Source organism: Mus caroli, unplaced genomic scaffold, assembly GCF_978045245.1.
Source record: "Mus caroli unplaced genomic scaffold, Mus_caroli_1 scaffold_16, whole genome shotgun sequence".
NCBI lineage: Eukaryota > Metazoa > Chordata > Mammalia > Rodentia > Muridae > Mus > Mus caroli.
In genome coordinates this window covers 429334-573512 of record NW_028227271.1, presented here as the reverse complement: position 1 = coordinate 573512, position 144179 = coordinate 429334, and the positions used below count along the sequence as shown (strand labels likewise).

The window sequence follows — 144179 nt, the reverse complement described above, 5'->3', positions numbered from 1 at the left end:
GGACCCTGAGGAGAGAAGATAAAATCTCCAGAGATCTCAAGACAAGTAATATGTGAACTGGTCATTTGTAATTACCTCATTGCAGCTTCCTCAACCTCCCTTACTCTTTGTGGTTTGTTTGCTTTAGATAGGGTTTTGCTTAGTAGTTCTAGTTGGCCTGGAATGTGTATGACTCCCCTGCTTCTGCTTCCTGAGTGTTGGAAATGCAGGTGTGCACCACTATGCCTAGCTAGTCCCTTATGTTTCTCTTCTCTACATTTCCCTTAGCATTTCTAAAATACTATATAATATTTTTAGTATGTTAATTTTTTCTTCTTCCTCTAATGAAATTTCAATGATGACAGAGGTCTTTATGTAAGCTGTTAGTGTATTCTAAGTTCCTGGAACTATATGGTACAGAGTGAGTGCTATGGATAGCACTTGATGTGGTGTTTGCATCTTGCTCTCATTGTACCAAGGGAGCTAAGGATGTCTAAAGCAGTGATTTTACTTGGGTTATGCTGATCAAGCCTCTGGTGATAGGATCTAACAGAATCTCTGTTGACTGATAGTCTGCCCTGTTATGGGTTCAGTCTAGCCTCTGAACCTAGCCTTGGTTTTCTGGGTTTCTGGATTCATGAGCTATATGTCTTCATGCCCACATCCAGCTGTGGCTTTTTCATTCCATGTCTTATCATCTTTCCACAAGGGTGGTGATTTTGCTTACCTGACAGCCCCATGGCCTGTAGGAGACTAAGGAGAGCAGAAAGAAAGGTGCACTTACCAGGCAGGAGAGCAAGAGAGGTGGCAGCAAGACTGACAAATAGCAGGACAGTGAAGAATTTCATGGTGGCACTGGAACAAGGTCAGCTTTCCCTGGGAAGCAGAGTAGAATGCTGGAGTAGCAGTCTTGCTGGGGCTTTATTTATTTGGGGGTAAGGATGCTGGACAATAGTTGGAGATTAGACCAGGAAGCAAGCCAGGCTTCCCCTACAATTCCTATTCAGACTACATTGGGTTTTGGGAATTGGTGTTTCTGGGAAATGAGTTGGCAAGAAAGTAAGGCCCCCAGCCTTCCCTTTGGCCTAGCTACTGCCATGGTGTGCCAGCCCCAGGTGCCATCTCTTTGTACCTTTGGGATAACTTCCTGAGTGGACTCCCTTCCTTAATGTTACTCATTATTGGTATTATTTTTACAGTTTCCCCTCTGATTATTTAATTATTATCTGTTTCTTTCAGAAGAGTGAAACTTCTGTGATGCTGGGATTATTCTTGCTTTTCTTGGGTTCTCCAGTACCTCTCTAGCAGCTGGCTCATACTTGGGTCCAGAAAATATTGCTTATATGACTGAATCAAGGAAAGACAAGATGGTCCTCCAGGGTGCAGATAATCCTCCACATCAGTTCAGGAATGGAGGAGTGAGGCAGGTTCAGGTTCAATTCCACCTGCTAGGTTTGCTCACATAGGATGTCTCATTTGATTAATAATATTTGGGAAGTTATCTATTAATCAAGAAACTCATATTTCAGTCATGAGGTGGCTTCTACCAAGCACATATTTGTATGCATGTTTTCCTTCATTAGTGCAGATTTACTATGGAAAATAAAGGGCTTCATTATGACACACCATATTACCTTTATTTGGTCCCTTTCTATCCTGAGAGTTCCTTTTCTTTTTCCAATTAATTTCCCTTCTACTCCCTCTCTCTCTTTCTCTCAATCATATAGCTAATCTATCATATATCTGCATTTTTCTTTTTTCTTTTTTGAGACAGGGTCTATCAAATAGCCTTGGCTTGGAATATATATATATTCCAATATATATAAATATATATATATTCCAATATATATATATATATATTCCAATATATATATTCCAATATATATTCCAATATATATATATATTCTACTATATATATTTCAATATATATATTCCAATATATATATTCCAATATATATATATATTCCAATATATATATTCCAATATATATATTCCAATATATATATATTCAATATATATATATTCCAATATATATATATATTCCAATATATATATTCCAATATATATATATATAAATTCTGCCTCCAGAATCTAGTGACTCTAAATAGAGCAGTAGGATGTCTTAGGAAGCCTCTGGAAAGGAGATGGGGGATAAACCTAGGATTAATGTCTCATTCTGGCTTAGGAATTGAACTAGTTTCTTTCTTCATTAGAGGTTTTGATGATGTCTATGAAACCTGCCTTTGGATCATCTCCAGACAAGAAAGGTCTGCTGCATCCCAAGACATCTCTTAGGTGCATGCTTGCTGGACATAGGATAAAGTCCAGCCTTCAGAGCAAGGAGAGCTTGGGCTGTGCCAACCAGTGTGAGTATTCCTTCTCTTGAGAGGAAGCTCCAAGGCCTTGTCTTGTCTTCCTCTTGCTACATCTGGGATCTCCTTAGGCAAGATGAGGTAGTAAAGGAAGTTTGTTTTGGGTTGCCTCTCACCTCCCTTCCTGTCTGATTTCTCCTCACCAGCATTGATCCTTCCATGGTCTATGGAAGTTACAAACAGGAGGGGACAGATGAAGACATTCACAGGAAGTCCATGGTGGGGGGGGGGGTCCACAGACATTTTCCCTAATACATTAAAAATACATCATTGCCAGACTAGGCTATGGTAGTAGTTTCTTCTCTTCTGTCATACATGATAGTCTACCTTCCATGCTAATCTCCTGGAGAGATCTCCTGGAGGTCATGTCAGTTCTTTGTATGAAAGCCTCTAGTGATAAAGTTCAGACATCTTGGCCCTCTACCATTTCTACTTTATCCCTGACTTCTGCAAGATGGTCCTTCTTCCCTGGAGTGCTAGGTTCATGCTATTGCTCTGTCAAGAAGGCTCCCCTGTCTATCTGCCTGAGGTATTTCTACATCCTGCTCTCGATTAGACTTTTCTGCTGATTTTGAACCACTTCCCTCATCATCTTGTCTCCCTTGGTGAGTCATCTGACCGCACAGTGTCTTGTTGGTGGTATCCACCTTTGTTCACTACCATGGCCCAATACTATTTATTGAGTACTAGCCATATGCAAGCTTTGGGGGATAGAATGACAAATAGACTTATTTGGGCCCTAGCCTTATAGCCTTTATTGTCTAACACTTATCCAGTTTTACAGTAATTATATGATTTGCATCTTACTGGTTTTGTTGGTCAGTTTTCAGTACAGGAACCATTGTTAGTTTATCCCTGCATCTCAATGTATTTAGTACAGAATTTAATTCTTGTTGGATATTCTAGCTTGTATTTGTTGAATGAGTCATTTTGCTTATTTAAAGCTGTCCCTTGGGGAATTCTATTCCCCAAGGAAGAAGCTCCTTAGTATGTGTGTGTGCCTGGTCCAGAACCTCTGAGAGACCTTCAACAAGTCAGTATTTCAACTAGAACATATTGAAAGCAGGTACTGCAGCTGCAACTCAGGCACAACAGAGCTGTCTCTGTTGTGTTTGTTACACAGAATTACCAATATGATATAAGAAACCCAGTTAGATGCAAATTTAATATTGGCAATGAAAGTTTTAGTATAAATATCATTACTGCATAAGACATAAGTATGTCTCAAATATGTCTGAGATGACATTTAACTGGTGTTCTGTATTTATTTGCCAAATTTTTCTCTCAAGACTCCCAGTGAGTCCTTTTATATTCATACTTCTTACTCTGTCCCCTCAAGAGCCCAGGATCAGCCCTGTATGTTTGGTTAAGGAGTCAGATACAGGGAAACTCTGTTAGCTACTCCTGTAACTCCTTTCTGAGAAAAGAGGTCATAGAAGTTCTTTATATTCAAGATATCCAACTTTGGTCAGATGACCCCATTATCCTCACAATTCTCATATTGTGTAAGTATGAGCTTTTTACAAAGGTGACCATCAACAGACTGGATGTGAGGAAGACCAGTGGCTTCTGTGGAGGACACATGACAGAGCTGCCTGTTTCTGGTGATGCATATTACTTAGTTTCTAACTAAGTCAATGAATAAATTCTGAGACTGAGAGACAAAGAGAGAAGAATCTCAGAGATGTGAAAGCACTAAGGGATGAAAGGAGGAAGCAGAGAGCTCGGCACACATGGAGTGCCACTACCTCGCTGTGTGGCACTGGTCCACTGCTTCCTGCCTGTGAGCCTCAGTCTCCTTATCAAAGAGAAAGGAATCTAGCTTGCTTCTCAGGATTCTATCAAGATTAACATCCCCTGGGCCAGGAGTAAAAACTTCACAGTCAATAATGGCTATTCTCACACTACAGTGCACATCAGAATCATCCATACTGTGCAGTTGAACTTTTTTTTTCTCTTCACTTAGATGTAGCCCAGGAATGTAAGACCTGGTATCCTTGACAAGTGTTGAGGAATAGTATCCAGGATGGGAGAAGTAGCTTCTCAGCAAATATTTCTTTTCTGACAATGATTTTGGGATCCAGAGCACCTGTTAGAGGGAGAGAAGAAAGGAGAGGGGGAGGATTCTGGATATATATATATATATATATATATATATATATTCCCCCCATGCTAGAATTTAAACCCAGAACCACATACATGTTGAGCAAGTACTCTATCGCTGAGCTATACCCCAGCTAAAGGAAAAAAAATTCAAGTCATCAATAAACATGTCAAGAGTTGCCCACTTAGTCTGATTAGATTTTTTTCTTTTTTTTAATTAGATATTTTCCTGATTAGATTTCTATAGCAAAGATACCACAATTAGCTAGCTTGTATGCAGAAACCTCTCTCAGTTCTCTACATTGGGGAACATGTGCAGGTAGATTAGATGCCTTCTGAGTCCTGAAAACCCTCCGTTGCTCCCATTGTGTATTTTATAGGTCAGAGTCTCACTGTGCTTTTCCATGGTAGAAACAGGGTGGAGTCTCTTCGGTAATAGGTGCAAATCACCACCTTCAAGAGGCTTCAAATGTCACCATCTTGGAGCCCAGATTTCAACATTTAGCCCACTGCAGCTCCTCAACATTAATACACATTGGAGAAAATCATGCTAATCTTGTAATTAGAGCCTGCCACATCCTTCTGAATGGACAGAATGAAGACTAGCAAGTAAGTCCAGTAAGCATGGTGCTGTAGAAGCAGCTGGAGTTCTTAACTTGCTTCTGGGAGTGTGAATTATAGAACACTTTATAAAATTTGAAAACCTATTAAACACCTATTAAAGCTAAACACACCTTTCTTCTTAATTATGTACATATTCCTGGACATAGAGACAAGGGAAATGACACAGAAGTCCACTGGAGGATAGGTATGAGAGTACTTATAGTAGAATTACTTATAATGGAGACAGTCCACACATCTACCAATAGTAGAATAAAGAGTTATAGAGTGCCACACAGATTACAACAAAACAAAACAAAACAACCCCCCAAAACCAAACTATTGTTATTTGGCACAATATTTGGTTCCAAATATTGCTATTTAGAATGTGACAGAAAAAAATACTGAAACAAAGGTAGGCTCAAGGATCATACTGTATATGGTTCAATTTATACAGAGTTCTTCAAAGACAAAGAATTAATGGTATTAAGGTAGAATAGTGGGCATCTTTTTTTTTTTTTTCAACTGATGGGGGGTTTTTGGAGGGGAAGCTAGGAAAGAGGATAGCATTTGGAATGTAAATGAAGAAAATATCTAATAAAAAAAAGATTTAAAAAGAAAGAACTTCAAGTCTCTCAAGAAAGAATTCAAAGAAGATCTCAGAAGATGAAATGATTTCCCTTGCTCATGGATTAGCAGGATTAATATACTGAAAAAGGCTATCTTCCTGAAAGCAATCTACAGATTCAATGCAATCCCCATCAAAATTCCAACTCAATTCTTCACTGAGTTAGAAAGGGCAATTTGCAAATTCATCTGAAATAACAAAAAACCTAGGATAACAAAAACCATTCTCAACAATAAAAGAAGCTCTGGTGGAGTCACCATCCCAAACCTCAAGCTGTACTACAGAGCAATTGTAATAAAAACTGCATGGTACTGGTACAGCGACAGGCAGGTAGATCAATGGAATAGACTTGAAGACCCAGAAATGAATCTACACACCTATGGTCACTTGATCTTTGACAAAGGAGCTAAAACCATCTAGTGGAAAGAAGACAGCATCTTCAACAAATGGTGCTGGTTCAACTGACAGTTATTATGTAGAAGAATGCGACTTGATCCATTCTAATCTCCTTGTACAAAGTTCAAATATAAGTGGATCAAAGAACTCCACAAAAAACCAGAGACACTGAAACTTATAGAGGAGAAAGTGGGGAAAAGCCTCAAAGATATGGGCACAGGGGAAAAATTCCTGACTAGAACAGCAATGGCTTGTGCTGTAAGATCAAGAATCAACAAATGGGACTTCATAAAACTGCAAAGCTTCTGTAAGGCAAAGGACACTGTCAATAAGACAAAACGGCAACCAACAGATTGGGAAAGGATTTTTACCAACCCTAATCCGATAGGGCGCTAATATCTAAAATGTATAACCAACTGAGGAAATTGGACTCCAGAAAACCAAATAACTCTATTAAAAAATGGGGTACACCATTCACAATAGTTACAAATAATATAAAATACCTTGGCATGACTCTAACAAAGGAAGTGAAAGATCTGTACGATAAGAACTTCAAGTCTCTGAAGAAAGAAATTAAAGAAGATCTCTGAAGATGGAAAGATCTCCCATGCTCATGGATTGGCAGGATCAATATAGTAAAAATGGCTAACTTGCCAAAAGCAATCTACAGATTCAATGCCATCCCCCTCAACAGAGGAATGGATACAGAAAATGTGGTACATTTACACAATGGAGTACTACTCAGCTATTAAAAAGAATGAATTTATGAAATTCCTAGGCAAATGCATGGACCTGGAGGGCATCATCCTAAGTGAGGTAACCCAATCAGAAAAGAACTCACATAATAGGTACTCACTGATAAGTGGATGTTATCCCAGAAACTTAGAATACCCAAGATACAAGATACAATTTGCAAAACACATGAAACTCAAGAAGAAGGAAGACCAAAGTATAGACACTTAGCCCCTTCTTAGAATTGGGAACAAAACACCCATGGAAGGAGTTACAGAGACAAAGTTTGGAGCTGAGATGAAAGGATGGACTATATAGAGACTGCCATACACATGGATCCATCCCATAATCAGCCTCCAAACGCTGACACCATTGCATATACCAGCAAGATTTTGCTGAAAAGGACCCTGATATAGCTGTCTCTTGTGAGGCTATGCTGGGGCCTGGCAAACACAGAAGTGGATGCTCACAGTCAGCTATTGGATGGAACACAGGGCCCCCAATGGAGGAGCTAGAGAAAGTACCCAAGGAGCTAAAGGGATCTGCAACCCTATAGGTGGAACAACAATATGAACTAACCAGTATCCCCTGGAGCTCATGTCTCTAGCTGCATATGTATCAGAAGATGGCCTAGTCGGCCATCATTGAGAAGAGAGGTCCCCTTGGTCTTGCAAACTTTATATGCTTCAGTACTGGAGAATGCCAGGGCCAAGAAGTGGGAGTGGGTGGGTAGGGGAGTGAGGGGTGAAGGTCTGGGAACTTTTGGGGTAGCATTTGAAATGTAAATGAAGAAAATACCTAATGAAAAATGGGGTACAGAGCTAAACAAAGAATTCTCAACTGAGGAATACCAAATGGCTGAGAAGCTCCTAAAAAAATGTTCAACATCCTTAATCATCATGGGAATGCAAATCAAAACAACCCTGAGATTTCACCCCACACCAGTCAGAATGGCTAAGATTAAAAACTCAGGTGACAGAATGTGCTGATGAGGATGTGGAGAAAGAGGAACACTCCTGTATTGCTGGTGGAATTGCAAGCTGGTACAACCACTCCGGAAATCAGTTTGGTGGTTCCTCAGAAAATTGGACATAGTACTAATGGAAGAGCCAGCATTACCACTCCTGGAAATATACCCAGAAGAATCTCTAACATGTAATAAGGACACATGCTCCACTATGTTCATAACAGCCTTATTTATAATAGCCAGGAGCTGGAAAAAACCCAGATGTCCCTCAACAGAAGAATGGATACAGAAAATGTGGTACATTTGTACAATGGAGCACTACTCAGCTATTAAAAACAATGAATCCATGAAATTCTTAGGCAAATGGATGGAACTAGAAAATATCATCCTGAGTAAGGTAACCCAACCACAAAATAACACACATGATATGCACTCACTGATAAGTGGATATTAGCCCAGAAGCTCAGAATACCCAAGATACAATTTGCAAAACACATGAAACTCAAGAAGAAGGAAGATCAAAGTGTGGATACTTTGATCCTTTTAAGAAGGGGGAACAAAATACACATGGAAGGAGTTACAGAGACAAAGTTCAGAGAAGAGACTGAAGGAATGACCATCCAGAGACTGCCTCATCTGGGGATTCATCCCACAAACAACCACCAAACCCAGACACTATTGCAGATGCCAACAAGAGCTTGCTGACAGGAACCTGATATAGCTGTCTTCTGAGAGGCTCTGCCAGTGCCTGACTAATACAGAAGTGGATGCTCACAGTCATCCATTAGATGGAGCACCGGGTCCCCAAAGAAGGAGCTAGAGAAAGTACCCAAGGAGCTGAAGGGGTTTGCAGCCCCAGAGGAGGAACAACAATATGAACTTACCAGTACCCCCAGAGCTCCCTGGGACTAAACCATCAATCAAAGAAAACACACAGAGGGACTCATGGCTCTAGCTGCATATTGTTGCAGAGGATGGCCTAGTTGGTCATTGATGGGAGGAGAGGCACTTCCTCCTGTGAAGGTTCTATGCCCCAGTATAGGGGAATACCTGGGCCAGGAAGCAGGAGTGAGTGGGTTGGGGAGCAGAGGGAGGAGAGATAGTTTAGGGGACTTTTGGAAGGGAAACTAGTAAAGGGGATAACATTTGAAATGTAAATAAAGAAAATAAGTAAAAAAACCTGGGGAATTGAGACCATTGATATTAAGAAATATTAATGACCAATGATTGTTGATTGCTGTTATTTTGTTGTTGTGTTTGTGTGAGTGAGTGTGTTTTGTTTTTCTGTTGTATTCATTTTTTGTGTTGTAATAGTTGTAGTTAACCTACTTGTGCTGGAGTTTTTTTTTTTTATTTTCCTAGACCTTTCTGTAGGGATGGATGTGTAGTGTAGATAGATATTGTTTTAATTTGACTTTATCATGGGATATCTTATTCCCTCCATCTATGGTGACTGAAAGTTTTTCTGGGATAGTAGTCTGGGCTGGCATCTGTGGTCTCTTAGAGTCTGCAGCACATATGTCCAGGCCCTTTTGGTTTTAGAGTTCCCATAGAGAAATCAGATGTAATTCCAATAGGCCTTCCTTTATATGTTACTTAGTCTTTTCCCTTGCAGTGTTTAATAGTCTTCCTTCCTTTCTTTCTTCCTCCCTCCCTCCCTCCCTCCCTCCCTCCCTCCCTCCCTCCCTCCCTCCCTCCCTTCCTTCCTTTCTCTTTCTTTCTTTCTTTCTTTCTTTCTTTCTTTCTTTCTTTCTTTCTTTCTTCTTTTCTCTCTCTCTCTTATATTCTTTCTTTGTTCTGTACATTTCATGTTTAGATTATCATGTGACAAGGGGGCTTTCTTTTCTGACTCAATCTATTTGGTGTTATGTTTGCTTTTTATACCTTTATAAACATCTCCTTCTTTAGGTTAGGGTCCCTTCTTTAGGTTAGGGACATTTTATTTTTCTCTGATTTTGTTGAAAATATTTCCGGGGCTTTCCAGCGGGAACTTTCTCCTTTCTCTACTCCTATTTCCATTAGGTTTGGTCTTTCTGTTAGGTTTGGTGTGCCAGATTTCCTGGATGTTTTGTGTCAGGATTTTTTTCTTTCTTTTTTTTCTTTTTTTTTTTTTAAGATTTATTTATTTATTATATTATTATTTATTATATTATTATTTATTATAAGTACACTGTAGCTGTCTTCAGTCACTCCAGAAGAGGGAGTCAGATCTTGTTATGGATGGTTGTGAGCCACCATGTGGTTGCTGGGACTTGAACTCCTGACCTTCGGAAGAGCAGTCGGGTGCTCTTACCCACTGAGCCATCTCACCAGCCCCCCCCCCCTTTTTTTTTTAGAGTTAACATTTTCTTTGAGTGGTGTATTCATTTGTTCCATAGTATCTTCTCAATGCCTGAGATTCTTGCCTCCATCTTGTGTATTCTGTTGGTGAAACTTGCCTCTGCAGTTCCTGTTCAAATTCCTAATTTTTTTATTTCTAGAATTCCCTTAGTTTGTGCTTTCTTTATTGTGTCTATTTCCAATTTCATGTCTTGAATAGTTTTGTTTCTTTCAACTTTTTGTCTTTCCTTGGTTTTCTTTAAGGGATTTATTTATTCCTCTAGTTTTTTGCTTGTATTTTCCTTGATTTCTTTAAGGTTTTTTTTTTTTTCATTTCCTATTTAAGGACCTCAAATATCTTCATGTAGTTGGTTTTAAGGTCTTTTTTTTTTTCACATGCCTCATCTGTGTTGGAATATTCAGGGCCTGCTGTGGTAGGATATCTGGGCTCTAGTGGAGACATACTGCTACTGGCTATGTTTTTATGCTGGTGTCATGGTATCTGGGTTTGGGTTGATTATAGTTCTGGGTGCTGTTTCTGGGTTTCTCTTTTTGGTTATTTTGTTCTTGGTCTGTTTACTTTCTGGATTTTCAGAGTGTGATGGCTGTGTGTTGCCTGTTTTACCGGCTTGTCCAGCTGGTGTGTTATTAGGCAATGTCTGCTGTTGTTGGAGGCTGGGGTACAGGGAGGAGTTGTAGGAGGGAGTTTAACGGGGGGGGGTTGGTGATCATCTGTGGAGTCCACTGGAGATTTGGGCAGGTAGAAGGGATTCTGCAGCTGGTGTGTTTTTGTTGCAGTGCAAGGGATGAGACTAAGGCATTGGGTCTGGGGGAACAGAGAGAGAGAGAGAGAGAGAGAGAGAGAGAGAGAGAGAGAGAGAGAGAGAGAGAGAGAGAGAGGAGAAGGTGTGTGGGCACCTATCTAGAAATTTTCTTTATTCAAGGGAGTGTCTGTGTAGTGTGTAGGGTATTGTAGAGACAGAATAGGGGTTTGGGTGGGAGAAGTTCAGGTGACACCAGGTGACATGGTGTCCACAGGAATCTCTTTCAATGCAGGCAGTTTGCTCACCATCTCTTAACTGTCAGGCATTAGGCATATTGACTGAATTTTACACAGATTTGCTTCTAAATAGCTGCCTGTCAGGGAAAGGATGAGAGGTGAGTGGAATGGACTGAATCATTCAGGACTCGCCTTCTTTCTTATTATGTTTCAGGTACTGTTCTAAGCACTGAGGACCCAAAGGTAAAAGAACAGATTGGTATATTTATCTCCATATGCTTGCTTCTTAGTAAAGAAAGAAAGTGAGTAAGTTGTGCAGTGCATAGGCAGGGAGAAATGCTAAGGACACAAAAATAAAGTAGAAAAATGTCGGGAAGAGTTGACATTTTCTAAAGGCTGACCAAGAAGATTCTGACTAAAAGGTGACTTGTGAGTCAGGATCTGTGGGATGCATAGGAGTGAGTCAGCAAGCTACCTGGGAGAAGTTTTCTAGGAAGAAGAAAAAACAAGTCCTGGGACAGAAACATGATCTATGTGCCTGAGGAGGAGTGAGGAAGACAATGCAGATGGAGCAGAATGAAAGGGGTCATGACTGGCCACAAGCCAGTGAGGAAATGGCATCAGGGCTCTGAAGTATTTGGTAGGTTACTAGAAAGGCTGCCTTTTTTCTAGGTAACATGGAAGACCTTATAGAGAGCTCTCAGGGCAGCATATGTGGTAATTTTAGAATGGCCTGTGTGTTTAGTAGTCCAGAGCAGAGGCAAGGCTGGAGAACCAGAGACAATTTAAGAGGAAATTATAGAAATCCAGGTAAAAGGTGATGGTGGCTTGGATGGGCAGGTAACAGAAAGAGCAGGAAGGATGGAGCTTTATGGAGAAAAAAAGCAAAAGAAGTTATTCTGGGATAGGTCATGGATGAACAATGATCAGCAGAAACATTTGTGAAATTGCAGGCATTTCACTGTGTCTTATGAAGAGGGTATGTGAAAGGGACTATGACAAATACAATCAGGAAGTAAATGGCAGCTAGGTCATGGTTCACCTTCAGTGGTAGTGCCAATATGTAACCTTCTACCTTAAGCCTATAACGTTTTAATGTCCAGCGGGACTGACAAGAACTTCTAACTTTTCTTCTCTACTCATTTTAGTCACTGTAAGTTTTCTTACTATTATTCCTATGAGCTTTCTCATAGTCCAGGCATTTACTCTTGGTAGTATTTTTTATCCCCTAGTATTAGGCCTCCTTAATGCTTTACTTTCATCATGGAAAGCTTCAAGCTTTTCCTCCTATAATTTTACTTCTTTTTACTTCCTTCCCCTATTCTAACCTCTGGGCTTACCCTGAACCTAAACTCTTTCTCTCTGTGTTCAGACATGAGTGATCTGAGAGATGAACAGGCCACAGTCTCCTGAGCAGCAGTAGTCCCTGTAGGGTCCTGGAAGTTATCTTCACAAAAGAGGAAACATCTTATACCATCTCAGAAGATGCTCTAACACAACACTTCAGCCAATTGCCGAGTAGCTGCAGGTGAGGGCATCATCTGATTGGCATTGCCATCCATGTCTCCCTACTCCTTTCCATGTCCCAGTGTCAACCATCAAGATAGTCCTAATGTAAGGTGGAATGAGAGGGCTGAAGGTTTTGTGATGTGGATGGGTATCTGCTTCCTGAGGTTAACTTTTTCATCCTTTTGTCTCAGAGTAGGGTGGTACTAACCTATCCTGGGTGCAATTAGGAAAGCCTCCTTTCCTCTTGGGAGGTGTCTTAGGGTTTTCATTGCTGTGAAAAGACACCATGACCAAGGCAACTCTTATGAAGGAAAACACTTAATTGGGGCTGGCTTACAGTTTCAGAAGTTTAGTTCATTATCATTATGGTGGGAAGCATGGTAGTATGCAGTCAGACATGATGTTGGAAGAACTGAGAGTTCTACACCCTAATTTGGAGGCAGCAGAAAGAGAGACTGTTCCACATTGGGGGAGTTTGAGCATACATGAAACCTCAAAACCCACTTCCATGTTTCTTCCAAAAAGTCCACACCTCCTAATAGTGCCACTTTCTATGGTATTCACATGTATGAGTCTATTGTGGGGAGTGGGAGGATCACACCTATTCAAACTACCACAGGAGAAAGATAAACTGCTTTACAAGTACAGTATAGGTTAGCTTCCACCATCCTTTGACTGGACACCCTTCTGTAGGAACAACTTAACCAGATATAGTTTGTGAACCAAAGCACTAGAAACATGTCTTTGTGGCTGGAACATAGATATGAAAGGGTGAAAGATGAAACATAAACTAAGGGAACAGGCAGAAACCAGAGGGTTGCTGGTTCCCTGTGTGGGAGCCAAGAGGCCTCCTATGGAGACCCATGAGCAGAAGGCAATCATGAAGGCAGGAAAGCTGGACTGACAAGGGCCAGGCCTCCCTGGATTGTGAAGACATTGAAGTGCTGGGCAGAACCACACTCAGGAGTACAGACCAAAGCCCCAGCCAGAGCTGCCAGGAAGAGTACAGGAGTAAATTGTCAGAGACTGAGGGGATCAGGTATTGAATACAGGGCCCTTTGAAGAATATCAGGTATCAATGGGAAGGGCCCATTGATATCAGGTATCTTGGAGGGGCATGACTTCTGTATCTTCCTCCTCCTCTTTGGATTGTCACCAGCTAACTCAACAAGTACTACCAGGTGTGCTAGCAAGTCCTGGGATAGGAGCCTTTTCCTAATGACCGCCAGCCTTCTGTTTCTTCTGCTGCTTTTCTTTCTCATCTCATCTGCTCTTTTGGTTTACAACCTGAGACTTTAGGGGCTGCACTGTGTCTGTTGAGGGTGCCAGCACAGGACTGTTAGATTCAATTTTTTTTTTTTCTGAGACCAAGTATATAAAGACCAAGTCATGTTTTTATTTTAGAGTAATAAAACTTATAGAATGAATAAATCCCAATCTCTCTCTCTCTCTCTCTCTCTCTCTCTCTCTCTCTCTCTCTCTCTCTCTCTCTCTCTCTGCTTCAGAGATTTACTGGAATGACTTATAGGCATCAGGCCAGTTCAGCCAACAATGGTTGGCCATGAATAGAAAGTCCCAAAATCTAGCAGCTGCTTAGTCCAAAAGAATGCACGTATTGGCTGGTCTTCAGTATAATCTGGGACTCCAAAGAAGAAGGCACCAATGCCAATGAAGGAACGGATGTGCTAGCAAGTAGGCAATAAGCAAAAGCTTCATTCTCCCATGTCCTTGTATTGGCTTCCAGCAGAAGGTGTAACCCAGATTAAAGATGTGTCTTCCTACCTCAAAGGTCCAAACTAGAAGTGGATTCATTCCCTTCAAACCAAGCAAAAATAATCTCTCACAGGTGGGCCCTCCATTTCTGGATTGTTGTTCATTCTAGATGTAGTCAAGTTGGCAACCAACAACAGCCATCACACCTAAGTGTTGTAGTTAAAAAAGGTTCTTCCTTCCTCCCATCCCTATGCTCCCATAAATAAGACTCAAACTTAAAATATATTTACAAATACCTTGGCCATATAGTTAGGCTCTACTTTTACTAGATCATAACTAAAATATTCCAATTATTTTAACCTACATCCTGCCAAATGGCTGGTTACCTGTGTTCAGGTGCCATGCGCCTGAATCATCACATCATTTTTGGCAACCCTGCCACCTTCTCTCTCCCAGAACTCTTTCTTTCCCTGGATGCCCCACCTCTATTTCCTGCCTAAGCCATAGACCATAGGCTTTTTAATTGACAGGTGATGCATCCATATAATACACAAGCTATTCCTTCTACACCTAAGTGTGCCTCTTTCTCAAGAGGCCATACCAGGACCCTTGAGGACACCTGAGGGGATGGGTTTGTCTGTCTTCATACCTTATGAGTGGAATCCACATTCCCAAGAGAATCCAATAGTTAAGGGTGATAAGAATTCACCAAGTCTAGACTTGTTTCTTTCCTTTGAGTATGTGTCTAGATAGCAGCACATGTGTTTAATGAACTAGAAAGGCAGGGAAAGAAGCTTTATGACTGAGATTTTTTTCCTTTACTGGTAGGGAGTTTAAGAGACCTAGGTATTGAGTTATGGCCTTTTCAGATGCATATGGCAGAACACATACCATCATATCCTAAAAATGTGAAGGTTTTATTTCTCCTAGGAATTAGTCATTGTTCCTTGGTGCAAGGCAGTACTAGAGAGGAAGTGATCTAGTTATATACAGGAAGCTATGCAATACAGAGAGGTTGTAGCTGTCCATAGGCAAGGAGGCTGAGACAGTAGAATCCCTGGGTTTCCAAACTCAAATGTTAATGATCTTTGGCACTGCCAAGGAGTTATTTACTGATCTCTTCTATCTTTTGTTCTATGAGATATTCTTGGGAAGATGTGACCAAAGTAGCTTTATTAACCAATGAGTTTTATTGGGGGGGGGGTGTAGCTTACAGATATATGGGTGAGGGGCTCCGACAGTAGACACAAAGAAAGCATCATCATCAAAGTTCAACCCAGGTCAGGGGAATCTGTAATGCTCGAGCAGCTCCATAGTTTAGAAAGTCCTTACCAGGAAATTCTGTTAATCTGAGCCTCTTTCATGCAGTTTAGATGATCTGAGAATGTCTTTCAGCAATTAATATTGCTTATATGTGTGTGTGGGGAAGAAGAGACCTAGAGTATCTGGTCAGTTTCAGAGACTTCCTGAAGTCTTTGAATTATTTTCCTCCTGAACTTATGGAGCATTCTTGCAGGATGGAATATTTTTTTACCTCTCTTTGTCTTAATAATGAGCTTCTCTCTAAAATGGATGAAATTGCTACATGATATCCTTAAACAGGTGTGTGAACCTAGAGAGGTCTTGTAACTAGGGCTATAGTCTTGCCATTAATTTACGCTTGTTCTCTGACTCCCAAGAAGTTGCTTATTTAATTTTAGCCTTAAATTCTTTCTCTCTGTGGAACATAGGACATCTCCTCAAACACATTCCAGGGAAACTGTGAAATGAGGACCACAACACAGGTATCACCTAAATGCTTACTTTGTGGCCCACCAGACTTGACTTGGCAAACCAAAAGATGAGCAAAATGTTTTCTTAGTACTTAAGGAGCTTCCAACATGACAAAATCAGTGGCCATAGAAGAAAAAAAGTGTTTAATTACTTGTCTTGAAGGTTTGAGTCAGATTTATTTTGGAAGGTTGTGTTTTTCTAATTGTAGAAAGTATTATGGAGACTGAATTATTAGAAGGTTACCTCATTGCCAACCACATTTCAACTGCAGAACTGACTATGTATATAAAATGAGCTAAGGAAGGGTTATAAATACCATATGTCAGTTTACAGCAAACTTTAAAAATAAAAAAAAATGTAACAAGTGAGCTAAGTGATGGTAAGGGTTTTCTACATAATGATTTGTCAAAGGACTTTTGGTTTTCAGAATTTTCTGGTTTTTAGAAGTACATGTTGGTTTTTGGACCTGTTAGGTAGTTTTGGAAGAATAGATGGAACATGCACTGAAATTCAAACCTGGGGATGAACTTCTGTGCTATTGTTTGCGACAGAGTGAGTTTGGAAACAATTCTTCATACATCTCAGTTCCTGACTCTAAAACATGTGAATAATAGTTCAGAACTATTATGACATTGAAGGAGCAAACAAAGGAACATGCCACTTAAGCTCTCTGAAAGTGGTTGAGACTCTTCCCTTCAAAGGAAGAAGGCTCTTATTTGTTTACAGGGGCAGAGAGTGTGTATAGCAGGTCCTTATCCTTAAGGGAGCTAAAGATTATTAAGAAATTAAAGTTCTGTTATGTGATTTGAGAGTTGAAATCTCTTAGGTCTCTAATATGGCCAGTAGTGAAAAGGATCCATTTAATAAATGCATGGGCAGGACTTGGCATTTACTTACTACTCAAGTGCTTGGGCCTGGGAGGCAAAATGTTATGGTAGCTTTACCCACAGTTGGATATTGCAGGATATTTGATCACACTCTGAACTCTGAAATTTGTTGTTTACTGGAAAAGCCTGTTTCTAGTTGCACTGTAGCTCAGCCCTAACATAAACCTTTAATCCAAGAACTTTCTGTTTATTGTAAACAGGATTAAATAAGGTCAACCATAGGTCAAGAGGTGGAGAAGCAGCCAGTAGACAGAGAGTGAACATAGGACAAAACCACAGAGAATAAGAGGAAGTCAGGAGGATGAAATAGTGAGATGCACAGGAAGTAGAAGGGAGGGACATTGGGTTAGAAGGATTTTTGAGATGGCTTGGAGAAGGAGAGCTTCTTTTGACTTATGAGACATTGGCTGTGGAGAAAGGTCAGCTGGGTGCTTTCTTTGCCTCTCTGAGCTAGTAGGCTTTCACCCCAGCATCTGGCTCCTGAGTCCTCATTGGTAAAATCAAATGACTGAAATTTTGTTAAAAACAATAGTTGGGAAGGTTCTTAGTCAGGGTTTCTATTCCTGCACAATCATCATGACCAAGAAGCAAGTTGGGGAGGAAAGGGTTTATTCGGCTTACACTTCCATACTGCTGTTCATCACCAAGGAAGTCAGCACTGGAACTCAAGCAGATCAGAAAGCAGGAGCTGATGCAGAGGCCATGGAGGATGTTCCTTACTGGCTTGCCTTTTTTTCTCCTGGCTTGCTCAGCCTGCGCTCTTATAGAACCCAAGACTACCAGCCTAGAGATGGTCCCACCCATAAGGGGACTTTCCCCCTTGATCACTAATTGAGGAAGTGCCTTACAGTTGGATTTTGTGGAGGCATTTCCTCAATTGAAGCTCCTTTCTCTGTGATAACTCCAGCTGTGTCAAGTTGACACAAAACTAGCCAGTACAATTTACCCCTTGTCAACTTGACACACAAACACATCACTAGTAAGCCTCAACCCTTACATTCTTATTCATCCCCAAGATCTAAATAACTTTAAACATCCCACAGTCTTTACATATTCTTAAATTTTCAATCTCTTTAAAATACCCATCTCTTTTAAAATCCAGTCTTTTTACAATTAAAAGTCTCTTAACTGTGGGCTCCATTAAAATAGTTTCTTCCTTCAAGAGGGAAAATATCAGGGCACAGTCACAATCAAAAGCAAAAATCTATCTCCAACCGTCCAATGTCTGGGATCCAACTCATGATCTTCTGGGCTCCTCCAAGGGCTTCTCCAGCCATGCCCTTTGTAGCACACATGTTGTCCTCTAGGCTCCAGATGCCTGTACTCCACTGCTGCTGCTCTTGGTGGTCATCTCATGGTACTGGCATCTCCAAAACATTGCATGATCCCTTCAGTCCTGGGCCATCAATTGCAACTGAGGCTGTACCTTCACCAATGGCCTTCCATGGCTTCTCACAGTGCTGAGCCTCAGCTGCTCTGCATGACCCCTTCATGCCTTCAAAACCAGTACCACCTGGGTGACTCTTACACATTACCAAGTCCAGCCACAGCACAAGGTACAACCTTGGCTGTCTCTAGAACACAGCCTCTGTGCTTTCACAAAACACTTCCCAGAAGATGTCACCTCAGTGATGCTGGTCTCTTCTTAATCACTGCTAATTTCTTAGCTCCAGCTAACCAGCATCAATAGTCCCAGTAATGCAAAGTTTTTGCTTTAGTAGTTCTGGTATCTTGTTAATCACAGCTGATTCTTCAGCCCCAGCTGACCAGAACCACAGAATCTTCACAACCAAAGTAATAATGGCCCTGAAAAGAGTCTTTAATTTTCCCTCTGAAATTTCACAAGCCAGGCCTCCATCTTCTGCACTGTTTTCAACATTATCTTCCAAGCTCCTACACAACATCTGACAGAGCTCTTAACACCGAATGGATCTTCTAGCCCAAAGTTCCAAAGTCCTTCCACAGTACTCCCCCAAAACATGGCCAGGTTGTCACACGAATACCCCACTCTGCTGGTACCAATTTGTCTTAGTCAGGGTTTCTATTCCTGCACAAACATCATGACCAAGAAGCAAGTTGGGGAGGAAAGGGTTTATTTGGCTTATACTTCCATACTGCTGTTCATCACCAAGGAAGTCAGGACTGGAACTCAAGCAGGTCAGAAAGCAGGAGCTGATGCAGAGGCCATGGAGGGATATTCCTTACTGGCTTGCTTCTCCTGGCTTGCTCAGCCTGCTCTCTTATAGAACCCAAGACTACCAGCCTAGAGATGGTCCCACCCACAAGGGGCCTTTCCCCCTTGATCACTAATTGAGGATTGCCTTACAGTTGGATCTCATGGAGGCATTTTCTCAATTGAAGCTCCTTTCTCTGTGATAACTCCAGCTGTGTTAAGTTGACACAAAACTAGCCAGTACAGAAGGTGAAGGGACAAAGATTTGTGACTGTATCAATACCCTGAGTGTATGTTCTTTCTCTCTCTCTCTCTCTCTCTCTCTCTCTCTCTCTCTCTCTCTGTGTGTGTGTGTGTGTGTGTGTGTGTGTGTGTGTATCCTGAAGAGGGAAAAACCCTGCCCTTAGATCTGAGGCAGTCTCCATAGTATATTCAACAGGTCAGTAGGAGCTAAATCTAACATTTGGGAGGCTGAGATAAGAGAATTGTGAGTTTTAGGGCAACTTCAGTTACATACTTCTCTCCCCCTTATTTTGTCACAAGAAGCAAAGTTGATATACAAGGATTTTCTAAGAGGGAATTAAAACTTTGACATCAGTCCCAGAACAGTCGCAAAGCAGATTCTTTCCAAATGTCACTGCATGGTCATTTTCTTCTCCTAATCCTCCTAGCCCCTGGAAAAAAATGAGAGATACTCGTATAATTGAGGATAAATGTGGAATTAGGAACACTTTTTTTACATAACATTTTCACTACTTTATATCAAAACCCAGGAAAAAATGTTATTCCTGTCTTAATTAGGGTTTCTATTACTGTTTTTTTTTTTTTTAAAGACACCATGACCATGGCAATTCTTATAAAGGAAAACACTGAATTGGGGCTGGTTTATAGTTCCAGATGTTTCATGGTGTGAAGCATGGCAGTGTGCAGGCAGACAGACATGGTGCTGGAGAAGTTGCTGAGAGTTTTATATTTGGATCAGCAGGAAGCAGGCAGAGCAAATGAACCACACTAGACCTGGATTATGCATCTGAGGCATGAAAGCATAACCCCTAGTGACACACCTTCTCCAACAAAGCCATACCACTTCAACAAGGCCACACCTCCTAATAGTACCTTTCCCTGTGGACTTATGTGGGCCATTTTCTTTCAAACTACCACAATCCCAAATTATAGGATTTGGGGTATGTTGTGGTTTGAACACAAAGTGTCCCCATAGGCTGATATGTTTGAGCACCTGGTCTCCAGCTGGTGGTGATATTTGAAGTTGGGGAACCTATAAGAGGTGGAACATTTCTAGAGTACTGTGTTGCTTTGGGCAGGCTTTGAAGTTTTATAGCCTGGACCCACTTTCTGTACCCTGCATGCTTCCTGAATACCAGGTCAACCTTAAACTCCTCTGCACATGGCTATGATTTACCCACTATAATGGACTACAACCCAAAATAAACCCTTTCTCCTCTAAATTGTCTTTCTTCCCCCAGTGTATTCTATTACAGTTATAGATAAGTAACCAATATAGAATAGAGTTGGATAGGTATATGAAGAAAAGAGACACAGGGTATATATCTGGTGAGGAGCTGGCCTGTGTGATGTTTTGCAGTCTAGAGCTTCTGACTCTGTACTTGTTGATGCTTTTTTTCTGCCACTGTCATTGTGGGGCCAGGAAGTCATAGGACTGTGAGGAACAGGCCTGGAGCAAGAATGGGCTTGAGACTTGTCCAAACCATAGAAATCTCAGGAGTACGATTGCTCCCTGACTGTCCTGGGCCTGCATATCCTGGTACACGTAGCCCTCTGCCCCCACTCAACAATATTAAAAGTCCAAAGTTCAAGGTCTCTTCTGAGATTTATCCAATCACTTAACTGTAATCCTCAAAGCAAGACAGCTGGGCAAACTCCAAACTCTGAATCTCTATGTCTGATGGCAAAGCAGTCTTCAGATATCCAACTCCTGTTTCGACTTTGTTTATTGAAACAAAGTTCTTTCTTCTGGGCTGGTTCTACTCTCTGTTAACAGCATTCCTCAGCAGATAGCCCATGGATCTGGCATGTTGAAAATCTTGGGGTCTCTAAGGCAACTTCAATATTACAGCTTCTTGTTTCAATTTCTGAGATCTACACATTATCTTCTGGGCTTCTCCAAAGGGCTTGGGTCACCTCTCCAGCTCTGGCTTCTGTAGCACTCTCAGCTCAGGTTGATCCACTCCATGCTGCTGCTGTTCTTGGTGATCATCTCATGGTACTGGCATCTCCAATACACTGGGGTCTTCCACTGCAACTAGGCTTCACTAATTAGCCTCTCATAGGCTCTCTTCATGTTGCCAAGCCTCAAATCCTACAACCGAGGATGCATCTTCACCAATGGCCTTCCTTGGCCTCTCACAGTGCCAAACCTCAGCTGTTTTTCATGACCCCTTCAATACTTCAAAACCATTACCACCTGGATGACTCTTACATATTACCAAGTTCAGCTGTGGCATGAGGCATAACCTTGGCTACCTCTGGAACACAGCTTCCTTGTGCTTTCAGAAAACACTTCACAGAAGATTTCACCTCAGTGATGCTGGTCTCTTCTTCTTTTTATTTTTTATTTTTTTGGGGGGTATTTATTTCATTTACATTTCCAATGCTATCCCAAAAGTCCCACCCCCACGCTCCCCTACCCACTCCACTGCTTGGCCCTGTCGTTCCCCTGTACTGAGGCATATAAAGTTTGCACGACCAATGGGCCTCTCTTTCCACTGATGGCCAACTAGGCCATTTTCTGATTCATATGCAGCTAGAGACATGAGCTCCATGGGGGTACTGGTTAGTTCATATTGTTGTTCCACCTATAGGAGTGCAGATCCCTTTAGCTCCTTGGGTACATTCTCTAGCTCCTCCATTGGGGGCCCTGTGATCCATCCAATAGCTAACTGTGAGCATCCACTTCTGTGTTTGCTAGGCCCCGGCATAGTCTCACAAGAGACAGCTATATTTGGGTCCTTTCAGCAAAATCTTGCTAGTGTGTGAAATGGTGTCAGTGTTTGGAAGCTGATTATGGGATGGTTCCCTGAATATGGTAGTCTCTAGATGGTCCATCCTTTCATCACAGCTCCAAACTTTGTCTCTGTAACTCCTTCCATGGGTGTTTTGTTCTCAATTCTAAGAAAGGGCAAAGTGTCCACACTTTGGTCTTCGTTCTTGAGTTTCATGCGTTTAACAAATTGTATGTTATATCTTGGGTATCCTAAGTTTCTGGGCTAATATCCACTTATCAGTGAGTACATATTGTGTGAGTTCCTTTGTGATTGTGTTACCTCACTCAGGATGATGCCCTCCAGGTCCATCCATTTGCCTAGGAATTTCATAAATTCATTCTTTTTAATAGCTGAGTAGTACTCCATTGTGTAAATGTACCACATTTTCTGTATCCATTCCTCTGTTGAGGGGCATCTGGGTTCTTTCCAGCTTCTGGCTATTATAAATAAGGCTGCTATGAACATAGTGGAGCATGTGTCCTTCTTACCGGTTGGGACATCTTCTGGATATATGCCCAGGAGAGGTATTTCAGGATCCTCCGGTAGTACTATGTCCAATTTTCTGAGGAACCACCAGACTGATTTCCAGAGTGGTTGTACAAGCTTGCAATCCCACCAACAATGGAGGAGCAATGGAGGAGTGTTCCTCTTTCTCCACATCCTTTCCAGCATCTGCTGTCACCTGAAATTTTGATCTTAGCCATTCTGACTGGTGTGAGGTGGAATCCCAGGGTTGCCTTTGATTTGCATTTCCCTGATGATTAAGGCTGTTGAACATTTTTTCAGGTGCTTCTCAGCCATTCAGTATTCCTCAGGTGAGAATTTTTTGTTCAGCTCTGAGCCCCATTTTTTAATGGGGTTATTAGATTTTCTGGAGTCCACCTTCTTGAGTTCTCTCTCTATATTGGATATTAGTCCCCTATCTGATTTAGGATAGGTAAAGATCCTTTCCCAATCTGTTGGTGGTCTTTTTGTCTTATTGACGGTGTCTTTTGCCTTGCAGAAGCTTTGCAACTTTATGAGGTAACATTTGTCGATTCTTGATCTTACAGCACAAGCCATTGCTGTTCTATTCAGGAATTTTCCCCCTGTACCCATATCTTTGAGGCTTTTCCCTACTTTCTCCTCTATAAGTTTCAGTGTCTCTGGTTTTATGTGGAGTTCCTTAATCCACTTAGATTTGACCTCAGTACAAGGAGATAGGAATGGATCAATTCACATTCTTCTACATGATAACCACCAGTTGTGCCAGCACCATTTGTTGAAAATGCTGTCTTTTTTCCACTGGATGGTTTTAGCTCCCTTGTCAAAGATCAAGTGAACATAGGTATGTGGGTTGATCTCAGGGTCTTCAATTCTGTTCCATTGGTCTACTTGTCTGTTGCTATACCAGTACCATGCAGTTTTTATCACAATTGCTCTGTAGTACAGCTTTAGGTCAGGCATGGTGATTCCACCAGAGGTTCTTTTATCCTTGAGAAGAGTTTTTGCTATCCTAGGTTTTTTGTCATTCCAGATGAATTTGCAGATTGCCCTTTCTAATTCGTTGAAGAATTGAGTTGGAATTGTGATGGGGATTGCATTGAGTCTGTAGATTGCTTTTGGCAAGATAGCCATTTTTACTATATTGATCCTGCCAATCCATGAGCACGGGAGATCTTTCCGTCTTCTGAGATCTTTAATTTCTTTCTTCAGAGACTTGAAGTTTTTATTATACAGATCTTTCACTTCCTTAGTTAGAGTCATGCCAAGGTATTTTATATTATTTGTGACTATTGAGTAGGGTGTTGTTTCCCTAATTTCTTTCTCAGCCTGTTTATCCTTTGTGTACAGAAAGGCCATTGACTTGCTTGAGTTAATTTTATATCCAGCTACTTCATTGAAGCTGTTTATCAGGCTTAGGAGTTCTCTGGTGGAATTTTTAGGGTCACTTATATATACTATCATATCATCTGCAAAGAGTGATATTTTGACTTCTTCTTTTCCAATTTGTATCCCCTTGATCTCCTTTTGTTGTCTAATTGCTCTGGCTAGGACTTCAAGTACAATGTTGAATAGGTATGGAGAGAGTGGACAGCCTTGTCTAGTCCCTGATTTTAGTGGGATTTCTTCCAGCTTCTCACCATTTACTTTGATGATGGCTACTGGTTTGCTGTAGATTGTTTTTTATCATGTTTAGGTATGGGCCTTGAATTCCTGATCTTTCCAAGACTTTTATCATGAATGGGTGTTGGATCTTGTCAAATGCTTTTTCCGCATCTAACGAGATGATCATGTGGTTTTTATCTTTGAGTTTGTTTTTATAGTGGATTATGTTGATGGATTTCCATATATTGAACCATCCTTGGATCCCTGGGATGAAACCTACTTGGTCAGGATGGATGATTGTTTTGATGTGTTCTTGGATTCAGTTAGGGTGAACTTTATTGAGGATTTTTCATTGATATTCATAAGGGAAATTGGTCTGAAGTTTTCTATCTTTGTTGGGTCTTTTTGTAGTTTAGGTATCAGAGTAATTGTGGCTTCATAGAATGAGTTGGGTAGAGTACCTTCTGTTTCTATTTTGTGAAATTGTTTTGAAGAACTGGGATTAGATCTTCTTTGAAGGTTTGATAGAACTCTGCACTAAACCTATCTGGTCCTGGGCTTTTTTTTTGGCTGGGAGACTGTTAATGACTGCTTCTATTTATTTGGGGGAAATAGAACTGTTTTGATCATTAACCTGATCTTGATTTAACTTTGGTTCCTGGTATCCGCCTAGAAACTTGTCCATTTCATCCAGGTTCTCCAGTTTTGTTGAGTATATCCTTTTGTAGAAGGATATGATGGTGTTTTGGATTTCTACAGGATCTATTGTTATGTCTCCCTTTTCATTTCTGATTTTGTTAATTAGGATGCTTTCCCTGTGTCCTCTAGTGAGTCTGGCTAAGGGTTTATCTATCTTGTTGATTTTCTCAAAGAACCAGCTCCTTGATTAGTTGATTCTTTGAATAGTTCTTCTTGTTTCCACTTGGTTGATTTAGCCCCTGAGTTTGATTATTTCTTGCCATATACTTCTCTTGGGTGAATTTGCTTCCTTTTGTTCTAGAGGTTTTAGGTGTGTTGTCAAGCTGCTAGTGTGTGTTCTCTCTAGTTTTTTGGAGGCACTCAGAGCTATGAGTTTTCCTCTTAGAAATGCTTTCATTGTGTATCATAAGTTTGGGTATGTTTTGGGTTCACCTTCATTAAACTCCAAAAAGTCCTTAATTTCTTTCTTTATTCCTTCCTTGACCACAGTATCATTGAGAAGAGTGTTCAATTTCCACGTGAATGATGGCTTTTTATTATTTTTTCGTTATTGAAGATCAGCCTTAGTCCATGGTGATCTGATAGGATGCATTGGACAATTTCAATATTTTTGTATCTGTTGAGACTTGTTTTGTGACCAATTATGTGGTCAATTTTGGAGAAGGTACCGTGAGGTGCTGAGAAGAAGGTATATCCTTTTGTTTTAGGATAAAATGTTCTGTTGATATCTGTCAGATCCATTTGTTTCATAACTTCTGTTAGTTTCACTGTGTCCCTGTTTAGTTTCTGTTTCCATGATCTGTTCATTGGTGAATGTGGTGTGTTGAAGTCTCTCACTATTATTGTGTGAGGTGCAATGTGTGCTTTGAGCTTTACTAAAGTTTCTTTAATGAATGTGGCTGCCCTTGCATTTGGATCATAGATATTCAGAATTGATAGTTCCTCTTGGAGGATTTTACCTTTGATGAGTATGAAGTGTCCCTCCTTGTGTTTTTTGATGAATTTGGGTTGGAAGTCGATTTTATTTGATATTAGAATGGCTACTCCAGCTTGTTTCTTCAGACCATTTGCTTGGAAAATTGTTTTCCAGCCTTTCATTCTGAGGTAGTGTCTATCTTTTGCCCTGAGATGAGTTTCCTGTAAGCAGCAAAATGTTGGGTCCTGTTTGTGTGCCAGTTTGTTAGTCTATGTCTTTTTATTGGGGAGTTGAGTCCATTGATATTAAGAGGTATTAGTGAAAAGTAATTGTTGTTTCCTATTATTTTTGTTGTTAAAGTTGGCATTCTGTTCTTGTGGCTGTCTTCTTTTTGGTATGTTGAGGGAGTACCGTCTTGCTTTTTCTAGGACGTGGTTTCTGTTCTTGTATTGTTTTTTTTTTTTTTTTTGTTTTTTTTGTTTTTTTTTTTTTCTGTTATTATCCTTTGAAGGGCTGGATTTGTGGAAAGATAATGTGTGAATTTGGTTCTGTCGTGGAATACTTTCGTTTCTCCATCTAAGGTAATTGAAAGTTTGGCTGGGTATAGTAGCCTGGGCTGGCATTTGTGTTCTCTTAGTGTCTGTATACCATCTGTCCAGGCTCTTCTGGATTTCATAGTCTCTGGTGAAAAATCTGGTGAAATTCTGATCGGCTTGCCTTTATATGTTACTTGACCTTTTTCCCTTACTGCTTTTAATATTCTATCTTTATTTAGAGCATTTGTTGTTCTGATTATTATGTGTCGGGAGATATTTCTTTTCTGGTCCAGTCTATTTGGAGTTCTGTAGGCTTCTTGTATGTTCATGGGCATCTCTTTCTTTAGATTAGGAACGTTTTCTTCTATAATTTTGTTGAAGATATTTGCTGGCCCTTTAAGTTGAAAATCTTCATTCTCATCTACTCCTATTATCAATAGGTTTGGTCTTCTCATTGTATCCTGTATTTCCTGGATGTTTTGAGTTAGGATCTTTTTGCATTTTCCATTTTCTTTCATAGTTGTGCGGATGTTCTCTATGGAATTTTCTGCACCTCAGATTCTCTCTTCCATCTCTTGTATTCTGTTGCTGAAGCTCACATCTATGCTTCCAGATTTCTTCCCTAGGGTTTCTATCTCTAGCGTTTCCTCACTTTGGCTCTTCTTTATTGTGTCTACTTCCCTTTTAAGGTCTTCAATGGTTTTATTCAATTTCATCACCTGTTTGGTCATGTTTTCCTGCAATTCTTTAAGGGATTTTAAGTGCTTCCTCTTTAAGGTCTTCTACCTGTTTAGCAGTGTTCTCCTGTATTTCTTTAAGTGAGTTATTAAAGTCCTTCTTGATGTCCTCTACCATCATCATGAGATATGCTTTTAAATCTGGGTCTAGCGTTTTGGTTGTGTTCGGGTGCCCTGGACTGATAAAAGTGGGAGTGCTGGGTTCTGATGATGGTGAGTGGTCGTGGTTTCTGTTAGTAAGATTCTTTTTTTTTTTTTTTTTGTGATCATCTCAATTTATTTATTTATTTATTTTTTAATTTTTAATATTTTTATTACATATTTTACTCAATTACATTTCCAATGTTATCCCAAAAGTCCACCATAGCGCCCCCCACTTCCCTACCCACCCATTCCCATTCTTTTGGCCCTGGCATTCCCCTATATTGGGGCATATAAAGTTTGCACGTCCAATGGGCCTCTCTTTCCATTGATGGCCGACTAGACCATCTTTCGATACATATGCAGCTAGAGACAAGAGCTCCGGGGTTCTGGTTAGTACATCATGTTGTTCCAACAATAGGGTTGCAGATCCCTTTAGCTCCTTGGTTACTTTCTCTAGCTTCTCCATTGGGAGCCCTGTATTACATCCAATAGCTGACTGTGAACATCCACTCCTGTGTTTGCTAGGCCCCGGCATCGTCTCACAAGAGACAGCTATATTTGGGTCCTTTCAGCAAAATCTTGCTAGTGTATGCAATGGTGTCAGCGTTTAGAAGCTGCTTATGGGATGGATCCCTGGATACGGCAGTCTCTAAATGGTCCATCCTTTCATCACAGCTACGAACTTTGTCTCTGTAACTCCTTCACTGGGTGTTTTGTTCCCAATTCTAAGAAGGGGCACAGTGTCCACACTTTGGTCTTCATTCTTCTTGAGTTTCATGCGTTTAGCAAATTGTATCTCATATCTTGGGTATCCTAAGTTTTGGGCTAATATCCACTTATCAGTGAATACATATTGTGTGAGTTCTTTTGTGATTGTGTTACTTCACTCAAGATGATGCCCTCCAGGTCCATCCATTTGGCTAGGAATTTCATAAATTCATTCTTTTTTTTTTTTTTTTTTTTTTTTTTTTTTTTTTAGTATTGTATTTTTTTTTTATTACATATTTTCCTCAATTACATTTCCAATACTATCCCAAAAGTCCCCCATAGCGCCCCCCACTTCCCTACCCACCCATTCCCATTCTTTTGGCCCTGGCATTCCCCTATATTGGGGCATATAAAGTTTGCAAGTCCAATGGGCCTCTCTTTCCATTGATGGCTGACTAGGCCATCTTTCGATACATATGCAGCTAGAGACAAGAGCTCCGGGGTTCTAGTTTGTACATCATGTTGTTCCAACAATAGGGTTGCAGATCCCTTTAGCTCCTTGGGTACTTACTCTAGCTTCTCCATTGGGAGCCCTGTGATACATCCAATAGCTGACTGTGAACATCCACTCCTGTGTTTGCTAGGCCCCAGCATCGTCTCACCAGAGACAGCTATATTTGGGTCCTTTCAGCAAAATCTTGCTAGTGTATGCAATGGTGTCAGCGTTTAGAAGTTGATTATGGGATGGATCCCTGGATACGGCAGTCTCTAAATGGTCCATCCTTTCATCACAGCTACGAACTTTGTCTCTGTAACTCCTTCACTGGGTGTTTTGTTCCCAATTCTAAGAAGGGGCACAGTGTCCACACTTTGGTCTTCATTCTTCTTGAGTTTCATGCGTTTAGCAAATTGTATCTCATATCTTGGGTATCCTAAGTTTTGGGCTAATATCCACTTATCAGTGAATACATATTGTGTGAGTTCTTTTGTGATTGTGTTACTTCACTCAAGATGATGCCCTCCAGGTCCATCCATTTGGCTAGGAATTTCATAAATTCATTCTTTTTTTTTTTTTTTTTTTTTAGTATTGTATTTTTTTTTTTATTACATATTTTCCTCAATTACATTTCCAATACTATCCCAAAAGTCCCCCATAGCGCCCCCCACTTCCCTACCCACCCATTCCCATTCTTTTGGCCCTGGCATTCCCCTATATTGGGGCATATAAAGTTTGCAAGTCCAATGGGCCTCTCTTTCCATTGATGGCTGACTAGGCCATCTTTCGATACATATGCAGCTAGAGACAAGAGCTCCGGGGTTCTAGTTTGTACATCATGTTGTTCCAACAATAGGGTTGCAGATCCCTTTAGCTCCTTGGGTACTTACTCTAGCTTCTCCATTGGGAGCCCTGTGATACATCCAATAGCTGACTGTGAACATCCACTCCTGTGTTTGCTAGGCCCCAGCATCGTCTCACCAGAGACAGCTATATTTGGGTCCTTTCAGCAAAATCTTGCTAGTGTATGCAATGGTGTCAGCGTTTAGAAGTTGATTATGGGATGGATCCCTGGATACGGCAGTCTCTAAATGGTCCATCCTTTCATCACCTCTACGAACTTTGTCTCTGTAACTCCTTCCCTGGGTGTTTTGTTCCCAATTCTGAGAAGGTGCACAGTGTCCACACTTTGGTCTTCATTCTTCTTGAGTTTCATGCGTTTAGCAAATTGTATCTTAAATCTTGGGTATCCTAAGTTTTGGGCTAATATCCACTTATCAGTGAATACATATTGTGTGAGTTCTTTTGTGATTGTGTTACTTCACTCAAGATGATGCCCTCCAGGTCCATCCATTTGGCTAGGAATTTCATAAATTCATTCTTTTTAATAGCTGAGTAGTACTCCATTGTGTAAATGTACCATAATTTCTGTATCCATTCCTCTGTTGAGGGACATCTGGGTTCTTTCCAGCTTCTGGCTATTATAAATAGGGCTGCTATGAACATAGTGGAACATGTGTCCTTTTTACCGGTTGGGACATCTTCTGGATATATGCCCAGGAGAGGTATTGCTGGATCCTCCGGTAGTACTATGTCCAATTTTCTGAGGAACCGCCAGACTGATTTCCAGAGTGGTTGTACAAGCTTGCAATCCCACCAACAATGGAGGAGTGTTCCTCTTTCTCCACATCCTCGCCAGCAACTGCTGTCACCTGAATTTTTGATCTTAGCCATTCTGACTGGTGTGAGGTGGAATCTCAGGGTTGTTTTGATTTGCATTTCCCTGATGATTAAGGCTGTTGAACATTTTTTCAGGTGCTTCTCTGCCATTCGGTATTCCTCAGGTGAGAATTCTTTGTTCAGTTCTGAGCCCCATTTTTTAATGGGGTTATTTGACTTTCTGGAGTCCACCTTCTTGAGTTCTTTATATATATTGGATATTAGTCCCTTATCTGATTTAGGATAGGTGAAGATCCTTTCCCAATCTGTTGGTGGTTTTTTTGTCTTATTGATGGTGTCTTTAGCCTTGCAGAAGCTTTGTAGTTTCATGAGGTCCCACTTGTCAATTCTCGATCTTACAGCACAAGCCATTACTGTTCTATTCAGGAATTTTTCCCCTGTGCCCATATCTTCAAGGCTTTTCCCCACTTTCTCCTCTATAAGTTTCAGTGTCTCTGGTTTTATGTGAAGTTCCTTGATCCACTTAGACTTGACCTTAGTACAAGGAGATAGGAATGGATCGATTCGCATTCTTCTACATGTTAACAACCAGTTGTGCCAGCACCATTTGTTGAAAATGCTGTCTTTCTTCCACTGGATGTTTTTAGCTCCCTTGTCGAAGATCAAGTGACCGTAGGTGTGTGGGTTCATTTCTGGGTCTTCAATTCTATTCCATTGGTCTATTTGTCTGTCACTATACCAGTACCATGCAGTTTTTATCACAATTGCTCTGTAGTAGAGCTTTAGGTCCGGCATGGTGATTCCACCAGAGGTTCTTTTATCCTTGAGAAGAGTTTTTGCTATCCTAGGTTTTTTGTTATTCCAGATGAATTTGCAGATTGCACTTTCTAATTCATTGAAGAATTGAGTTGGAATTTTGATGGGGATTGCATTGAATCTGTAGATTGCTTTTGGCAAGATAGCCATTTTTACAATGTTGATCCTGCCAATCCATGAGCATGGGAGATCTTTCCATCTTCTGAGATCTTCTATAATTTCTTTCTTCAGAGACTTGAAGTTTTTATTATACAGATCTTTCACTTCCTTAGTTAGAGTCACGCCAAGATATTTTATATTATTTGTGACTATTGAGAAGGGTGTTGTTTCCCTAATTTCTTTCTCAGCCTGTTTATTCTTTGTGTAGAGAAAGGCCATTGATTTGTTTGAGTTAATTTTATATCCAGCTACTTCACCGAAGCTGTTTATCAGGCTTAGGAGTTCTCTGGTGGAATTTTTAGGGTCACTTATATATACTATCATATCATCTGCAAAAAGTGATATTTTGACTTCATCTTTTCCAATTTGTATCCCTTTGATCTCCTTTTGTTGTCGAATTGCTCTGGCTAGGACTTCAAGTACAATGTTGAATAGGTATGGAGAAAGTGGACAGCCTTGTCTAGTCCCTGATTTTAGAGGGATTGCTTCAAGCTTCTGACCATTTACTTTGATGTTGGCTACTGGTTTGCTGTAGATTGCTTTTATCATGTTTAGGTATGGGCCTTGAATTCCTGATCTTTCCAAGACTTTTATCATGAATGGGTGTTGGATCTTGTCAAATGCTTTTTCCGCATCTAACGAGATGACCATGTGGTTTTTGTCTTTGAGTTTGTTTATATACTGGATTACATTGATGGATTTCCGTATATTGAACCATCCCTGCATCCCTGGGATGAAACCTACTTGGTCAGGATGGATGATTGTTTTGATGTGTTCTTGGATTCGGTTAGCAAGAATTTTATTGAGGATTTTTGCATCAATATTCATAAGGGATATTGGTCTGAAGTTTTCTATCTTTGTTGGGTCTTTTTGTGGTTTAGGTATCAGAGTAATTGTGGCTTCATAGAATGAGTTGGGTAGAGTACCTTCTGTTTCTATTTTGTGGAATAGTTTGTGAAGAACTGGGATTAGATCTTCTTTGAAGGTCTGATAGAACTCTGCACTAAACCCATCTGGTCCTGGGCTTTTTTTGGTTGGGAGACTATTAATGACTGCTTCTATTTCTTTGGGGGATATAGGGCTGTTTAGGTCATTAACCTGATCTTGATTCAACTTTGGTACCTGGTATCTGTCTAGGAACTTCTCCATTTCATCCAGGTTCTCCAGTTTTGTTGAGTATAGCCTTTGGTAGAAGGATCTGATGGTGTTTTGGATGTCTTCAGGATCTGTTGTTATGTCTCCTTTTTCATTTCTGATTTTGTTAATTAGGATGCTTTCCCTGTGCCCTCTAGTGAGTCTGGCTAAGGGTTTATCTATCTTGTTGATTTTCTCAAAGAACCAGCTCCTTGATTGGTTGATTCTTTGAATAGTTTTTCTTGTTTCCACTTGGTTGATTTCACCCCTGAGTTTGATTATTTCCTGCCGTCTACTCCTCTTGGGTGAATTTGCTTCCTTTTGTTCTAGTGCTTTTAGGTGTGTTGTCAAGCTGCTAATGTGTGCTCTTTCTAGTTTCCTTTTGGAGGCACTCAGAGCTATGAGTTTTCCTCTTAGAAATGCTTTCATTGCGTCCCATAAGTTTGGGTATGTTGTGGCTTCATTTTCATTGAACTCTAAAAAGTCCTTAATTTCTTTCTTTATTCCTTCCTTGACCAAGGTATCATTGAGAAGAGTGTTGTTCAGTTTCCACGTGAAGGTTGGCTTTCTATTATTTATTTTGTTATTGAAGATCAGCCTTAGTCCATGGTGATCTGATAGGATGCATGGGACAATTTCAATGTTTTTGTATCTGTTGAGTCCTGTTTTGTGCCCAATTACGTGGTCAATTTTGGAGAAGGTACCATGAGGTGCTGAGAAGAAGGTGTATCCTTTTGTTTTAGGGTAAAATGTTCTGTAGATATCTGCCAGATCCATTTGATCCATAACTTCTGTTAGTTTCCCTGTGTCCCTGTTTAGTTTCTGTTTCCATGATCTGTCCATTGGTGAAAGTGGTGTGTTGAAGTCTCCCACTATTATTGTATGAGGTGCAATGTGTGCTTTGAGATTTACTAAAGTTTCTTTAATGAATGAGGCTGCCTTTGTATTTGGAGCATAGATATTCAGGATTGATAGTTCCTCTTGGAGGATTTTACCTTTGATGAGTATGAAGTGCCCCTCCCTGTCTTTTTTGATGACTTTGGGTTGGAAGTCAATCTTATCTGATATTAGAATGGCTACTCCAGCTTGTTTCTTCATACCATTTGCTTGGAAAATTGTTTTCCAGCCTTTCATTCTGAGGTAGTGTCTATCTTTTTCTCTGAGATGAGTTTCTTGTAAGCAGCAAAATGTTGGGTCTTGTTTGTGTAGCCAGTTTGTTAGTCTATGTCTTTTTATCGGGGAGTTGAGTCCATTGATATTAAGAGATATTAAGGAAAAGTAATTGTTGTTTCCTGTTATTTTTGTTGTTAAAGTTGGCATTCTGTTCTTGTGGCTGTCTTCTTTTAGGTTTGTTGAGGGATTACCTTCTTGTTGTTTCTAGGGCGTGGTTCCTGTCCTTGTATTGGTTTTTTTCTGTTATTATCCTTTGAAGGGCTGGATTCGTGGAGAGATAATGTGTGAATTTGGTTTTGTCGTGGAATACTTTGGTTTCTCCATCTATGTTAATTGAGAGTTTGGCTGGGTATAGTAGCTTGGGCTGGAATTTGTGTTCTTTTAGTGTCTGTATAACATCTGTCCAGGATCTTCTAGCTTTCATCGTCTCTGGTGAAAAATCTGGTGTAATTCTGATAGGCTTGCCTTTATATGTTACTTGGCCTTTTTCTCTTACTGCTTTTAGTATTCTATCTTTATTTAGTGCATTTGTTGTTCTGATTATTATGTGTCGGGAGGTATTTCTTTTCTGGTCCAGCCTATTTGGAGTTCTGTAGGCTTCTTGTATGTTCATGGGCATCTCTTTCTTTAGATTTGGGAAGTTTTCTTCTATAATTTTGTTGAAGATGTTTGCTGGTCCTTTGAGTTGAAAATCTTCATTCTCATCCACTCCTATTATCCGTAGGTTTGGTCTTCTCATTGTATCCTGTATTTCCTGGATGTTTTGAGTTAGGATCTTTTTGCATTTTCCATTTTCCTTGATTGTTGTGCCCATGTTCTCTATGGAATCTTCTGCACCTGAGATTCTCTCTTCCATCTCTTGTATTCTGTTGCTGATGCTTGCATCTATGGTTCCAGATTTCTTTCCTAGGGTTTCTATCTCCAGTGTTGCCTCATTTTGGGTTTTCTTTATTGTGTCTACTTCCCTTTTTAGGTCTAGTATGGTTTTGTTCATTTCCATCATCTGATTGGATGTGTTTTCCTGTTTCTCTTTAAGGACTTCTACCAGTTTGGTTGTGTTTTCCTGTTTTTCTTTAAGGACTTGTAACTCTTTAGCCATGTTCTCCTGTAGTTCTTTAAAGTCCTTCTTGATGTCCTCTACCATCATCATGAGATATGCTTTTAAATCCAGGTCTAGTTTTTCAGGTGTGTTGGGGTGCCCTGGACTGGGCGAAGTGGGAGTGCTGGGTCCTGATGATGGTGAGTGGTCTTGGTTTCTGTTAGTAAGATTCTTACCTTTACCTCTCGCCATCTGGTAATCTCTGGAGTTGTTATAGTTGTCTCTGTTCAGAGGTTGTTCTTCTGGGGATTCTGAGTATCCTCTGTCAGCAGACCTGTACAGACTAAGTTCGGCGGAGTCCCGGAGCCAAGATGGCGCTCCCTGCAGGGCAGGTCACTGTTCTCCGGCTGGGAGGGTGTCGGATGTCTGCGGCCCCAAAAGGGTGCTGCCTCAGCGGTTCTGTGGCTCCCGCCTGTCCCAGAAGCTGTCTGCCTCTGTGGTCCTCACTCTGACCTGTACAGACTAAGTTCGGCGGAGTCCCGGAGCCAAGATGGCGCTCCCTGCAGGGCAGGTCACTGTCCTCCGACTGGGAGGGTGCCGGATGTCTGCGGCCCCTAAAGGGTGCTGCCTCAGCAGCTCTGTGGCTCCCGCCTGTCCCAGAAGCCGTCTGCCCCAGTGGTCCCCACTCTGACCTGTAGAGACTAAGCTCGGCGGAGTTCTGGAGCCAAGATGGCGTTCCCTGCAGGGCAGGTCACTGTCCTCCGACTGGGAGGGTGCCGGATGTCTGCGGCCCCAAAAGGGTGCTGCCTCAGCGGCTCTGTGGCTCCCGCCTGTCCCAGAAGCTGTCTGCCTCTGTGGTCCTCACTCTAACCTGTAGACTAAGTTCGGCAGAGTCCCGGAGCCAAGATGGCACTCTCTGCAGGGCAGGTCTCTGTCCTCCGGCTGGGAGGGTGCCGGAAGTCTGCGGCCCCAAAAGGGTGCTGCCTCAGCGGCTCTGTGGCTCCTGCCTGTCCCAGAAGCCGTCTGCCCCCGTGGTCCCCACTCTGACCTGTAGAGACTAAGCTCGGTGGAGTCCCAGAGCCAAGATGGCGCTCCCTGCAGGGCAGGTCACTGTCCTCCGACTGGGAGGGTGCCGGATGTCTGCCAAATTCATTCTTTTTAATAGCTGAGTAGTACTCCATTGTGTAAATGTACCACATTTTCTGTATCCATTCCTCTGTTGAGGGACATCTGGGTTCTTTCCAGCTTCTGGCTATTATAAATAGGGCTGCTATGAACATAGTGGAGCATGTGTCCTTTTTACCGGTTGGGACATCTTCTGGATATATGCCCAGGAGAGGTATTGCTGGATCCTTCGGTAGTACTATGTCCAATTTTCTGAGGAATCGCCAAACTGATTTCCAGAGTGGTTGTACAAGCTTGCAATCCCACCAACAATGGAGGAGTGTTCCTCTTTCTCCACATCCTTTCCAGCATCTGCTGTCACCTGAATTTTTGATCTTAGCCATTCTGACTGGTGTGAGGTGGAATCTTAGGGTTGTTTTGATTTGCATTTCCCTGATGATTAAGGCTGTTGAACATTTTTTCAGGTGCTTCTCTGCCATTCGGTATTCCTCAGGTGAGAATTCTTTGTTCAGTTCTGAGCCCCATTTTTTAATGGGGTTATTTGACTTTCTGGAGTCCACCTTCTTGAGTTCTTTATATATATTGGATATTAGTCCCTTATCTGATTTAGGATAGGTGAAGATCCTTTCCCAATCTGTTGGTGGTTTTTTTGTCTTATTGATGGTGTCTTTAGCCTTGCAGAAGCTTTGTAGTTTCATGAGGTCCCACTTGTCAATTCTCGATCTTACAGCACAAGCCATTACTGTTCTATTCAGGAATTTTTCCCCTGTGCCCATATCTTCAAGGCTTTTCCCCACTTTCTCCTCTATAAGTTTCAGTGTCTCTGGTTTTATGTGTAGTTCCTTGATCCACTTAGACTTGACCTTAGTACAAGGAGATAGGAATGCATCGATTCGCATTCTTCTACATGTTAACAACCAGTTGTGCCAGCACCATTTGTTGAAAATGCTGTCTTTCTTCCACTGGATGTTTTTAGCTCCCTTGTCGAAGATCAAGTGACCGTAGGTGTGTGGGTTCATTTCTGGGTCTTCAATTCTATTCCATTGGTCTATTTGTCTGTCACTATACCAGTACCATGCAGTTTTTATCACAATTGCTCTGTAGTAGAGCTTTAGGTCCGGCATGGTGATTCCACCAGAGGTTCTTTTATCCTTGAGAAGAGTTTTTGCTATCCTAGGTTTTTTGTTATTCCAGATGAATTTGCAGATTGCACTTTCTAATTCATTGAAGAATTGAGTTGGAATTTTGATGGGGATTGCATTGAATCTGTAGATTGCTTTTGGCAAGATAGCCATTTTTACAATGTTGATCCTGCCAATCCATGAGCATGGGAGATCTTTCCATCTTCTGAGATCTTCTATAATTTCTTTCTTCAGAGACTTGAAGTTTTTATTATACAGATCTTTCACTTCCTTAGTTAGAGTCACGCCTAGATATTTTATATTATTTGTGACTATTGAGAAGGGTGTTGTTTCCCTAATTTCTTTCTCAGCCTGTTTATTCTTTGTGTAGAGAAAGGCCATTGATTTGTTTGAGTTAATTTTATATCCAGCTACTTCACCGAAGCTGTTTATCAGGCTTAGGAGTTCTCTGGTGGAATTTTTAGGGTCACTTATATATACTATCATATCATCTGCAAAAAGTGATATTTTGACTTCATCTTTTCCAATTTGTATCCCTTTGATCTCCTTTTGTTGTCGAATTGCTCTGGCTTGGACTTCAAGTACAATGTTGAATAGGTATGGAGAAAGTGGACAGCCTTTTCTAGTCCCTGATTTTAGAGGGATTGTTTCAAGCTTCTCACCATTTACTTTGATGTGGGCTACTGGTTTGCTGTAGATTGCTTTTATCATGTTTAGGTATGGGCCTTGAATTCCTGATCTTTCCAAGACTTTTATCATGAATGGGTGTTGGATCTTGTCAAATGCTTTTTCCGCATCTAACGAGATGACCATGTGTTTTTTGTCTTTGAGTTTGTTTATATACTGGATTACGTTGATGGATTTACGTATATTGAACCATCCCTGCATCCCTGGGATGAAACCTACTTGGTCAGGATGGATGATTGTTTTGATGTGTTCTTGGATTCGGTTAGCAAGAACTTTATTGAGGATTTTTGCATCAATATTCATAAGGGATATTGGTCTGAAGTTTTCTATCTTTGTTGGGTCTTTTTGTGGTTTAGGTATCAGAGTAATTGTGGCTTTATAGAATGATTTGGGTAGAGTACCTTCTGTTTCTATTTTGTGGAATAGTTTGTGAAGAACTGGGATTAGATCTTCTTTGAAGGTCTGATAGAACTCTGCACTAAACCCATCTGGTCCTGGGCTTTTTTTAGTTGGGAGACTATTAATGACTGCTTCTATTTCTTTGGGGGATATAGGGCTGTTTAGATCATTAACCTGATCTTGATTCAACTTTGGTACCTGGTATCTGTCTAGGAACTTCTCCATTTCATCCAGGTTCTCCAGTTTTGTTGAGTATAGCCTTTGGTAGAAGGATCTGATGGTGTTTTGGATGTCTTCAGGATCTGTTGTTATGTCTCCTTTTTCATTTCTGATTTTGTTAATTAGGATGCTTTCCCTGTGCCCTCTAGTGAGTCTGGCTAAGGGTTTATCTATCTTGTTGATTTTCTCAAAGAACCAGCTCCTTGATTGGTTGATTCTTTGAATAGTTCTTCTTGTTTCCACTTGGTTGATTTCGCCCCTGAGTTGGATTATTTCCTGCCGTCTACTCCTCTTGGGTGAATTTGCTTCCTTTTGTTCTAGTGCTTTTAGGTATGTTGTCAAGCTGCTAATGTGTGCTCTCTCTAGTTTCCTTTTGGAGGCACTCAGAGCTATGAGTTTTCCTCTTAGAAATGCTTTCATTGCATCCAATAAGTTTGGGTATGTTGTGGCTTCATTTTCATTGAACTCTAAAAAGTCCTTAATTTCTTTCTTTATTCCTTCCTTGACCAAGGTATCATTGAGAAGAGTGTTGTTCAGTTTCCACGTGAAGGTTGGCTTTCTATTATTTATTTTGTTATTGAAGATCAGCCTTAGTCCATGGTGATCTGATAGGATGCATGGGACAATTTCAATATTTTTGTATCTGTTGAGGCCTGTTTTGTGACCAATTATGTGGTCAATTTTGGAGAAAGTACCATGAGGTGCTGAGAAGAAGGTATATCCTTTTGTTTTAGGATAGAATGTTCTGTAGATATCTGCCAGATCCATTTGATCCATAACTTCTGTTAGTTTCACTGTGTCCTTGTTTAGTTTCTGTTTCCACGATCTGTCCATTGGTGAAAGTGGTGTGTTGAAGTCTCCCACTATTATTGTATGAGGTGCAATGTGTGCTTTGAGATTTACTAAAGTTTCTTTAATGAATGTGGCTGCCTTTGTATTTGGAGTATAGATATTCAGGATTGATAGTTCCTCTTGGAGGATTTTACCTTTGATGAGTATGAAGTGTCCCTCCCTGTCTTTTTTAATGACTTTGGGTTGGAAGTCAATCTTATCAGATATTAGAATGGCTACTCCAGCTTGTTTCTTCATATTATTTGCTTGGAAAATTGTTTTCCAGCCTTTCATTCTGAGGTAGTGTCTATCTTTTTCTCTGACATGAGTTTCCTGTAAGCAGCAAAATGTTGGGTCTTGTTTGTGTAGCCAGTTTGTTAGTCTATGTCTTTTTATCGGGGAGTTGAGTCCATTGATATTAAGAGATATTAAGGAAAAGTAATTGTTGTTTCCTGTTATTTTTGTTGTTAAAGTTGGCATTCTATTCTTGTGGCTGTCTTCTTTTAGGTTTATTGAGGGATTACCTTCTTGTAGTTTCTAGGGCGCGGTTCCTGTCCTTGTATTGGTTTTTTTCTGTTATTATCCTTTGAAGGGCTGGATTCGTGGAGAGATAATGTGTGAATTTGGTTTTGTCGTGGAATACTTTGGTTTCTCCATCTATGTTAATTGAGAGTTTGGCTGGGTATAGTAGCCTGGGCTGGAATTTGTGTTCTTTTAGTGTCTGTATAACATCTGTCCAGGATCTTCTGGCTTTCATAGTCTCTGGTGAAAAATCTGGTGTAATTCTGATAGGCTTGCCTTTATATGTTACTTGGCCTTTTTCTCTTACTGCTTTTAGTATTCTATCTTTATTTAGAGCATTTGTTGTTCTGATTATTATGTGTCGGGAGGTATTTCTTTTCTGGTCCAGTCTATTTGGAGTTCTGTAAGCTTCTTGTATGTTCATGGGCATCTCTTTCTTTAGATTTGGGAAGTTTTCTTCTATAATTTTGTTGAAGATGTTTGCTGGTCCTTTGAGTTGAAAATCTTCATTCTCATCCACTCCTATTATCCGTAGGTTTGGTCTTCTCATTGTGTCCTGTATTTCTTGGATGTTTTGAGTTAGGATCTTTTTGCATTTTACATTTTCCTTGATTGTTGTGCCCATGTTCTCTATGGAATCTTCTGCACCTGAGATTCTCTCTTCCATCTCTTGTATTCTGTTGCTGATGCTCGTATCTATGGTTCCAGATTTCTTTCCTAGGGTTTCTATCTCCAGTGTTGCCTCATTTTGGGTTTTCTTTATTGTGTCTAATTCCCTTTTTAGGTCTAGTATGGTTTTGTTCATTTCCCTCATCTGTTTGGATGTGTTTTCCTGTTTTTCATTAAGGACTTCTACCTGTTTGATTAGGTTATCCTGTTTTTCTTTAAGGATTTGTAACTCTTTAGCAGTGTTCTCCTGCAATTCTTTAAGGGATTTTTGTGCTTCCTCTTTAATGTCTTCTACCTGTTTAACAGTGTTCTCCTGTATTTCTTTAAGTGTGTTATTAAAGTCCTTCTTGAAGTCCTCTACCATCATCAGGAGATATGCTTTTAGATCCGTGTCTAGCTTTTCCGGTGTGTTGGGGTGCCCTGGACTGGGCGAAGTTGGTGTGCTGGGTTCTGATGATGGCGAGTGGTCTTGGTTTCTGTTAGTAAGATTATTACGTTTACCTTTCGCCATCTGGTAATCTCTGGGGTTAGTTGTTGTCGTTGTCACTGTTTAAAGATTGGAGCAGAAGCTGTGTTCCACTCACCAGCATTATCAAAATCCTGTGGCGGGGGTCGTGGGTAGCTGGCGGGTGTCAGCCGACCCTGCGCTCTAGCTACACAGGTGCTGTTCCGGCCGGATGAGGCCTGTGGCCCTACTCAGGCCGGTTTCTGCTTCCGTAACTAATGCAGTCTCAGGTCCCGCGCGCAATTGGATTGGAGCAGGAGCTGTGTTCCACTCACCAGAAGTCTTAAGATCCTGTGGCAGGTGTTGTGGGTAGCTGGCGAGTGTCAGCCGACCCTGCGCCCTAGCTACCCTGGTGCTTTTCTGAACGGAAGAGGCTTGTGGCCCTACGTAGGCCGGATTTCTCTCTCCCCAACCAGAGCAGTCTCAGGTCCCGCATGATTGGACTGGAGCAGAAGCTGTGTTCCACTCACCAGAAGTCTTAAGATCCTGTGGCGGGTGTTGTGGGTAGCTGGCGAGTGTCAGCCGACCCTGTGCCTTAGCTACCCCGGTGCTTTTCTGTTAGTAAGATTCTTATGTTTACCTTTCACCATCTGGTAATCTGTGGAGTTAGTTGTTATAGTTGTCTCTGCTTATAGATTTTTCCTCTGGTGATTCTGTTAGCCTCTATCAGCAGACCTGGGAGACTAGATCTCTCCTCTGAGTTTCAGTGGTCAGAGCACTCTTTGCAGTCAAGTTCTCCTCTTACAGGGAAGGTGCACAGGTATCTGGCATTCGGACTTCCCTCCTGGCCAAAGATGAAGGCCTAAAACTGGACCTGTCCCAGAAGCTGTGTGTTTTATCCTGTTCCATACGCTGTTAGTTTCTGTAGTCCACACTCTCACCTGTGCAGACTACTTTTGGCGGAGTCCTGGAACCAAGATGCCTCCTGCCAATGCTGAGGCAAAGCCATCCTAGAAGGTGACTGGATGTCTGCTGCCTGAAAAGGGGACTGCCTCAGAAGCTCTGTGGCTCCTGCCTGTCCCAGAAGCTGTTAGCTTCTGTAGTGCACACTTTCACCTGTGCAGACTACTTTTGTCAGAGTCCTAGAACCAACACTGGTCTCTTCTTAATCACCACCAGTTTCTTAGCTCTAGCATCAGTTGTCCCAGTAGTCCCGTCTATTTTTCATTTTAAAGCCAGAGCCACATGACTGAAGATGCTGAGTTCTGCCACTTTCAGGAGCTGGAACATGGCCCCCTTGTTCTACTACATTATCACTAGCTTTCTGTTTTCCAACTTCTTCACTGCCTAAGCTTGGCTGTTCTGGATCTTTCTCTGTAGATTGACCTTTGGGCTCAGAGTTCTGCATGGCTGTCTCTTGGGATTAAAGGTGTATACCACAAAGCCTGGATATAAATTTAGCTGGGCAGTATCTTGCCCCAAAATTTCACTCCCTTAATCTGCTCTCTCCTAGAACATAGGATTCAACTCCACTTCTCTTCCTGGTGCCCCTTTAACACTCAAACCATATATTTTATATTTTTCCTTTCTAAACTTGCTACACTTGTTTAAAATGTCTCACTAGATTCCCCTTCCCTGACTGGGAAATTGTTGGGCCCACACAGGTGTTTGTTTCTTTTGCTAGCACAAGTGAGGCTAGCAAAAGCCCCTTCTCAAAGGAACACACATATACTCAGGTTTAATGTTTTCTGTTTAATAGATAAAATTTCATTTTTCTTTCAAATTTTAAATTTACTTTTAAATTTTAACATGTTGTAACTGTATTCATAAAGCCTGGATCTCTTGGACATCATTAGTCATCTGTTCTTCCCATTTTTTACCTTCTCAGCTTTACTCTTACTGTCCTGAATACCATCTAGAAAATTCATAGAAAAGGGGCAGAAGAGATGTATGGGGGTGGGAGGAGATAATGAAAGATTAGAGGCAGGGAGGTAGAGAAGGAGAGAAAAAAGGCCCCAGGCTCCAGATCCACTCTTTATTCTTCCTCTCCTAGCTCTATTTTTTGTCTTCCAAACAAATTGAAGTCCTGCGGGCATATCCAGAAACCAAGGTGTGGTGATAGATTCAGCAGAGGCTGAAGGACCCAACTTTTTCTAGGGGAAAGTGAGGTCAGAATAGACAGATTGCCCAGAAGAAAGGCCTGGGCTGATCCAGAGAGAACCAGTATCAGACAATGGTGGAAGTCTAAATGTCAGTGGGAAATTAGAGACATTTGACATCAAAGTGTTGTCAAGGTCAGTGGTGAAGCTGTGGCCTTTGTAGGTCTCATGGTAGGGGTAGTGATGGAGGCTGGATCTGAGGGAGGAGTGGGAATACTCATACTCGGGCCCATCGGGGTCACTTGGGGACACACTCATCTTCCCGTGACTTTTAACCCATCAACTTGGAAAGTAATGGCTTTTCTGTCCCCTTCATAGTCTTTTCTCCCATTTGAGGTTTTCTAGTATGGATTCAAATTCAAGGTAGAAGAGTTCATATCTGAAAAAGTAACTTCATTTGTATTCATGTTCCCTACCTCCCATCCCAGTCCATCACATCATGGGAAACTCTTTGTTGAGTGAGCCAATGTCTACCACTCCCATGGAAAGAGTGACAGGAGATCGTACACAGAAAAACCTATTGTACACACACACACACACACACACACACACACACACACACACACACACACAACTAATCATATACATTCTGTGTGCAGAGGTGATTGTACTCAACTAACTTACTCTCTTAAGGAGTCTATATTTGTGTTCCTGGAATTGTGCCTGAAAATAAGGCTGCCCTAGAGAGCCTACTGTTTTATGTGTCACAAGTCAAGACACTGGCACCAAGAGAGACATATCAGAAAGGTACCACTTTACTTCTTCCATGGCTTGTTTTTTTTTTTTTTTTTTTTTTTTTTTTTTTTTTTTTTTTTTTTTTTTTTTTGCAGGCTGTTCCAGAGGCTGCCACATTTCCTGTTTTGGCAGCAGATGCTTTATGAGTTGCTGCAAGAGGGTAAGAGGATGAAAGAAGAAATAGCTGTTTACCCTAACCCCAGCAGACTTGGTTGTCTTATCTCCCTAGGTCTGGATCTGTCTTTGAGACTTACTCCCTCTGGTTTTCTCCTTCTCTGTGGACTTTTTCCATTCTTCAGGCATTTTCCTAGAGTGAATTAGGATTCAGAGAGATCTGTCATATTGGCATAAAGAATTATATTACATTAAAGAGATTCCCCCAGTTTTCATCTCTAACATTGGCTACCCAAATCTCCAGGATCTTTCCTTGAGACCTCTCATCTAGTTCTCTTTGTCCTTTCACCCTCAGTCCCAGGAAGCTACTGTAGGGAGGGGAAAAAGACTCACCTTTCCAAGATTCTAGGGAAGAGGCAATCTCTGGGTTGTCTACAAAGGAGGGAAGAGGGACCATATCAAATAGATTGCAGTGGTTAAGCCGTATTCTATAGACTGCCCAGAGTTCCATGAGCTCAGGATGGGCCCTGGAGAGATGGGAGTATAATCTCTGCTATGCTTGGATTCTACTACAAATGCTTTTAGACATCTCTGAATCCCTCTTTCTGATGTTTCCTTTGGCCTCAGCTGCTCATAATGTACCCATGAAAATGGAATCATTCTCTCATTTTCATGTTAAGTTATTAGGCCCCATTGACTCTCATTTTAAGTTATTAGGCATGCAAGTCTTATATGAAAAGGGAAGAATCTGTTGTGATCTGTTGTGGTGATGGAGCAGAATTGATTCTTCTCAGCAGATAATGTACTCTACAGCCCTTCATGTCTTTGTTCATGTAGTAAATATAGCACATAGATTGCACCTATTAGCATTTTAGAAGTTGGGAACAGAGTTGTGAGCTGTGAGGGAAGCTGAGAGTCAATGGGGCAGCTTGAGGAATAAACATGATGACATTAGCGATAGTGCTAGGAAGGAAAAATTTAGGAGATCATCAACAAAACAAAACAAAACAAAACAAAACAAAACAAAACAAAACAAAGGAACCCCACCTATTCCGTGGTTTCAGTAAAGTAATTCTGAGGAAATGCATTCATGTAGAGAAGCAAAGGACAAATGTTTGAAAAGGTCAGGGTGAGGAATATGAAGAGGGATGTGTGAAAGTCCTGGTGGTGTGTAGTATGAATTTTGGCTTTTTAAAAAAATCCAGTTATGCTATATGTATATGTTTTTGTTTTAATCCTGGTATGGGATATGGGGCTACTTCAGTTTGTTCACAGCCATTAATTATGATTGTTGCATGATCTGGAGGCGGGAGCTGATTTTTGCCAGCTGTAGATGGTTTACTCTGGGCCTCACCCAGGATATAAATAGAAGAGCTCTGAGAGGGTCTGTGGTGGCTGCTGCTCCCCCCACTACTGCTGGTACATGCTACTGCTGCTCTTGCTATTGCTATTTTGGATTGCTGGTTTGATGTTGCATTTTCTGGATTTCTGGATAATCTGACAATGAAGATTGGATTTACCCTTAGGAATCCAATGCCCTTAATTATTGGGAAGTAGTCCAAAGAGGTCTACATCATCTTTCCACTCTAATCTTCTTTCTTTCCAACCTAGTGTGATAGGTTGGAAGAAATTGGGGTGGAATAAGGGTTGGAAAGGTGGTAGGTATAAGAACCAAATAAAATAGCCAAAAATATGTGCTGACAAGTTGCACCCAACATGGGGCTAGGCAGAATGAGAAGCAGCAGAGGAGGTAGTAGGGTATGAAAGAATGGACACCCTGTTTCAGAACATCAGCAAAAAGTCTATCATGGCTTCTGCAGCTGGAACCCTACCCCCATGCTCTAATTTGCTTCCAGAGGGGATTTTTAAAATTTCTCTTCCTCTTCCTCCTCCTCTTTTTCTGTTTCAAAAATGTTGAGAGAATGGTTGAACAAATTGAAAAGTGAGTGGGAGAAAAAAAAATAGAATAAATAGGCAAGCCAGAAGTGTTACTCTATTCTCTCATTTTTTGAAAGTGTTGGAGATTTGCCTGTGCAACTGGAGAGGTCACAGGTGAAGATGTAAGCACTTGGGAATTGAGTAGTGCTGGAGAGAGGAGAAGAAAAAGGTTCAGAGGGTTCTTTCTGCAAGATGAAAGATGAGCAGATTGGGCTAGAAGGCACATCTCTGCCTCACCCTATATCATGCCCTTTTGCTTTTCAAGTAACCACAGCCCTTAGGTGTTGTGGGGAGCCAGAAGTATGGGTAGAAGAAGTCTGTGCAGGGCAGCTCAGGTACTAAGATCAACAATTGACAAATGGAACCTCATGAAATGGAAAAGCTTCTGTAAGGCAAAGAACACTGTCAATAAGACAAAATGGAACCTACAGATTGGGAAAAGATCTTCACTAACCCTACATCCAATAGAGGGCTAATATCCAAAATATACAAAGAACTCAAGAAGTTAGACTTCAGAAAACCAAATAACCCAATCTAAAAAATGGGGTACAGAGCTAAACAGAGAATTCTCAACTGAGGAATCTCGAATGGCCGAGAAGCACTTAAAGAAATGGTCAACACTCTTAGTCACCAGGGAAATACAACTCAAAATGACCCTAAGATGCCACTTTAGACCAATCAAAACGTCTATGATTAAATAACTCAGGCAGCCTTCTGGTCTGGGCCAGTACCCTGAGCAGACCTTGGGCAGTTCTACAACACCCAGAGGAAGCGCCACTCCCATGTACTCTAATGCTCCCAGGACCATAGGATCAGAGGGGAGGAGGAAACATCTGCCCCAACACCAGGGGTAAGTGGAACCAGTGGGACCCAGGCACCCAGGAACTTCATTCAACCAGTGGCACAGGTTCCTTCTGGTCTGAGCCAGTGCCCTGAGCAGACCTTAGGTGCTAGTCCTGCAGCCAGTCCCACAACACCCAGAAGAAGTTCCATTCCCAGGCCCTCTAACACACCCAGGATCCCAGGATCCCAGGAACTTGTTCACACCAGGGTCTTAGGGTCACAGAGTCAGCTTGACTCCCAGGAGCTCTGACACACCCAGGATCTCAGGATCCCAGGATCTCAGAATCACAGGATCACAGAGACAGCTAAACTCTGAGGAGTTCTGACACAACCAAGATCACAGGAAGGACAGGCCCCAGTCAGATAGTGAGGGCAGGTAACACTAGAGATAATCAGACGGTAAGAGGCAAGTATAAGAACATAAGCAACAGAAACCAAGGTTACTTGGCATCATCAGAACCCATTTCTCCCACCATAGCAAATCCTGGATACACCATTACACCCGAAAAGCAAGATTCAGATCTCAAATCATTTCTCATGATGGTAATAGAGGACTTTAAGAAGAACATAAATAACTCCCTGAAAGAAATACAGGAAAACACAGGTAAACAGCTAGAAGCCCTTTAAAAATCCCTTAAAGAATTAAAGGAAAACACAATCAAACAGGCAAAGGAAATGAACAAAACTATTGAAGATCTAAAAATGGAAATAGAAACAATAAGAAACCACACAACCCTGGAGTTAGAAAACCTAGGAAAGAGATCAAGAGTCATTGATGCAAGCATCACCAACAGAATATAAGAGATAGAAGAGAGAATCTCAGGTGCAGAAGATAATATAGAAAACATTGACACAATAGTCAAAGAAAATGCAAAAATGCAAAAAGCTCCTAACCTAAAACATCCAGGAAATCCAGGACACAATGAGAAGATGAAACCTAAGATTAATAGGTACAAAAGAGAGAAAGATTCCCACCTTAAAGGGCTACAATAAAATTGTAGAAGAAAATTTCCCTAACTTAAAGAAAGAGATGCCATTAACATAAAAGAAGCCCACAGAACTCCAAATAGACTGGACCAGAAAAGAAATTCCTCCTGTCACATAATAGTCAAAACACCAAAGGCATAAAACAAAGAATATTAAAAACAGTAAGGGAAAAAAGTCAAGTAATATATAAAGGCAGACCTATCAGAATTACACCAGACTTCTCAACAGACACTATGAAAGCTAGAAGATCCTAGGCAGATCCTCATTCAGGGTCCTTAGGTTCCTCATACAGACCCTAAGAGAACACAAATGCCAGCCCAGGCTACTATACCAGCAAAACTCTCAATTACCATAAACAGAGAAAACAAGATACTCTATGACAAAACCAAATTTACACAATATCTTTCCGTAAATCCAGCCCTACCAAAAAAAAAAAAAAATAGATGGAAAACATCAACACAAGGAGGGAAACTACACCCTAGAAAAAGCAAGAAAGTAATCTTCTTTCAACAAACCCAAAAGAAGATAGTGACACAAACATAATTCCATCTCTAACAACAAAAATAACAGGAAGTAACAATCACTTTTCCTTAATATCTCTTAACATCAATGGACTCAAATCCCCAAAAAGACATAGACTAACAGACTGGATATATAAACAGGACCCAGCATTTTGCTGCATACAGGAAACGTACCTCAGTGACAAAGGCAGACACTACCTCAGAATAAAAGGTTTGAAACAATTTCTCAAACAAATGGTCCCAAGAAACAAGCTAGAGTAGCCATTCTAATATAGAATAAAATTAACTTTCAACCAAAAGTTATCAAAAAAGATAAGGAAGGACACTTCATTCTGGTCAAAGGAAAAATCTACCAAAATGAACTCTCAATTCTGAACATCTATGCTCCAAATGCAAGGGCACCCACATTCATAAAAGAAACTTTACTAAAGCTCAAAGCACAATCACACCCTAGACAATAATAGTGGGAGACTTCAACACCCCACTCTCGGCAATGGACAGATCATAGAAATAGAAACTAAACAGAGACACAGTAAAACTAACAGAAGTCATGAACCATATGGATCTAACATATTTTTAGAACATTTCATTCTAAAAAAAAAAGAATATATCTTCTTCTCAGCACCTCACGGTACCATCTCCAAAATTGACCATATAATGGTCACAAAACAAGACTCAACAGATACAAGAAGATTAAAATAATCCCATGCACCCTATCAGATCACCATGGACTAAGGCTGTTCTTAAATATCAACAAAAACAACATAAATATGGAAGCCAAAGAACACCCTACTCAATGATGACTTGGTCAAGGAAGAAATATTGAAAAAAATTAAAGGCTTTTTAGAATTTAATGAAAATGGAGATACATTATACTAAAATTTATGAGACACAATGAAATCAGTAGTAAGAGGAAAACTCATAGCTCTAAGTGCCTTCAAAAAGAAACTGAAGAGAGCTTACACTAACAGCTTCGCAGCACACCTGAAAGCTCTAGAACAAAAAGAAGCAAATATACCCAAGAGGAGTAGACAGCAGGGAATAATCAAACTGAGGGCTGAAATCAACCAAAAAGAAACAAAAAGAACTCTACAAAGAATCAACAAAACAGGAGCTGGTTCTTTGAGAAAATCAACAAGATAGATAAACCCTTAGTCAGACTAACCAGAGGGCACAGAAGACAGTATCCAAATTAATAAAATCTGAAATGAAAAGCAAGACATAACAACAAAATATATCTTAAATTAATTATTCTGTTTGTTGAATATTAACAGTTGAAAATATTAAAATCATGTTCTACAAACATCATGGAAATATTATTGATAATTTTTCTTACTATGCTTGAAATTAACATTTTCTTAGTGTTTAACTTCAAAGAGGTTTTGCTATTTTTAAAATATACTTACTGATAAAATAATTTCTCCCCTGGGGGAGAGGAAACTCAGGCAATAGCAGATGCTGGAGAGGATGTGGAGAAAGAGGAACACCCCTCCAGTGCTGGTTGATTGCAAACTGGTATAAACACTCTGGAAATCAATCTGGTGGTTCCTCAGAAAATTGGAAATACTTCTACTTGAAGACCCAGCTATACTACTCCTGAGCATATACTCAAAAGATTCTCCACCATATCACAATGACACATGCTCCACTATGCTCATGGCAGCCTTGTTTGTAATAGCCAGAAGCTGGAAACAACCCAGATGTCCTTCAACCAAAGAATGGATACAGAAAACAGCTATTAAAAACGAGGTCATCATGAGTTTTGCAGGCAAATGGATGGAAGTAGAAAATATCATCCTGAGTGAGGACATACATGATATGTAGTCACTGATAAGTGGATATTAGCCAAAAAGTTCAGAATACCCATGATACAACTCACAGACCATATGAAGCTTAACAAGAAGGAAGGCCCAAGTGTGGATGCTTTAATCCCACTTGGAAGGGGGAATAAAATAATCACAGGAGGCAGACAGAAGGAGGTACCTGGTTGAGAGAGAGGAGAATGAGGGTAAAAAAGAGGGGCAGGATCAGGTATGGGGGAGAGATAGGAGAGAAGCCCAGATGGCCAGAAGAATGAATAGAAATATACAGCAGTGTAGGGTGATGGTGGTGAGAACCACCACTAGAAAGTACCAGACACCTGGGATTTAAGAGGCTCCCAGGAACTTTCATGAGGATGACCTTAGCTTAAATGACCAACAGTGGGGAGATGGAACATGAAGAGACTACTTCCAGTAAATAGACATGACCCCCAGATGAGGGCTGGGGCTACCCATCCATCTAAAAAATTTTGACCCAGTATTGTTCATGTCTAAAGAAAATACAGGGACAAAAATGGAGCAGAGGCTGAAGGAAAGGACATTAAGAGACCACCCTAACTTGGGATCCATCCCATGTGCAGGAACCAAACTATTGCTGATGCCATGTCATGCTTGCAGACAGGAGACTGGTATGTCTGTCCTCTGAGAGGCTCTACCAGGGTCTAACTGAGACAGATGCAGATACTTACAGCCAACCATTGGACTGAGCTCTGGAACCCCTATAGAGGAGTTAGGGAAAGGACTGAAGGAGCTGAAGGGGATTGCAACCCCAGAGGAACAACAACAATGTCAACTAACTGGACCCCTCAGAGCTCCCAGAGACTAAGCTACCAACCAAAGAGCATACATGGGCTGTAGACTCTCACTACATATGTAGCAGAGGACTGCCTTTTCTGGCCTTAGTGGGAGGGGATGAGCTTGGTCCTGTGGAGGCTTGAGATGCCCCAGAGAAGAAGGGGATGCTAGAGGGGTGAGGTGCGAGTGGATGGGTTGGTGGGGGAGCACCCTCTTAGAGGCAAAGGGGAGGGGGAGGAGGTGGGGGAGCTTGTGGAGGGGAACTGGGAAGGGGAACAACATTTGAAATGTAAATAAATAAAATAATAAAAACAAACAAACAAATAACATTAATGAAAGAAAAAAAGCAAAGAAATTGTGAGGCTTTAAAAGTCTCAGATCTCAAAATGGCCTGTGGGTTAACTCTGATGTGGCAATGGGTTCTCTCTAAGAATACCTAGGCTTCCTGGGGCTTGCAGACACTGTGGTAAAGGGTGTCAAGTGAGTGCAGGTCCAGGAGGGTCATACAATATAATCTCTTGACATCAGGAAGCTGCTTTGGGACTCTAGCTTGAGACTCTGAAGCTGAGAGTTGCCAGGTTATTAAAACAAACAAACAAACAAACAAACAAACAACAGAAACCCAACCCAACCCAACCCAAACCAAAACCACCAACAACAAAATCTCCACCGATCTGAAAAGCATTTGGTTCATTGATAATGTGTCTGCATAGCCAATGAATCTTTTTTTGGCTACCTGGCCTCATGGCTTATTATTACATGCCATATTTTCACATAGCATGGATGGAGATTTGTACTACAGATTGGTTACACAGCCAAAACGAATGTATAAAGTTGATAAATACTTTTTACCTACTGAAGCATAGAGCAGAAAATCCATCTTTAGCTGATTTGTGCATACCGTACATGCAGAAATATACCTACATGTTACCTTTGAAAGTTTGTGCATTTTCAGAGCAAAAGGACCAGACACCAATGAAGACAAAGCAAGTAGCCTCACAGACTGCCCCAGTTAGTGTTTCCTCAAAAATTTGCATTCAGGTCCATTTCAAAATGGCTAGCTCAGATGGTCTACCCTCATAAACTGTTTCAGCCAGGACTTTAGTTAAGCCCTGCACTTTCCTATCCTGCAGAGATTGGATAACAAAGTATACAGTTAGCTCTTCAAGGACTGGGCTAATAACTCAATTTTCTTAGAGTTTCCAAAAGATGCCTTCACCTCCAGAGAGCAGGAAACAAATTTAAGAACATGACACCCCCTTTCCCAAGAAGTGGGTTGGGGTCTTTTTGGTCATTTGGTGGGTTATGGATGTTTGTTTTCATTTAGGGGGGTTGGTTATAAGTTATTATTGATCATGGTCAGGGAAGAAACAAAGTCAAGGAGGTTAGAATCAGGGATCGCTTTCTCTTTTTTCTGTCTCCCCTCTATCCTTTCTCTCCTATCTAGTGTTGGGGGGAAGGAGGAGGAAAAGGGATCATAAAAAAGGGGGGGATACAAGATGATTGAATAAAAGGGTTGGTAATTGTATCTCTGTTTAGACTTAGAAAGCAACAAGTCTCAAGTATTTTACACTAGTATGGATGATTGTATATTGATAGAAATTTAAGGTTATTTTGTTAAACTCTTGCTTAATGTACTTATGCTGCATTTAAAAACGTAATGTGAAGTTCTATTCTTATGAAAACTACTATTACAAACTCTTTAGGATAATTACAAATGCAAGTTAGTAGTTAGTTACCTATACGTAACCTTACCTGTAGTCTTTTTAGGTACTAGTTAATTACAGAAATAAGCTTTATTTAGCCTTCTGCATATGTTTTAAAAGTTAAGCAGATAGTAAATAGCTAGAAATAGCAATGTTTGTCTATCCAGACATACTGTAGATAGATTGTCTTCAAATGCTTCAGAGATCTACAGAATATGGAATTTAAGATGTTTTAATAATGAAAGGCTTTTTTCCCTGACAGAGAGACATATCTATTTCTGACAGCACCCCTAATCTACATCAAAGTAGATGATTGGCACTGAAGAACCTCTACATGGAGTTTACTTCAAACATGGCAATGTTGGGCAAAAAAACTACCCTTACCTTGACTGCTGACAGCATGCTGTCCAAATTGTGGACAAGCAGGACACTGGGAAGTCAACTGCCCATCTTTGCAGAGCTAAGGTAGGCTAGTCCTTCAAAATTCCTGCTTCACAGAAAAGTCTGTCAGATATTCTGGGCCTGTCGCTGAAGATGGATGCTCCAAGGATACAGAAGGACCTTGGGTAGTCAACTGTCCAGGCAGCCAGCAGACTCTGACATTTCTAAAGTTTGAAAGCTACCTGCTCTGTACCTCCTGGTAACTCAGGTAATATTTATCCTTGTCAGGTCTCTGATGGGGTTGAAGACTAGATAGTTATAGTCTAGTTTTTCTTATTAAAATTAAATATTAAAGACACAAAGTTGTTTAGGATCTAAGAAAATGCTTTAGGGTCTAAAAAGATGTTTTAAAGGTGGTAAACAGAAGTTATGATAAGAAGTGAACATTGAAAATATAATTTTTAACCTGATAGTTCTCATACTTGTTTTACTGCATATAGTTTATTAATGTTAGGGGAAAACATTTTTTAATAAAAAGGGAAAATGTAGTGAGAATTTTGGTTTCTTTAAAAATCTAGTTATGTTATATGAATATGTTTTTGTCTTTAATCACAGGTGTGGAATATGGGCTGCTTCAGTTTGTCCACAGTGGTTAACTATGACTGTGTCATGTTCTAGGCATGTGTGATATTTTTGCCAGCTGTAGATGGTTTAATTCTGGGGACTCAGGAAAGGGTGTAGTGGGAGAGCCCTGAGAGGGCCTGTGGCTGCTGTGCCCCTGCTGCTGGTTCATGCTGCTGCTGTGTTTGCTCTTCCTCTTGTTCTTCCACCTCAAACCCACCTGTTAAGTCAGCAGGACCCAGCTGGCCTGGATGGTTCTTGTCTTCCTTCTAGGCAAGTCCTGGATAGGTGTTCTGGAACCACCCTGCCCGGCATGCTTTACTTCTCTTTGCCATTCTGCTTATCACCAGAGCTTCCATGTCTCATGACATCTGGGGTCCAGGTGAGACTGTGAGCAGTTTCTAGGGAGGGCTATGGCAGGAGTACTTTGATCAGCTATCTCTTCCTGAGTGTGGAAGCTGGAGGCTCTCTCAGATTCAGGTTCCTCAGGACAAGTGGGAAGACTGGCATGTCCCCAGAGAGTAGGTCAAGCACATTCCAAGAGGCTGCCTTCAGAACCTCTGTGAACTCATTAGACTGAGGATCAGATTAATTCTTTCTTTAGAAAAGAACCAGCCTTTGTAGGTCCTGACTAACACATCAATCATAAGACCTAGCTAATGGTTTTCTACCCCATAAAATCCTTCTGGTGAAGTACAGAGAACATTGGGTCAGCTCTCAACTTGCCCTTCAGGAGGGGGAGGGTAGCCATGGTGTGAAGAGGCCCCCATCAAGGGGAAAGCAAAGGTGTTTGTCCCTGCTTGGAATCATGTTTGCTTTGTATTGGAAGAAACAGACCTGGAGAAAGGTTTATGATTTGACTTTTTTTTGTTGTTGTTGTTGCTTACTGTGTTGCTTTGGAAGTGGCAAGTTACCTGCTTTACTTTAATTGTTTTTATTTAACAGTGGGAAATAATTGTTTATTACTTCAAGGTTAATGTGAGGAATATATATGCTGTTATTGTCCATCCCCTTCCTTCACCTGTTTCCAGGAACTGAAGACAATATGGGACCCTGTTTTCTGATCTTAAGAATACCAGTCACTAACCCAGTGGGCTGCATGTCAACATGCCAAGCAGTGTGGGTGGGGCAAGACCCAGAGGCCTACCAGTTGCGTGGCCTGCCTACAATGGGAGCCACTATAATGTGTAAGTATACAGTGGAGTGATAGGAGAGAAAGATGAGTAGAATGGTTTGAGCATTATGAAGAGAGGTGGAACTAGAGATGTGAGGGTAGAGAGTAGTAGCCTTATGTGAGTAGCCTGCCCTCCCACCTGAGGCTACCGCTGAGGGTCTGGATCTGTGGTCATGTAGCATCAGGGGGGTCTATGTTGATGTCTTTGGCTCAGATTACTATTAAATATAATGTCTATGTGGATGTCTAGGGTCTGGGCTGCTACCTGGGACCCTGTTGTTTTCCAAGGGCTGTGCAGAGCTGGCCCTGCCACTCACTGGCTGTGGCACTCTGGAGAGTGTGGCACTCTGGCTCCACCCATCATTGACTTCTGTACTTGAGAGATCAGGCCTTGCACCTTGCTTGGGCAGCACAGTAGAGCTGGCCCGATAGCAGGAGTGTAAGTGATACCATTCTTCTGTGGCAGGCAGGTGAGCCAGTTCCTCCCCTGGCTAGCTGCAGCACTCTGGAGAGTGGACCCTGCACCTCGACTGGGCAGCACAGTAAATCTTGTCCTGATGGTAAAGTCATGGATTAGCTGGCCCCAAGGGTCTGAGAGTGTGAGAGCTGACCCATCTTGTGCACCATGTGTGTGCAGTGCCTGCAGTGGCAGAAGAGGGGGCTGGATCACTTTGGTGTAGAGTTACAAAAGGTAGTGAGCTACCGTTTGGGTGCTGGAAATTGAACTCAGGTCCTCTGGAAGAGCAGCTAGGGATCTTAACTGCTGAGCCATCTCTCCAGCTCTTGGCTTTAGCCCTTCCTCTTCATTCCCTTCTCTAGTCTGTTTCAGTCACATTATGATTTTTTCATATTCTTACATACCTGTTTGTTTGCCTTCCCCCCTTCACATATTGTCTTCCACATTTTGTCTTCAAGACCTTTAATGCTATGCTTAGGCGATAGACTCACTTCTTCCTTGGCCTTCAGCATTCAGATCAGTCATACCTTCTTCCGAGAATATTTCCTTGGCATTCTTTCACCATGCTGGGCCAGGGTTTTGGGTTAGGGTGTTTTAATAGCTCTTGTTTTACTCTGTCTCAGGGCTGGTTTCCTGAATAGGGCAAGCTGTGTGTTAGAAGGCCATGCTTGCCTTCTCTGTGTAACTCAGCTGTGTGTTATATAATAGGAGTGTAGGAGTGTAGAAACTTTAGGTCAAAAGAAATCAAGTGAGCGGAGCTCTAGACCTTCAGAACTAGGCCTAGGAGGCAGGAAGCTTTTGAATAAAGCTTAGGTAAAATGAATTACATTAATCTATTGGAGACTGGGGGTTCCACCTTTATCCTCATTAAAACAATAACAACAAACAAAACAAAACAACACTACTTCAAATTAACTAGGGTCTGGAGAGATGGTTGAGTAGTTAAGAGTGCTTATAGCTTTTCCAGAGGACATGGATTTGGTTCTGAGCACCTATATCAAGTGACTCAAAACTCTAGCCTCTGAGAACCCAACAAATTCTTCTTGCTACTGTAGGTATCAACACACACACACACACACACACACACACACACACACACACACACACAAGTAAATCTTAAGGAGGAAAAAAAAACATTAAGCAGCAACTAATCAACCAGGATTCGGTATTTGTTTATATTTTTATGAGGTAAAATTTACATATAATGTAAAGTACATATTATCTACACCTTGCCATTTAAGCAAATCTGTCTACTGATTCCAATTTACCAGCAGTCTAAGAAATGCCTCAGTGTGCTTTCTCAAGCAACCCTGCCCTAGACTCTAGAGGCCAGCAGAATTGCTTAAAAAAATTATTTTTTCATTTGTGTGTATGTGTGTGCATGTGCCAGAACAGGGTGTTGGACCCTTGGAATGGAGTTATAGAGAATTTTGACTTAGCTGACATGGGTGCTTATAACTGAACTCAGGCCCTTTGCAAAAGTAGAAAGTGCTCTTAACTACTGATACACTTACTCCTCTAGCTGCTTTTCCACCGCACTCTTTGCTAGAATATCTGTGGGGTTTGCCCTGTGAATATAGTCAGAGAAGCTTCTTCTCTTCTAGTGGTCTGGGCTGGTTTTTCACACATGTATCATGGTATATGTGTCAAGTTTAGGTGTAGCGGAAAATGTAAAAAAAAATGCAATCTACACTATCTCTGGCAAGGCACAGGCTGCCCTTGTTCTCATCTTGTTGAGACTATCTGACATGGAGCTCCAAAATCTCTCCACCGAGCTCCCTAAGTTCCCATGGTGGGTCACTGCCACACCAGCCCCACACTTGCAAATTCCCGTGGCTGACTGGAGTATCCCACCATAGTACATTTTCTCTGGAACTCAGTCAAGTTTCTGCATGAAGGAAAACACCACATAATCTTAGTTTAGAATCAAAAAGCAACACAATTGACAGGCACAGAAACTAGCATCCTAAAATAGTAAGCCATTCTAAGATCCCAACAGATCTGCTATCCGAACTAGGGGTCTCTGCTCCCTACATTTTTGCTCCACCATCCTTCCTGTCCAAATGCCCACCCTTTCTCCTGCCTCTGCCCTCCCTCTGTCAGACCCAGAAGTCCTGCCTACTCACTCAGTGACTGGTGTCCTAGAAATCTTTTTCCTTAGAAGGGTCACATGAAGTCCTGAGTCTGTGATTCACTCCCAGGCAGCCCCTCTTGGGGAAGCAGAATTAGCATCAAAATACAAACAGCACCAGGGTTATCCACAACATTTAGGGGTCAATTTTGTGAAGGCAGTTCTCTTCTCCTACCTTTACATGGATTCCAGGGACCAAACTCTGGTCTGTAGGTTTTCATTCTGTATGGCAAGCACCTTTGTCTATGGAACAATCTTGTTGGCCCCTCTACACATATTTTTGAAAGTGTCCAGTCTCTGGGGTTTTTTGGTGAATTGTCTGAGAGTAGACCTTGACTCTTCCATGTAGCTCATGTGGGGTTCCTAAGACTTGTTCCTAGGACAGCATACAGGGAAAATGTAGATTGGGAGAGAATGCTTGTGCTCTTCAACAGATGGCTTTCACAAGTGGAAAGAAATAGAAGATATCCTGTGTGGGCTTCTAGCCTCCACATTCATGAATGGGAGCACTTACCCACACACAAACATTCGTATATGGCATCCCACACACACACTCACATATATACATATTAGGGAAATGGAGTTGTAGACAGCTGTCTTCTCAGGCATATGCCATTCCCTGCTTCTGGATAACAGGATCTAGTTCCAAATGGTTAGACCAGGCTCAGGCTCTTCCCCAATCTCCAATTCTTGTGCTACACCCACAGAACTCCTCAAAGTAACAGATGGCGAGGACAAGAGGCACAGATAACCAGTTTCTTCAGGATAATTTGGGTGATTCATATGTGGGGCTTTGTGAGGTTAGAGACAGGAATTGCCAGGAAGGGTTTTTTTTTTGTTTGTTTTTTGTTTTTTGAATTAACTGGGACTGTTTTTTGTTGAGATTCTAGGAACTCAGAAACCTGAAATGCTCCCAGGTGCTAGAAATCCCAGCTTCCTGTGGTAATTCTGATACTTTCCTGAACAGAATTTCAACATCTTCTGAGATTTAAAGACACTTGATGGAAAATGTTGTAGAGTTCATACTGTCCATAGATTGGACTGGGAGAAAGAAGGAATGGGCAGGTGAGGATATAAAGGAGAGGGTGAGAACTGGTGTCTTTCCTTAAGCTCTGTCATGGATCAGAAGCATAGAATTTTTGCTAGATCTTGTTACTCTGTGTTATGCATTCATAGCCTTGTATTTTTAGTGTGGGGAGAGTGGAGGAAGTCTTTAGTCTTATTGATTTTATTCAAGACCTGAGGGGGTGCCAATCTATACAAATGCTCGTGACCTTTATTTAAAATGGTATAATATCTGCACAGAACCTACAAATATCCTCCACATCACCTGTAGATTACTTATACTACCTAATGCAATGTGAATGTTATATCAATAGTAATTATGTAACATTGTTTAGCAATAGATTAAAAAAAGTCTCTGAATATTTGATATAAGCACAATTTTGGGAGGTTTTTTTTTATCCCTTGTTTTTTGAATTCTCAGATGCTAAACCTACAAAAAAATAGAGCATTGGTTATACTTTGAAAATATTTTAAAAATATTTATTTATTTTGTATAGTTATGTGCCTGAGTGTGTATGTATATGTACCTGGTGTGTGTAGGAGCCTGCAAAGGTCAGAAGAGGATATAAGATTCCCTGGGACTGGAGTTACATACCTGGTCATGAGGCACCATGAAGGTCCTGGGAACTGAATTTGGTTTCTCTGGAAGAGCAGCCAACACTCTTAAAATGCTGAGCCATACAAGTCCCTTCCAGTTGGTGCCAGCACCAGGTCACCTGGGTGCAGAGTCGGCGGGCACCCCCAAGGTCCCTAGAGGACTCTCCACCTGATCTTAGAACCACTGGTGAGTAGAACACAACTTCTGTTCCATTCCAATCATGCAGGACCTGAGACAGCATTAGGGAAGCAGAAAACCCGAAGTGAACAGGGTCACAAGTCCCTTCCTCAGAGCCAGCACCTGGTCACCTTGGGTGCAGAGTTGGTGGACAGCCCAAAGGACCCTAGAGGACAGCTTCTGAGGCAGACCCCATCTTGGGCTCCAGACATCCAGGCACCTTCCCTGCCAGAGGAGAGTGTCTGCCCCACCCACCAGGGCTTGGCCATAGCACCTGGGGATGCATAGGTGAGAGTGTGGACTACAGAAGCTAACAGCTTCTGGGACAGGCCCTGTTTCAGGCCTTCATCTTCTGCCAGGAGGCAGGTCCAAATGCCAGATAGCTGTGCACCTTCCCTGCAAGAGGAGAGCTTGCCTGCAGAGAGTGCTCTGACCACTGAAACTCTCGAGAAAGCTAGTCTCCCATGTCTGCTGATAGAGGCTAACAGAATCAGGAGAGGAACAAGCTCTAACCAGAGACAACTATAACAACCAACTCCAGAGATTACCAGATGGTGAAAGGCAAATGTTAGAATCTTACTAACAGAAACCAAGACCACTCACTATCATCAGAACACAGCACTCCCACCTCACCCAGTCCTGGGCACCCCAACACACCCAAAAAGCTAGAACCGGATTTAAAAGCAAATCTCACAATGATGGAAGAGGACATCAAGAAGGACTTTAATAACTCACTTAAAGAAATACGGGAGAGCACTGCTAAAGAGTTACAAGTCCTTAAAGAAAACTATGAAAACACAACCAAACAGGTAGAAGTACTTAAAGAAAAACAGGAAAACACATTCAAACAGGTGATGGAAATGAATAAAACCATACTAAATCTAAAAAGGGAAGTAGACACAATAAAGAAAACCCAAAGTGAGGCAACGCTGGAGATAGAAACCCTAGGAAAGAAATCTGGAACCATAGATGTGAGCATCAGCAACAGAAAACAAGGGATGGAAGAGAAAATCTCAGGTACAGAAGATTCCACAGAGAACATGGGCACAACAATCAAAGAAAATGGAAAATGCAAAAAGATCCTAACTCAAAACATCCAGGAAATCCAGGACACAATGAGAAGACCAAACCTACGGATAATAGGAGTAGATGAGAATGAAGATTTTCAACTCAAAGGGCCAGCAAATATCTTCAACAAAATTATAGAAGAAAACTTCCCAAACCTAAAGAAAGAGATGCCCATGGACATACAAGAAGCCTACAGAACTCCAAATAGATTGGACCAGAAAAGAAATTCCTCCTGACACATAATAATCAGAACAACAAATGCACTAAATAAATGGTCACAAACAGGCCTCCACAGATACAAAAATATTGAAATTGTCCCATGCATCCTATCAGATCACCATGGACTAAGGCTGATCTTCAACAACAACATAAATAATGGAAAGCCAACATTCACGTGGAAACTGAACAACACTCTCCTCAATGATACCTTGGTCAAGGAAGGAATAAAGAAAGAAATTAAAGACTTTTTAGAGTTTAATGAAAATGAAGCCACAACATACCCAAACTTATGGGACACATTGAAAGCATTTCTAAGAGGGAAACTCATAGCTCTGAGTGCCTCCAAAAAGAAACTAGAGAGAGCACACACTAGCAGCTTGACAACACACCTAAAAGCTCTAGAACAAAAGGAAATAAATTCACCCAAGAGGAGTAGACAAAAGCTCTAGAACAAAAGGAAATAAATTCACCCAAGAGGAGTAGATGGCAGGAAATAATCAAACTCAGGGGGAAAATAAACCAAGTGGAAACAAGAAGAACTATTCAAAGAATCAACCAAATGAGGAGCTGGTTCTTTGAGAAAATCAACAAGATAGATAAACCCTTAGCCAGACTCACTAGAGGGCACAGGGAAAGCATCCTAATTAACAAGATCAGAAATGAAAAGGGAGAGATAACAACAGATCCTGAAGAAATCCAAAACACCATCAGATCCTTCTACAAAAGGATATACTCAACAAAACTGGAGAACCTGGATGTAATGAACAAAATTTATACAGATACCAGGTACCAAAGTTAAATAAGGATCATGTTAATGATCTAAACAGTCCTATATCCCCTAAAGAAATAGAAGCAGTCATTAACAGTCTCCCAACCAAAAAAAAAAAAAAACCCTGGACTAGATGGGTTTAGTGCAGAGTTCTATCAGACCTTCAAAGAAGATTTAATTCCAGTTCTTCAGAAACTATTCCACAAAATAGAAGCAGAAGGTACTCTACCCAATTCACTCTATGAAGCCACAGTTACTTTGATACCTAAACCACAGAAAGATCCAACAAAGATAGAGAACTTCAGAACCTTATGAATTTCCCTTATGAATATGATGCAAAAATCCTCAATAAAATTCTTGCTAACCGAATCCAAGAACACAACAAAACAATCATCCATCCTGAACAAGTAGGTTTATTCCAGGGATACAGGGATGGTTTAAAATATGGAAACCCATCAATGTAATCCGCTACATAAACAAACTCAAAGACAAAAACCACATGATCATCTTGTTAGATGCTGAGAATGCATTTGAGAAAATCCAACACCCATTCATGATAAAAGTCTTGGAAAGATCAGGAATTCGAGGCCCATACCTAAACATGATAAAAGCAATCTACAGCAAATCAGTAGCCAGCATCAAAGTAAATGGTGAGAAGCTGGAAGCAATCCCACTAAAATCAGGGACTAGACAAGGCTGCCCACTTTCTCCCTACCTATTCAACATAGTATTTCAAGTCCTAGCCAGAGCAATTCAACAACAAAAGGAGATCAAGGGGATACAAATTGGAACGGAAGAAGTCAAAATATCACTTTTTGCAGATGATATGATAGTATATAAAAGTGACCCTAAAAATTCCACCAGAGAACTCCTAAGACTGATAAACAGCTTCAATGAAGTAGCTGGATATAAAATTAACTCAAACAAGTCACTGGCCTTTCTCTACACAAAGGATAAACAGGCTGAGAGAGAAATTAGGGAAACAACACCCTTCTCAATAGTCACAAATAATATAAAATACCTTGGCTTGACTCTAAGGTTGTGAAAGATCTGTACGATAAGAACTTCAAGTCTCTGGAGAAAGAAATTAAGAAGATCTCAGAAGATGGAAACATCCCCCATGCTCATGGATTGGCATGATAAATATAGTAAAAATGGCTATCTTGCCAAAAGCAATCTACAGATTCAATGCAATATCCATCAAAATTCCAACTCAATTCTTTAATGAATTAGAAAGAGCAATTTGCAAATTCATCTGGAATAACAAAAAACCTAGGATAGCAAAAACTCTTCTCAAGGATAAATGAACCTCTGGTGGAATCACCATGTCTGACCTAAAGCTAGAGTATAGAGCAATTGTGATAAAAACTGCATGGTACTGATATATCGACAGACAATTAGACCATTGGAATAGAATTGAAGACCCAGAGATGGACCCACACACCTATGGTCATTTGATCTTTGACAAGGGAACTAAAACCATCCAGGGGAAAAAAGACAGCATTTTCAACAAATGGTGCTGGCACAAGTGGTTGTTATCATGTAGAAGAATTCAAATTGATCTATTCCTATCTCCTTGTTAAGGTCAAATCTAAGTGGATTAAGGGACTCCACATAAAACCAGAGACAGTGAAAATTATAGAGGAGAAAGTGGGGTAAAGCCTCAAAGATATGGGTACAGGGGAAAAATTCCTGAATAGAACAGCAATGGTTTGTGCTGTAAGATCGAGAATCGACAAATGGGACCTCATAAAATTACAAAGCTTCTGTAAGGCAAAACACTGTCAATAAGACAAAAAGGCCACCAACAGATTTGGAAAGGATCTTTACCTATCCTAAATCAGATAGGGGACTAATATCCAATATATATAAAGAACTCAAGAAGGTGGACTCAAGAAAATCAAATAACCCCATTAAAAATGTGGCTCAGAGCTAAACAAAGAATTCTCACCTGAGGAATACCGAATGGCTGAGAAGCACCTGAAAATATGTTCAGCATCCTTAATCATCAGGGAAATGCAAATCAAAGGCAACCCTGAGATTCCACCTCACACCAGTCAGAATGGCTAAGATCAAAAATTCAGGCCGGGCGTGGTGGCGCATACCTTTAATCCCAGCACTCGGGAGGCAGAGGCAGGCGGATTTCTGAGTTTGAGGCCAGCCTGGTCTACAAAGTGAGTGCCAGGACAGCCAGGGCTACACAGAGAAACCCTGTCTCGAAAAAAAAAAATTCAGGTGACAGCAGATGCTGGAAAGGATGTGGAGAAAAAGGAACACTCCTCCATTGTTGTTGGGAATGCAACCTTGTACAACCACTCTGGAAATCAGTCTGGTGGTTCCTCAGAAAATTGGACATAGTACTACTGGAGGATCCTGCAATACCTCTCCTGGGCATATATCCAGAAGATGTTCTAATCGGTAAGAAGGACCCATGCTCCACTATGTTCATAGCATCCTTATTCATAATAGCCATAAGCTGGAATGAACCCAGATGTCCCTCAACAGAAGAATGGATACAGAAAATTTGGTGCATTTACACAATGGAATACTACTCAGCTATTAAAAAATGAATTTATGAAATTCTTAGGCAAATGGATGGACCTGGAGAGCATCATCCTGAGTGAGGTAACCTAATCACAAAAGAACTCACATGATATGTACTCAGTGATAAGTGGATATTAGCCCAGAAACTTAGAATACCCAACATACAAGATACAATTTGCAAAACATATTAAACTCAAGAAGAACAAAGATCAAAGTGTGGACACTTTGCTCCTTCTTAGAATTGGGAACAAAACACCCATGGAAGGAGTTACAGAGACAAAGTTTGGAGCTGAGACGAAAGGATGGACCATCATGGACTGCCATACCCGGGGATCCATCCCATAATCAGCCTCCAAACGCTGACACCATTGCATACAGTAGCAAGATTTTGCTGAAAGGAACCAGATATAGCTGTCTTTGTTATGTTATCCCGGGGCCTAGCAAACACAGAGGTGGATGCTCACAGTCATCTATTGGATGGATCACTGGGCCCCCAATGGAGGAGCTAGAGAAAGTACCTAAGGAGCTAAAGGGGTCTGCCACCCTATAGTTGGAACAACATTATGAACTAATCAGTACCCCCAGAGCTCATGTCTCTAGCTGCATATGTATCAGAAGATGGTCTAGTTGGCCATCATTGGAAAGAGAGGCCCATTGGTTTTGCAAACTTTATATGCCTTAGTACAGGGGAAAGCCATGTCCAAGAAGTGGAACTGGGTGGGTAGAGGAGTGGGGGGAGGGTATTGGGGACTTTTGGGATAGCATTGGAAATGTAAGTAACGAAAATACCTAATTAAATAAATATTAAAAAATGCTGAGCCATTGCTCCATTTCTGTGGTACCTATTTTTTTTTTTTATGCAAAATAAATAGACTTGTTCTCCTTCTCACTGGAGAAGCTCAGCTTCTGCATCAACATTTGTTAGGTCCCAGAAGCTTCTGCTCTTGTGACTGCCACTTCCTGTGTTTTCTTCCTGCTGATGATTGCTTTTTCATTTGTGTTTGATTATTTTCATTGTTCCCTGTGCTAAGGACAGTTTGCAAACATGGAGCATAGCCCTTTCTTTGAGTTTTTCTGAGCACAAAACAAGGGTTTTGTCTTTGCTAAAAGTTGGAGTTAAATTCACCAGTGTCTACTAATCAGCCCCTAGGGAAGTTGGTGACCAGGGAACCTTCAAGCTTTTCTTAGATCTCTAGTCTTCCCTGGACCTCTTGTCTGTCACATCCCACTGCCTTGTTTAAGTTTGTTCTTCATTTCCCTTTGATTTTTAGATTATCATTGTTTCTATTTTTCCCTCTTATTAAACATAGATTTTTTCCCCCAAACACTATAACCTGAATAACCTTTTCTGTCCCTTTACTCCTCCTAGCTTTCCCCTACCTCTTCTGTCTAGATCTACTTTCACTAGAAAAGAACAGGCTTCTAAGAGATAACAAAACATAATTAAATAAAATATAATAAGATAAAACCAAACTCTATCATATTGAAATTGGATAAGCCAACATAAAAATAAAAGAGCACCAAGAGTAGACACAAGAATTAGAGACCCACTTGTTCACACATTTAGGAGTTCCATAAAAGTACTAACTTGAAAGCTGTAGTATATATGAAGGGGACCCGGTACAGACCCATGCTGCTTTAGTCTCTATGAGTTCATATGCATTTTCTGAGCAGCTATTTTTATCTGTGCAATTATATACAGCAATCATTAAGAAACAGAATCATAGTAGTTAAAGAGAATGTTTCTCTAGAAATGAATTCCAGCTGAATAATTGCACTCCCCATATACTGTGGCCTCCCTTCCCCCAGCCTGGAACCTGCCTGCTCAAGGGTGGAGCTACCGGCTCATTCGTCCTGCCACGCCCACTGCTGGAACCTGCCCTTGCTGCCTGGAGGCACACACGTGTTCGTCCTGCTACTGGACCCTGAGTTACTTGGCGGGAAATTGGGTTCCCTCCCCCTTCCTTTATAAACTGGGTGTCTGGAAATATTAAATTGAGTCTTGATCCGAATGTTGTCTTGACTCCATTGTTTCTTCCGCCCCGTCTAGATTCCTCTCTTTGCAGGGAACTGCCATTCTCAGTGAACCGTTCGTGTTGTGGACCGCGGGCGGGCCGCAACAGTTGGCGCCCGAACAGGGACCTGAAGAATGGCAGAGGGATGTTAAGAGAAACGACTGCTGTGTGGAGCTCCACAAGAAAGGAAAGAATCTTCGTATCGGAGGAGCATCGGAGCAACGGACAGGTACACATGCTAGCGCTAGCCTAAAAAAAATTCAGTTTTGTAGAGTGTTGCTGGGGATGCGGTAGGATACGAACAAGTTTGAAGCAGTGCTGACCCAACACTGGTTCTGCTTGGGGTCAGCAGTTCGTAAATCGGAACTAGATACGGAGACAGGCGGTGTGCCACAGTTTTTTAGAAAACTGCTTAGGTGGAAGAAAGAAGGGTTCAAAATCATGGATCAGGCGATTGTGTTTAGTTTTCAGGAGTTGCTTAAGGAAAAAGGAGTAAGGCTTGAAGTACAATTAGTAAGAAATTTTTTAGATAAGATAGATAGCTGTTGTCCATGGTTCAAAGAAGAAGAAACGATAGATTGTGGAACCTGGGAGAAAGTTGGTGAGGCCCTGAAGCGAGTTAAAGTTTGAGATTAAGCTTCAGAGGCTGAGTCTCTTAAGATATTTCTAGTTTAGATAATGATTAATGTGGTTCCTATCCTAAATAGTAAAATTTAAGATAAGATATAAAGCAATGCCTCTTTATTAAAGCGTTAAAGCTTGCTTTAATAGGTATTCATAGGTATTAATTGATATCCAAACTTCGTAATATGATAGTAATGCTTCTAATATTGATTTTAACAGTGATAAATTGTTTTAAACATAGGTTTTGCTTTCCCAAAGTTGTAGATATTATCCTAACCTTGCACAAAAACTTAAAAATTATGGTTAAAACTGCCATTGTTCCATTGACTGCAGCTCGCAGTTTGATTGCAAATTTAAGATTAATGCTCAGATTAAAAAGTATTTTACCTTTGAGTCAATACAGGGCTCTGGGCAGTCCCAGAGCGGCTTGTGGCCTTTTCTTTTGTTTTGCAAACAATGCCTAAAAAAGTTTTTCCCTGTGTTCAAGAAAATTTCTTTTTAACAGTGTTACAGATCTATTCAGATGTTTAAAATAATGCTTAAATTCAAAGATTTTTGCTTCTAGTAAACTGGTAATCACTAGAAAATTTTGCCTCTATGTATGGCTAATATAGCTTTACATTATGTAAGAAAAATGTTTATTGTTTCTGCTTCTTTACAAGAAGCCAAAAGTTTTAATCTTTCAGTATATATTGTTTCCTAAGTGAAAAGTATTTTATTAACTAATGCTTCTCAAGGGAAGTTTACCTTAAATCCTTGCTCTCACCCAAAAGATTCAGAGACAGTATCCTTTTGTTATTTGGTGTTTTGATTTGCTGCAAAAGGTTTTACAAAAAATAAAGAAAGCTTTTATAATTGTTGTTAATTGGTAATTAAAAATTAGTGGTGCCCAAGACAATTCTTTGGCCAGAAAAAACATTATTGTAAAGTCATTTTTCTCATCCTCCCAGCCAATCGTTGGCCCACGTGGGCCCAACTAGCTGCTGTGGAGCGGAGTCTTAAGACACACAGTTGCCCCTTTGAAACCTCAGTTAATTAAAATTTCAAGTTTGGATATCAATAACTTTAACATCGCATGCATGAATCAAAGCACAAGTAAAAATCCACTGAGTAGGTGTTATCTGCTTCTTGGTAAAAAGACAGTTTTCCTCTGTGGTCTTACTATAAAATGTTTACGAATCAGTTTTCCAAAATATAGAGAAGAGAAATCTGTGACACTGAGTTATGAATACAGAAGCATCAAAGCATAGACTGTCAAGCAAAGGTCTATCTTTAATAGGTGCATTGACTCACTTTCAAGCATAAATAATCAGTATGTAAAAGAAGACCTTCTCTCCCCTTTTTCCAACATAGTATTTTTATTGATTCTTTGGGAATTTCACATTATGCATCTTGTTCACACTTACTTCCCAGTCCTTCAGTGCCCACCCTCCCACTCTTGTGATCTCCCACTCTACCAAAAGTCTAATTTATGATGTTTATACTCACTGGATCATGGTCAAACTCTCAGTGGCCTGTCTCTTAAATGGAACTAAGTCCTTTCTCTCCTGACCACCTTCTGCTAGAAACCATTAATTGTGTAAAACTACACTTTAACATCCTTATCACATTTTAAAAGAGTTCTCTTGATGGCTTTCTATTTAGGCTATTACTTTTCAGGGGGAGGGTTGGGGTAGGGATTGTCACAGAAGTCTTTCATTGTCCCTCCTTTTTAACCATATATTTGCTGTCATCAATATTACTGCAAAAGTAGCTTCCTCTCTCTTTATAGCCAACAGGAACATAGTTCCACATGGTTTTCAGTGACAGCACAGACCATGAACATGGCCCCCAGCTGCAGAAGGAACACAGACCCAGACAAGGCCCTCAGAGGCAGCCTGGACCATGAGCATCAATATGGTCTCAGGTGACAGTGTAGTCACCTCAATATGACCCCTGGTAGAAACACTGCTCATAGATAACATGGCCCCAGGCTGCAGCACAGACCATGGAAATCTGAATGGCCTTTCGTGGTAACATAGGTCATTGATCTCAATCCCTGGCTCAGCAGGACCTGGGACCCAGATATGGTCCTTGGCAGCAGCATGACCTGGACATCACTGTGTTTTGTGCCTCATATCAGATAGTCCTCTAGGCTCAAAAGATGAATGTTTTGATTAGCATGTTGTCCTTGTCCCTTATTGGAGGATTTCTTGATTAAACAGGCCAGTGTGTGTGTGTGTGTGTGTTAGTAGTAGTAGCAACTGCAGCAGCAGCAGTCATTGTCACCACTGTCACAAATACTCTATCATGAATATGTGTGTTTCAGGGAATTCATAGAGGAAAAACTAACAATTTTTTATTGGATATTTTCTTTGTTTACATTTCAAATATTTTCCCCTTTCCAGGTCTCTTCAGAATCTCCCTCCCCCTCCCACCTCCCCCTACCTCTATGAAGGTGCTCCCCCACCCACCCACCCACTCCCTTCTTCCTGCCCTGGCATTCCTACCCCTACATTGGGGCAGTAAACACCCTCAGGCCCAAGGGCCTCTCCTCCCACTGATGTCCAACAAGGCCATCCTCTGTCACATATGCAGCCAGCACTTTGTGTCCCTCCATGTGTATTCTTTGGTTGGTGGTCCAATCCCTGGGAATTCTGGTGTGTGTGTGGGGTCTGGCCTGTTGATACTGTTGTTCCCTCCATGGGGCTGCAAACCCCCTCAGCTCCTAAGTCACTTCTCCAACTCCTCCATCAGGGACCCCCAAACTCATTCCAATGGTTGGCTGTGAGCTTCCTCCTCTGTATGTGTCAGGCTCTGGGAGAGCCTCTCAAATCATTTCAGCCATATCAGGCTTCTATCAGCAAGCACTTCCTAGCATCCACAATAGCATTTGGGTTTGGTGGCTGTATATGGGATGGATCCCCAGGTGGGGCAGTGTCTGGATGGCCTTTCCTTCAGTCTCTGCTCCATGCTTTGTCTCCATATTTCCTCATGTGGTATTTTGTTCACACTTCTAAAAAGCAGTAAAGCATCCACACTTTGGTCTTCCTTCTTCTTGAACTTCATATGGTCTGTGACTTGGATCTCAGGCATTCTGAACTTTTGGGCTAATATCCACTTATCAGTTAGTACATACCATGTTTGTTCCTTTGTCACCTCACTCAGGATGATATTCTCAAGTTCCATCCACTTGCCTGCGAATTTCGTGAAGTCATTGTTTTTAATGGCTAAGTACTACTCCATTGTGTAAATGTACTACATTTTCTGTATCCATTCCTCTCTTGAGGGACATCTGGGTTGTTTCCAGCTTCTGGATATTATAAATAAGGCTGCTATGAGCATAGTGGAGCATGTGTCCTTATTACATGTTGGAGCATCATCTGGGTATATGCCTAGGAGTGGTATAGCTGGGTCCAATTTTCTGAGGAACCACCAGACTGACTTCTAGAGTGGTTGTACCAGCTTGCAATTCTACCAGCAGTAGAAGAGTGTTCCTCTTTTTCCATATCCTTGACAGTATCTGCTGTCACCTGGGTTTTCCATTTTAGCTATTCTGACTGGTGTGAGGTGGAATCTCAGGGCTGTTTTGATTTTCATTTCCCTGTTGACTAAGGCTGTTGAATATTTCTTTAGGTGTTTCTGAGCCCTTCAAGTTTCCTCAGTTGAGAATTCTCTGTTTATCTCTGCTCTGGGTTTTTAATAAGGTTATTTGGTTTTCTGGAGTCTTACTTCTTGAGTTCTTTGTATATATTGGATATTAGCCCTGTATCTGATGTGAAATTGGTAAAGATCTTGGTTGCTGTTTTACCCTACTGATATTGTCCTTTGCCTTACAGAAGCTTTGTTGATTCTTGATCTTAGAGCATAAGCCATTGGTGTTCTGTTCAAGAACTTTTCCTCTGTGCCCATGTGTTCGAGACTTTCCCTACTTTCTTTTCTATTAGATTCAGTGTATCTGTTTTTATGTGGAGGTCCTTGATCGACTTGGACTTGAGCTTTGTACAGGGAGATAAGAATGGATCAATTTGCATTCTTCTATATGTTGACTGCCAGTTGAAAATGCTGTTTTTTTTTTACATTGAATGGTTTTATCTCCTTTGTCAAAGATCAAGTGACCATAGGTGTGTGGGTTCATTTTGGGGTCTTCAATTCTATTCCATTGATCTACCTGCCTGTCACTATACCAATACCATGCAGGTGTTTTTGTTTTTGTTTTTGTTTTTATCACTATTGCTCTGTATACAGCTTGAGATAAGGGGTCGTTATTCCACCAGAAGTTCTTTTATTGTTGAGAATAGTTTTCACTATCCTGGGTTTTTATGTTATTCCAAATGAATTTGAGAATTGCTCTTTCTAACTCTATGAAGGATTGAGTAGGAATTTTGATTGGGATTGCATTGAATCTGTAGATTGCTTTTGACAAGATAGCCATTTTTATTATATTAATCCTGCCAATCCATGAGCATGGGAGATCTTTCTATCCTCTGAGATCTTCTTCTATTCCTTTCTTCAGAGACTTGAAGTTCTTGTCATACAGATCTTTCACTTTCTTGGGTAGAGTCACACCAAGGTATGAATATTATTTGTGACTATTGTGAGGGGTGTGGTTTCCCTAATTTCTTTTTTCAGCCTGTTTATTCTTTGTGTAGAGAAAGGTCACTTATTTGTTTGAGTTAATTTTATATCCAGCCACTTTGCTGAAGTTGTTTATTAGCTTTAGGAATTCTCTAGTGGAATTTTGAGGGTCACATAGGTATACCATCATATCATATACAAATAGTGATATTTTTACTTCTTCCTTTCCAATTTGTATCCTTTTGACCTCCTTTTGTTGTCTAATTGCTCTAGCTAGAACTTTGAGTACTATATTGAATAGATAGGGAGAGAAAGTGCAGCCTTGTCTAGTCCCTGATTTTAGTGGGATTTCTTCAAGTTTCTCTCCATTTTGCTATATATTGCTTTTACTATTTTTAGGTATGAGCCTTGAATTCCTGATCTTTCCTAGACTTTTATCACAAAGGAGTGTTGGATTTTGTAAAATGCTTTTTCAGCATGTAAAGAAATGATTGTGTGTATTTTTTCTTTGAGTTTGTATATAGAGGAGTACATTGATGGATTTCTGTATATTGAAACATCCCTGCATCCCTGGGATGAAGCCTACTTGATCACGATGGATGACTGTTTTGATGTATTCTTGGATTCTGGTTGTGAGAATTTTATTGAGTATTTTTACATCGAGATTCATATGGGAAATTGGTCTGACATTCCCTTTCTTTGTTGGGTTATTGTGTGGTTTTGGTATCAGCATAATTGTGGCTTTATAAAATGAATTGGGTAGTGTTTCTTCTGTTTGTATCTTGTGGGATAGTTTGAAGAGTATTGCTATTAGGTCTTCTTTGAAGGTCTGATAGAGTTCTGCACTAAACCAATCTGCTCCTGGGCTCTTTTTTGGTTGGGAGACTTTTAATGGCTGCTTCTATTTTTATGGGTTATGGGGCTGTTTAGATGGTTTATCTGATCCTGATTTAACTTTGGTATTTGGTTTTTGTCTAGAAAATTGTCCATTTCATCCAGATTTTCCAGTTTTGCTGAGTATAGGAGGATCTGATGATTTTTTTTTGAATTTCCTCACTTTCTCTTGTTATATCTCCCCTTTCACTTCTAATTTTGTTAATTTTGACACTGTTTCTGTGCCCTCTGGTTAGTCTCGTTAAGGGTTTATCTATTTTGTTGATTTTCTCAAAGAAGCAGCTCCTGGTATTGTTGATTCTTTGATTAGTTCTTTTTGTTTCTACTTGGTTGATTTCAGCCCTGAGTTTGATTATTTCCTGCTGTCTACTCCTCTTGGTTGTATTTTCTTCTTTTTGTTCTAGAGCTTTCAGGTGTGCAGTTAAGCTGCTAGTGTATGCTCTCTCCAGTTTCTTTTTGGAGGCACTCAGAGCTATGAGTTTTCCTCTTAACACTGCTTTCATTGTGTCCCATAAGTTTGGGTATGTTATACCTTAATTCTCATTAAATTCTAAAAACTCTTTAATTTCTTTTTTTTTATTTCTTCCTTGACCAAGTTATCATTGAGTAGAGCATCATTCAGCTTCCATGTGTAGATGGGATTTCTGTTCCTTCCATGTGTATGCGGGTTTTCTGTTGTTTTTGTTGCTATTGAAGACCAGCCTTAATCTGTGGTGATCTGATAGGATGCACGGGATTATTTCAATCTTCTTATATCTGTTGAGGTCCTTTTAGTGACAGATTATATGGTCAGTTTTGGAGAAGGTACTGTGAAGTGCTGAGAGGAAGGTATATTCTTTTGCTTTAGGATGAAATGTTCTATAAATATCTGTTAAATCCATGTGGTCCATAACTTCTGTTAGTTTCAATGTGTCCCTGTTTAGTTTCTGTTTCCATGATTTGTTCATTGGTGAAAGTGGTGTGTTGAAGTTATATGTTGTGTGATGTGTGCTTTGAGCTTTTGTAAAGTTTCTTTTTTGAATGTGGGTGCCTTTGCATTTGGAGCATAGATGGTCTGAATTGAGAATTCTTTTTGATAGTTTTGATTATTTGTTTGTTTTTATGAGCATGAAGTGTCCTTCCTTATTCTTTTTGATAACTTTGGTTGAAAGTTAATTTTATCAAATATTAGAATGTCTACTCTTGGCTGTTAGCTTGTTTCTTGGGACCATTTGCTTGGGAAATTGTTTCCAGCCCTTTACTCTGAGGTAGTGTTTGTCTTTGACACTGAGGTACGTTACCAGAATGCGCAAAATGCTGGGTCCTGTTTATGTATCCAGTCTGTTAGTCTATGTTTTTTATTGGGGAATTGAGTCCATTGATACTAAGAGATACTAAGGAATAGTGGTTGTTGCTTCCTGTTATTTTTGATGTTATTTTTATGTTTGTGTGGCTATCATCTTTTGGGTTTATTGAAAGAAGATTACTTTCTTGTTTTTTTCTAGGATATAGTGTAGTTTCCCTCCTTGTGTTGGTGTTTTCCATCTATTATACATTGTAGGGCTGGATTTGTGGAAAGATATTGTGTAAATGTGTTTTTGTCATCGAATATCTTGTTTTTTCCATCTATGGTAAATGAGAGTTTTGTTGGGTATAGTAGCCTGGGCTGGCATTTGTGTTCTCTTAGGGTCTGTCGTTCATAGTGTTTGTTGAGAAATCTGGTGTAATTCTGATAGGCCTGCCTTTATATGTTACTTGACCTTTTCCCCTTACTGCTGTTAATATTCTTTCTTTGTTTAGTGCATTTGGTATTTTGACTATTATGTGACAGGAGGAATTTCTTTTCTGGTCTAATGTGTTTGGAGTTCTGTAGCATTGTGTGTGTGTGTTTTGTTTTTTGAGACAGGTTTCTCTGTGCAGTCCTGGCTGTCCTGGAACTCACTCTGTAGACCAGGCTGGCCTTGAACTCAGAAATCTGCCTGCCTCTGCCTCCTCTGTAGGCTCCTTATATGTTTATGGACATCTCTTTCTTTAGGTTAGGGAAGTTTTCTTCTATGATTTTGTTGAAGATATTTACTGGCCCTTTAAATTGGGAGTCATTGCTCTCTTCTATATTTATTATCCTTAGGTTTGGTCTTCTCGTTGTGTCCTGGATTTCCTGGATGCTTTAGGTAAGGAGTTTTTTGCATTTTGCATTTTCTTTGACTGTTGTGTCAATGTTTTCTATGGTATCTTCTGCACCTGATATTCTCTCTTCTGTGCTTGTACCTATGGTTTCTGATCTCTTTACCAGGTTTTCTAACTCTAGGGTTGTCTCCCTTTGTGACTTCTTTATTGTTTCTATTTCCATTTTTAGATCCTGGATTGTTTTGTTCACTTCCTTCATCTGTCTGGTTATGTTTTTCTTTATTTCTTTAAGGGATTTTTGTGTTACCTCTTTAAGGGCTTCTACCTGTTTACCAGTGTTTTCCAGTATTTCTTTAAGGGAGTTATTTATGTCCTTCTTAAAGTCCTCTACCATCATCATGAGATGTGATTTTTAAATCAAAGTCTTGCTTCTCTGGTGTGTTGGTGTATCCAGGTCACACTGGTGGGAGACCTGGGTTCTGAAGATGCCAAGTTGCCTTGGTTTCTGCTGCATATATTCTTACCCTTGCCTCTTGTCATCTGGTTATCTCTGTTTTTAGCTGGTCTTGCTGTCTCTGACTGTGGCTTGTCCCTCCCCAAGCCTGTGTGTCATTACTCCTGGGAGACCAGTTCTCTTCTGGAGGAATTTGGGTATGGAGAGCTGTGGCACAGGGTCAGCTCTGGGCACAAACAGAAACTTGAAGGATCCTGTCCCATGCTGTCTCTCAGTTCCTGTCTACTGAGGGTCTAGATGGGTCACTCTGAGCAGAGGTGGTGGTCTTACCTGTGCTCACAGGCCAGTCCACACTACTAGCGCACTGTGGCACAGGATCAGCTCTGGGCACTGTTGCACAGGATCTGCAAATGTGTTTCATTTGTTTTATCTTTATTTATCTGCCTTTACAAATAAATGCCTGTGGCTGGTGGTGAGGCAGGAGGAATCAAGAAAGCTGAACCATGTGCACAAATGCTCTTGCATAGTATATGTATTTTGTGAATAACTGAGTCTTGAGCAGAAGTAATTGGAAAGAAGTCAAGAGACGGAGAGAGAGAGAGAGAGAGAGAGAGAGAGAGAGAGAGAGAGAGAGAGAATAGACAAAGACACTAAAAGTCCAAGAATAAAAACCTCATGGTAGGATGAGCCATGAAGCAAAGATAAGAGTGAAAGGATCTCTTGTCAATAACAGACAACGAACATAGGCTGTGAGAGAATTAACAGTCTGGGTTAAATTGTTTGGAGTGTTATGATGTCACCAGCAAGAACCTGTTCAACCATGTAGGCAATAGTTAGAGAAAAAGGGGACTGAGGCTTGTATCTGGGAAGATTCAAAGCTGGTAAGGTGGCTGGAGAGAATAAGAAGCCAAAGATAAAAGGCAGATAGATATACAGGAAGAATCAAAGGAAGAGACAGATATGAGAATAGAGGCTCCTAAGGAACCAAGAAGCTCCTTAAAATAAGTTGAGTTTGTCCCTGTGTCATTTTTTCAGGGATTAAAGGAAAATGTTATGACAGAAGAACAGAGACTTTTTACAAACATAGAGTCACAACAATGTCCATTCAGCAGTCACATGCTTCCTAATAAAGAAAAGAATTCACCCTGGCCCACTTCACACAAACAAGTTCATTTGCTTCCTCCTCCCTGGGGGTCTTTACAAACAAGGAGACTGGAATCTGCCTTGGCCCTTTCCTTCCCAGTCTCTAAATCACTAGTAAAGCCATATCCCTGCATGAACCCAGCTAAGCCATCCCTAGTTGCCACCACAGAATAAGGAGGAGAGATGGAAATACACTCAGAGAAAACCAGATGCAACCAGGCCAAGGGGTTGTGCCCATTGGAACATTTCAGAACACAAGGGCTTCCTGTGGTTCCTGGAATTTCACCAGGGAACAGGAGCCCTGTGTCCTTCACACCCCACTGGGCAGCTCTCTTTTCCCTAACTCTTTACTTACACATGAACTAACAGGAACATAAAAATCCTATTTATCCAAGTCATTCCCAGGAGGGAATTGGCAATTCTTGTAACTGGCTTGACTCCCAGATGCCTCCAGGGATTAAAGTATGGGTCAAGAGGACCAGAATCTGGCAAAGTGCTTAACAAGCTTCATCAGTACCTTAGAATTGTCTCCAGTTGTCAGAAGTAAAAAGAGCCAAGCATGTTTACACACACACACACACACACACACACACACACACACACACACACACCTGCTTCTCTTGTTTAGAATTACATCTTATAAACTGCCTTTCACAAGGAAATCTTCTCCATTTCATAATAGTTCACCCCACCTCACATCAGCATTATTGTTCATTTATACAAGTTTCAAAATCACCTCTACCGAACTGGCTTGTCTTGGTTTTCCTCTCTTCTTTTCTGCCCAAGATTTATAGTGAATAGCTTCTACCTTGAGGCCCTTATTTCTCTCTCTTTCTTAATTTTATAACATACACTTTTCCTTCAAGAAGTTCCATGAAATGCATTTGTTCACACAGTTTCCTAGAATCCAATATGCCCATTTCTCCAATCCCTCTGGTAAAAAGGTACAGGGCTCAAAATAAACACAGTAGTCCATGGTATATGATATCAAGATGTAAAAAACAGATCTGTCACACACAAACAAGGAACTTCTCAACCAAATATCCATTCTCATGCTTGACATTCTTGAAAACAAAACGTTTACGGAAAAAAGAGCATGTATTGCTACAAAAATATCTATGGAAATTTCTCTTTGATAATGACTTTTGCAACATTTTAGGTAAAGCTGTAAGCCAAAAGCCTAGAATTACCAACCAAGCAGCATACACGAACTGGTTCGAGGCCCCCTGACACACATACAGCAGAGGACTGCCTAGTCTGACCTAAATGGGAGAAGATAGGAGACTTGAGGCACCAGGGAGTGGGGAGGCCTGCAGGGAGGAGGACAACCTCTTGGAGTGGGGAGGAGTGGGATGAGGAACTGTGGGAGGGGGTAAAAACTGGACTGTAAATAAATAAAAGTTTTTTTTTTTTTTAAACCTAGAAATAGTGTAAAGTCCTGTTTTCAACTTTAATCTCTCATTTTATATTCCCCACAACTGGCTCTTTGAGTGTCTCCAAATATCATTTTATAATGTGCTATACCCCAGGGTTGGAAAGCTGAGAAATGTATTATGAAGTATTTTCTGACCAATGAGTATAAAATTCAACATCTTTGCCTTCTAGTCACACCTGAAACAGTAAACCAAAGTGAGTACTCAGCTATCATTGTTTTGGGAAAACATCCGACCACTATACTGCCAACATAATCTACGTGAGGTGCTTTCTGTAACAATTGCCATCATCTATGTCTTGGATATGCAGGGTGTGCCCCCATATCAAAGCAATCATAAAGGAAGGTATCTCTGTGTGGAGAGTTGTTATTCATCTTTTGTTGTTGTTTTTTTAAATTTTAGTTTCAGTGTTAGTCCTCTTTGAAGTCAGAGGACAAGAAATTGAATGTGAAAAGTATGGACGATTTCATGAAGGTTTATATTCTTATTTTGAGGTGATTAAAAGCATAACTCTTTGTTTTGGGGTATCATGGGTACAGTTCTCTATGGAGACCTATAAAAGATCATAGGTTCTTTCTGACTATCCTCATGTGCTTTGTATAGGCCTTGCATCCTCATTAGAAACAATTCTACACAGTCTCCAGTATATCCACTGAGAATGTAAGATCCCGAGGGCAGGGAGAACCCAGATCAACCTAGAAGCCTCTCTTTGATAGGATCTACTAGAAGCTTCATCACTACTGACTAACATTCATGATGCTGAAAGTTATTATGCATGTTACCAGAAGAGAAAAGTAATCACCAACATCACCCAGTTACAAATTTTGAGACTTACAATAGTGACCTTCCTAAAAAATATTGATACAGTAATAGCACAGAAATTATGGCAGTAACCACTTTTAACTGGATTTAAGGTTCACTACATTAGATGTAACCCAGATCTGAAACTGATAAAGAGGCTGAGAACATGAGACTAGCCAGGTCATGGACCATTGTCCTACTATTATTAATCTGTTAAAGTAACATAGGAATAAAATGGCTGCTAATGACATACCTGTATCCAGAGATCAAAGAATCAATCAAGAGAAGCTCTCCTCATCAGAGAAGCTTTTTCTTGAAGTATATGGTAATTGAAACAGAGACTCACAGCTGGACAATGTGCAGAGAGTGAGTGTCTTTGGACCACTTAGCCCTAGATGGGATATTTTTATCAAGTCCTTCCCTCTATGCTCAGGGATCTACATAGAAGAGGAAATAAAAAAAATTATAAGAGCCAGAGGTGATAGATGACTCTAAGGAAACTGTGCCTTCTAGACACAACAGGGCTGGCACATTTATGAATTCATAGAGACTATGACACCATGCACAAGATCTGCACAATTTCAAACTAGACAGAATTCCAGCATGGAGAAAGGGAGTGGACACAAAATCCCACCCTAACCAAGAAGCTATTTATATTTGTTGAAAAGGGGAAAATGGTTTTTTTTCTAATGGATTGTTACTGGGTATATCAACCACACTTCAGGGTAGGTCTGATGTCCAAAAGTAAGTTAGTCAATAAAAAATGGATACCATGTTTTGTGTGTGTGTGTGTGTGTGTGTGTGTGTGTGTGTGTGTGTGTATTGTGTGCTTTTTGTTCTGTTCTGGTATTTTTTTTCTTATTAGGTTTTTATTTGTTTTGATTTTTAGTGTGGAGGGTTTGTTTGTTTGTTTGTTTTATTTTGTTCCCTTTGAGAGAAAGGAAACAGATTAAGCAAAAATGGCAGCAAGGTAGGCTAATCTGAGAGGATTTGGGGGAGAGAAAAAATATAATGAAAATACATTGTAAGAAAAATTTTTAAATAAAAACTAATGGAAAGACAAGCTTCCGGTCTGACCAGCACTGGGGTAGCTAGGGCACAGAGTCGGCTGACACCCGCCAGCTACTCACAACACCAGCCATGGGATCTTAAGACTTCAGGTGATCCAGCCATCCTCCCGGCCAGAGGACAGGTGTCCGCCCGGCCCAGGAGCCCTTGGCCTCAGGATCTGCGGAAGCCATCTTGGTTCCAGGACTCCGCTGAACTTAGGAACTTAGTCTGCACAGGTGAGAGTGTGCACCACAGAACCTGACAGCTTGTGGGACAGGCAGGAGCCACAGAGCCTTTGAGGCAGCGTCCTTTTTGGGCCCTAGACATCCAGCCACCCTCCAGGCCAGAGGAGAGGTGTCCACCCAGCCTGGGAGCCCTTTGCCTCAGGATCAGCGGGAGCCATCTTGGTTCCAGGACTCCGCTGAACTTAGTCTGCACAGGTGAGAGTGTGCACCACAGAAGCTGACAGCTTCTGGGACAGACGGGAGCCACAGAGCTACTGAGGCAGCACCCTTTTCGGGCCCCAGACATCCGGCCACCTTCCTGGCCAGAGGACAGGTGTCCACCTGGGCCGGGAGGCTTTTGCCTCTAGATAGGCGGTAGCCATCTTGGTTCTGGGACTCCACCGAACATAGTCTGCACAGGTGAGAGTGTGCACCACACAAGCTGACAGCTTCTGTGACCCACCAAAGCAACACAGCTTCTGGGAAAGGTCCTGTTTTGGGCCTTCATCTTTGGCCAGGAGGAGGTCCAAACACCAGATATCTGTGCACCTTCCCTCTAAGAGGAAAGCTTGCCTTCAGAGAGTGCTCTGACCACTGAAACTCAGAGGAGAGAGCATGTCTCCCAGGTCTGCTGACAGAGGCTAACAGAATCACCAGAAGAACAATCTCTAAACAGAGACAACTAAAACAACTAACTCCAGAGATTACCAGATGGCGAAAGGTAAACGTAAGAATCTTACTAACAGAAACCAAGACCACTCACCATCATCAGAACCCAGCACTCCCACTTCACCCATTCCAGGGCACCCCAACACACCGGAAAAGCTAGACCCTAAATCTAAAAGCATATCTCATGGTGATGGTAGAGGACATCAAGAAAGACTTTAATAACACACTTAAAGAATACAGGAGAACACTGCTAAACAGGTAGAAGACATTAAAGAGGAAGCACAAAAATCCCTTAAAGAATTGCAGGAGAACACTGCTAAATAGGTAGAAGACATTAAAGAGGAAGCGCAAAAATCCCTTAAAGAATTGCAGGAAAACCAGAATAACAGGTGATGGAATTGAATAAAACCATCCAAGACCTAAAAAGGGAAGTAGAAACAATAAAGAAAACCCAAAGTGAGGCAACGCTGGAGATAGAAACCCTAGGAAAGAAATCTGGATCCATAGATGCGAGCATCAGCAACAGAATACAAGAGATGGAAGAGAGAATCTCAGGTGCAGAAGACTCCATAGAGAACATCGGCACAACAATCAAAGAAAATACAAAATCCAAAAAGATCCTAACTCAAAACATCCAGGAAATCCAAGACACAATGAGAAGACCAAACCTACGGATAATAGGAGTAGATGAGAATGAAGATTTTCAACTCAAAGGACCGGCAAATATCTTCAACAAAATTATTGAAGAAAACTTCCCAAACCTAAAGAAAGAGATGCCCATGAACATACAAGAAGCCTACAGAACTCCAAATAGACTGGAGCAGAAAAGAAATTCCTCCCGACACATAAAAATCAGAACAACAAATGCACTAAATAAAGATAGAATACTAAAAGCAGTAAGGGAAAAAGGTCAAGTAACATATAAAGGCAAGCCTATCAGAATTACACCAGATTTTTCACCAGAGACTATGAAAGCCAGAAGAGCCTGGACAGATGTTATCAGAAACTAAGAGAACACAAATTCCAGCACAGGCTACTATACCCAGCCAAACTCTCAATTACCATAGATGGAGAAACCAAAGTATTCCACGACAAAAACAAATTCTCACATTATCTTTCCACGAATCCAGCCCTTCAAAGGAGAATAACAGAAAAAAACCAATACAAGGACAGAAACCATGTCCTAGAAAAAGCAAGAAGTTAATCCTAAACCTAAAGAAGACAGCCACAAGAACAGAATGCCAACTCTAACAACAAAAATAAAGGGAAGCAACAATTACTTTTCCTTAATATCTCTTAATATCAATGGACTCAAATTTCCAATAAAAAGACATAGACTAACAGACTGGCTACACAAACAGGACCCAACATTTTGCTGCTTCCAGAAACTCATTTCAGAGAAAAAGATAGACACTACCTCAGAATGAAAGGCTGGAAAACAATTTTCCAAGCAAATGGTAGGAAGAAACAGCTGGAGTAGCCATCCAAATATCTAATAAAATCGACTTCGAACGCAAAGTCATCAAAAAAGACAAGGAAGGGCACTTCATACTCATCAAAGGTAAAATCCTCCAAGAGGAACTATCAATTCTGAATATCTATGTTCCAAATACAAGGGCAGACACATTCATTAAAAATACTTTAGTAAAGCTCAAAGCACACATTGCACCTCACACAATAATAGTGGGAGACTTCAACACACCACTTTCACCAATAGACAGATCATGGAAACAGAAACTAAACAGGGACACAGTGAAACTAACAGAGGTTATGAAACAAATGGATCTGACAGATATCTACAGAACATTTTATCCTAAAACAAAAGGATACACCTTCTTCTCAGCACCTCATGGTACCTTCTCCAAAATTGACCACATAATGATCACAAAACAAGACTCAACATATACAAAAATATTGAAATTGTCCCATGCATCCTATCAGATCACCATGGACTAAGGCTGATCTTCAATAACAACATAAATAATGGAAAGCCAACACATGCATGGAAACTAAACAACACTCTTCTCAATGATACCTTGGTTAAGGAAGGAATAAAGAAAGAAATTAAGGACTTTTTGCAGTTTAATGAAAATGAAGCCAAAACATACCCAACCTTATGGGACACAATGAAAGCAATTCTTTTCTTTCTTTTTTTTTTTAAAATCTTTTTTTTAAAATTAGGTAATTTCCTCAATTACATTTCCAATGCTATCCAAAAAGTCCCCAATACACTCCCCCCCCAGTCCCCCACCCACCCACCCCCACTCCTTGGCCCTGGCATTCCCCTGTACTGGGGCATATAAAGTTGGCAAGTCCAATGGGCCTCTCTTTCAAGTGATGGCCTACTAGGCCATCTTTTGATACAAATGCAGCTAGAGACAAGAGCTCTGGGGTACTGGTTAGTTCATAATAATGATCCACCTATGGGGATGCAGTTCCCTTTAGCTCCTTGGGTACTCTCTCCAGCTCCTCCATTGGGGGCCCTGTGATCCATCCAATAGCTGACTGTGAGTATCCACTTCTGTGTTTGCTAGGCCCCGGCATTGTCTCACAAGAGACAGCTATATCTGGGTCCTTTCAGCAAAATCTTGCCAGTGTATGCAATGGTGTCAGCGTTTGGAAGCTGATTATGGGATGGATCCCTGGATATGGCAGTCTTTAGATGGTCCATCCTTTCTTCACAGCTCCAAACTTTATCTCTGTAACTCTTTCCATGGGTGTTTTGTTCCCAATTCCAAGAAGGGACACAATTTCCACACTTTGGTCTTCGTTCTTCTTGAGTTTCATGCGTTTAACAAATTGTATCTTATATCTTGGGTATCCTAAGTTTTGGGCTAATATCCACTTATCAGTGAGTACATATTGTGTGAGTTCCTTTGTGAATATGTTACTTCACTCAGAATGTTGCCCTCCAGATCCATCCATTTGCCTAGGAATTTCATAAATTCATTCCTTTTAATAGCTGAGTAGTACTCCATTGTGTAAATGTACCACATTTTCTGTATCCATTCCTCTGTTGAGGGGCATCTGGGTTCTTTCCAGCTTCTGGCTATTATAAATAAGGCTGCTATGAACATAGTGGAGCATGTGTCCTTCTTACCGGTTGGAACAACTTCAGGATATATGCCCAGGAGAGGTATTGCTGGATCCTCAGGTAGTATTATGTCCATTTTCTGAGGAACCGCCAAACTGATTTCCAGAGTGGTTGTACCAGCTTGCAATCCCACCAACAATGAAGGAGTGTTCCTCTTTCTCCACATCCTCGCCAGCATCTGCTGTCAGCTGAATTTTTGATCTTAGCCATTCTGACTGGTGTGAGGTGGAATCTCAGGGTTGTTTTGATTTGCATTTCCCTGATGATTAAGGATGTTGAACATTTTTTCAGGTGCTTCTCTGCCATTCGGTATTCCACAGGTGAGAATTCTTTGTTCAGTTCTGAGCCCCATTTTTTAACGGGGTTATTTGATTTTCTGGAGTCCACCTTCTTGAGTTGCTTATATATATTGGATATTAGTCCCCTATCTGATTTAGGATAGGTAAAGATCCTTTCCAAATCTGTTGGTGGCCTTTTTGTCTTATTGATGGTGTCTTTTGCCTTGCAGAAGCTTTGCAACTTTATGAGGTCCCATTTATCGATTCTTGATCTTATAGCGCAAGCCTTTGCTGTTCTATTCAGGAATTTTCCCCCTGTACCCATATCTTTGAGGCTTTTCCCTACTTTATCCTCTATAAGTTTCAGTGTCTCTGGTTTTATGTGGAGTTCCTTAATCCACTTAGATTTGACCTCAGTACAAGGAGATAGGAATGGATCAATTCAAATTCTTCTACATGATAACCACCAGTTGTGCCAGCACCATTTGTTGAAAATGCTGTCTTTTTTCCACTGGATGGTTTTAGCTCCCTTGTCAAAGATCAAGTGAACATAGGTATGTGGGTTGATCTCAGGGTCTTCAATTCTGTTCCATTGGTCTACTTGTCTGTTGCTATACCAGTACCATGCAGTTTTTATCACAATTGCTCTGTAGTACAGCTTTAGGTCAGGCATGGTGATTCCACCAGAGGTTCTTTTATCCTTGAGAAGAGTTTTTGCTATCCTAGGTTTTTTGTCATTCCAGATGAATTTGCAGATTGCCCTTTCTAATTCGTTGAAGAATTGAGTTGGAATTGTGATGGGGATTGCATTGAGTCTGTAGATTGCTTTTGGCAAGATAGCCATTTTTACTATATTGATCCTGCCAATCCATGAGCACGGGAGATCTTTCCGTCTTCTGAGATCTTTAATTTCTTTCTTCAGAGACTTGAAGATCTTATCATACAGATCTTTTACTTCCTTAGTTAGAGTCATGCCAAGGTATTTTATATTATTTGTGACTATTGAGTAGGGTGTTGTTTCCCTAATTTCTTTCTCAGCCTGTTTATCCTTTGTGTACAGAAAGGCCATTGACTTGCTTGAGTTAATTTTATATCCAGCTACTTCATTGAAGCTGTTTATCAGGCTTGGGAGTTCTCTGGTGGAATTTTTAGGGTCACTTATATATACTATCATATCATCTGCAAAGAGTGATATTTTCTATCTCCAGTGTTGCCTCATTTTGGGTTTTCTTTATTGTGTCTACTTCCCTTTTTAGGTCTAGTATGGTTTTGTTCATTTCCATCATCTGTTTGGATGTGTTTTCCTGTTTTTCTGTAAGGACTTCTACCTGTTTGATTATGTTATCGTGTTTTTCTTTAAGGATTTGTAACTCTTTAGCAGTGTTCTCCTGCAATTCTTTAAGGGATTTTTGTGCTTCCTCTTTATTGTCTTCTGCCTGTTTAGCAGTGTTCTCCTGCATTTCTTTAAGTGTGTTATTAAAGTCCTTCTTGAAGTCCTCTATCATCATCAGGAGATATGCTTTTAAATCCGTGTCTAGCTTTTCCGGTGTGTTGGGGTGCCCTGGACTGGGCGAAGTGGGGGTGCTGGGTTCTGATGATGGTGAGTGGTCTTGGTTTCTGTTAGTAAGATTATTACGTTTACCTTTCGCCATCTGGTAATCTCTGGGATTAGTTGTTATTGTTGTCACTGTTTAAAGATTGGAGCAGACTCTGTGTTCCACTCACCAGAAGTCTCAAAATCCTGTGGCAGGTGCCGTGGGTAGCTGGCGGGTGTCAGCAGACCCTGTGCTCTAGCTACCCCAGTGCTGTTCAGACCAGAAGAGGCTTGTGGCCCTACTCAGGCTGGATTTCTCCCTCCCCAACCAAAGCAGTCTCAGGTCCCGCGGGATTGGACTGGAGCAGAAGCTGTGTTCCACTCACCAGAAGTCTCAAAATCCTGTGGCGGGTGTCGAGGGTAGCTGGCAGGTGTCATCCGACCCTGCGCTCTAGCTACCCAGGTGCTGGTCAGACCCGAAGAGCCTTGTGGCCCTACTCAGGCTGGTTTTCTGCTTCCCTAACTAATGCAGTCTCAGGTCCCACGTGCAATTGGATTGGGGCAGAAGCTGTGTTCCACTCACCAGAAGTCTTAAGATCCTGTGGCGGGAGTTGTGGGTAGCTGGCGAGTGTCAGCCGACCCTGCGCCCTAGCTACCCCTGTGCTTTTCTGACCAGAAGAGGCTTGTGGCCCTACTCAGGCCAGATTTCTGCCTCCCCAACCAAAGCAGTCTCAGTTCCCGCGTGATTGGACTGGAGCAGAAGCTGTGTTCCACTCACCAGAAGTCTCAAAATCCTGTGGCGGGTGTCCTGGGTAGCTGGCGGGTGTCAGCAGACCCTGCACTCTAGCTACCCAGGTGCTGTTCAGACAGGAAGAGGCTTGTGGCCCTACCGAAAGCATTTCGAAGAGGAAATCTCATAGCTCTGAGTGCCTCCAAAAAGAAACTAGAGAGAGCACACATTAGCAGCTTGACAACACACCTAAAAGCTCTAGAACTAAAGGAAGCAAATTCACCCAAGAGGAGTAGATGGCAGGAAATAATTAAACTCAGGGGTGAAATCAACCAAGTGGAAACAAGAAGAACTATTCAAAGATCAACCGATAGAGGAGCTGGTTCTTTGAGAAAATCAACAAGATAGATAAACCCTTAGCCAGACTCACTAGAGGGCACAGGGAATGTATTCTAATTAACAAAATCAGAAATGAAAAGGGAGACATAACAACAGATCCTGAAGAAATCCAAAACACCATCAGATCCTTCTACAAAAGGATATACTCAACAAAACTGGAGAACCTGAATGAAATGGACAAGTTTCTAGACAGATACCAGGTACCAAAGTTAAATCAACATCAGGTTAATGATCTAAACAGTCCCATATCCCCTAAAGAAATAGAAGCAGTCATTAATAGTCTCCCAACCAAAAAAAAAGTCCAGGACCAGATGGGTTTAGTGCAGAGTTCTATCAGACCTTCAAAGAAGATCTAATCCCAGTTCTTCACAAACTATTCCACAAAATAGAAACAAAAGTTACTCTACCCAACTCATTCTATGAAGCCACAATTACTCTGATACCTAAACCACAAAAAGACCCAACAAACATAGAGAACTTCAGACCATTTTCCCTTATGAATATCAATGCAAAAATCCTCAATAAAGTTCTCACTAACCGAATCCAAGAACACATCAAAACAATCATCCATCCTGACCAAGTAGGATTCATCCCAGGGATGCAAGGATGGTTCAATATACGAAAATCCATCAATGTAATCCGTTATATAACCAAACTCAAAGACAAAAAACCACATGATCATCTCCTTAGATGCTGAAAAAGCATTTGACAAAATCCAACACCCATTCATGATAAAAGTCTTGGAAAGATCAGGAATTCAATGCCCATACCTAACCATGATAAAAGCAATATACAGCAAACCAGTAGCCAACATCAAAGTAAATGGTGAGAAGCTGGAAGAAATCCCACTAAAATCAGGGACTAGACAAGGCTGCCCACTCTCTCCCTACCTATTCAACATTGTACTTGAAGTCCTAGCCAGAGCAATTAGACAACAAAAGGAGATCAAGGGGATACAAATTGGAAACGAAGAAGTTAAAATATCACTTTTTGCAGATGATATGATAGTACATATAAGTGACCCTAAAAATTCCACCAGAGAACTCCTAAGCCTGATAAACAGCTTCAATGAAGTAGCTGGATATAAAATTTACTCAAGCAAGTCAATGGCCTTTCTGTACACAAAGGATAAACAGGCTGAGAAAGAAATTAGGGAAAGAACACCCTTCTCAATAGTCACAAACAATATAAAATACCTTGGCATGACTCTAACTAAGGAAGTGAAAGATCTGTATAACAAGAACTTCAAGTCTCTGAAGAAAGAAATTAAAGATCTCAGAAGATGGAAAGATCTCCCATGCTCATGGATTGGCAGGATCAACATTGTAAAAATGGCTATCTTGCCAAAAGCAATCTACAGATTCAATGCAATCCCCATCAAAATTCTAACTCAATTCTTCAAGGAATTAGAAAGGGCAATCTGCAAATTCATCTGGAACAACAAAATACCTAGGATAGCAAAAACTCTTCTCAAGGATAAAAGAACCTCTGGTGGAATCACCATACCTGACCTAAAGCTTTACTACAGAGCAATTGTGATAAAAAAACTGCATGGTACTGGTATAACGACAGACAAGTAGACTAATGGAACAGAATTGAAGACCCTGAGATGGACCCACACACCTATGGTCACTTGATCTTTGACAAGGGAGCAAAAACCATCCAGTGGAAAAAAGACAGCATTTTCAACAAATGGTGCTGGCACAACTGGGGGTTATCATGTAGAAGAATGCGAATTGATCCATTCCTATCTCCTTGTACCAAGGTCAAATCTAAGTGGATCAAGGAACTTCACATAAAACCAGAGACACTGAAACTTATAGAGGAGAAAGTGGGGAAAAGCCTTGAAGATATGGGCACAGGGGAAAAATTCTTGAATAGAACAGCAATGGCTTGTGCTGTAAGATCGAGAATTGACAAGTGGGACCTCATGAAACTGCAAAGCTTCTGCAAGGCAAAAGACACCATCAATAAGACAAAAAGACCACCAACAGATTGGGAAAGGATCTTTACCTATCCTAAATCAGATAGGGGACTAATATCTAATAAAGAACTCAAGCAGGTGGACTCCAGAAAATCAAATAACCCTATTAAAAATGGGGCTCAGAACTGAACAAAGAATTATCACCTGAGGAATACCGAATGGCAGAGAAGCACCTGAAAAAATGTTCAACATCCTTAATCATCAGGGAAATGCAAATCAAAACATCCCTGAGATTCCACCTCACACCAGTCATAATCGCCAAGATCAAAAATTCAGATGACAGCAGATGCTTGCGAGGATGTGGAGAAAGAGGAACACTCCTCCATTGTTGGTGGGATTGCAAGGTTGTATAACCACTGTGGAAATCAGTTTGGCGGTTCCTCACAAAATTGGACATAATACTACCAGAGGATCTAGTAATACCTCTCCTGGGCATATATCCAGAAGATGTTCCAACCGGTAAGAAGGACACATGCTCCACTATGTTCATAGCAGCCTTATTTATAATAGCCAGAAGCTGGAAAGAACCCAGATGCCCCTCAACCGAGGAATGGATACAGAAAATGTGGTACATTTACACAATGGAGTACTACTCAGCTATTAAAAAGAATGAGTTTATGGAATTCCTAGGCAAATGGATGGACCTGGAGGGCATCATCCTGAGTGAGGTAACACAATCACAAAGGAACTCACACAATATGTACTCACTGATAAGTGGATATTAGCCCCAAAACTTAGGATACCCAACATATAAGATACAATTTGTTAAACGCATGTAACTCAAGAAGAATGAAGACCAAAGTGTGGACACTGTGCCCTTTCTTAGAATTGGGAACAAAACACCCATGAAAAGAGTTACAGAGATAAAGTTTGGAGCTGTGAGGAAAGGATGGACCATCTAAAGACTGCCATATCCAGGGATCCATGCCATAATCAGCTTCTAAACGCTGACACCATTGCATACACTAGCAAGATTTTGCTGAAAGGACCCAGATAGAGCTCTCTCTTGTGAGACAATGCTGGGGCCTAGCAAACACAGGAGTGGATGTTCACAGTCAGCTATTGGATGGATCACAGGGCCCCCAATGGAGGAGCTAGAGAAAGTACCCAAGGAGCTAAAGGGATCTGCAACCCTATAGGTGGAACAACATTATGAACTAACCAGTACCCCAGAGCTCTTGACTCTAGCTGCATATGTATCAAAAGATGGCTTAGTAGGCCATCACTGGAAAGAGAGGCCCATTGGACTTGCATATTTTATATGCCCCAGTACAGGGGAAGGCCAAGGCCAAAAAGTGGGAGTGGGTGGGTAGGGGAGTGGGGGGGGGGAGATTATTGGGGACTTTTTGGATAGCATTGGAGATGTAAATGAGGAAAATACCTAATTAAAAAAATTAATTCTAAAAAAAACTAATGGAAAACAGCTTGACAAATAAACTAAAATGTAACTGCACAAATCAAGGGAAAGATTAAGTGGTCTTCAAACAATTCAAATGTTTTATTTTTGACATTTTATACAATCCCAACATTGTGGGAAGACGTTTGTTTGTTTGTTTGGCAGATACCCTACATTTATTTATTTTTTAATAAGATAATCATGTTCATGTTTTTCTACCAGTCTACGAGAATGGGAGGACTTTCCATATTCTGTATTCCTCAATTTCCTCCCTTAGAAGCTTGAAGTTTTCATTGCATAAGTTTTCATATCTTTAGTTAGGTTTACACACAATTTATATTTGTTTTTGTTTTAGTGTCCCATCTTGTCAACCTTATAACGACTTTCTTAAACACAGTCATAACAACTAGTTTTTTAAAAACTATTTAAACTAATAGACTATAACCATTCTATTGGTTTCTCTGACTGCTACTTGTTCTTCCGTATCATAATCTCTTTCTCTGAAAAGATCTTGTTTCTAGGGATATTTTTATAAGGAGAGTGTGGGCAAGATGTGCTTTTTTTTTTTTTTTTAAATCTCTTTATTCAACTACCCTATGTCCCTGTCTGTAGAATTCTAGCTTAAACTCTGCCCATGGCTCCTAATTTCAAGGAAGAGTGTCAGACATTTGATGATAACCTAATTTGCCTACTTTGTGAGGGATTTTTCTCTAGAGATTAAAAAGATTCTCTTTGAAATTCAGAATTCTTTCTAGATAAGCTTAGGTGTGGATTTTCTATCAGAATCATTACCTAGCTCTCATTGGGGATGTTAGACCTTATATTGTATATATATTGCCCTTAAGGAAACTTTCTGCTAACATTACTTTTGAAATAACTGACTCATTCCTTAGCAATATATTTTCAGTCACTCAGCCCAATTACTCTGGAAGAATATTTCCCTTTGTGATCATACATTAAAATAATTATATCCATACTTTGCCTGTGCCCACACAAGCAAAGATGATCTCGATGCACCGAGCATCCAGAGAATTTTCACTAAAACCAATGAAGCAGACATAGGCAGAGTGATAAATTGGCAAGATGGGCCTGGGGTTGCTCCTTCCAGAAGTTCTCTCAGCCTCACAGATTAATTCCTAACAAACATCTCTTTTACCACCTTCAAATAACTCTTTTCAGTCTACCTCTACTGAACAGAACTAACTAATCCCACCACCATGACAATGGCAAATTCCTACAATCAGCAGCCTAGTTCATTGTAGTAACACCTTCTCTTGTATCTGTCTATTGTTATAGATTTAAGCAAGAACATGTCTCTACCTTCACATCTTCTAGACACACCCTGAATGGCAACTACAAGTCTACTGTTACCAGGAAGAAACAGGTCCACATCAAATCTGTTATTACAACACCTTGTTGCATTGAAGCAAAGAATACTATGAATTCCAAATATGGTTGATTTGAAGGACATGTTTTAACAGATGGTGAATACAATATTAAATCTGCCTGAGTTTTCTGTACCAGATGATGAGGATAATATTCAGTTTGCATGATTTCTGTAAATGTGGCTTTTAAAATGTGGACACTACTTAAAACTCTGTCTTGAAATCAGGCATAGGATTTCTCTATAGATAAGGATGGAATATGAAATGACATATTTTTCATGTAGTTCATTTAACATGTAAGGCTATAAAACAGGCAATATTATAAATTAAAAATCTACCATGATTCTATTCATCCATACATTGGAAGGAACAGTGTATTGTTTAGCCATTACAAATGTAGTATGCTAATCTTTATATAAAGTTTCACATCGTTAAACTTAAGCTATCACCGTCCCCCCTTGAATTGAACATTTTTACTTGACATTTATGTAGTAATTGACAAATGCCAGGCAAGGATGGATTGGAATCTACCCCCAAATCCAGCCCCAAATCATGAATAAGTTTTACTTCACAAACTGGTTTAAGATAGTAGAATTACATTGACCTCAAATAGTTTCAAAATGCTTCTTATGTATATGTATGTGAAATGTTTTCATAATTTAAGATGTTTTACAATGAAGATAAATATACACATTTTTATATTCAAAGGGCAAATGGGCAAAGGAGCCAATTGTCAATCAAGCATTTGGAACTTGAAAACCAGAAACCTACTCACATTAAATTCATAAAGTCTTTTCTACTCTTTCAGTACATGTTTTTTACACAGTGTCTCATAAGAGTGACATTGAAACAATTGAGTTATCAGTGCATATTTTTAGATAGTTTGACATTGGTCCATAGCTTGAAAACAGGCTTCATTTCACAGTAATTCTTTTTCCAACTGTCTTGATACACAGAAATCTTTTAAAACATAGACACTTGTTGAAAAAAATGTTTTGTTGGCATCTTCACACACATGTGCATACATGTTCCAGTATCTAAGATTCATACTAACTTCTCATGCTATAGAAATGATTCACAGTGAACACACACTACAAATAAGAGAAATAAGTGGCTGACTGCATAAAAAATAAATAATTAAAAGTTTCTTATTTAGTTATTGGCTCTTTTTTTTTTTAGAAATACATCACAGCAATAGGATTTAACCTCTAACAAATAATTTCTAAGTCATAACAACTTTGTGTAAAATGAATACATTTGTTTCGTTGTAGATCAGTTTATTCATCTTGGTTCTTTTTCCCTCAAATATATAGTAGTGCATTTTTAGGACTTTTTTTTTGGCACTTTACAATACCACAAATATAACCAGCATAGGCTTCTACAACTTTCTGATACAGTCTCTTTTTCCCTTTGCCAGAAGACCTAATGCCTAGCCGGGAAAAAAAGTGTGAGGATGACAATGGTTTCACATTAAGTTGTACGAATTTGTGATTACAGCTGATAGGTAAGTTGTGGCCCTTTGCATTTTCCTTTTTTCTTTTGTGATTGCCTGTGGGTGCCCCAAATCCCCACAGCTTCATTTCCTCTCTCTTTTGTGTGTTCACACCAAGGCAAACCCTTGCCAAGGGGACAGGGACTGCCTGTTCTGGAAATGACCATTTGCTTATTTGTCTTTATGATTACCCACTTAATCTGTATATCTTGGGTTTATTGTGTCCTGGTTCAGGCCTCTCCAGGTTTCATTAGTTAAATACAAATATTGTTTCTACATAGCTTTCTTCTGCTTTTATTTCTGCTTCAGTTGACCCACCACCCTATTCAAAACATATTTTACCTTTAGTTTCTTAATTGAAAAGTACAAAGTGAACCCTGGTGTTGACATCTGTATTCCCAGACTTAGTGGATAGAGAGAAAAATGTTGAGGTTAAGCTAGCCTGTACAGTGAAAGCCTGACATAAATAAAGAAACAAAAAAAATGAAGGAAGGAAAAGATACAGATAGATACTATAGATAGTGATATTTCCTTGGTTCTGGAATTAAAAATGTGAACTTTTCCAGTTTGAAAATTCAAACAGAAGCAATACGATGACCAAACATCACACATGACTCTAGGTTTAGTCTTTAAAAGATAACCAGAATGTTGAGAAAAATCTCCTTTTGATCTCACCCTGGATCCCCAATCCTTGTGGCTCCCCTCAAAGTCTTCAGACAAGAAATAAAGAGCATAGTGCAGAAGAAAGGTAATGTTTGTTACACATTAATAAAAGGCTTGACCAACAGGTAACAGTGGACAACAGCCAAGGGGACCATTTTGCTAATCTACATTTTTGGTGGGTTTATATGATTTATTAACATCTCTAGGATAGATGGTTTTCCTAAGCTTTCTAAAGTTTTCTTGCCTGAATGAATTATTACCATAGGGTTAAATCAGGGAGCCTCTTTCCCAGAAAGACTTTAAATAGATAATACTATTTATTTAGGCAGAAATACAAACAGTTTTCCCAATTAGTAAATCAGTAATCAGATCTATAGTTTCACAGGCTGATTATAAGAAAGGTGTTAATCCCCAATGACTTTTAAGCTTGCCAATGTGTGACAAGCTATTTAATCAAAGCAAATAAAGAGAATTCTTTAGGGACCCTGTTAATCATCTAATGTATTTGAAATCATATTGTGATGGTTAGTCTTAATTTTCAAGTGTATACAACCTAGAATCACCTAGGAAAACAGTCTAGATGAGAGGTTTAATTTAGGTTGGTCTATGGGCATGTATGTAGAATATTGTTTTAATTAAGCTAATTTTATGGCAAATCCCGACCCAGTATGGGGGCTACATTGCCTAGACAGGGGCCTTAGTCTATATAATAGGGGAAATATCTAGGTCAGCAAACTTGTACACCATTTCTGTATGCTTTTGACTGTGAATGTGATGAGACCAGCTCTTTGAAGTTCCTTCCTTGATTTCCCCATGGTGATAGAATGTAATCTGAAAACATAAGCTAAATAAACCCCTTTATCCATATGTGATTTTTATCTGGCTATTGTACCACAAAAGGAATAAAACTGGAATATATGTTGAGTTTATATGTTTTGGGATTTCACTCTGCGCCCAGAGCTGATCCTGTGCCACAGTACTACATATACAAATACCACCAGGAAAGAGCAAGTCTCCCAAGAGTGTGGACAAGACTATGAGTGCAGGTAAGACTATCACTGCTGCTCAGAGGGACCCATCCGGAAACCTCAAGACACAAGAATCAAGGAGCAGCCTGGGACAGGATCCTTCTGGTTTCCATCTGCACCCAGGAGCTGACCCTGTGCCACAGCTCTCCATACCCAAATTCCTCCAGGAGAGAACTGGTTTCCCCATTCCCTCCTCTGGAATAATAAGAATCCAGATATCTTTAACTGAACAGACCCCAAATCCTTGCCATGGCAACTAAGTGTCAAAGATGCTCCTTTTTTTGATGCCTCCCTTGCCTTCCATTTGCATCTCTTCCCATGCTATGTTAATGTTAGCTAGTTGATAAGTAATCTGATGCAAGAGATTACTGAACATGGATCACTAGAGTTTTAGCTCCCCAAAGGAAGGAAGAATATTCTGCTTTCTGTTCAGAAGACTGCTAGTCCTCAGTGACTTTTCCACACATGATGCACAAGATCTCAGGAGAGTAATAAGTGGAATGTTGAAGACCCATATAGACAGCACAGAATTCTCCTGATGTGATGTTAGGTTGGATGATGCATAGGTTTTCCCAGCTTCTCTTCTAGTCATGAAGTTTGTAACAGCAGATGATGTATGTGTAGCACAGGAGGCTGCTGACCTGTTGATTTTTCTGGGGGCATACCAATTACCAAGGTGGATAAAGAATATTTATAAAAACTCACACATGAATCATAGTAGAATTTAGAACGATGACTAAAGCATATTAAAAAGCCTTTGTCCCAGATGATCTTAGACATGAGTCACAACTTAAGGCATCACTTCTCAAAGTATCTGTAGTGAAAAATCAAATTTTAATATCAGTATTCTACAGACAAGTATCTCTACTAGAATACTTTTTTTCCCTATAAAATTAAACAAAAAAGTAGGCCAAGCATGATGGTACACTCCTTTAATCCCAGTACTTTAGAGCAGAGGTAAATAGATCTCTATGAGTTTGAGTCTAGCCTGATCTACCTAGTGAATTCTAGGACAACCAGGGCAACATAGACCCTACAAAACAAAATGAACCAAAACAACAACAAAACAAAGTAAATTAATATATAAAAATAAAATATTGAAAAAAGAAAAAAATAGGTCCTAATGCTCTATTATTAGAGTCAACAGTCATAAAATTATTCTTTTTAGTTCCTATAAAAGTTTCTGAAGACTCAGATTCCTGCATGTGACAGTCAGAATTATAGTCCGCCAAGGCAGAACACATCTCAGTGTCTAGAGCCTATGAATTTCTGTTTCCTTGCTTGGTGAAGGGACTTGGTAGACATGATGAAAGGTCTTGTGACAGGAAAACCATCCTGGATTATCCACGTTCTGGTGTTATCACATGGGTCCTTATGAGTGGAGCTGTGAGCTGAGATCAGTGTGAGTGAGCCAAGAAGTATGTACCCTGAACAAGGAGAAGGTAGGAAGTAGATTCTCCTGTAAAGCCAGTAGAAGCACATCTCTTTGACTTGGTTTCATCTTCTGTAACTGTATTGTTAATGCCTCTAACTTCCTGGCAATTTGCCACAGAATTAGCAGGAACCCATAAAAACATGCCATGTTTTCCAGATTGGCATTAGTTTGAAGACCTTAAAGTAACACAGCTTTAAGGAGAATAAAATATAATGATTGTGAATTATTTCAGGCCACAGCATAAACAAATGACAGTGAAGTCTCTGAGGCTTAGATAAGATACCCTCAAAATAATAAAGGAAAGATAAAAATTGAACTGTAAAAGCTCATTAACATAGAGGTAAAAAATTCTACACCAAATATATTAGCAAATGAAAGGTATTATACTGAAAGAAACATGCATTATGAACAAATAGGCTTCACTAACAAATGTAAGCGTGGCTCTTTATAAAATACCTTATTAAGAAATACTTAATACAGTTTATCAGATGAACAAATGAAAGATCATATTAATAGATTATTTTAACCTAATAGAGTCTTCAAAGGTCATTATTTTATTCATGAGCCATTTTTAAAATTAATTTTTTATTTATTATTTTCTTTATATACATTTCAAATACTATCCCAAAAGTTCCCTATACCACCCCCCCTGCCCTGCTCCCCTACCCACCCACTCCCACTTCTTGGTCCTGGTGTTCCCCTGTATTGGGGCATATACAGTTTGCAAGACCAAGGGTCCTCTCTTACCATTGATGGCCGACTAAGCCATCTTCTGCTACATATGCAGCTAGAGACACGAGCTCTGGGGGTACTGGTTAGTTCATATTGTTGTTTCACCTATAGGGTGGCAGACCCCTTTAGCTCCTTGGGTATTTTCTCTAGCTCCTCCATTGGGGGCCCTGTGTTCCATCCAATAGCGGACTGTGAGCATCCACTTCTGTGTTTGCCAGGCACCGGCATAGCCTCAGGAGCCATTTTAAACTGAAGTCTAAGAAAAAAGAAAGCAGGAAACCACATAAAGTTTCAGAGACTAGTTATTAAACACTAGTAATCTAGATTGCACAAATGACATATTATGGAGACAATTGTTGTTAAAGTCAGAATAATATGGGATACTCAGCTTCTCGACTATTATTCAGCATTGCTTTGAAAGTTTCATCTAATCTATTAAATCAAGAAAAGGAAATAATCTGAATTAGCAAGGCACAAGTAAATTTTTTTCATTTGCATATGATAAGCTGTAGTGACAATTTTAGAATCTTGATTTCTTTGAAAAGTACTGAAATGTTATAAGAATATGCTTTCATTTTAATCCCAGGTGTGGGATATGGAGCTGCTTCAGAGTGTCTGCAGCAGCTGAATATGATTTGACTCATACTCTAGCAGGGGCATGATTTTACCAGCTGCAGATAGTTTTTGTGATCATGTGACGTTTGCAATTCTGGGGACTTTTCATGTAAATGCTAGGGGCCCTGAGAAGTGTGTGTGTGGTTGTTGGTTGGTTGTTGTTGATCACAGTTTGTTAAATCATTGTTTGCAAAGGAAAAAACAACAACAAGCAGAAATTAGATATCACGGCAGTGAAACTCAAACTTGCCCCCAGGAACTCAATGCCCCTAATCAGCAGGAAGTAGTCTAATGACAACACCTCTCTCCCAGTTTCCAACCCTTGATTTTATTCAGGGAACTCTTTCCTTTCCCCTTTATCCTTTTTTTCTTTTATTTAGTGTTAGGTGGTTGAAAGGGTGGAAGAAAGAAGAACCCACAAAGTAGCACAAATGCAATAATCTGATAGTGGTATGTTTCTAGGAAATCCAGAATAATTTGCAAAAACCTATGGAAGACCTGTAAAGTTCCTTCACAGTTGAGAGTATGTCTGAATATGAGACAAATACAAGAAAAAAAATAGTTTCTTTACTTATTTGAAAAAAAATCCCAGTTGGAACTATAAATAAAAAAATATATTCTTTTTCTAGATGGATGAAATGACTGAGGACCTACTAGTTAATTTAGGGAAAAGGAGAGGTGAACACCAACATTCTAAATGTTAAAACTCACTGAGTCCACCCTAACCCACAATTCATTCATTTACTTAGCAAGGCTGTTTTCCCTTCCTTCCTTCCTTCCTTCCTTCCTTCCTTCCTTCCTTCCTTCCTTCCTTCCTTTCTTCTCTTTCCTTTCTTCTCCTTCATTCCATCCATCCATCCTTCCTTCCTTCCCTCCCTCTTTTTCTTCCTTCCGTTTCCTTCCCTTCCTTCCTATCTTTTTTTTTTTTTCTTCCTTTCCCCCAGAGTCTCACTATGTACCTTTGGCTGGCTTGAAACTAACTACATAGTCCAAGCTGGCCTCAAAGAAATAATGACCTATATACTTCAACCTCCCAAGTGCTGGTGGAGGGATTAAAGATGTTTTGAGCACCTACATTGGTGGAAGACACTTCTCTAGGTATAGAGGCATGTTTTAGGCATAAGAAAAAGAGAAAAGAGATAGTGAAGAGCAAAGTTCCCTTTCTCATGTGAGTTCTAGTAAAGCTCTGGCTTAAGTATAGGCAATAAGCATATGCTTATTCAATGGGGCTCAGTTGAGCAAGACAGTGATCTATTTAAATTTGTTGGTTATAATAATTACCTAATAAGTAGTATCAGCATCATTTGATTTTCAACAAGATGAAAATAGTTTCTTTGCTTACATTATACATAAAATGTATTTCAGATGGCTTAAATGTCTTTAAAAAACCCAAAATGTTAGGTGAACATTTAGGAGAGTATGAAAATAACTTGGAGGTGGGGGAAAAAAACCTTCTTAAGTAAATAAATAAAAAAAAACAACTAAGAAACTAAAAGTGGAGAAGAAACATTTTGATTGCACAGACTTAAAAGTTGTTGATGTCAGAAGGTACTATCAACCATTAAAATAGGAAATAAACCAGGAAGTATATGTCTGTTTTAAACATAGTTTAAACTGTTTTTTATTTACATGTATATATGTATGTGTCACAAGTGTTCAGGTACCTGTGGTATGAGTAACCATGGGAGTTCTGGGAACTGAACTTGGGTCCTCTGGAAAATAAGCAGGCATTGTTAACTTCTGAGTCATCTCTTCAGCTGCCAGAAAAATATATTTTTGCTATACATATGTTAGTTAGCAGGTTGTACTGTTTCTTTTTTCTTTTCCACGTGCTTGTTTGTATGTGTATATGTATGCATTTCTTTTTTTTTTTTTTTTTTGCTTGTGTATCATCTGATGTTGATGTTAGGAATCATCTTCAGTCATTCTTCTGTTTTATTCATTGAAGCAAAGTCTTCAATCAAACCTTGACCTCACACAATATGACTAAATCTTGCTAGCCAGCTTGCTCTGGGAATCCCCTCTCTTTGCTTTCCAAGTCTGAAATTAGAGGAGGGCTACCATGACCATATATCCAGCATTTACATGAATTCTGAGGATTTGAACTTCAGTCCTCAGACTTGCAGGGCAAATGCTTTTACCACTGATCAACTTCCTCTGTTCTAAATTGTTTCTCAAGTTTTCTTTCTTTTAGACAGGGTCTCAGTATGTAGCTGTCTTAGGGTTTCATTGTTGTGAAGAGACACTATGAGTAATAGAAGAAAACAATTAATTGGGGCTGTTTTGCAGGTTTAGAGGTTTAGTCCATTATCATCATGGTAGGAAGCATGGTGACACACATACAGACATGGTGCTGGAGAGGCAGCTGAGAGTTCTGTATCTGTATTGGAAGGCAGCAGGAAGAACAAATGAGCCACACTAGGCCTGGCTTGAGCTTATGAGATCCCAAACCCCACTCCCTTATGACACACTTCCTCCAAGAAAGCCATATCTACTATGAAAAGGCCATACCTCTTAATAGTGCCACTCTCTATTGGTCTATGTGGGGCATTTTCTTTAAAACAACCACAGTAGTTCTGGTTGGCATTGAACATGCTGCATAGACCAGGCTGGCTTTATATTTACAGAGATCTACTGTCTCCTGAGTACTGAGATTAAAGGCACCTAACTGCTATGTTAATATTTTTACAGGTACTATTTATAAAGTGACAAAAGGAAAGATCCCAACAACCACTATGTGATAGTTTCAGAAGAAGAAATCTCCTGGAGAAAAATAGACATTGCCAATCAAATGATGGAAATACTTTTTATTTGTTTTTTTTTTAATATTTTTATTACATATTTTCCTCAATTACATTTCCAATACTATCCCAAAAGTCCCCCATAGCGCCCCCCACTTCCCTACCCACCCATTCCCATTCTTTTGGCCCTGGCATTCCCCTATATTGGGGCATATAAAGTTTGCAAGTCCAATGGGCCTCTCTTTCCAGTGATGGCCGACTAGACCATCTTTCGATACATATGCAGCTAGAGACAAGAGCTCCGGGGTTCTGGTTAGTACATCATGTTGTTCCAACAATAGGGTTGCAGATCCCTTTAGCTCCTTGGGTACTTTCTCTAGCTTCTCCATTGGGAGCCCTGTGATACATCCAATAGCTGACTGTGAACATCCACTCCTGTGTTTGCTAGGCCCCAGCATCGTCTCACAAGAGACAGCTATATTTGGGTCCTTTCAGCAAAATCTTGCTAGTGTATGCAATGGTGTCAGCATTTAGAAGCTGATTATGGGACGGATCCCTGGATACAGCAGTCTCTAAATGGTCCATCCTTTCATCACAGCTACGAACTTTGTCTCTGTAACTCCTTCCCTGGGTGTTTTGTTCCCAATTCTAAGAAGTTGCACAGTGTCCACACTTTGGTCTTCATTCTTCTTGAGTTTCATGCGTTTATCAAATTGTATATTATATCTTGGGTATCCTAAGTTTTGGGCTAATATCCACTTATCAATGAATACATATTGTGTGAGTTCTTTTGTGATTGTGTTACTTCACTCAAGATGATGCCCTCCAGGTCCATCCATTTGGCTAGGAATTTCATAAATTCATTCTTTTTAATAGCTGAGTAGTACTCCATTGTGTAAATGTACCATAATTTCTGTATCCATTCCTCTGTTGAGGGACATCTGGGTTCTTTCCAGCTTCTGGCTATTATAAATAGGGCTGCTATGAACATAGTGGAGCATGTGTCCTTTTTACCGGTTGGGACATCTTCTGGATATATGCCCAGGAGAGGTATTGCTGGATCCTCCGGTAGTACTATGTCCAATTTTCTGAGGAACCGCCAGACTGATTTCCAGAGTGGTTGTACAAGCTTGCAATCCCACCAACAATGGAGGAGTGTTCCTCTTTCTCCACATCCTCTCCAGCATCTGCTGTCACCTGAATTTTTGATCTTAGCCATTCTGACTGGTGTGAGGTGGAATCTCAGGGTTGTTTTGATTTGCATTTCCCTGATGATTAAGGATGTTGAACATTTTTTCAGGTGCTTCTCTGCCATTCGGTATTCCTCAGGTAAGAATTCTTTGTTCAGTTCTGAGCCCCATTTTTTAATGGGGTTATTTGACTTTCTGGAGTCCACCTTCTTGAGTTCTTTATATATATTGGATATTAGTCCCTTATCTGATTTAGGATAGGTGAAGATCCTTTCCCAATCTGTTGGTGGTTTTTTTGTCTTATTGATGGTGTCTTTAGCCTTGCAGAAGCTTTGTAGTTTCATGAGGTCCCACTTGTCAATTCTCGATCTTACAGCACAAGCCATTACTGTTCTATTCAGGAATTTTTCCCCTGTGCCCATATCTTCAAGGCTTTTCCCCACTTTCTCCTCTATAAGTTTCAGTGTCTCTGGTTTTATGTGAAGTTCCTTGATCCACTTAGACTTGACCTTAGTACAAGGAGATAGGAATGGATCGATTCGCATTCTTCTACATGTTAACAACCAGTTGTGCCAGCACCATTTGTTGAAAATGCTGTCTTTCTTCCACTGGATGTTTTTAGCTCCCTTGTCGAAGATCAAGTGACCATAGGTGTGTGGGTTCATTTCTGGGTCTTCAATTCTATTCCATTGGTCTATTTGTCTGTCACTATACCAGTACCATGCAGTTTTTATCACAATTGCTCTGTAGTACAGCTTTAGGTCAGGCATGGTGATTCCACCAGAGGTGCTTTTATCCTTGAGAAGAGTTTTTGCTATCCTAGGTTTTTTGTTATTCCAGATGAATTTGCAGATTGCACTTTCTAATTCGTTGAAGAATTGAGTTGGAATTTTGATGGGGATTGCATTGAATCTGTAGATTGCTTTTGGCAAGATAGCCATTTTTACAATGTTGATCCTGCCAATCCATGAGCATGGGAGATCTTTCCATCTTCTGAGATCTTCTATAATTTCTTTCTTCAGAGACTTGAAGTTTTTATTATACAGATCTTTCACTTCCTTAGTTAGAGTCACGCCAAGATATTTTATATTATTTGTGACTATTGAGAAGGGTGTTGTTTCCCTAATTTCTTTCTCAGCCTGTTTATTCTTTGTGTAGAGAAAGGCCATTGATTTGTTTGAGTTAATTTTATATCCAGCTACTTCACCGAATCTGTTTATCAGGCTTAGGAGTTCTCTGGTGGAATTTTTAGGGTCACTTATATATACTATCATATCATCTGCAAAAAGTGATATTTTGACTTCATCTTTTCCAATTTGTATCCCTTTGATCTCCTTTTGTTGTCGAATTGCTCTGGCTAGGACTTCACGTACAATGTTGAATAGGTATGGAGAAAGTGGACAGCCTTGTCTAGTCCCTGATTTTAGAGGGATTGCTTCAAGCTTCTCACCATTTACTTTGATGTTGGCTACTGGTTTGCTGTAGATTGCTTTTATCATGTTTAGGTATGGGCCTTGAATTCCTGATCTTTCCAAGACTTTTATCATGAATGGGTGTTGGATCTTGTCAAATGCTTTTTCCACATCTAACGAGATGACCATGTGGTTTTTGTCTTTGAGTTTGTTTATATACTGGATTACGTTGATGGATTTCCGTATATTGAACCATCCCTGCATCCCTGGGATGAAACCTACTTGGTCAGGATGGATGATTGTTTTGATGTGTTCTTGGATTCGGTTAGCAAGAACTTTATTGAGGATTTTTACATCAATATTCATAAGGGATATTGGTCTGAAGTTTTCTATCTTTGTTGGGTCTTTTTGTGGTTTAGGTATCAGAGTAATTGTGGCTTCATAGAATGAGTTGGGTAGAGTACCTTCTGTTTCTATTTTGTGGAATAGTTTGTGAAGAACTGGGATTAGATCTTCTTTGAAGGTCTGATAGAACTCTGCACTAAACCCATCTGGTCCTGGGCTTTTTTTAGTTGGGAGACTATTAATGACTGCTTCTATTTCTTTGGGGGATATAGGGCTGTTTAGATCATTAACCTGATCTTGATTCAACTTTGGTACCTGGTATTTGTCTAGGAACTTCTCCATTTCATCCAGGTTCTCCAGTTTTGTTGAGTATAGCCTTTGGTAGAAGGATCTGATGGTGTTTTGGATGTCTTCAGGATCTGTTGTTATGTCTCCTTTTTCATTTCTGATTTTGTTAATTAGGATGCTTTCCCTGTGCCCTCTAGTGAGTCTGGCTAAGGGTTTATCTATCTTGTTGATTTTCTCAAAGAACCAGCTCCTTGATTGGTTGATTCTTTGAATAGTTTTTCTTGTTTCCACTTGGTTGATTTCACCCCTGAGTTTGATTATTTCCTGCCGTCTACTCCTCTTGGGTGAATTTGCTTCCTTTTGTTCTAGTGCTTTTAGGTGTGTTGTCAAGCTGCTAATGTGTGTTCTCTCTAGTTTCCTTTTGGAGGCACTCAGAGCTATGAGTTTTCCTCTTAGAAATGCTTTCATTGCGTCCCATACGTTTGGGTATGTTGTGGCTTCATTTTCATTGAACTCTAAAAAGTCCTTAATTTCTTTCTTTATTCCTTCCTTGACCAAGGTATCATTGAGAAGAGTGTTGTTCAGTTTCCACGTGAAGGTTGGCTTTCTATTATTTATTTTGTTATTGAAGATCAGCCTTAGTCCATGGTGATCTGATAGGATGCATGGGACAATTTCAATATTTTTATATCTGTTGAGGCCTGCTTTGTGACCAATTATGTGGTCAATTTTGGAGAAGGTACCATGAGGTGCTGAGAAGAAGGTATATCCTTTTGTTTTAGGATAGAATGTTCTGTAGATATCTGCCAGATCCATTTGATTCATAATTTCTCTTAGTTTCACTGTGTCCCTGTTTAGTTTCTGTTTCCATGATCTGTCCATTGGTGAAAGTGGTGTGTTGAAGTCTCCCACTATTATTGTATGAGGTGCAATGTGTGCTTTGAGATTTACTAAAGTTTCTTTAATGAATGTGGCTGCCTTTGTATTTGGAGCATAGATATTCAGGATTGATAGTTCCTCTTGGAGGATTTTACCTTTGATGAGTATGAAGTGTCCCTCCCTGTCTTTTTTAATGACTTTGGGTTGGAAGTCAATCTTATCAGATATTAGAATGGCTACTCCAGCTTGTTTCTTCATATTATTTGCTTGGAAAATTGTTTTCCAGCCTTTCATTCTGAGGTAGTGTCTATCCTTTTCTCTGAGATGAGTTTCCTGTAAGCAGCAAAATGTTGGGTCTTGTTTGTGTAGCCAGTTTGTTAGTCTATGTCTTTTTATCGGGGAGTTGAATCCATTGATATTAAGAGATATTAAGGAAAAGTAATTGTTGTTTCCTGTTATTTTTGTTGTTAAAGTTGGCATTTTGTTCTTGTGGCTGTCTTCTTTTAGGTTTGTTGAGGGATTACCTTCTTGTTGTTTCTAGGGCGTGGTTCCTGTCCTTGTATTGGTTTTTTTCTGTTATTATCCTTTGAAGGGCTGGATTCGTGGAGAGATAATGTGTGAATTTGGTTTTGTCGTGGAATACTTTGGTTTCTCCATCTATGTTAATTGAGAGTTTGGCTGGGTATAGTAGCCTGGGCTGGAATTTGTGTTCTTTTAGTGTCTGTATAACATCTGTCCAGGATCTTCTGGCTTTCATAGTCTCTGGTGAAAAATCTGGTGTAATTCTGATAGGCTTGCCTTTATATGTTACTTGGCCTTTTTCTCTTACTGCTTTTAGTATTCTATCTTTATTTAGAGCATTTGTTGTTCTGATTATTATGTGTCGGGAGGTATTTCTTTTCTGGTCCAGTCTATTTGGAGTTCTGTAGGCTTCTTGTATGTTCATGGGCATCTCTTTCTTTAGATTTGGGAAGTTTTCTTCTATAATTTTGTTGAAGATGTTTGCTGGTCCTTTGAGTTCAAAATCTTCATTCTCATCCACTCCTATTATCCGTAGGTTTGGCCTTCTCATTGTGTTCTGTATTTCTTGGATGTTTTGAGTTAGGATCTTTTTGCATTTTACATTTTCCTTGATTGTTATGCCGATGTTCTCTATGGAATCTTCTGCACCTGAGATTCTCTCTTCCATCTCTTGTATTCTGTTGTTGATGCTCGTATCTATGGTTCCAGATTTCTTTCCTAGGGTTTCTATCTCCAGTGTTGCCTCATTTTGGGTTTTCTTTATTGTGTCTACTTCCCTTTTTAGGTCTAGTATGGTTTTGTTCATTTCCATCATCTGTTTGGATGCGTTTTCCTGTTTTTCTGTAAGGACTTCTACCTGTTTGATTATGTTATCGTGTTTTTCTTTAAGGATTTGTAACTCTTTAGCAGTGTTCTCCTGCAATTCTTTAAGGGATTTTTGTGCTTCCTCTTTATTGTCTTCTGCCTGTTTAGCAGTGTTCTCCTGCATTTCTTTAAGTGTGTTATTAAAGTCCTTCTTGAAGTCCTCTATCATCATCAGGAGATATGCTTTTAAATCCGTGTCTAGCTTTTCCGGTGTGTTGGGGTGCCCTGGACTGGGCGAAGTGGGGGTGCTGGGTTCTGATGATGGTGAGTGGTCTTGGTTTCTGTTAGTAAGATTATTACGTTTACCTTTCGCCATCTGGTAATCTCTGGGGTTAGTTGTTATCGTTGTCACTGTTTAAAGATTGGAGCAGAAGCTGTGTTCCACTCACCAGCAGTCTCTAAATCCTGCGGCGGGGGTCGTGGGTAGCTGGCGGTACCCCGGTGCTGGTCCAGCCGGAAGAGGCCTGTGGTCCTACTCAGGCCATTTTTCTGCTTCCCTAACTAATGCAGTCTCTGGTCCCGCGTGCAATTGGATTGGAGCAGAAGCTGTGTTCCACTCTCCAGAAGTCTTAAGATCCTGTGGTGGGTGTTGTGGGTAGCTGGTGAGTGTCAGCCGACCCTGCGCCCCAGCTGCCCCGGTGCTTTTCTGACCAGAAGAGGGTTGTGGTCCTATGTAGGCCGGATTTCTCTCTCCCCAACCAAAGCAGTCTCAGGTCCCGCGTGATTGGACTGGAGCAGAAGCTGTGTTCCACTCACCAGCAGTCCCAAAATCCTGCGGCGGGGGTCGTGGGTAGCTGGCGGGTGTCAGGCAACCCTGTGCTCCCGCTACCCCGGCGCTGATCCGGCCGGATGAGGCCTGTGGCCCTACTCAGGCCGGTTTCTGCTTCCCTAACTAATGCAGTCTCAGGTCCCGCGCAATTGGATTGGAGCAGAAGCTGTGTTCCACTCACCAGCAGTCCCAAAATCCTGCGGCGGGGGTCGTGGGTAGCTGGCGGGTGTCAGGCAACCCTGCGCTCCCGCTACCCCAGCGCTGATCCAGCCGGATGAGGCCTGTGGTCCTACTCAGGCCGGTTTCTGCTTCCCTAACTAATGCAGTCTCAGGTCCCGTGCAATTGGATTGGAGCAGAAGCTGTGCTCCACTCACCAGAAGTCTTAAGATCCTGTGGCGGGTGTTGTGGGTAGCTGGCGAGTGTCAGCAGACCCTGCGCCCCAGCTGCCCCGGTGCTTTTGCTTTTTATTTGTTTAAGGCATCAATTGAAGAATTGTTTTTCATCCACTTTGCAATCAAACTTCAAAGGCCAACCCGAGCACTGTGAGTGCATGGGGACATAGGCACTCACATTCTGTCACTAGGAACATGGTTATCTATCATCTTTAGGAAAAGTAATTTTGATAATATCTACTAATGCTAAAAATAAACTGTTTGCCCTGGGATACCCATTTATGTAACTCCATATTTCAGGAATAGAAGCACAGGAAGAGAAAGTACAGAAAGGAATGTTTTCAAACTCAACAACAAAAATGACATACAGATATTTAACTGGTAAATGGGCAACAAAGCAAAAGACTATCAACAAAATCCCATTTGTCTGCCAGTTGGAGAATGCTTGTGTAGACTATGATACAAGTTCGACACTAGACACTTTGTGGCCGCCTAGTGAAGTGGGCTCCTCTAAGTGGATCTCAAAGATGCTTATACCAAGTCATTAAGTGAAAAAACAAATTATAAGAGCACATAGTAAAATTTCTGCATGCGAAACAAATGAACAAACAAGGCCTCAAAAAATTATTTTCATTGGTGCCTAACCCAATTGTCATTGGAGATGCTTCACACCACAACTGATGGAAATAGATGTAGAGACCTGTAGCCAAACATTAGGCAGAGCTTGAGGAATCTTGCAGAAGAGGGGGAGGAAGAATAAAGAAACCAGAGGGAGCCAGGCAGTGGTGGCACATGCCTTTAATCCCAGCACTTGGGAGGCAGAGGCAGATTTCTGAGTTCAAGGCCAGCCTGGTCTACAGAGTGAGTTCCAGGACAGCCAGGGATACACAGAGAAACCAAAGGGGTCAAGAACACCACAAAACCCCACAGGATCAACTAACCTGGGCTCATAGGGACTCAGAAACTGAAGTGCCAACAGGGAACTTGCATGGGAATTATCTAGGACTTCCACAAGTTTGTTACAGTTGTGTAGATTGGTTTTCTTGTGGATTACGGTTGTGTAGATTGGTTTCCTAATAGTTGGAGTAATGCTGTCTCTGACTCTGTTGCTTGCCTTTGGGACCCTTTCCTCCTACTGCATTGCCTCATATAGCATTAATAAGAGAGGAGGTACCTGGTCTTACTCCAACTTGATATGCCATGGCTGGTTGATATCCCTGGGAGGCCTATCCTTTTCTGAAGAGATTCTGAGGAGGAGTGGATGGGGAAAGGGGAAGGTGGGAAGAGAGACTGGCAGCAGAGGGGGGAGGGGAAACTAAGGTTGGAATGTAAAAACTAAAATAAAAGTAAGTTGAAAAATTCTTTACGTATGATGGCTTTCACTTACTCACTGTGACTGGTTGCTTCTAGATCAATGTTAAGAGCTCACTAGGCCAGAGGGAACTAGTATAGGATCTTATGTAATTTCCAGCCTCCAAAATTGGCTGTAGAAGAAAGGTCTGTGCTGTGCAAATAAACAAAGGGTATTAAAGATAGTCTCTGAGAGCACAATCCATGGTGCTGCCTAATGGCCCGAGTCTACTCTACCTCTATCAGCAGTATCTTCACATCTCCTGAACATGTAGTAGGTCAAACCTCAGGGGAGACAGTTCTACTGCACACAAAGGACAGGAACACCTGGTGTTCATAGTGTTCAACTTGACACTAGAAAATACATAAGCAAAAGAAGTACCATAAAAGAAATGAAGAATCTGGAAGAATAAGAGAGATGACCAGCTAGAAGACTAGAAAGATAAAAGAAATTATTCAAAAATTTATTTACTACTTTCAGAAAAATGTGGAGATAATGTTATTCATAAGCCAAGGGCCAAGCTTCCACAAAAGTTACTATAAATTTTTTTTTTTAGATATTATCTTTATTTACATTTCAAATGCCTCCTCTCCTGGCTTCCCCTCTGAAAATCCCCTCTCCCCTCCCCCCTCCCCACCTCCTGCTCACCAACCCACTCATGCTTCTTGGGCCTGGCATTCCCCTATACTGGGGCATAGAACCTTCACAGGACCAAGGGCCTCTCCTCCCATTGATGACTGGCCAGGCCATCCTCTGATACATATGCAACTATAGCCATGAGTCCCACCATGCGTTTTCTTTGGTTGGTGGTTTAGTCCCAGAGAGCTATGGGGGTACCAGTTAGTTCATATTGTTGTTCCTCCTATGGGGCTGCAAACCCATTCAGCTCCTTGGGTACTTTCTCTAGCTCCTTCATTGGGGACCTATGCTCAGTCCAATGGATGGCTATGAGCTTCTACTTCTGTATTTGTCAGGCACTGGCAGAGCCTCTCAGGAGACAGGAATATCAGGCTCCTGTCAGCAAGCTCTTGTTGGCATCTGCAATAGTGTCTGGGTTTGGTGGTTGTTTATGGGATGGATCCCCAGGTGGGGCAGTCTCTGGATGGTCATTCCTTCAGTGTCTTCTCTGAATTTTGTCTCTGTAACTCCTTCCATGGCTATTTTGTTCCCCCTTCTAATAAGGATTGAAATATCTACACTTTGTTCTTCCTTCTTTTTGAGTTTCATGTGTTTTTGCAAATTGTATCTTGGGTATTCTGAGCTTCTGGGCTAATATCCACTTATCAGTGAGTGCATATCATGTGTGTTCTTTTGTGATTGGGTTACCTCACTCAAGATGATATCCTCCAGATCCACCCATTTGTCTAAGAATTTCATAAATTCATTGTTTTTAATAGCTGAGTAGTACTCCATTGTGCAAATGTGCCACATTTTCTGTATCCATTCCTCTGTTGAGGGACATCTGGCTTCTTTCCAGCTTCTGGCTATTATAAATAAGGTTGCTATGAACATAATGGAGCATGTGTCCTTATTACAAGTTGGAGCATCTTCTGGGTATATGCCCAGGAGTGATATTGTTGGATCTTCTGATAGTACCATGTCTAATTTTCTGAGGAAGTGCCAAACTGATTTCCAGAGTGGTTGTATCAGCTTGCAATCCCAGCAGCATTTAAAAAACTGTGTACTCCATTGCACACACTAGCAAGATTTTGCTGAAAGGATCCAGATATAGCTGTCTCTTGTGAGACTATGCCGGGGCCTAGCAAACTCATAAGTGGATGCTCACAGTCAGCTATTGGATGGATCACAGGGCCCCCAATGGAGGAGCTAGAGAAAGTACCCAAGGAGCTAAAGGGGTCTGCAACCCTATAGGTGGAACAACATTATGAACTAACCAGTACCCCAGAACTCTTGACCCTAGCTGCATATGTATCAAAAGATGGCCTAGTCGGCCATCACTGGAAAGAGAGGCCCATTGGACTTGCAAACTTTATATGCCCCAGTACAGGGGAATGCCAGGGCCAAAAAGTGGGAGTGGGTGGGTAGGGGAGTGGGGGGGAGGGTATGGGGGACTTTTGGGATAGCATTGGAAATGTAAATGAGGAAAATACCTAATAAAAATATAAAAAAACCAAAAAAAAAAACCAAAAATCCTGTGTACTAAAGGAAAGTTCCAAATAACTGGACGACATATCGATATAATTAGGAAATCAAGGCATGTACCTACAACATAGACCAAACACAAGAGATGTGTGTTGACAGTAAAGATAATAGACTAGGTATGGTGATGCAAACCTACAACTCTAGCACTTAGGAGGCATATAGGAGGAGCTGAATTCTAGGTCAGCCTGGGCTACATATTGAGATACTATCTCAAAAAGCCTTTTCAACGGATATAAAGGTAGATGTAGAAGATCAAATATCTCTGTATCTACAGTTACCTCTCTATCCATATTTTATATCTACATCATATGCTGACATTTGTATCTATCTGCATATCATTAATATCTCTGTTTATCTGTCTGAGAAGATAGAAAGGATGGGAAGGAAGAAAAATTTCAGAAGTTAATATATTATATTTTTGATCAAAACTGTCTCATGAGAATAGGAGGATAGGCAAGGTTAGCTGACAATTTTAGATTTTAAATTTTAAGTTAGAGAAATCAAATGAGAAGCAAAGTGAGTTGGAATAACCTAAGATTTATTTATAAAACCAAAGACAAGTGGACAAGAGAGCTTAGGATATTTGATTCTAAGGAAAAATATATATTTTTAAAACTAGGTATTTATTTACATTTCAAATGCTATCCTCTTTCCCCATTTCCCTCTGTAACCCCCCTATCCCATCCCCTCTTACCCTACTTCTATGAGGGTGCTCACTCACCCACCCACCCACCCACTCCCACCTCATCGCCCTAGCATTCCTCTATACTGGACATCAAGCCTTCACAGGACTAAGGGCCTCCTCTCCTATTGGTGCCAGATAAGGCCCCTTCAGCTCTTTCAGTCCTTCCTCTAACTCCTCCTTTGTTGTCCCTGGCTGCAAGTATCTGCATCTGTATTGGTCAGGATCTAGCAGAGCCTCACAGGAGACAACTGTATCAGGCTCCTGTCAGCAAATCTTTAAAAAAAAGGACTGCATCTTATCTACCTTTGATATCTTTGGATTTCCGATAGTTTCGTTATCTTTTTCTAACGACAAAACCTTACAGCCTGAACATAAATAAGATTGTAATTTAATTGTAAATAAAAATATCTATCTTTTTAATATATAAAAATTAATTGTAGAGTCAACATGTATCTAGTAGCTTGATAGTTTATCATAATGGGTTATTAAAGGTTATTCTTACCTTTTCTTTTCTCTTCTCTTCTCTTCTCTTCTCTTCTCTTCTCTTCTCTTCTCTTCTCTTCTTTTCTTTTCTTTTCATCTATAGTTAGAAAGTATTCCACAAGAATTAGGCAGAAATGCAAGGCTCTGAAAACTGATATTTCTGAAACAATTATTCTCAAGTGAAAAACTAGAGAAATAAAATGAAGTAGACTGCAATGATAGTTGGTAAACAAGGAAGTTGTTGACAGTAGTTGTTGTTAATATTATATTTCAAGAAACTAATAGTAACTGATTCCTATAGTAAAAGAGTATGTAGCATAGAATTGAGTATAATTTGGAAGCAAATACTATGTTTTAGAGGCATGTTTGGAAAATACAGAGAACTAAAAAATGATAATTTTGAGAGGAAATCATAATTAATTGTTGATTATTTATAGAGGAAGTTCTTTTTAAACTGGTGCCATGACAAAATGCAAGTATATGGTTTGAGAAAAAGTCTCAGTGTGTAGAAATGTTTGCTGTGTAAGCATGAGGATCTGAATTTGGATCCTAGTGCCTTTGTAAAAAGCTGAGTGTGAATGTGCTGTGATCCCAATGAATGAAGAGAAGATTATCACTGTGTTTTGATGGATGCTAGCCTAACTCTAGGTTCAGTGAGAGTTTCTTTCTCAAGAGAATAAGGCAAATAATGATAGAGTAAGACATCATTAAGGCAGGGAATGTGGGTCCACCATAGAGCACTTTCCCAGCATGCTCAAGGCCCTGGCTTTAATGTCTGGGATTGACAATAAAACAAAAGCAGAAACAAACAGGTAAAATTCAATCCATCTTGAAAAGGTCAGTAAGGAGGGGGAAAAAGGGCACCCCTCAGAAATCATAATAGGTGACAGAATCATAAAACAAAATCAGAAAAATGCTTTTGATAAGAGAGGCACCAAAAATAAATGGGCAAGGTTGAAAAAGAAATGGATGGATAAATAACTATGTCTGAGGTAAATGCCAACCCAAAGAAAGGAAGGTTAGGCAAGAAATATCAGACGTCAGAATAAGGCCAAGATTTTAAGTGGGACAAAGAACACTTTTTATATAGAAAAAAGGGTACAATTTGCCAAGAAAATCATGAACTTTTATGTATCAAAAGTGTTTTGCCTTGAGTCAAATAAAACAAAACCTGTTATAAATACAGGAAAAAAATCATGGTTGGGTCATTTTAAAACATCCCCTCTTCAAAAATTCAATACAAACAAAAACATCAGGCAGGGTTTGAGAGGGACACTGAAGGCACTGTCAGAGCTCTTTACACAAGGAAGGAAGATTGGACATTATTTTCAGTTCCCAGGGGGTATAAAAAAATGGGACACTGATCAATACCAAGTAATGAGAAAATCTCAATGGATCCAGAGTGTTGAAAATGTACAGGTCATATTTTCCAGTCATATACAATGTAAGAACTAAAACCAATGTAGCCATTAAAAATTTAGAACCACGTTAGCATTAGTGTTATCTTTGCTCAGGTTGTGTTTAGACAGCCATATTGGTGAGATTTCATGTGTGTAGCACCTCTGATATTCTTAGAAGACAGTCTCACAGCAAACCTCTTGTTTCTCTGGCTCTTACAATCTTTTCCTCCTATTTTCTGCAACTATCCCTGAGCCTTAATCACAGGAGTTGATTTGTGGATGTATCCATTGTGAGCATACACCACAACTCTTCATTTTGGTTGGTTGTAGTTTTCTGTAATGGTCTCTGTCTTACAAAGGGATCATTACTTACAATGAGAAGCTTCCTTATTGAAAGGCAAGGACTATACTTACCTGTGGGTTTAGGACAAATATTTAGACTGTAGTTATGCTGGATTTAGTAAAGTGATGGTTGCAGGGTCTCCTCCAAGATCCATAACACCTCTAGCGCCAGGTAGACCTTGTGTTGGCTAGTTTTTTTGTCAACTTGACACAAGCTAGAATCATCTGAAAGGAGGGAACCTCAAATTGAGAAAATGCCTTCATAAGATTGGGCTGAAGGCAGACAAGCTTGGGTGACATTCTCTCAATTAATGATTGGTGGGGGAGAGAAAATCCCATTTTGGGTAGGGATACTTTTGAACTGGTGGCCCTTTGTTCTTTAAGAAAGAAGTCTGAGCAAGCTTTGAAGAGGAAACCAATAAGTATCACTCTTCCATGGTCTCTGCATCAGCTCCTGTCTCCTGGTTCCCAACCAGTTTGAGTTTCTGCTTTGGTTTCCCTCAGTGAACTCTATTCCAGGACATGTTAGCCAAATAAACCCTTTCCTCCCCAAGCTGCTTTTGGTCATGATGTTTTATCACAGCAATATTAACCTTTACTGAAACAGAACTTAAGACTAATTAGGGAGCTGTTGATTATCACCAAGTTTTGCATGCCACTACTGTATCCTTACAGTCATCATGCTACTCATTGTGGTTCATAAGCATCATCATAGCTGGGCAGGAGTGTTGGTTGCTTCTCTCTTTAGCAAGCTTGCATGGTGCTTTCTGGCATCATGAAAGATGGTCGGCAGATCTGGCTCAGGTCCTCTGGTTCTTGTTTTGAGCTTCATGGTGTATTCAGAAATAGGAATTTGCCTTCCATCTCTGGGGGATAGCCAAGGGCAATAACAATAACCTATGATGTTCTGGGAATCTCTTAGACAACAGCTCAAATGTAAGCTTCTCATACTGGTGTTAATTTTTTTGTTGGATAGTTTATGTCTCTTTGGATGAGTTTTGTCAGCCCAGATGGGAAAATTTTAAACTGTCTATGTATGTGCTTACATAGACAATATTTTTAGGTAAAGGGTTAATAGTGTAAGTCCCAACAACATTTCCAGACATTCTTATTACTGTTTTACCCATCTTCCTTAATTTGTCAAATTAAATTCTTACCTCTCCAGGAATTATGAAGTGCTTTGTGTATTTTCTCCCAGATTTGGGGAATAAAGGATACTTTGGTGATCTTTATTGGGAGGACATTGTAGAGGATGGGGCTTGGTGACTGTCTGGTGAAGTTGAGTGGAGAGGTTGAGTGGAATTAGCACACTTCTGGAAGCCCTAGAAAGAGAAGTATTTCAAGTTTGTGAAGGGGCAAAGATACCATCAGAATCAATAGAAGTTAGTACTGCTCAAAAATACTGTATGAGGTAGCTTTTCCAACATCCTTCATGAGTCCAGGAGGTGTATCTGGCAAATGGATGGAGAAACCCTCTGACATCATATCTGGGACTTCATGTCCTCTGACCTTTTCCAGGTAGCATTTCACCTCTATAATTCTAAAGAAGCAATCACCAGGGAAAGGGACAAGCTCCCTAATCCATATCCTCTCAGGTAGGAAGAAAGCAGAGGTGTTGCTCTTACTCTTGGCTGTTTGGGGGGCCCTGAGACACTACAGAGAACAGAGAAAGAAGCTGTCCTGAAAGAAGCCCTCCCTAAAATTCCTGTCAGTCACATGGCCAATCAATCTTGTCCTTGTTTCAAGAACTATGTGTGCTGGTCTTCACAGCAGGAGGGGTGTAAAGGAGACACACACTCATCAGACAGTCACTGGACATGTACTCACGCTGACATCCACAGCAACTTGGTACAAACTTCATATTGTTTTAAAAGACTTATTTACTTCCTCTTTTCCCCCTCCTTTCTCTCTGAATGTATTTTCCCTGCATGTATATATGAGCTTTATGTGTGGGCCTGGTAGCCCTGGAGGGCAGAAGAAGGCATCAGATTCCCTGGAGCTGGAGTCACAGATGGTTGTGAGCTGCCTTGTGAATCCTGGGCATCAAACACAGATCCTCAGCTAGTGCAAGAAGTACTCTGAACCATGGAAACATCTCATTAGCTGAAGCCACAACCTTTTTTTTCAGTCTCATTCTCATCCGTTTGATTTCTGTTCACTATTCATTGAAAGCTAGTCATTGTTGCTGAACATTCATTCCAAGGTGTCTCATCTGTAGCCATTTGCCAGTTCTATTCCATCTGCTTTGAATGTTCCTTCTTCTTTGAGACCAAATGTAACCCACTCTCAAGGTCCCCAATAAAGGCCATCTCTAAGGTGTACAGTCTCAGCTTCAGTTATTCCTTTTTAGTACTCATGTATCTGTCTGGTGCATCACTGAACTACATAATTACTTGCTGTGGGCGTGTGCATGCATATGTGAATATGTATGTGGATGAATGTGTGGATGTATGCACTAGGTTATGTGTGTGCATGCATGTATGTTTATGTACACTTGTATGTGTGTGTACATATGTGTACAATTGCAAGTGAGTGTTGTGTGTGTGTTTGTGTGTGTGTGTGTGCACTGAGCTTCATTTTCCCAATGGGCAAAAGATTTTGGACACAAAGTATATAGGAGGTGCTTAACAATTCTTAAAATGAAAGCTATTCTTGATAATCTATGTCCAGAAGGTTCTAGAAACAGAGAGGATATGAAAGGAATCTCAGGATGGGAGATGGAAGGCGAAAAGGAGGAGCAGAAGAACCCTGAGAAAGAACAGAAGAACAGAGAGAAAGATTTGGTGGTAGTGGGGAGTTCCCTTCCTCTAGGTTGTATGTCTATGGACAGTATTGAATGACAAGAGATAGGATTTTTCTTTTATGAGTTACTTGACACTTTGATGCACAAGAAATTGAGATATAGAGACAAGGATGTATGTATGTATGTATGTATGTATGTATGTATGTATGTATGTTTGTATGTATGTATGTATGTATGTACATATATATAGACAGACAGATAGTTATATGCATATGAATATGAATGAGGGAAGGACAAAAGGAAGACCATGAGATGAAGTATGCATCCTTTTTTCATGCCAATCCCTGGGATGTGTGGTAGGAAAAAAATGCATCCTTCACTGAAAGATATCCTGCAACTGTGAGTATGCTATGCTACACAGTAGGGTAGTTATGCTAATTTGTCCAATGATATTGAGGAGGTAAGTTTGTCTATGATTGCATGGCTTAGGGTAAGGGTTCTTAAAAGTGAAAGAGGGAGACAGGGGAAGGTGAGAGCCCAAGAACTCAAGAATGAGTAGAATTGGAGACTTTACTGATATTAAAGATGGAAGGTAGACTATGAGACTCTTCACACATAGACATATAAAATAGATTTACAAATCAAAGACTTATGTTAATAAATCACAAATTTCTTTTAAAAATCATTGTTTGGTTTATACATAATTTTGTTATTCATTAAAGATGAAAGCAAACATCCAGTCTTAAGAATGTTCCTTCCCAGGGGAAAAATTCCTAAACAGAACACCAATGGCTTGTGCTGTAAGATCAAGAATAGACAAATGGGATATCATAAAATTGTAAACTTCTGTAAGGCAAAGGACACTGTCAATAAGACAAAGAGGAAACCAACAGATTAGGGAAAGATCTTTTCCAATCTCACATCTGATGGATGGCCAATATCCAATATGTACCAAAAACTCAAGAAGATAAACTCCAGAGAACCAAATAACCTTATTAAAAATGGGGTACAGAGCTAAACAAAGAATTTTCAACTGAGGAATACCGAATGGCTGTGAAGCACCTAAAGAAATGTTCAACATCCTTAATCATCAGGGAAATGCAAATTAAAACAACACTGAGATTCTACCTCACACCAGTCAGAATGGCTAAGTTCAAAAACTCAGGTGACAGCAGATTCTGGTGAGGATGTGAAGAAAGAGTCACACTCCTCCGTTGCTATGCCACCTGGTACAACCACTCTGGAAATCAGTCAAGCGGTTTCTCAGAAAATTGAACTTAGTACTGCCAGAAGATCCAGCAATACCACTCCTGGACACATACCCAGAAGATGCTCCAACTGGTCATAAGGACACATGCTCCAGTATGTTCATAGCAGCCTTATTTATAATAGCCAGAAGCTGGAAAGAAGCCAGATGCCCCTCAACAGAGGAATGGATGCAGAAAATGTGGTACATTTATTAAAAACAATGAATTAGAATGATTTAGTACAGCAAAGAGATTTAGAATCAAAATGCAACGTTCTTAAGTTGTCTCCTGGCACTTCAGGTTCTCTGTTATAATTGTCAGAATTTAACTTTAGAAAAGTTCTTTCTAGTTATGAACTCATGTGCAGATATAAACATTTACTAAGAGTTGCTTTCCACCTTCTTCCATATGTTAACTTCTTTTTTGTGCAATTTTGAATTTTATTGATAATTAATATGCTACAACTTGTTTAATGAAATGAAAAGTTTAAATCAAGTTTTTTTTAATATTTATTCATTATTATATCTAAGTACACTGTAGTTGTCTTCAGACACACCAGAAGAGCTTGTAAGATCTCCTTACAGATGGTTGTGAGCCACTGTGTGGTTGCTGGGATTTGAACTCAGGACCTTCAGAAGAGTAATTAGTGCTCTCAACTGCTGAACAATCTCTCCAGCCCCAAGTCATCAAGTTTTTAAAAAAAAATCTGGCAAGGCACTTTTTGATGTTATTATGAAAAAATAATCCAACGAGATTCTGCTTAGTTAAATATAACTTCCTTGTTCAGTATTCTGTTTAGATTTTGTGCTCTCAATAGGCACTTGGTCTTTGTGCTAATCTCTTGTAACTGATGTCTGGGTCTCTTCAAAGGTTTGAAGGCAAATGACTGTGAAGGGCACAGCCCTCCTGAGAAGCACCTGTGATGGTTTTGGCTGTAAGTGCCTGTGGGTGGGTCAGCAGTGAAGAAAATGGAACCTGTCACATAGGACATTTTAATATTTACAATTAAGTAAGTAATTTTGTAGTATTTAAGAAATGATTTTTGTTGATGGTGACAAATTTCTCTAAAACATTTTTATATGAAACATTTATAAGTTCTTCACAATATCCTCTTGGTTTGCTGTGGCACACAGCATTCTCTGTTTGTTTGTGTGTGGCTGGTTTTATGATTGATACAACCAAAACTTCACTACAAACTAAGCAAGGAGGTTTGGTTTATAGTCATGATTGTTAGAAGTAAACACATTCTGCTGAAACAATGAAACCTATCTCTCTTCCTGTCAGTCTGGGTGAGCTGCAGCCTGTGGTACAGACTCTTTCATTGTCAGTGGTGCTCTTGTGTTTAAAGTCTATCACTTGGCCAGAACCAAAAATATCTTGTCATAAAATCTAAATAAATTCTCCAGAAAACACCATTCTGAAATTACAAGATTACATTTGTGCTTAATTTTAAAGTTGACTCCACACTTTTGTGTACAGATGATTGAGAAATATTGTTATGGAGTTTTAATCTTAATTTTTATTTGCTGTGATTAAACACTTATATTTCTGTAGAACAAGAACATAACAGAAATATCTAAATTTTGATATTGTTACACAGTGCCATCCACACATATACATATTTGATATTTATATGTCAATGAATGACAGTGGGAAAATAGTTTCCTATAATTAAGTCATTATGTTTTCATAAGAATAGGAACATTTGTACACACAGCAAAAACACTGCAGTTTGGCAATCTCGTATCTGAGCCAAGGTATTCAGACAGCATTTGCAGGTGTTGACTGATGGGTTGGTGTGCTCAGCACTAAGTATAAAGGTTTTGTATTTAGAGCCAAGACCACAGGAAGGTTTCTTGATTCAATATCTTTGACTGCAGCCAGAAACACCCATGCATTTAATTTTGAATTAATTTTTGGTTACTGTGTATACAGAAACTTTTTATTATTATCAAAATTTTTATGGTCCTCCTATTCAGGTTTGCTAACTCACAAGGGACCATCACCTATAGCTTGAGAAGCCTCAATCTAAGGGATATGGGCAACCTCTAGGGGGAAATTCATGGAAATGACTTTTCCTCTAGGAATCTCCTTTTCATACCTTTATTTTAGTTTTGTGAATCAGCATCTTTCTCAGAAGCATGATGTCCAGAATTGAAGGATGAATGGTGTTTGGAATACACCAGGAACTTTGTAATAACTTGTCACCTCAGACATAGTAAATACAAAGCCTTCTTTGCAGGCTGCTTTGTCTGCTGCCTCTGCACATGGAGAGAATCTCCATTTAGGGTAAACCATAATTGGTCTTGAATTTTAAGCTGTTGTAGGAGGACAGATCTATAGCAGCTCCTCGCTCATACATGGATGATGAGGGAGGGAGAAGATGATAGCAGGACTGGAGTGTAGCATGCCTTCAGGTCTTAAACCAGGAAGATATCACTACCATGTTCAGATTATGCTCTCCTTGGTAGATTTCTTTGTGTGGTCTGTTTCTTCTATTTGATCCTTTGGACTTCAAATTCCTAATCTGTAAATAATAAAGATAAATATACGTTCTTCCAGTCTTCTCAGTCTTAGCTCCCAAAGGCTTATCTTGCCCTTGCAAACATATAGAGACACAGAGAATGGCCCAGAATTGGCATTGAGACCTCTATGCCATCATGGTCAGCAATCCTTTCACCTAATTTGTCTGGAAGGAACACTTCACACAGAAAAATTGTCAAAAAAGGGTGTGTATCATATTTTTCATATTCCTTCTGATGCAAAGGCTGCTTTCAGCTGGAGTGGAGGAAAGGGAGTATGTAGCCTGCTTCCTTGAGTCTTCATTGTTGAATTTTGTTGTAAATTTTTAGTTATATCTTATATAGAACAGCAGAGGGTGCAATTAGGCAGCTAACTTCATATTTCCAGCAAATGGCTGTGTGATTTTTGTCTTTTGTAATTTTGTGGTAAATATTTAAAACTGATTACAGCTAATTTAGTGTTTGAAATAATTTCAATACATTTATAAGCCTAGAATAATATGTTAAACAACTTTATCATTTGTCCACTGACTCTAAATTTTAAGAGTGTGTGTATTCTCTAAAAAAAGAGAAACAGTGATGTTGTTAATTTAACTTTGAGTCTCTTTTTCTACCCAAAATTGGCAATCATAATTAATTTAGCATTTATTTCCAACTCTCATGCACCTAGTTTTGAAATACCACAAATTTATATCTATTTACATTGTTACAGTATTGCTTTGCAAACTTAAAGTTTTGTATATGTGGTTTCACACTTTCATTTGTCTTTGTGTTGATGGCAACTGATCTCTAGACAACAGATCTCAAGATGGTCATCGTTCTTCTAAAGGGAAAGATTGATGAAGGTGTCCCTTCATGCCCTTCTCTGGGTACTTCTTCTCTTTTATGCTGAAGATGAGGAAAGTCTCTCAATTTTCTGCTTCAGCTCACTATTTTGGTCTTTAATTTTATTCAGTTTGCATCCAGACCATCATTTATGAACACAATATATTACTGAATTACTCACAGTGGAGTTGCTCTGTGTATTCCAATTTTCATCTGCTTGTTTTCTTTTTTTAATTTAAGTGTCTGTAGTTACACTATTTTCTCCAAAATATTTGGTGACTTTTGTTTGTTGCATGTCTTTGAAAGTCTATGTGTGTTTTCTGTCACTGTCATCAGCTTCCAGTGATGGCTGAGGCTCCTCATCCGTCCTGAGGGTCAGCAGCAATTCCAGAGGCAATACCACTCAGATCATGGTCCCTCAGTTGGATTCCCAGTGTTCTCTAGACATAGGATGAGGTTGACTGTGGAATGAACTGTTAAAGCTTTTTATACTCTGAACTCCTGCTTTTGGGATCATAATACACTGAAAAAGCGAAATCTAAAATAAGTAATATTTGAGACACTTAAATGCCACAAAACATTTCAAATATATATGGAAACAAAATAAGAATTCTTTTCTTGTTTCAGTGTGATCTTACTCAAACGTATTTAAAGTTGAAAACCAGGTTTTTAAAAGTTTCTTTATTCTTTTAAAAATGTAAATCAAAATTTATTCATTTATTTATTCACTTTACATCCCAGTATCAGTGCCCCCCAATGCTAAATACTTTAAATAGGAGTCCTCCTGAGTAGGGACCCCAAATCCTACATCATCCTGACACTTGCTCAACTATGTTCATAGCAGCTTTATTCATAATAGCTAAAAACTGGAGAAAAAAAACCCCTAGATTTCCCTCAACAGAAGCACAGAGAAATAAAATATGGTACATTTACACAACAGACAATTAATTAGCTGTTTTTAAAAATGACATTATAAAATCTGCAAGTAAATGGATGTAACTAGAAAAAAAAACCCATCCTGAGTAAGGTAATCCAGACCCAGAAAGACAAACACAGTTTGTACCCATTTATAAGTGGATATCAGCGATTAAGTAAAGGATACTCATGCTATAATCCACAGACCCAGAGATGCTAAGTGAAAAAGAGGGCTCAAGGGGGATGCATGTTTTTCCCTGGGATGGGGGAAATTGAAGAGATTTTGTGTGTGGATTGGGGGCAGGTGGGGATGAGAAGAGGACGGAACTTTTAATTAAGTTATAATATTAGATATTTGAAAATTTGAAGCACCACCAAGGACATTAAGATTTTGCCCTTTGTCTTATCTGCCAACATCCAAGGCATTCTTTCTCTGGAAATTGACTGCCCAGCTCTGCCAGAGAATCAGCCTTTCTTCCACACCCCATATTGTTATCTCATTTGCCAACACTTGAGATAGTCCCTCCCTGGAAACCCATTGGCCACATTGGCCAGGGAATCAGGTAAGTGTTGAGTATTGTAATGCTAAGTTCAGCCCCCAGGGTCTGGAGCACACAGGTGGACCTAAATGCCACTATGTGACCTTCCCCCCAAGTTATTTCTGATTGGTAAAGATGCCATCATCCAATAGCTAGGTACAAGTGATAGAGTTGGGGTTTAGGATTCCTGGGCTTGGAATGGGAGGAGAATCAAGAAGGCAAGAAGAAGGTGGAGGAGGAAGATGCCATGGGTTCAGTTGAGTCATGAAAACATGGCCCTGATGGCTGGGCAATTGTAGTTAAGAACAACTCAGATGACATATAGTAAGTAATAGCTCAGGGTTATCAATAGGAGAGTAGATTCTAATAACATAGAGGGTAGATATTTGCCCAGCTCTTCTGTTGATTATGGATTATTGCCAATATAAAGTTTTGTGTGTGATTTTCCAGGAACTAAATGGTCCAAGGTGGGATAGAAAACCCAGATTGGAATTAAAAATTTCAATAACAGGTAAGTGATTTTAATTATTCTTCCCACACTCCAATCCTAGTTCCCAAGTTTTATCTCCAGCTTGGTAGTAGACCACTTTCTGCAACTTCTTCTTTTCTGCCTCCAATTCCCAAGGAACTAGGCAGACCCTCTCCTCATCCTTCTTTATTCTATCACTTTGACTACTTGCCCACACTTAAGATATTCTATCCCTGGAAATTCTCAGGCCTTGTTGACTAGGTAATCAAATCATTTTTGACAAAACTACCTTTCATTCTCCCTGTGAATCCTCTCAACCCTGCCTTCTAGCCCATCTTTATTTCTGTGTGTGAACTTCTAAGAACAAGCTCTGACTAGGATCCCCAGTGGTCACACCAAGCAGGAGCATAGAGTAGTCCCTAACAGGTAACCTACAGCTATCACACACTCAAGATCTAGAGATGCAACAGAAACGAAGGAATGGAAAATATACCTGATGATCACAGGCCAGGTATCAGTACCATGAATTACAATCATTCCAAAGGCAGACGTCTGGATACCACTGTAACAAACACATGAACAATCAAATGGACATTATGTCTCCACCCTTCTGCTGCATCCAAGAAAAACACCATACCCCAAGGATAAACATCATATCTGAGTAAAAGTATGAAAAATATATTCCAAGCACATAGACCCAAGAAACAAGCTGTACAGTCATTTAAATATCAGACAAATATAGACTTTAACCTAAAACTTATCCAAAGAGAGAGGGAAGAAGAGCATATATACATCAAAGGAAAGTTCATCAAGAGGATATTATAATTTTAAAGTTTAGCTCACACAGTGATAGTGGGTGAGTTCAAAATGGGGAAATATTTTTTTCACTGACTATATATATGATAAGGGGTGATACTTAAAACATATATATAAATAAAACTGGACATAAAAATAAATAACCAATTGAAAATGGGATACATATCTAAAAAGAATATTCTCAAAAGATGAAATACAAATCCTGAAGAACACTGAAGAGTGTTACTGTTGTGAACAGATACAGTGACCAAGGCAAGTCTTATAAAAAACAACATTTAAATTGGGGCTGTGTACAGGTTCATAGGTTCAGTCCATTATCATCAAAGTGGGAGCATGGTAGTGTCAAGGCAGGCATGGTTCAGGCAGAGCAGAGAGTTCTATGTCATCATCCAAAGTCTTCTAGTGCAAGACTGACTTACAGGCACTAGGGTAAGAGTGTTAACCCCACCCAAATAGTGACACACCTATTCCGACCAGGTCACAGCTATTCCAACAAGACCATATCTCCAAAAGTTGGCACTCCCTGATCTGTCTTAGTCAGTTTTTCTATTCATGCACAAACATCATGACCATAAGCAAGTTGGGGAAAAAAGGGTTTATTCAACTTACACCTTCACACCAAAGGAAGTCAGGAATGGAACTCAAGCAGGTCAGAAAGCAGGAGGTGATGCAGAAGCCATGGAGGGATGTTTTTTACTGGCTTGCTTCCTCTGGCTTGCTCAGCCTGCTCTCTTATAGAACCCAAGACTACCAGCCCAGAGATGGCACCACGCACAAAGGGAACTCCCCAATTGATCACTAATTGAGAAAATGCCTTGCAGCTTGATCTCATGGAAGCATTTCCCCAACTGAAGTTCCTTTCTCTGTGATGACTCCAGCCTGTGTTAAGTTGACACAAATCTAGCGAGTACACTGGTCCAAGAATATACAAATCATCACTGAATGCAAATCAAAACTACATTGAGATTTCATCTAACACCTGTCACAATAGCCAAGATCAATGAAACAAATGACAGCTTATGCTGCAATGATGTGTGATGCTGCAATGTGATGGAAATCAGTATGCTGGTTCTTTAGAAAGCTTGGAATACATCTACCTCAAATATATTGAGCCTTATTCAGCCAGATACTGAGGCCTAGTGAGGAAGCCTGAGCCATTGGCTCAAGTTGAAACACCTGTCTTGCTCACTTTCATGCTGGAGTGACTCAGCACAACCTGCTTAAGCCTGCCTTTGAATAGTTACTTCTGATGTAGAAAAACTTTATTGGCCCTGTCAGTCACCCCATAACCTCTGTTACTCTCCCCAGCACCCTATGTCATCTCGACTTTCCAAAAATCCTCACCTCCTTCCTCAACCCTGTATAAACAAAAGACTGACAAGATTCCTGGCATGGGTGTGTTTGTTTTGGGCCATCAACACTCACCATCCAGCTTAGCCCTGAAAAGACTGGAGACTCAGCTGGACTGGGTTCTAAACTCACGTGGACATGCTGGCACAAAGCCCGAAAAAAAAAATACAGCTAAGGCCTATTCCCAAAATATGTTCGATACGATTGCACAGATAATTGTTTAACCATGTTCATTGGTCTTCTTCATAATAGCCAGAAATTGGAAAGAACCTAGATATCTGTCAGTGAAAGAATAGATTAAGAAAAGTGGTACATTTACACAATGGAATATTACTCAACAGTTACAAAAATATTAAATTCACAGGTAAATGAATGGATCTACAAAAAGTCATCCTGAAGTAAACCAGAATCCAGAGGACAAATATGGTATATATTAACTTATATATGAATATTAGCTTTTCAGTTTTCAATGAAAATACTTGATCTGTATTTTCCTCATTTACATTTCCAATGCTATCCCAAAAGTCCCCCATACCCCCTCCCATTCTCCTACCCACCCACTCCCACTTCTTGGCCCTGGTGTTCCCCTGTACTGAGGCATATAAAGTTTGCACGACCAATGGACCTCTCTTTCCACTGATGGCCAACTAGGCCATTTTCTGATTCATATGCAGTTAGAGACACGAGCTCCAGGGGGGTACTATTTAGTTCATATTGTTGTTCCACCTATAGGATTGCAGATCCCTTTAGCTCCTTGGGTACTTTCTCTAGCTCCTCCATTGGGGGCCCTGTGATCCATCCAATAGCTGACTGTGAGCATCCACTTCTGTGTTTGCTAGGCCCCGGCATAGTCTCACAAGAGACACTCTATCTGGGTCCTTTCAGCAAAATCTTGCTAGTGTGTGCAATGGTGTCAGCGTTTGGAAGCTGATTATGGGATGGTTCCCTGGATATGGCAGTCTCTAGATGGTCCATCCTTTCGTCACAGCTCCAAACTTTGTCTCTGTAAATCCTTCCATGGGTGTTTTGTTCCCAATTCTAAGAAGTGGCAAAGTGTCCACACTTTGGTCTTCATTCTTCTTGAGTTTCATGTGCTTTGTATCGTGTATCTGGGGTATTCCAAGTTTCTGGGCTAATATCCACTTATCAGTGAGTACATATCATGTGAGTTATTTTGTGATTGGGTTACCTCACTCAGGATGATGCCCTCCAGGTCAATCCATTTGCCTAGGAATTTCATAAATTCATTCTTTTTAATAGGTGAGTAGTACTCCATTGTGTAAATGTACCACATTTTCTGTATCCATTCTTCTGTTGAGGGGCATCTGGTTTCTTTCCAGTTTCTGGCTATTATAAATAAGGCTGCTATGAACATAGTGGAGCATGTGTCTTTTTACGAGTTGGAACATCTGGATATATGCCCAGGAGAGGTATTGCGCGTATCCTCTGGTAGTACTATGCCCAATTTTCTGAGGAACCAACCACCAGACTGATTTCCAGAGTGGTTGTATAAGCTTGCAATCCCACCAGCAATGGAGGAGTGTTCCTCTTTCTCCACATCCTCGCCAGCATCTGTTGTCACCTGGATTTTTGATCTTAGCCATTATGACTGGTGTGAGATGGAATCTCAAGGCTGTTTTGATTTGCATTTCCCTGATGATTAAGGATGCTGAACATTTTTTCAGATGCTTCTCAGCCATTCGGTATTCCTCAGGTGAGAATTCTTTGTTTAGCTCTAGCCCCATTTTTTAATGGGGTCATCTGATTTTCTGGAGTCCACCTTCTTCAGTTCTTTATATATATTTGATATTAGTCCCCTATCTGATTTAGGATAGGTAAAGATCCTTTCCCAGTCTGTTGGTGGCCTTCTTGTCTTATTGATGGTGTACTTTGCCTTACAGAAGCTTTGCAATTTTATGAGGTCCCATTTGTCAATTCTCGATCTTATAGCACAAGCCATTGCTGTTCTATTCAGGGATTTCCCCCCTGTGTCCATATCTTAGAGGCTTTTCCCCACTTTTTCCTCTATAAGTTTCACTGTCTCTGGTTTTATGTGGAGTACCTTGATCCACTTAGATTTGACCTTAGTACAAGGTGATAGGAATGGATCTATGTGCATTCTTCTACATGTTAACCACCAGTTGTGCCAGCGCCAATTGTTGAAAATGCTGTCTTTTTTCCACTGGATGGTTTTAGGTCCCTTGTCAAAGATCAAGTGACCATAGGTGTGTGGGTTCATTTCTGGGTCTTCAATTCTATTCCACTGGTCTACTTGTCTCTTGCTATACCAGAACCATGCAGCTTTTTATCACAATTGCTCTGTAGTACAGCTTTAGGTCAGGCATGGTGATTCCACCAGAGGTTCTTTTATCCTTGAGAAGAGTTTTTGCCATGCTAGATTTTTTGTTATTCCAGATGAATTTGCAGATTGCTCTTTCTAATTCTTTGAAGAATTGAGTTGGAATTTTGATGGGGATTGGATTGAATCTGTGACCCGAGCTATCGTTCTCGCTGGCAAGAACACACTCAGACAACCGAAATCTTCTGCAGCAAAAAGCTTTATTGCTTCTTCAGGAGGGAAGACCCCGACCCCAGAAAATGGCGTTGCTTATATAGCCCTCAGCCATGGCGTTTCAGCACCTGATGTGGCATGTCAGCTCCTGATTTGTTGCTCACCCATCACCCCATTACTATGCCCCAATATGGGCAGTGACTAGGCATGAGTTCACTCTTGCACTTGTGCACAAGGCTTGTTTACTAGTTAGGCACAGCAGAGGCCAGCGCCATCTTATAATGGCGATTGCTCGCGGCACGGCTCTCCACATCTCCCCCTTTTTATTTTATTAAAATGAGACTGGACTAGGTCTGTGTAATTATGTCCATCTGCTATGGCTTCTTTCTTAGGTCGTTCCTCTAATGTCACAGCCTTTACCGTCATAGGGTAACCCTATCGCCACCGGGCCCCGTGTCTTAGGTTGATTTGTGCATGAGGAAAGTTGCCTGTCCCTGGATACCACAGTGCTATGTGACAGTAACTACTAAATGACCTAGGGCGAACTCTACAAAGGAGGCCAGCCACCAATGTGAACTAATTCTTGAGCATAGATAGCCAGATTTCGGGGGAGGCCCCTTGCTCAATGGCAGCAAGTGCTTGAGCTATCACAACCTTGTCATTTGTTTGTTGGGTTCTGAGCTTGCAAACCAACCAGAGCATGAACACAAGTCCACAGCAGGTGGCAACAACAAATAAACTTACCCCCACCCATTCCTTAAAATAAGAAAATGCAGATGAAATCCAGGAGGAGAGGCCCTCTGTCAATGACAGGTCCACTCGAGTTGAGTTGATCTTTAAAACTGCCACCCTCAGGGCCTCAAGAGTCTCATCGAATCCCTCGGACCAATTTCCTGCAAGATACAAGGAAAGCTGTCTAGACAGATTAGCTGCATGAGTAAAATTTTCATATTGGACACTGGTAAGACACAGAGCGCCCAATTTTCTTTCACAACCCAACTGGGCCAACTGGTATAGGACACCTATCTATTCCTCCGCCAGGTCAAGGCGCTGATTCAAAATCATCAGCCCTCCCTTTAACTTGGTACTAGCAGAAGTTTGGACATTGATGGCATCAGTCAGATCTGCTGAAAGCTGATTTAATTTTGTGCCTGATTGAACTGTACTAGCCATAGCATACCCTGCAGCTGTAGCAGCAACTGCACTGGCTGAAATTGCTATGATTACGGCAGCAGTAATGCCAAAATCTCTTTTTTGTCAAAACAGGGATCCGTGCCACCATGGCGCAGGTGTCCTTTGTTACATCCCAACATTGAGAAATCCAACAAGAATCATTGGAACAGACTTCAAATGAATCATTTGAAAGGATAAACAAGAAAGGGGGTAAACACAGACTGGGGTAGGTGGATAATTAATCTGGTTTACCAAAGTTTTATTGAACCCAGTGATCTCTACACTGGTAGTAGTATATCCATAAGAGTCCAGGGAGGCAGCATGTATTCCCCAATACTGAGCAAATCTTGAGATGCCAGTAAAAGAAGCCTTTCCAACTGCTCCTCCTTGGATAAAGATTAAAGGATTGAGTTCTGTACAACTGCCATTGACTCCACAAAGCACCCACTTGTGAAAGGGATGCATTCTAAAGTCCTGTTTGAAAAGTCCCTTTTTCATAACAAATTCCTTCTCTGGGTCAGCCATCATGTTTGGAGAAAAGGAAAAGGTTTTACTCTGATCTGCCCAACGAGTGATGGAGGATTGACAATCAGACCAAGGCAGGATCAGCCCTTCATCTTCCAAGCTACAATGAGGGGCTATTTTTGGTTGGTGGAGACATCCTTTGTCTGAAAAGTTAGGTGGTAGAAATGTACCATTAATCCAAATTGCCTCCTGCCAGAAGGTCCGATTTGTAAAGGTTATATCTGTGTTGGAAGTATCTTGGGTTGTGCTCACCCAGCCTCCTCGGTACGCATTAAACATCCCCAAAGTAGGAGCTGTGAGCTTAATACATTTCCCTGGTCCATTAATTTGAAAACATAAAGAACCCTGTTCTAATAAAGAGCGATTTTCTCCTAATGGTGCTTGGGTAGGATCATAGGGTAGATATGGTAAATCTACTGTTTTATTAGTAGTAAAGAATTTTGGAAAAACTATAGCATCATGGCGAACTGGCATTGGTTTAGGGAAAGTTGAGAGAATGGCCCATCTCTGTTCACCCATCATACTAGGAACCTGAGACAAGTTCAGCATTGTCAGGATCAGGAGCAGTCCTCGGGAGGTCAGCATCTTCCACACCATCCTTGATTACTATCTTGCGGGTGAGTCGTTCCGGCAGCCAAAATGGGTTGTCTTCACTCTGTGGAAAAACACAAACAGCTCCCCTGGATCTTATCAAAATAGGATCCGGGCCTTTCCACAGACCAGATAAGACATCCTTCCATTTCACCATTTCTTTTGGTCTATCAGGGTCTGAGCTATGTCGATCAGCTGCAGAGCGACCTTGCTCGTCAAGATTCAAAAAATTAAGTGTAAAGAGTGCCATAGATAGAGCTACTCTTGGCACTGAGGGCAGAGTGTCATCAACTCCCCCTTTTTGTTTTATAAAATAAGACTTGAGTGTACGGTGGGCACATTCCACAATGCCTTGTCCTTGAGGATTCTAAGGAACGCCAGTCAGGTGAGTGACATCCATTTGATGACAAAATTGCTGAAATTTAGTAGAGGTATATGCTGGCCCATTATCAGCTTTAAGAATTGTGGGCTTGCCCCAAGCACTCCAAGCTTCTAAACAGTGCTGTATAACATGAGAGGCTTTCTCACCTGTTAAAGGTGTAGCACACATAACACCAGAGCAGGTGTCAATGGAAACATGTAAATATTGATTTCTTCCAAAGGAGGAAATATGAATGACATCCATTTGCCAGACCTGTAATGGCCTGATGCCTCGGAGGTTTACCCCTACATGAGGAGTAGGCAGAAATTGACAAGAGTTTTGACATTGGGTGACAATGTCACGAGCTTCCTTCCTGGTTAATGTGAAACTGCGGCGTAATGTTTCAGTCGTCATGTGGAAGCGTTTATGAAACTCCCTTGCAGCCTCTGCCTGCAAGGACAGAGTAGCAGCCACAATTCTCATGGCTTTGTCTGCCAAGTCATTTCCATGAGACATGGGGCCAGGAAGGCCAGAATGAGTCCTAACATGAGTAATATATACAAGATGTCTTCTATGTAACAGGGCTGACTGAATTTGCTGAAAAATGTGAACAAGCTTGCTAGAGGGTCTAATTAAACCAGCAACTTCAAGCATATTAACTGCATTAACCACATATAAGGAATCAGATACAATATTGAGTGGTCCTGGAAAAGTTTCAAGGACCTCTAGAACTACCAAACACTCTACAAGATGTGTTAATCAGATGTCTCATTATAATGTTTAGATGTTACTTGGCCATTTACTACATATGCACCTATACCAGATTTGGATCCATCTGTATATACTACTACCCCATTCGGAAGTGGGTGTTTGGCTATTATTACTGGAAACACTATGGCTTGGCTTAAGGCGAACTGTAAAATTGGATGTTTTGGATAATGACTATCAATTTGTCCTGAATAGGAGGCAACCAAGACTGCCCAATCATTAGTTGTTGCTGCCAGGGTTTGAACTTGAGCAGAGGTATAAGGCACAATTAGCATATGAGGTTCTTTCCCAAAATGAGTAATGGCTGCTTTTATCCCCCGAAGTGCGAGTTGAGCAGCTGCATTTGAATACCACTCAATGATTTTTGCAGGGGAAGCATTAGGGTGGACCCACAATAAGGGTCCATTTTGCCAGAAGACTGCTGTTGGTAACCTTGCAGTTTTTAATACGCACAATTCAAATGACTTTGACTTGTCAATACGTTGTAATTGAGCATCTTGTAAGGCCTTTTCTATAGTTTGTAAAGCTTGACATGCAGCTTTCACTACAGTCCTCCAATCGCCGGGGGTCATTGCCAGAGTAGCAAGCCTTTTGACTTGCTCTATAGTAAAATTGGCATTGACTCCATAGTTACGGACTGACTCAGCAAGTTCTTTAATCTATATATACTCCACAGGGGCATGAACGCGTCTGCCATCAGTGCCTTCAAAGACTGGGAACGCTTGCTGCACTTTTCTCTGTTCCTCTTTTGAAATGAATGAGTCTGAATGATACCTCTGCACATAGGGCGGAGGGGCACTAGGACCCAGAGGTTGAGGGCCCGGAGACAGCACAGCGATTTGACATTTGTCTCTAGCTGCTTTCATGTTATTCTGTAACTGATTAACTCATCTTTCATCTGGCTGGTATCTTTCTCCCTCATAGCCTGCCGCTTCTTCCTCTAAGTCTGTTTCCTCAGAGGAGCTAAGTTCCTTATCCGATTCTGAGCTACTGACAGCTAGTGCCTTGAACTCATCTAATGGCGGGTAGAGGTTCCTTTCCTTATGTGCCTCCCCAGCTCGATTTCTTTTCTTTCCCTTTCCATCCCTTTTTCTAAGCTCTCCCAGGGCATTTTTCCCCTTATATCTCATTTCCTCGGGTTCAAGGCCTGTGGAAAGGACTTTATTCTTCAGTGCACCTTGTTTCCTCTCAGCTCTTACTCTCTCTCCCTGCTCTGTCTCTGATAGACTGTCTTGAATTTTGTCCAAAACTTTCTGCCCCTCTTCAACCATTTGCTGACAATCCTCGTCTGTTAAGCACGATCTCACCAATTTCCACAATGGCATGGTCCCTGCTTTAAGTTTGCAGTTCTACTGTTCCCTAAATAAATCTCCTTTCAGTTTTTCCCATGAGGCGACAGTTAATGACCCTGAGCAAGCATACCATGGTGCCACATGGTCTATCTCCCTGACAAATCCCTCTATAGTCTTAGTGGCGATTTTCAGGCCACACTGCTTCAAGACCAACCGTAAGGCCGTTACTACAGAGTGGGAGATTCCCATACTGGTCGCTGCGACTGAGAACCAGTCAGCAGTTCCAGCGGTGGAAGCAAAACGAAACCGAAAGGGAAGGAATAATCGCTGTGAAAACAATCAAAAGGGCATCTAACTCTGGAGAAATTTCAAGACTGTACGTACCTTACAGAGCCTTAATGTCCTGCAGTTCTGATTCAGCCCCGCAAACAGGGGATCTCCCTTGCGCCTGTGTGATGGTATAAAGTTCCCGGGTTCCTAGGCACCACTTGTCCCGAGCTATCATTCTCGCAGGCAAGAACACACTCAGACAACCGGAATCTTCTGCAGCAAAAAGCTTTATTTATTTATTTATTTATTTTGGTTTTTCGAGACAGGGTTTCTCTGTATAGCCCTGGCTGTCTTGGAACTCACTTTGTAGACCAGGCTGGCCTCGAACTCAGAAATCTGCCTGCCTCTGCCTCCTGAGTGCTGGGATTAAAGGTGTGCGCCCAGCTGCAAAAAGCTATATTGCTTCTTTAGGAGGGAAGACCCGACCCCGGAAAGTGGTGTTGCTTATATAGCCCTCAGCCATGGCATTTCAGCACCTGATGTGGCATGTCAGCTCCTGATTTGTTGCATCATCCCATTACTACTCCACGAGATGGGCAGTGACTAGGCTTGAGTTCACTCTCGCACTTGTGCACAAGGCTTGTTTACTAATTAGGCACAGCAGAGGCCAGCGCCATCTTATAATGGCGATTGCTCGCAGCACGGCTCTCCACAAATCTGTAGATTGCTTTTGGCAAGATAGCCATTTTTACTATATTGATCCTGCCAATCCATGAGCATGGGAGATCTTTCCATCTTCTGAGATCTTTAATTTCTTTCTTTGGAGGCTTGAAGTTCTTTTCATACAGATCTTTCACTTCCTTAGTTAGAGTCACGCCAAGGTATTTTTTATTATTTGTGACTATTGAGAAGGGTGTTGTATCCCTAATTTCTTTCTCAGCCTGTTTATTCTTTGTGTAGAGAAAGGCCATTGACTTGTTTGAGTTAATTTTATATCCAGTCACTTCACCAAAGCTGTTTATCAGGTTTAGGAGTTCTCTGGTGGATTTTTTAGGGTCACTTATATACACTATCATATCATTTGAAAAAGTGATATTTTGACTTCTTCCTTTCCAATTTGTATCCCCTTGATCTCCTTTTGTTGTCGAATTGCTCTGGCTAGGACTTCAAGTACAATGTTGAATAGGCAGGGAGAAAGTGGGCAGCCTTGTCTAGTCCCTGATTTTAGTGGGATTTCTTCCAGCTTCTCACCATTTACTTTGATGTTGGCTACTGGTTTGCTGTAGATTGATTTTATCATGTTTAGGTATGGGCCTTGAATTCCTGATCTTTCCAAGACTTTTATCATGAATGGGTGTTGGAGTTTGTCAAATGCTTTCTCCTTATCTAATGAGATGATCATGTGGTTTTTGTCTTTGAGAGTTTGGTTATATACTGGATTACGTTGATGGATTTCCATATATTAAACCATCCCTGCATCCCTGGAATAAAACGTACTTGGTCAGGATGGATGATTGTTTTAATGTGTTCTTGGATTCAGTTAGCGAGAATTTTATTGAGTATTTTTGCTTCGATATTCATAAAGGAAATTGGTCTGAAGTTCTCTAACTTTGTTGGATCTTTCTGTGGTTTAGGTATCAGAGTAATTGTGGCTTCATAGAATGAATTGGGTAGAGTACCTTCTGCTTCTATTTTGTGGAATAGTTTGTGAAGAACTGGAATTAGATCTTCTTTGAAGGTCTGATAGAACCCTGCACTAAATCCATCTGGTCTTGGACTTTTTTTGGTTGGGAGACTATTAGTGACTGCTTCTATTTCTTTAGGGGATGTGGGACTATTTAGATCATTAACTTGATCCTGATTTAACTTTGGTACCTGGTATCTGTCTAGAAATTTGTCCATTTCATCCAGGTTTTCCAGTTTTGTTGAGTATAGCCTTTTGTAGAAGGATCTGATGGTGTTTTGGATTTCTTCAGGATCTGTTGTTATGTCTCCCTTTTCATTTCTGATCTTGTTAATTAGGATGCTGTCCCTGTGCCCTCTAGTGAGTCTGGCTAAGGGTTTATCTATCTTGTTGATTTTCTCAAAGAACCAGCTCCTCATTTGGTTGATTCTTTGAATAGTTCTTCTTGTTTCCACTTGGTTGATTTCGCCCCCGAGTTTGATTATTTCCTGCCGTCTACTCCTCTTGGGAAAATTTGCTTCCTTTTGTTCTAGAGCTTTTATGTGTGTTGTCAAGCTGCTAGTGTGTGCTCTCTCTAGTTTCTTTTTGGAGGCACTCAGAGCTATTAGTTTCCCTCTTAGACATGCTTTCATTGAGTCCCATAGGTTTGGGTATGTTGTGCCTTCATTTTCATTAAACTCTAAAAAGTCCTTAATTTCTTTCTTTATTCCTTCCTTGACCAAGGTATCATTGAGAAGAGTGTTGTTCAGTTTCCACGTGAATGTTAGCTTTCTATTATTTATGTTGTTATTGAAGATCAGCCTTAGTCCATGGTGATCTGAAAGGAAGACAAGATATATATATGTGTGTGTATATATATATATATATATATACACACACATATATATATCATATTATATATATTATATTTTAAATATATTGTATATATATTTATATATTTTTTCCCTCTGTTATGGTACAAAGTAAATTAGCTCCTCTGCTAAGGGGATGGCTATGTGTTCAGCAAGAGTCTTCTCAGTAGAGATTTCTGCGAAAATACCAGGAAGGCCACACATCAATGAAGGAAAAGTGATTCTAGAGAATTCTTAGCCTGTGTACTATATGAGGGCAATGTTCACATCACAATTCCACATCTCTTTACCTTGACCTTGACAGTGTTCATCTCCTAGAGTGTCTGTGAGATTTAAATAAGTCTGTGGATTCTATAACATGGTTCTTGACATGTATTTATAATATAAAACAACATAATTTATGGAGGCCTGATATTAAAGGGGAAAAATCAAAATAGAAAAAAGGTCATTAAGATAGAGTAAAATAGCAAATTCCCAGAAATATCCTGAATAACAATAAAAGCAGATTGCTCCAGGAATGTAAAACATTTCTACTCTTGGTATAATCCAATAAGAGAAAAAAAATTCAGTTAAACATCAGAGATAAGCAGGTACCATGCTATATGCAGGTTATACTTACTACTGAGTTTTATTAAATTTACAATATATCTTTAAAATACTCATACTGCAAAATGATGGCATTGAAATTGCTAAGGTAGCAATGAAATTGCAATACTTTGGCTTCTCTCATGTTTACTTATTAGGTTGATTTGGAAAAAGAATAAGAAATTAATAATGATAAAAATGTGGACAAGACAAGGGTATGTATGGATTCTGTCTCTCCCTCAATCTCTAAAACTGTTTTCTTTCCTCTCTCCTTCTTATTCACTTCCCACTCCCACTCTCCCAAAGTCTGCTCTCTCTCTCTCTCTCTCTCTCTCTCTCTCTCTCTCTCTCTCTCTCTTCATCTCCCTCCCTGAAGTATGTTTAGTTATGGAAGTAGAGAATGCACTGAATCCTGGATCCACATAAGGAGAGGCTTAGATGAAATGATCTTACCCAGTTTAACTTGAACAAATAGATAGAGGTATCTTTGGCATTGGCAGCAGAATCTGCAGAAGTAGAATTCAAGAATAAAAATTTGGCCTGAGACATAGACTCTATCTTTAGAAGATGTTGTGGCCGGCCAGCTGCTCACATGTCTGGGTTCTACTCTGGAAAGGTATCTTGGAATCTGCAAGAGAAGAGGGGTGGGGGGCCTAGGCTGCGAGATAAAGATGGAACCAAGACAACCAGTCTGATCAAGGTTCGATTTTACTATTTCCAACACTCAGGTATGAAGCAGGGGAAGGGGCCCTTTCACGCCAAATCATCCTGGAGTAAAGTTACAGGTGACCATGTGTTTGAATCCGGAACAGCAAGGGGGCAGGCAGTGGGAGTGGCAGAACAATAGGGTAGCAAGCTCTGCCCCATGCTCTCTTCTAGCTAACACTGAAACCTGAGCAAACAGGGTTCATAATGGGGAGGTTACACGAAGGGTCTTGTACTCAGCTGAATACACCTTCCTCAATCTAAATGCATCTATGCAATTCTGCAATAGGTTCAGTCCATCTGTAATTTTTCTTGTCTCATTCTACATGATACTGCCATTTCTGGGACATGAAGAGGTTGAGGCTTCTACCATGGGCAATAAGATTGATGGAAAAGAAACACAAGACTCTGTCCCAGACATGAGCATAGAAAAATCAGTCACATGTGTTCCCACTCATAGATAGTACAGCCTGAAGACATCAAGAAATTCATCAGTCAAATACTCAATTCTCTAATCACAAAAGAGAAACAAACACTCTTTATAGCTGACATGTATAGTGCTCCATGGAACAAAGCCTAGACCCCTGGATTTGTGGGACTCCTGTTATCATCCTCATCTCATGATATCCTACCATGTTGTCCTGATCCTTCACTCCATAGAAGCTTCTGGAACTGTAGTGTGATCATTCTCTGCAGGGGCAGCTGTTCTGTTTTCCACAGACAGTTATGTATTCATTCTTTCAACTTATGATAGCTTTACATGACTTCATAGCATTGTTTAAAAATTCTGAAAGTTTATGTTTGCTACTTGTCTACAAAGATACAGGTAAAATTAATCTGTTACCTAGACTAAAAATGAACTTTATAAGTAGGAATGTAGCTTTCTCTGCTGTTGGCTATTTGGCCACATGCAAGTTGAGGAAGATGAGCCTGGAGAGGGAAAATGGACATGACAGGAAAGAAATGAAGGATAGCCAGGCTCAACAGTACCAGATGCCTTATATGGAGCATCTGCCATTGTCTTCTCTTAAAACCAAGAATAAAAATAAGTTATAAAACACTGAGTGAACAATGGTGCTAATTTTCACATGGATAACATTAGTCCTGAGAGACCCAGAGGCCAAGGAGTCACAGAGGTAAAATAGAAAATGTAAAAACTAATATACATTCATTGGTTTTATTTTGATTACCTTCTCAAAGATAGTTTACTAAAATTAGCCATGTACTTGCCAACAATGTTTGGAAATGATAAAAAGACACATAGAATTAGGAAACCCAAACACGTTTAAATTTAAGATATGATGTCCAATATATACATATACATATATATATATATATATACATATAAATTATAGATTAGAAGATGAGGAGAACTAGCATTCTAAACATCTATAAGCCAAATTCAATATTTATATGACATCTTAAAAATGTAGGTAAAAGTCTTTACTCATGTCCAAAGAACAGCAACACATGAGTTGTCAAATCATTGCTACAATCAAAGAGTGGGGAAATCAGAGCATGAAGCTCCAGTGTCAGCACAGAGCAAGGCATGTCTTCATATACCATATAAACAGTGACCATTCAGGAGTCACTGGGTCAGATTTTGCTTAGAGGGTACCAGAAATGTTCATAAGTAAAGCAGAAAGGAGATGCCATAATAGATGACATTTAAAAATATCATGGCCACATCCTTATGAAATGTTTAACTCTAGTGACACAGTTTACAAGATCCTCATTTTCTATATTAATTGTTTCCTCAGAAACAACTTGTTGCCATGTTTTCTTTCCCTTTTGTGATTCAGGCATCCCTACAATAAAGTACTGAAAATTGATAAATGTCTAGGACCAGTTGATCTGATGCTTGCAGTTTTCTTTCCAAATGTATCAGAAGTTAGATACTTGTAGCTGGTCAGTTCCACATATCCTCTATGGAAAGATCAGAGGAGAGAAGTCAGAACCAAGAAAGAGCCAGCCAGTCAACCCATAAAGCCATCTCCTGTAGGTTTAGATTGTTCAAAACCTACTTTAATAAGGGTTTTCAACCAGTTCCACCCCAATTCTTCTAGCCCACTGTCCAAAGGTCGGGGAGAAAAGATGGTAAATAGAACAAGGGTATGTGGACTTGTTAAGAAGTAGTTCTTTGTGGTGATTACAATTTTCATTGTTAGGATACCAGCAGTCTAGTTCAGTAGTGTCAGGACACCAAACATGAATCAGTAGCAGTGGCATGATCCAACAGAAACAGCTAGGCCTCCCACTAATAGACACAAGTCAAGCAGTGCAAACAGAACCAGCCCAATGCTAGCAGTTCTCTGCTGTGCCTCTTTCAACAATATAAAATGAGAGACTAATGAAGCATTGCAAAACTAGTGATGCAACCTTGCCATCACTGTTTGTTGAGTCCTACTTACACTCTGTCCAAACATCATGTGTCCTCTCAGGGGTCTTGCTTTGGCAAGACAGCCTGTATCATATCACATAACTAGAACTTTCCACCTCAACCCACCTTCACAGAGCCTAAGACTTATACAGTGTTATCGCATAGGCTTCTATGGTGTTTTATTGCTGTTTGTTTTGTTTTGTATTTTTGAGACAGGTTCTCACTGTGGTAGTCCTGGCTGACCTGAAATTTACTATGGGAGATGAAGGTAGCCACAGTCAAAGGACTAGTGCAAGGACACTCTGCATTTTTCTCTGGTTTTTGTATCCTTTTGACCGAATCTTCTGCTATATTCTCTGTTCCTTTGAAAGATGGAGATTGTAGCGATCTCTTCCTACCGAGAGCATAGCAGTGGGACATTACTCCATAGCAATGAATGTTCACTCCTAGAATAACACAAAGGATGCTTAAGAGCACATGATCCTAATAACCAGCTGAGAGGCACAGCCAATGTGCCAAGTGAAAGTTTAGGTGAGCTACACCATGAGAATCCTCTTTATTTAGAATAAATCATCTGTCATCTTAACACAGCACATAGTATCAATGAGGGCAGAGGAAGAAACTCTCTGTGACATATTATATATAGCTAGGAGATCGAATATACACTGTAAAGAAATAATCCTAAAAGTAGCACAATAAAAAAAAATCAAGTCACTTACCAAGGGAAAAAAATCATAACTAGCTGAAACTTTTTTATCAGCAACCATAAGAGTAGAAGAGCAGTAAAAAAATTATTTCAACCTCTGAAAGCAACAAACTGTGAATCAAGAATGGTACTTCCTGCAAGACTATCTTTAAAATTTTATGGATGAATAAATATGTATTTTGAGACAAGCACAAATTAAGGCAACATCCCTGCAGAAAGTAGAGAAAGTTGATGGAAGCTGCTTCATTTAATTCTTTTTATTGCTTATGCTTTAATTTCTGTTTTATTAATTCCACTTCTCATTTATATGGTCTCATCTTGTACACTTTTGGAGGATGTTGTTCTTTCATTGTTGGGAACAAAAAAAGGGGGTCCTGGGAAGGAAGGGGGGAGAAATAGCCCAAGTCCAGACAGAGTTCCTGTGCTCTGGGCAGGTATATGCAGGGAGAGCTGCAGAACACTTTCCACTTGGCCCCAGGTGGGCATCTAATCCTCTGACCCCACTTGGAGGGGGTGGACAAGGGGCAGCCCCTGACTGGGGACCCTGAGGTGACACCCTGTCACCCCGGGTTTATAGGAAAGAGGGATAAGGGGGAAGGTTCCCAACACTGACCAGAGTGTGCAGTGGATCTTGATGGAACAGAGACTCTCTATGGTTTAAGAGCTTTATTATAGAAATGCAGGGAAAAAGAGAGAGGGAGAGAAAGAGAGAGAGAGAAAGAGAGAGAGAGAGAGAGAGAGAGAGAGAGAGAGGAGGAGGAAGAAGAAGAAGAAGAAGAAGAAGAAGAAGAAGAAGAAGAAGAAGAAGAAGAAGAAGAAGAAGAAGAAGAAGAAGAAGAAGAAATAAGGAAATATACAAATGACACGAGAGAGAGAGAGAGATCAAGAGAGAAGGAAAATGGATTCCAGAACTCTCCCAGGGACAAAGGGAAATTGGGAGATGTCCCATCTTCTCTCTGGCTCCTACAGAGGACACCCTTAGTTCTGGTTACATCAAGTTCTCTACCCTCTCTGTATTGTCTGTGTTTGGTGCACCAATATTTCAACGTGTCACTCCTGGCTAAGGTGTGGGGCAACCTTTTATCAGCCTACACTGTGTAAAGTGAGACTGAATCAAGAGATGTATAGCCAGCAGATAAAGCTTTAACCATTTTTTTCTTTTCAACATTAAACATAGAACAACAGTCATTCAGACAACAAAACAAAAACAGACACAAATTTCCTTCTCTCTCTCTCTCTCTCTCTCTCTCTCTCTCTCTCTCTCTCTCTCTCTCTCGTGTCATTTGTATATTTCCTATTTATTTATTTATTTATTTATTTATTTATTTATTTATTTAACTCTTTTTATTTTATTATAGTATTGTAAGCCCTACTCTTCTAGCCTGATGCAGTTCTTTACTGCAAGAAAACTAAGACAGAAGATGGTACTAGGAACTGGAGTATTGCTGTGATAGTTCTGACCATGTTTATCTTTGAAGGAACATGGATTTTAGAACTTTGTATCTAGAAAGCAGTGGAATGCTTAGGTGCAGCTTAATGGGCCATCCTAGTAGGAATATGGAAGACACTGGTGCTAAGGGTGATTTGAACTCTAGGGCCTTGGTCAAGAGAACAGAAATTTTAGAATATTGCTTAGAGAGCATTCTTACAATGTTTTGGTGAAGAATGTGGCTCTTTCTGCCCTTGTATAAAGAGTATGTCTGAGGGTAAATGAAGAGATTCAGATTAATTGCATTGACAAAGAAAGTCACCATAAAAGCCCAGTACAGACTTTTTCCTCTTGTTTGCTCTCATGAAGAACATTTTGATTAAGCATAGCAAGCTTAGAAAGGAAAAATACAAAATTATGATTCAAAGATTAGAGGGGAATTGGGAAGTGGAATGGACCTAAATCCTGTGTTCAAGGAGATAAACTAATTAAGACAGTGGTATTCTTGGGCAAGATCCCACCCAGGTAGGCTTATTATTTCTTTGTTTGCAGTTGAACAAAGGATGGTTACATCATGTTAGGCATTATTCGGACCTGGTTATTGTTTTCATTTGGACATAAGAAAATATGATTATGTGTCAAATTAACAAAGGATGGGTTGTTATGGCTATTCTCAGTTGTTAACTTTACTATATATAGAATGAACTACAATGCAGAATTTATTAAGATTTTGTGAAAAAGAAAAAAAATAGTCTTAGGTTTAGGCAGGGTGGTACATGCTTTAATCCCATCACTCAGAAGACAGAGGCATGCAGATCTCTGAGTTCAAGGTCAGTCTACAGAGCAAGTCTCAGAACAGCTAAGCATAGACAGTAAGAATGTAATAATACAGAGGGCTACGTTCAAGCACCAGCAAGCAGCAGATCTTAGCAGTGTCAGCCATAAAGCTCTGGCTTTAAAATTAAGAATAGAAGGATTTACTCAGACAATTGATGCTGGTTAGCTAAGGCTAAGAATTTAGCAGTGTTGAAGAAGAGACCATCATCACTGGGGTGAATCTTCTGGGCAGTGTTTTCTCAGAACACAAAGAAGTTTTGTTTCAGAGACAGACATTGTGCAGGCAGCTTGACATGGTAATATGTAAAATTCACCCATGTGGTACTTAACCTGAGCCTAGAATGCTACATAGGGTAGAGCTGGAAAAGTGACCTAAGTCCCTTGGAGGAGGCTAGAACATCAGGTGTGAATTCCAAATATAGGAAAAAAATGCTGTAAAGTTAAAGTTTCCTTAACGACCCCAAAAAGTTAGAAATGCGAGAGCTGTCAAGTAGCTGCTGAGGAAAGCTGCTAATATGGAGTAGAACCAGCCCAAGAGAAAGAAGTTTGTTGCAGTCAATAGTGATGAAAGTTGGAGACCTGAAGAGCACTTTGATATCTTATATGGAGATACAGAATTTGAGTTTGCCCAGATGACTTTTGGTCTTGTATTTTCTCACTATGACATTTTGGACTAGTGATATATATCCTTTGATGTCGGAAGTATGTGATCTGCTTTTTAAATTTTATTTTATAGGGGATTTCAGTTAAGAGATTGCATGAATTCTAGAAGAGATTTTTGAATTTTGGACTTTTAAACATTGTTAAACTATGATAGACTATGGGGACTTTGAAGTTAGACTAAACATATTTTGCATTATGCTATGGCTATATATGGCTCCTATAGACTCATGTGTTTGAACAAACCTGTGGGGGCCAGGGAGTGTAATGTGGTGGCTAGAATATTCTTGGTCCATGGAAAGTGGCACTGTTAGGAGGTGTGGACTTGTTTGAGAAAGTGTGTCACTGTGGGGTGGACTTTAAAGGCCTAAGCCGAAGACCTGGCCAGTGCAGAAGAACCCCTCCCTTCTTCTTGCTGCCCTTGGATCAAGATGTAGGGCTCTCAGCTCTTTCTCCATGAACAAGTCTGTCTGCATGATGCCATGCTTCCCACCCTGGTAATGATGGACTGAACCTCTGAAACTGTAAGCAAGCCCCAATTAAATGTTTGCCTTTATAAGAGTTGTCTTGCTCATGGTATCTCTTCACAATGACAAAACCCTGAGACAACAGGGAACAATGAAAATAATCAAGCACAAACAGAACAGCAATCATCAGCATGAAGAAACCTCAGTCATGATTGGTCACAGAAGCAGAAGTTTCTAGGACCTGACATATTAATGCAGAAGCTGGATTTCTCCAGGGGAAATGGAACCAGGTCTATTTATTGTGTATTAAAAATAAATACAGCCAGGATAGCTCAGCATTTAAGAGTTGTGTCTCCTTTTTCAGAGGACCCAAATTCAGTTCCCTGAATACATGTGGTGCTCACAACATTCCTTAACTTCAGTTCCAGGGGATTTGACACCCTCTTCTGAATTCTTAAGGCCCGAGTATATACTGTCCATATACATATAGACAGACATATACATATACAAAAAAAAAGATATTTCAAAAATATTTTCAAAATATGGCTAGCTATCTATATTTGTAGACTAGAATCTAAGAATTCATCTAACAGATTATCAAAATCCTCCAAAATATGTGATATACACAGACATTTTATGGTTTTGATCAACAGTGTTGAATAAGCACTATTGCTATACCATTTATGTTGCACTACCTGTTGAAAGTAATGTACAGGTGATTTATAGTATGGGCATAAATTTATAGGTCCTAATCAGATGCTACACCATTTTTATATCAAGATCATGAGCATTTGTAGATAGTGGCAACCCTCTGTGGATCATTGACTGATCCCATGACTTTACCAAGAAGTGACTTACTGAATAAAGTCAGTAAGGCTAAAGAAGTCCTCCACTGTCCCCACACTAAGAATGCAAGCTATGAATGCATGACACAGAGTAACAAGACCTAGAAAGAATTCTATGCTTCTGGTTCATGACAGAACTTAAGGAAAGGCATCAGGTCTCTCCCTCTCCTTTATGCCCTCACATTCCCATTTGTTTCTTTCTTTCTCCCAGTCCGATGGCTATGGACAGTATGAACTCTCTACATTTTCCATAAAGTATCTTTAAATCTCAGAATATGTCAGATGGTGGACAAGAAAGTGTCAGAGCAACACAGGAAGCAATTTGCAGGCTACTGGGATTATTTTAGATATATGGGACCTAAGAATCTCAAAAGAAAATAGGCCTTTGGCAACTCATTGGCAACTCCTCTCTGTCTCTAAGGCCACAAAGCCCAAGAATCCCACATGAAATACCCAAGTTATCATGAAGAAACTTTTTGTCTATGCATCCTTACTATCTGACACTTTGAGGAGTTCTGTGAGTACATCAAAAGAGCTGGAGATGTGGAAAGACCTTGATCTTCCACTGGTGCTATACCACTAGATCCTGCTTTCTAAAGCAGGAAATGGCATATGCCAGAGCTGACATCTGTCTACAACTCCATTCTTGCATTTCTTATTATATTTGTGTGTGCAACATGTGTGCCTGTTTGAATGTGTGTGTATGATTATGTTTGTGTGTCTTTGTCAGGGCTCCTCATGGAGACTTTTGGTGCTGCTTATAGAAATTTGGTGGGTTCTTGTCACTGGGCTTAGAGTAAGAAGTAGGCTCAGATAAGAATATTCACATTTGGGCAAATGCAAGTATCAAAGTGAACAACCCCATGGAATATGTGACTTCCCTTTTGTCTTGGTAATCCTGATGAACCCCTAGACCCAGTGACTCCAAGGATTTCTTGCTTTCTTTGATTACTACCTGGCATGTTCTCTATGTTCTTTGACTTGTTTAATTAGTTTGTCTTTGATCTAAGAACTAACCCTATTCTCTGCAAGTACTGAGAAAGTTAAAGAAGCTTCTAGGAAAAATTAAACCTGCTTCAGGCTCAGCACTGGTTGGAGTCATGTTATATTTGTCTAATTTTCTTTTTCTTTTCAATCCTCAATTCTTCCCATTGCTCAGTGAGCTGGCTTTGTTAGTTCCTATTGCTGGGAAAAGACACCATGATAGGTAACACTTCTAAAAACAACATTTATTTGGTGCTAGCTTACAGGTTCAGAGGTTCAATTCATTACCAAGGTGGGAGCATAGCAGTGTCCAGGGAGGCATAGCACAGGAGAAGCTGAGAGTGCATTATCTTGTTCTGAAGACAAACAAGAGTAGACCAGCTTCCAGGCAACTAGGATGAGAGTCATAAAGCCCATGCCCAGAGTGACACATCTACTCTAACAAGGCCACTCCCTGGACCAAGATTATTCAAAGCACCACACCAAAATTGCCTCAGTTTGTGTTTTCTTTATTGCTTCTCTTACCTTTTCAGTTCTTGGGGATATTATGGGCTGTCAAGGATGCACATGATACACAGCCTGAACTAGGTCTGGGGCACTGGGGTAGAACAAGTGTAGTGTACTTTAATCGGGGGCTAGGTCTGGAGTTAAGGATGAAATGGGTGGGTTAGCATCTGTGAAATACTATGCCCTTTCCCCAGCCTTGAATAAGCTAAATAAGCTCTGATGGTTTTACAACTTGCCTGAAGTCAGTGCATTTGCATTTCCCTACTAGAGCCTGGAGGAGATGACTGCCTGCTGAGCTTGCTTTGCAACTTAATCCAGCTGAAACAAAGGGATAGGTCTTTGGGTTTTGCCTATATAAGTACAGACATGAAAATTAAACTTTAAGCCTTGATAAGAAACCTTTGTCTTAGCTTCATCTTTCTCTCCTTTTTTATTCCCAGACTCCCTTTCAGGTACCCAGTTCTATGTGGCTTCTGGACAGCTACAAATGCACTAGATAGTTTTAGCATATACATTATGTGGCCAGTGCTTGGAAATGTGATTCTGTATGTCTGTTTGACTATCTATTTATCTAATTAATTAATTTTTTTGAGGCATGGTGTCATTGTGTAGCTCTGTCTGTTTTGAAAATTGAACTTTGCCTTTTTATGTTCACATCCAGGTTTCCCCGTTACTGAATTGATCTTTTCTCCAACATTT

General features: G+C 40.4%; 1 protein-coding gene and 1 long non-coding RNA gene across 3 annotated transcripts in view; one reads left to right on the top strand and one right to left on the bottom strand.

Moving 5' to 3' along the window:
• LOC110311009 (glycosylation-dependent cell adhesion molecule 1) overlaps positions 1–827 on the bottom strand; it is a 2146-nt gene extending 1319 nt beyond the window's left edge. For both annotated transcript variants that reach the window (XM_021184192.2, XM_021184194.2), the window contains exons 1-2: positions 764–827; positions 1–5 (exon numbers count right to left, since the gene is read on the bottom strand). The exon at positions 1–5 is cut by the window's left edge and continues 40 nt beyond it. In XM_021184192.2, coding sequence (XP_021039851.1) covers positions 1–5; positions 764–827 — 69 coding nt within the window. The remainder of the gene's footprint in view (positions 6–763) is intronic.
• A 56991-nt stretch (positions 828–57818) lies between these two features.
• On the top strand, positions 57819–123779 carry LOC115030343 (uncharacterized). Its single transcript, XR_015045597.1, has 8 exons — positions 57819–57985; positions 58526–58769; positions 65411–65604; positions 90042–90229; positions 91548–91634; positions 116783–116921; positions 121164–121224; positions 123713–123779. It is a non-coding gene; the product is annotated as an uncharacterized LOC115030343 (long non-coding RNA).
• Positions 123780–144179: the final 20400 nt, after the last annotated feature.